Source organism: Malania oleifera, chromosome 7 (genome assembly GCF_029873635.1).
Source record: "Malania oleifera isolate guangnan ecotype guangnan chromosome 7, ASM2987363v1, whole genome shotgun sequence".
Lineage (NCBI taxonomy): Eukaryota > Viridiplantae > Streptophyta > Magnoliopsida > Santalales > Ximeniaceae > Malania > Malania oleifera.
In genome coordinates, this window is record NC_080423.1 from 84,264,444 (window position 1) to 84,408,622 (window position 144,179).

General features: G+C 36.4%; 2 protein-coding genes and 1 non-coding gene across 7 annotated transcripts; all 3 read right to left on the reverse strand.

Moving 5' to 3' along the window:
* Positions 1-16,593: 16,593 nt before the first annotated feature.
* LOC131159832 (L-type lectin-domain containing receptor kinase S.4-like) lies at positions 16,594-74,123 on the reverse strand. 5 transcript variants are annotated; one of them, XM_058115015.1, is made up of 4 exons: positions 71,507-74,123; positions 70,599-70,706; positions 70,423-70,484; positions 16,594-16,953 (listed from the first exon to the last, which is right to left on the reverse strand). In XM_058115015.1, the coding sequence occupies exons 1-2, from the start codon at positions 73,543-73,545 to the stop codon at positions 70,649-70,651; spliced, it is 2,097 nt and encodes a 698-aa protein (XP_057970998.1). In that variant the 5' UTR covers positions 73,546-74,123; the 3' UTR covers positions 16,594-16,953; positions 70,423-70,484; positions 70,599-70,648. The 5 variants fall into 5 exon arrangements, with proteins under 5 accessions (XP_057970998.1, XP_057970997.1, XP_057970994.1 ...); XM_058115014.1 differs by having other exon boundaries at positions 70,401-70,484; XM_058115011.1 differs by lacking the exon at positions 16,594-16,953 and adding an exon at positions 32,692-32,825 and having other exon boundaries at positions 70,401-70,484; positions 70,599-70,754.
* On the reverse strand, positions 37,142-37,248 carry LOC131161061 (small nucleolar RNA R71). Its single transcript, XR_009138222.1, has one exon. It is a non-coding gene; the product is annotated as a small nucleolar RNA R71 (small nucleolar RNA).
* Positions 74,124-118,947: 44,824 nt separating the features above from the next.
* LOC131159834 (ribulose bisphosphate carboxylase/oxygenase activase, chloroplastic) lies at positions 118,948-122,221 on the reverse strand. Its single transcript, XM_058115016.1, has 7 exons — positions 121,959-122,221; positions 121,239-121,558; positions 120,659-120,764; positions 120,470-120,555; positions 119,754-120,226; positions 119,381-119,662; positions 118,948-119,249 (listed from the first exon to the last, which is right to left on the reverse strand). Exons 1-7 carry the CDS (start codon positions 122,001-122,003, stop codon positions 119,134-119,136), a joined length of 1,428 nt encoding a protein of 475 aa, XP_057970999.1. The 5' UTR covers positions 122,004-122,221; the 3' UTR covers positions 118,948-119,133.
* Positions 122,222-144,179: the final 21,958 nt, after the last annotated feature.

The window sequence follows — 144,179 nt, forward strand, 5'->3', positions numbered from 1 at the left end:
GGAGATGTTGATCTCCTCTTTTCTAGGATGAAGTAGGTGAAATGTGAGTTTTGGGTCCAAGATAATTCAGCAAGCGTGTGATAAAGTCTGATTTATTTGAGACAGAATCAATGCAGCGCAGAGTCGGCAGAAAAGCTACGCGGATACTCACCGCCGAGAACTGGAATTTGAAGTGGGTAATCATGTATTTTTGAGAATAACTCCACTGAAGGGGTCTTGAGATTTGGGACGAAGGGTAAGTTGAAACCTAGGTTTATTGGCCCATTTGAGATACTTGAGAAGATTGGGTCAGTAGCCTATTAGCTGGCTTGACCGCCATCTTTATTTCGAGTTCATGACGTATTTCATGTTTCTATGTTAAGGAAATACGTCACAGATCATTCCCATATCATCAGCCATGCAGAACTGGAAGTCAGTGAGGCTTTAGCGTATGACGAAGCTCTAGTATAGATCCTAGATAAGAAAGAACAAAAATTGCGCAACAAGAAGATACCACTAGTAAAAGTTATATGGAGAAACCACGCGATTGAAGAAGCCTCAAAGAGCTTGAAGATGAAATCAGACGGAAATATCTCCATTTATTTGATGAATCATAGTATTGATATATATACTAAGATGGTAATTTTATTTTATTGAGCCTAGTGTAATTATAATATAGAGTATAGGTTAAGTAGTATTTTGGTTTTAGGGGAAATTTTCTTTTATGATTGTAATCTCCCAGAACTACCCATGTAACCACGGTATTCCTCTGCCATAAGTGAGGATAGGTAATAAAATAAGTAGAACCTTTTCTTTTATTGGATGATAGAGAGTATGGATAAAGATACAAATAGTAAATTTTGAGGACGAAATTTTATAAGGAGGGGAGAATGTAGTGACTCGAAGAATAATAAATATTTTAATAATAATAAGGGAGAGAAAATGGAAGCATGAATAGAAGGAGGCCTCTGCGTTTGTCGACGACATTGCATTTTGGAGATAATAATAATAATAATAATAACAATAATTTCAAGGAATTTCCAGGACTCGTCGACGAATACAAGGGTTCATCGACGAGCGCATAAGGAAATTCGTCGATGAAGCTACGTCTCATCGATAAAAAAATATCGAGCGAAGGTTTGGGCTGCTCTGAACTTCACCGACGAATATAGGGGTTCGTCGATAAATTTACTAAAAGACTCGTCGACGAGGTGACACGTCTCGTCGACAAATCTGGTAGTATAAATAGTGGAAAACCCAACTTTTTATCCATTTTCAATGCTTCTCTCTCTCTCTCTCCTCTCTCTCTTTATGTCTCTCTCTCTCACTTCTTTCTTTATTTCCAAGCCTATTTCTCGCCTGATCGAAGATCTGAGGCTACCACAATGCTCCTGACAAAGTTCTTTGCAAGTCTGCTGGAGCTGATCGTTGGAAAAGTTGGGTTGGATTTCATCCCAATCTCAGGGTAAAACATTTTATTCAATATTTGTCTTTCCCTCAGTTATAAGAAATGTTGTAGGTAAGAAAATACTGATATTCTATTCTAGCAAATGTTGTTTTCGGTGTTATGTAAGAGGCCCTGTGGGTGTTAGGCTAGTAAACCATAAGGGGGTTTTCGGTAGTCAGGTAAGGGAAATATGCTATGCTAGGAAATTTTGAAATATTATATAGTTTATTAAATTATGAAAATTATGTATTAAAGTATGGTGTGGCTTGAGAATATGAGTATAGTACGGAGATATGTTTTATGAATTTCAGTATTATGATTTTATGAATTTCAGTACCATGATAATACGAATTCTCGTACCATGATTATACGAATCTCAGTACCATGATTATACGAATTTCAGTACTATGATTATGCAGTTATTAGAGTTATGATTATATAGTTCTTAATATTATGACATATGAATTACAGTTACAGTTTATGCAACATCATTGTTATTACAGTTATTTCAGAATCATGGTAAATCAGATAGTGGTATATAGAGATATATTATATAATATCAAACCCTGTTGGACTATGCAGTTACAGAGTACGGTATTGTTGCTACAGATATTATGTTATGTTATGAGTGCAACCACGTATTTAGATAATATGTGGTAGTAGGTCGATCACCTAGGCCCTTGATGTGAACAGGCTCCCCATCAAATATGGGTTGAGGTGGGCAGATTAAACCGATGGAGTATAGTGATTTATTCCTAGTTGGCCAACTAGAGTAAATCCCACCTACGGGCCGCACAACCCTATTATGAAGGGTTAAATCATGACACACAATTATCCATAGGGAAAGTTTTCAATTACAATTATGTATATGCAGATTTACAGAAACAGGGAATAAACCTATGTAAATTAGAAATATTTTGAATAGTAACCTACAACACTGTTATGTTAAGAAGCATGGAAAGGGTGGTGTATGTTATTATTTGTACTGTATTTACGTATCCAGTTATACATGATTATATGAAAATATATTTTCATAATACTTTAGCTCATTTGCCATACACTAGTAATAGCATATTTCGTCTTACTGGGCGTTGGCTCGTCCTAGTGTTGAATCATTTTTCAGGTGATACAGGTAGGCGAGCAGACCAGACTCGTAGATAGAGGAGTTTCAATAGTGCCCTATCAGTGAAGTGAGTATTGTGGAGGATTTTGTATATCCCAGTATAGTTGAGGATATTTTGGGAAACAGATATATGTGTACATTTTGGGGAAACATATTAGTACTCTGGTATTGTATATATGTATATTTACATATGGTTATATTTATTTGAATTCTGCTTCTCGCTGCTTAGGCTAATGATTGGATCTACCCCTAGTATGGTATCAGAGTATGTAGATCATCATACTATAAAATAAAATAAAAAACCCCAGTTAATTAGGCAGGTCGTTACAGTATGTGTCTCCAGCCTCTAGCGCTTCATAAAGGCCATAACCAAATGCCAATCAAGATAGATATGGCCTATCCAGTATAAGTCATAAAACCCTACTATGTGGATCCAATCAATGATGTGGTCATTCGCATCAAACAATCTCTCTATAAACTGCGTGTCACGCTAGAAATATAGTAACTTCGCATGACTCTCTAACCATGCTCAGGTAGACCGGTGTTGATCGCCCAATGTCAGCACCTAAGGATCACTTGACCTTAGATCGATGCTGCAAATAAGAAAATTTGAATACATTCACTAACTAAATGAAATAATAGAAGGTAATAATATATTCTATAAAATAAGTGATGTGAATTTCTTGATTGTCTTATACTAAGGTAATTGATTTTAGTTCACCTACAAACGACATGATCTCTCAATGCGATGACCCAGCTCCATCTCCAGCTACGGTCCTTCTCGGACACCTTTTGTGATTATGTCCTTGTTTATTGCATATGTTACATGTGTTCTTCCCAGCTTCCCTTACGTCCATTTCATTACATAGATATGAGCTCCTAGGATGAACTTTGTGTCGAGCTAAAACAGGATTTGTGTACAATTTTGGCATAGAAGGTTTCGACCAATTGTTTTAGTGCTTGATATGGTTATAATCGGTTGCGTAGGTTGTATAGTGTTCTGCAGTGTTGTAGTAGGGATCAATGAACTTGATAGGATTCAACCTTATCTTAGAACATATAGCTAATAGGTGGGAGTAGGGAAAGTATAATCCTACCACTTCCTATATAAGCATTGGCATGCATAGATGCTCAAATTTTGAACATTGTTTCCTTTATGTGGCGCTTGTTGCACCGTTGTTATGCTAAAGGTACCTATCGATCGGTTGAACGTCGTGACTCGATGTCCAATGGCATTAACCTTTCCTCTTTCCATGCATAACATAATGTGTGGAGTAAATGCATTTTCTCCAACAATTGCCTTATAAGCTGCCTCTAGTCAGCTATTGAAATAATGTGCGACGCGATAAAATATCAATTGCACAATGACTGTTGTTGGCAGGCTATGCACCTTTAAGCACGGTGTTGAAACACTCCACAAGGTTAGTGACCATGTTCCCATAACTTCATCCACCGTCGTGACATTGAGTCCACATATATGGAGAGATTTGGTCAAAAAATAACTTTGTTGGTAGTCCAACTTTGACAATTATCCTCTCCATCCACTTGCTAGATTTTCTTACTTGATGCTCCCTCCCCACTCGCTTCAACTTACAATTTATATTGAAATTTATGACTTTACTATTGAAGTTTATGACCATATGACAAAGGCAAAATCAGTGGTAGGTACGTGGTGTTTTCCAGTTAGGATTTTATTACACGACGACTAGTATGCATGCATGCCTATCTGATAAAGCAAAGGTCGTTGAATCACTCTAAAAATGAGTAGCACGAAGGCTATCCCAAGTATAGGAGTTCAGTCGTGTATTAATTAGCCCAAGGGCCAGATCGTCTTCTTAATGAATGCATTTTAATTCCAAACTTTATGTAATTCCAAAAGAAATTAAGAAAAGAAAAGTTTACTAAACATGGTTCAAATTCAGTTTCTTAGATTTTTAAGATTTTTGTGATGAAATTAAAACAACGCAAGATCTAAACTATAAACCTAATACGAACAAAATTAACGACAAGAAATGGGAAACATGCACAATAAGATAGACAATAACAAAATTAAATGCAGAACACAATCTTATGTTTAACCATTCAGACAGAAAATAAATCCTACATTCGAAATTTCGGACAAATGCTGAAAAATGATAACTTTATTATGTAACTAAAGAATGCAACCCAAAAAACCTCAATCAAACACTAACTAAAAAAACTAAACTTTAACACAATCAAGAACTTAAACGAAGATTAAACCAAATTCAACAAAAAGAAACAAACTTGACTCTTTAACAACTTAAATAATAAACTAGAATACAATAAAAACTCAGACTTTAAATAAACTTAACTTAAGATAAATATAATCCAACAGTTATTCAAATTCTAAGAAAGACTTTAAAAGGAATAAATTAAACTTAATAATGAAAATATTCCCAACCAAAATAATTAAAAATCCAACAGAGACTTTAAATAAAATACAATTGAAAATAACAATAATAGTTTAAACAAAAATTTAAATGCAAACAAGAGAGATAGGGAGAGAATGAGAGAGAAAGAGATAAACCCAACAATGTTTGAAATATAAATATTCATTGCTATAAAAAACTTAAATTAAATATTAAAACCTGTATTAAAGTAACAAGTAATGAAACTAATTAAACAAAGAGAGAGAGAAAGAGAGATGAGAGAAGAGAGAAGAAAAAGAAGAGAGAGAGTTGGGAGAGAGAGAGAGAGAGAGAGTAGTCAATACTACATTGAGGGTAGTAACACACTCACTTGGTATGGTATTCTCAGAGAATAGTCTTTTCATAAGATTTTGGCTTTAATATGATTAACCATCTAGGGTCCAAAAAATCATATCATTGTCTCAATAATTCTGACATTGTTTAGAATTACATTATTGTTGGCCTAACATGACTTACTAATCTTGTTTTGGTGATAACAAATCAAAGGTTATTTAACATGTTTTGTTGTGAGTAAAAATACTTCAGGAAACAGGTGTTTCAAGCTCAAGTTCAAGTATAAGCAAAACTCATTGCAAGACTTCATGTGAAAGGAATATGAAAGATCAAATAATATGAAAGCATGAATACCAAAGAGGAATTGATGAAAGCTTAAAGATTTGAAGCTCAAAGACAAAAATGACTCAACAAATAACAAGCATGAAGACTCCAGAGCATAGAATGTGTTTAAAGTCTTAATAGAGTCTTTATGTAAGTACTTCATTCAAATGATGATTTGATTGAGTTTGAAGCTCATTAGGAAATTTATTGACTTAGAGACTATGTTTTGAAAAACCCTGAAAAATTCTTTTCAAAAGTCTTAAAATATTTTGAGGAAAGCAAAAGAACGAAATAAATTTGGAAATAAGTTGAAAAATCAGTTGTTGGTCTTTCAAGGCGACTGACAAACAAAATAGCAGATTTTGAAACAACCCGAGAGGACCCAGGCGACTGACTTGTGATTTCCCAGTCGACTGACTCCTTATGTATTTGAAAATCTCTGTGTTTTAATGTTTCCAGGAGACTAACTCCTGCTTTCTCAGTTGACTGAGAAAGAAAATAAAAAATCGTATCAAATTAGTAAACCAAAATTTGATTTTACAGATTATTAATATTTGATATTTCTTATTTTTTGATCATATTAAAGTAAAATTTCAATTTTAATAGCATTTAATAGAAAGTGAAAATGTAATGAGAAATAAATTTTCTTTTTATTTTATTTATTTTAAAAAAAATTAAACCCAGATATACGTGTGCCCATTTTAGGCTATGGGTCTACCACTAACTTCTTTATTGGTGAGACCTACAAGCGCACTATAAATGTAGGCAGTTCCCTCCACCTTTTTGTAGTTATCCTCTTCTTTAATTGGCGCAATTTCGCAAACCAAAGTATCACTCTATTCTTCACATGATTGAGCTTTCCTCCCTTTTTTTCACTAGTGGGCATGGATCTCTCTCTCTCTCTCTCTCTCTCTCTCTCTCTCTCTATATATATATATATATATATATATATATATATATGTAGACTGTAGAGGAACTCGAGGAGCAGCATTAAGACTTCACCCACATACAGTGTTTGAGTACCACATAATTTTTTTTAAGCCACTTTGGTTCATTAATTTTAATATTTTGTTCTATAAAAATCGAACCTCTCACGTAATTCGATTGTGAGCCAATTTTATAAGTGTAAGACCTCCCATGTGCACATTTAATGTAGGACGGTGAGATGCTCTTTTGTCCAATTTCTAATGGCTGGATGCAACTCTGGTGAAGTTTTGTTTGATTATCTCATGTTTTTATCCTATAAAAGGCATCTCGCATAGATGGAGCATAAGCCAACTTTATAAGCCTAAAATCTCCTTAATACATATTCGATGTGAACCATCACATTAGAGAAGAAATTGAAATTGAGTGCTTGTTGGTTGCACGACATGGTCACATTAAACATCTATTTTTCCCACATACCACATTGAAATATGGGAGAAAACTACTATTTTTGGACTTATAATAGACCACATGATTCTCGGCTTCTACTAAAATATTTTGTTTCAAAATTTATAAGAGTTAGCTTTATGCCCGTGGCAAGAATCTAAAGGAAATCAAATTCAATAATTTTTTTTCAATGATTTAGATTTAATTTTTTAAATTTCATTCCATTCTATGATCCAAACATGACTTAAATATGCATATAATAAGCCTAAACCATTATTTGAGTAATACTTAAGATTAGTATTCTTTCACTTGAGTACAAAATCTTGGTACAACATCATTTGGCCACAAACCATATCTGTTTATCTTCTTTCAACTAGCTAGCTAGCATCTTTCTGGGTGTTGCTCTGATGATAAAAATTGACAGAGTTAAAAAGGACTTGAAATGAAGAAGATATACTTGGTGGGGCATTTGCATTCTATATATATATATATATATTTATAAGCTACCATTAGTCAAAGAATACATTTGCAGATCAAGAAGAGATAACTTGTTAACATGCCCTTTTCAACTGCATAAACATATTAAATTTCTACTCCATTATTGTTGGAAATTGAAGCATTATGATAACAATAAAATAGATGAGAAAAGTTGATATTGCTATGCTGCCTGTAATTCACACGGTTGCAAAGGACAAGTTAACAAGTTATCTCTTCTTGATCTGCAAATACATATTTGACTAATGGTTGCTTATATATATATATATATATAATGCAAATGCCCCGCCAAGTATGTCTTCTTTATATATCTGAGTGTGTGTGTGTGTGTGTGAATGGATAAAATCATTGAGTATCCTCCAACCCATTATTTCAAAAGTTGCTTTGGTCACAAAAATCAAAGAGAGATAACTTGTCAATATGTCATTTTCAAGAGTGTGAATTACTGGCAGCATAGCAATATCAACTTTTTTTTCCATCTATTTTATTGTTATCATAATGCTTCAATCCCATAAATGATGGAGTAGAAATTTAATATGGTCATATATGTGTGTGTGAATGGTTAAAATCATTGAGTACCCATTATTTCAAAAGTTAGCTTTTGATTACAAGAAATTGACTATCCATAATTTGATTTTATTTATTTTGTTAACTTTTGTTTTCCATTGGAAGGCCAACTAAAATCTATCTAATTAATCATATTTATCCATGAGCACACGAATTCTAACACAACCATGCTTGCCCATCAATCTACACACTTTCCACATCAAAATTATACAAAATTAAATAATCACAGTTGCTAGTTCGCTAATGTTTATATGATTGAAGTACTAGCGTGATATCTTGTAATCGATGAAATTTAAATCTTATGTGTAGGAACTAATCATTTTTATTATTTTTGAAAAATTTTTTTTTAGAAACTATGTTGTATCCATTGTTTACATGTATACTAGGAAGATCTTACATATATAATGATTGTTTAATCTTCAACAGTTTGAGGTGTCTTTGCTCTGCTTGATATAACCACACCTTTTGAGTTGTTCATAAAATGTACCCGATATGATCTCTTCACTTCCACAACTCTCAAGTAGATGGGCTATGAAAAGCACGATAAAAGTTGGTTCTTGAAAGGAGGAAGACCTCAAAGAACACCAGCAGTTGTACATCCTCCTCCTCCAGTTCAAGACCAAGGACCTCCTACTGATACACCTTCGTGGTTCATTCCTTTTCATAATGAATTCTCTACCTTTAGCAGAGACATGAGATAGGGACTTCAATCCCTTTGGGAAAATGTATCTTCACTTCACTCTACTTGTTCCTCACTCGATCGATGCCTCACTCGTATTGAAAAATATTAGGCTAGCTTATCCCATGGTGTTAATCCTATGGACACTAGTTCTGCTCCTCGAAGTAATGATAAAGAATTAGAGGAAGGAGATGAAGAAGAAGATGAAGAGGAAGGTGATGAAGAGGAAGGAGATGAAGACGAAGCTGAAGAGGAAGATGATGATGCTGATAATTGATTTAGTTTGTCATTTTGGGTTGTATTAAGCACTTTCTATGTATTAGTTATGTCTTATGTTGCTTTGTTTGTTTTTATTTTCAGTTTGGCTTGTACCCTTTATTACTTGTGACTTTTTTGTAAAATGACTATGGTCATAGTATAACTATGCTTTTAATGTGCTAAATCACTTTATGTCTATGCCCCTAAATTCTTTTTGCGTGATGTCAAAGGGGGAGAAATTTTGAGAGCAAACATGAGCAAACATGAATGAAAAGTAAGAATGAACATGAAAACTTAACAAAAGCATATAAGCACTTTTTTATATGAGCACTTTTTGATTGTGACTTATTTTTGAACTTTCTCATACTTGAATTCATTGTTTTTCATATTTATTAAAAAGACATGCTTATTGTAAGGGGGAGTCTTTTTCAACGATCTCTCATCTTTGCTCTTTTTTTATCATCATCAAAAAGGGAGAACTTGTTGGCCTAACATGGCTTTCGAATCTCGTTTTGATGATAACAAATGAAGGTTGATTTAACATGTGTTGTTAAGTGATGATATTTCCGGAATACTTAATTGACAAAAATCAAAATATCAAAAGAAATGCAAGTTCAAAATCACCAAGGAGCACAAAGTCATACTCATCTTCAAAGTAATCCAAAGGAAGCTCAAGTGGACTCAAAATGATCAAACCATGTGGAAACCTAAAGTTGACTCAAGCTTAAAGTCTAATAGGATTCAAAGCGTTATTCATATGAAGACTTCAAAGCTTAGAGTGTTTAAGACTTTATGATGAATTTTTGTAAGTACTTCATATTCAAATATCATGTGAAATGGTTTGAAGCTCTTTAGGGTTTGTCTTGGACTTGGAGACCTTGTTTTAAAACCCTGGAAAATGTTTTTATAAAGTAACAAAGTAAGAAAGCCAAGTGTTTTTTTAAAATAACCTGAAAATAAAAAATTTGCCCATGCAGGCAATTGAAGTGTAAGCTCGGGCACCTGAAGAATTACCTCAGGCGACTGAAGAATAAGTTCAGGTGCCTGAAGATTTTCCTCATGAATTTATAAAGAGGCAGTATAGCCTCAGGCGACTAACTCTTGTCACCTCAGGCGCCTGACCTTATTTTCAATTCAAAAATTTCAGTTTTAAAGAATTTCAGGCGACTGACCCTGAGACTTTTGGCGCCTGAACACTATTAATGACTATATTTTTTTTAAAGTTTTAAAATTTAAAATTAAGTTTCTTGCGCCCCAAATTTTGTAAAAACTTGGGAAATACTCTAAGTAAACTTGGGCAACATGATTTAAGCTTTATGAACCTATAAATACATGTTTTCATGAATTAAACATACACCAAGCAGTTGAAAAATCTACACTTAAGCTAAAAGCTCACTTATTCTCTCAAAAAGCTCTCTCTTGTTCAATCAATCATTCTGAATTGCTTAGTTTTTCTAAAGCACTGATCACTCTTATATGAGCTATATGGTCTGAAATATTGATTTCCATCTAGAGAAGTATTCTGGTGATATTGTTCTTGAGCTTCAATGTAATGCCCTAGCCCTCTAGGTGGCTCCGGAGTGCTACTAACATACATAACATGCATATCTTTGATAACGAACACAAACTACCCGCCCTAATAAGCGACATACAGTTGTATTATACTGATCTGTATTATCATGCACAATGGAAAACATAAAAGTTCATACATCTTTTGATAGACGACCAGAGTATCTAACTGTTTCTTACATACATTCATACGTACTAAAACATAATTTGCTATTACAATCCCCAAAAGACATCCTGGCCAAAAATCCAGTACATATACAAAACTTACATAAACTAAAACAACACTACGCTCCAAAGTCCCTCTAGAAATCTAGGACTGGTTTCCTGTAGGACCTGAAATAAAGGTTGTATATTGGGGTGAGACACTTCTTAGTAAGGTAGATCATATCACATCAATGTGTGACAACATGAGTTTATTTCCGTAGAAGCAGTTAAACATTTAAAACATTCTCAATCCTATAGTATAGGAGATATATATATATACATACATATAATTCCTGCAATAGATAATTCAGCATCATTACAAGCGAGAATTCCCGAGGTTAGGGCAGGGTATAGGCTCATACACTGTACAATCCCTCCGCTAGGTACTCAACCCTGTGACTTTGCCCATTTTAGTTTTTAAATAATGTATATGTATATAGAACTCATCCCAACTTTGAAACATCATAACTAAGCCATCTACTGCCCCCATGGCAAAGGTTGTGCAATAATAAATCTCCGATCTAGCCCTGTTCGTGTAGGCATTATCAAGCATCATGTTCTCTCCAATCTGATTTGGTCATCACCACCCTGGCCTTTAAGTCGACCAGTGGCCCTTCGTACCAATTGACTATCTCGATACCAACACAAAAGAAACTGTCACGTGGTTGCACTGTACCTCATATTCTAGAAACGGTACTGTGCTTACTAATAATAACGAGCTTTTTAAGGCTCTCTTATAATAAGCTTATCTAAAGCTTTATTAGTAACAAGCTTTCTAAGGCCATTCCAACATCATATATACAATTTATAATAAAAGCATATTAATCTGTTTCATTCCATAAATCATCTAAGCAATTCCAGTATTTTTCACAAACTCATGCATACATTCTTTCACACATTCATTATGTGGTATAAATCGGCACACACACTCTTGGTTTAACCCTTGCATACATAGCATTCGGTATCTAACCGACATCTCTTCTCTATATTTCCTGATAATCATTTGGAACTCTGGTTCCCATATTTCATAAACTTGCTTTTCATTCAGTACATTCCTATTTCATAACATATGTCACACTCATTTAGTTAAGTATACAATACATAGTAAAATGATTCGTAAAATATCATTTAAACTGCAAACAAGGGTTTCAAGCATCTCTTACTTTAAGTTTAATGCAAATAAAGTAGTTTTGAGAAGTTTGGAGATCATATGCCAAATTCCCATTTTTTACCAAAATCGTAAAAATGACCATTTTACTCAGAAGAATTTTCCAAATGAACAGTCATAACGTACATATAAACATAAGCTACAGTTCTAGTGGTTTAGTTTTATAAAATAACTAATGTAAACAAATCCCCTTACTTATTTCCTGAAAAACAACTCGAGACGCTCAAAAACTGAACCCTAGCTTTTTCCTGAGTTCGAGAATCTGCTCCGCTAGACTTGTAGATATTCACTCCTTGATCCTCGTGATAACTTCCGATCATTGAGCCAGGCAACGATCGGCGAAAGATCAAAGAGAGAGAGAGAGAGAGAGAGAGAGAGAGTTATATACAAAAAAAATACATAACTTAACTCTTAAATAACTAAAATATCTCCTCCAAGATATTTATATATAAATATCTAAAAATATCTCCTCCAAGATATTTATTATATAAATATCTAAAAATATCTCCTTCAAGATATTTATTATTATATTTATTTATTTATTATTTTATTTTATTTTCCAAGTCCGGGTTCTAACGATCTCCCCTCACAAGAATTTCGTCCTCGAAATTTGCTAACCGTTTTCTAACCCATCATTGTATCTGATACTGTTCTAACCCCAAGAAGAGTCGGCAGCTACCCACATAGCAGCCCCATCCCAAAATTTATTACCTGCCTCACTTATAGCGGATGAATACCATGGTTACAACATAATGTCTAGGGAGTTAACAATACCATACATAAAACTCCCAGAGACCATCCATACATAAACTCATACACAATTGACAACTAAACATACTTATCTTACCTGACATGCATATAACTAACTCTTACCTAATCAATCGTACCGGTCTGTCTAACCCTGATCATCACTAAAAAGTTGTGGGTACTTCTGGTGTATTTATGTTTCTAGTTCCCACAAAACCTCCTCAATCACATGATTACACCACAATACCCTCACTAACGATATTTCCTTCGTACGCAACTTCCATACATTCTAATCCAGAATTTGGAATGGTACCCCCTTGTAAGTCAAAACATCCCCTAACTCTAAGGGTTCATAGCTAATCATGTGTGTAGGATCTACTACATACTTCCTCAGCACTGATACATGGAAAACATTATGAACTCTAGACAATGTTGGAGGTAACGCCACTCGATAAGCCACTGGACCAATCCTTTCTAGGATCTCAAACAGCCCAATGTACGGAGGACTCAACTTTCCTTTCTTTCCAAACTTCATCACTCCTTTCATCAGAGCAATCCTCAAGAATACCATATCTCCAATTTCGAACTCTAGCACTCGTCAACAAGTATTTGCATAACTCTTCTACCGACTTTGTGCTACCCTGATCCTCTCCTTAATAAGATCAACCTTTGAAGAGGCTTGCTGAATCAGTTCTGGTCCTAAAATATGTCGTTTGCCAACTTCGTCCCCGTACAACGGAGATCGAAACCAGCGACCATACAATGCCTCATATGGCGCCATCTCTATATTGGCCTGGTAGCGGTTATTATATGCAAACTCCACGAACAGTAGGTGCCGTATCAAGATGTCCCCAAAATCTAGTACATAGGCCCGTAGCATATCCTCTAAAGTCTGAATAGTCCTCTTGTATTTTCCATCCATCTGCAGGTGAAATGATGTATTGAATGTGAGTTGCGATCCCAAGGCATCCTGCAAACTCTTCCAGAAATGAGAGGTAAAACGTGGGTGTCGATATGAAATGATAGAAACTGGGATGCCGTGGAGTCGTACTATCTCCGACACATATAGCTCTGCCAGCCTATTCAAATAATAGCTGACTCTAATGGGAATAAAATGCACAGTCTTCATCAGCCGATCTACTACAACCCATATAGCAATCTATCCATGCACCACCATAGGTAAACCTAATACAAAATCCATCAAGATATGCTCTCACTTCCACTTGGGAATGTCAAGTGGTTAAAGGGGTTCTGTTGGCCTCTGGTGCTCGGCCTTAACCTGCTGACATATTAGGAACTGCTCTACTAAATGGACAATCTCTTTTTTCATGTTAGACCACCAGAAAGATTCCCTCAGATCCCTCTACATCTTCGTACTTCCTGGATGTATGATGTAGAGCGAATGATGTGCCTCCTTTAGAATGACTCGCTTAATCTCAACATCATTTGGTACGCAAACCCTACTGTAAAATCTCAATATCCCATCATCTGAGATACTGAAATCCAGCTTCAAACCCTCTTAAACCCCTTCCATAACCTTTATCAGCTCTGCGTCTTCCTTCTAAGTAGATCTGATTCTTTCTTGCAAGGCTGGCTAAACAACTAAACTGGCAATGAACGCCTATGGATCCTTGTCCACTAACTCCACTCCCAGCCTTTTTAGATCCATCATGATCTAAGGCTGCATGACAACTGCTGAGACCAATGTGTGCACTAACTTTCGACTCAAAGCATCAGCTACCACATTAGCTTTTCCTGGGTGGTAACTAATGGTGCAGTCGTAGTCCTTAATCAGTTCTAGTCATCTGCGTTGCCTCATGTTCAACTCCTTTTGGGTGAAGAAGTATTTGAGGCTCTTGTGATTCGTATAGATCTAGCACCTTTCACTGTATAGGTAGTGCCGCCAGATCTTTAGTGCAAATACATTAGCTGCTAGTTCTAAATCATGCGTAGGGTAATTCTTCTTGTACTCTTTGAGTTGACGAGAAGTATAAGCTATAACACGTGCAATGCTTTCAGTAGTTTGCCCGGTATGAAAACCGTTGACGATTTTTCTGGGCTCCCTGAAACCGTCAACGGTTTGGTTCTATTTCAAACCGACTTCCCTCTTTTCTTTTCCTTTCTCTTTCCTTTTATTTATTTATTATATTTTCTTAGTTTGGGTTACTACATACTCCCCACAACAGTAGCTATATAGGAAACTCTTTAACTTCTAACCTTTAATCTCACTCATGCATTTTGAAAGTAAGCTAATCTCTTTTTAGTTAATCCATATTATGACCTTCCATTACCCTTATCATATGGGACACATATCCTTTATGTGGGACCCATGTCATTCATGTGGGACATATCCAACACTTATCCCATAATTTTTTTTTTTTTCCTTTTTAGCTATTTATATATCTTTTCTCATGCAATTAGGCTATATTTGTGGGGGAGAATTAAAACTTGACTCACACGCGCGCGCGCGCACATACACCACACAAAGCTCACTACTCTGAACTGCTTGATTCAGTAATAGCAGTCAGCTTACCTATTCGCAAAGCTAAGTCCAGATCCAAAACACCAAGGTGAAATTGAATCTGTTCATTCTAGTCAAAGAAATTTGTCCTATTAAAGATCGAAACAGAAGAAACTAGCAAATGAAGTGAAACAGGAACAGACACAACGATAAAATGGTCACACAATATTAATGCTTTGAGTAAAACATCACCATTAGTAAATTGTGTTCAATCTTTGGATTAACTTATGCAATATACTAACATTTACATTTTCTAGTGATTTTCAACCACCCAAGCATAACTAACAACCTTTTAAAGTTCAATTAATCTGTCACCTTTGGGTATCCATCCCAATCTCACTACCATTATTTCAATTATCTTGACTAATTCAATGATTACTTGAAGGTTGGTGCACCTTTGGGTAAACCATAATAATCAAATAACCATTTTATAATAATTTTTTGCAAAATCATATTTCAATTCAATGTTTATAACTTTTCTTAGCAATATCACTTTGGTGAAAACATGCTAACCATAAAATAAACATTGATTGATACCTTACTCAACAAAAATTGTCCAAGTTCACAACAGATAATCAAATCCCCACTATAAGAATTTTACTTGCTTACCTTTATGTAAAATTTGACAGCTCATGCATGCATAAACATAATTGTTCTTCGAATGCAAATGAATCCAGAACATGCCATCATTATAAATTTACTATTATTAAATATGTGTGTGTTCTATTCTTAATCAAGAAATAAAATGGTTTGTATGCATTTCATTTAACAGCCCACTTTAGTATCACTGTCCAAGCGAAAATCGTCGACAACTTCGAGCTGTTTCAGACAAACCGTCGATGGTTTTGTTCGACTAGCAAGTTCACAGTTCAAAACTATAATTTTTTTTAGACCAACAAAACTCAATAAATCCATCAAATATCACATAAATTTTCAGGAATCATATATCATATGAATTTTCCTTTCGATTCTAGAAAAATATCATGAACACAAACTTTCATACGAAAGAATAACGAGATCATAAGGGGTTATGGAAACGATCTTTATCATAAAAGGAAGATCACGATAATTTCAACATGCTCTGATACCACATGTAAGAATTTATACCATTATTCTGCTTGAACAGGATCTTTAATTATCATGATCTTCACATATATATATATATATAATACCTTCATGCGGAAAAATAAAGAAAACCATAATATATGAACATGCTGGAATCAGCTATGATATATGTTAAATGAGAAGAACACTTGTAGAAACTGTAGAAAACGTTTCTCTTGCTTAACCTCTATCTCTTTCTTTACTTCACCAGATTTATGGGAGTAGGGTTGATGAATAGAGAGTTAAGGTAGAGAGAGGACAATTCCTATATGCCTTTTATCCATTCCGTTACCTTTCAGAAAATAGACACTTACTTTTCAGCTACTCTGTAACGACCCGACCTGCCACGTGGGCCCGGGGTTTTATTTGTGAAATAAAATAAATAAAATTATCTGATACCATAATACCACCACCACCCCCCCCCCCCCTAACAAGGAAAAACTGGACTGTTTTGTTAAAACCGAAAATAAAACCATACAGTGGAAGAAAAACACCTCAATCACATTACCAGAGTTCTAACTATCCCCAAATACAAATAAAAAACTACCTGTCAATATTTTACAACCCAAAAATAACAAGCATAATACCTGGTGGCTCACCAGCTCTGTCTACCACTCCCAAAAATCTAATCCTAACCCTGCAGCAAGCTAGGTAGGTCTGGTTCCTTGTAGGACCTGAAAAGTGAGATGGATAATGGGGTGAGACACTTCTCAATAAGGCGGAATAAACTATTGTCAGTGTGTGATAGATAAATTTTACTGCAACATTTATCTATAAATGTTTCTTTTGTTATCCTTACTAAATATGATTTCCATATAATTGAATTGTGACTATATAATTCATGACACACATATCATTGCAATTCATAATACACTTACTAACATGTATACATATTCAACAGCCTATCATAGATAGTACGGTACAGTTTAATAAATCTACACTCTATATAATCCATTCACGGTTTAGATTCGCTGAGATTGAGGCGTTACATCTCACTATTCTTTAATCTAGCCATACTCGTCGAGCACTCACTGAGAGACGTTACGTCTCGCCGTCCCTCACATCATCAAGCCCTCGAGTTAAATCACGAGAATCAGGGCATTACGTATCGTCGTCCCCCTTTACCTTTCTCAATAACCATCATTAAGGCATTACGCATCACCGTCCCCTAAGACCTTATTCAATAATCGTCATCGGGGCATTCTGTATCGCCGTCCCTCGAGACCTTATTCAATAATCATCATCTAGGCGTTACGTATTGTCGTCCCCCAAGACCTGTTTCAATAATCATCATTGGGGCGTTATGTATCGCCATCCCTCGAGACCTTTTTCACACTTACTTTAACAATACCAATATTTTCACAATTTCCAATCATTCAAGCAAAGTCTATCATATCAGGAAATGAAATTAAACTGTCATATCATATTTGTCATGACATAACTGTCTAACCATTCTGTTCATTTATACTATTTTAAATTGTTCTCATGCCACACAAATTTTTATCTGGTAAATCATAAATATACATAACTATCTGGGAAACATATAAGTTACTAAACATAGGGTATGAGCATTTCCAGAGTTTAATTTAACTCAAACTATACATTTTACTAAAAATAGAATATGTTCAACCCATTCATGTTAGTTTTCCCCAAAAACGTATAAAAGTCAAAACAACCATTTTCATTTATCTGATTCATTCACAAGATCATAAATATTGTTTCTGTAAACATATACTGCAGTTTAAACAGTTCATATTCCAAAAATAACTGACATAATCTAATCCCCTTACGTGTTTCTGAAGAAACTGCCTAAAACTTTCAAAATCACGAAACCTAACCGCTCGAATCCACCGAAGATCGATGACCTTCATGCCGGGAGGAGGGAGAGAGGATCGAGGAGCACTCGTAAGTGATCCGGGAAGCTCGAAAGAGAGAGAGAGAGAGAGAGAGAGAGAGAGAGAGAGAGAGAGATAGTCTTCCAAAACCCTAAGTCAGAGAGAGAAAGAGCAAATGAGAGTTATGAAAAAAATATATGTTACTTAGCCCTTAAGTAACTTAACTCGTAAGAAAACCATCGACAGTTTGGCCACTTACCAATCCTGAATGCCCGTGCAATGCTTTCGGTAGTTTGCCCTGCAGGAAAACTGTTGACGGTTTTTCTAGGCTCCTTGAAACCGCCAACGATTGGTTTGGTTCTGTTTCAAACCGACTTCCCTCTTTTCTTTCCCTTTCTCTTTCCTTTTATTTATTTATTATATTTTCTTGGTTTGGGTTACTACATACTCCCCACAACAGTAGCTATATAGGAAACTCTTTAACTTCTAGCCTTTAATCTCACTCATGCATTTTCAAAGTAAGCTAATCTCTTTTTAGTTAATCCATATTATGACCTTCCATTACCCTTATCATATGGGACACACATCCTTTATGTGGGACCCATGTCATTCATGTGGGACATACCCAACACTTATCCCATAATTTTTTTTTTTTCTTTTTTAGCTATTTATATATCTTTTCTCATGCAATTAGGCTATATTTGTGGGGGAGAATTAAAACTTGACTCACACGCGCACTCTTGCGCGCGCGCACACACACACACAGAGTTTGCTGACAACTTGATTTTTCTAATTTTTAGGTGAAATGATTATTTAACATTTATTCTAATTCGATTAGAGATTTATCCTACTCACAACTTGTAATAACATGTGAGCACAAACTACTCTTTTTTTTACCTTTTAGTGCACCATAGAGACCCTTGTTACTTGTCTATCAAAACATCTACTTTCAAGAGTCATGAGTTAGTTATACATTGGTATGTAAAAATGGAATCAAATCAATTTGACACTTTATTTTATTTCATTTAACATAATCTTGATAGTATACATTTAGTTTTATAATTCTATTTCATTCCATAAAATAAACAATGTGCTATCGATTTCGTAGGGTAGTCCCTTGCCATCATTTGACTAATCTCTAAGAATAATTTTCTATACCATCTAGCCACGCCTCGTGCAACATCATTTTCCTAAAAATAAAACTGGCCATATGCACTCTTTATCTACTTTGACCATATGAAAGGAAAAAAGGAAAAGCAACTGGATTAATTTTCAAACAAGCTAGTTGCTTGCCCGCGCAGCTAGGATGATACAATACAAAGACTTGAAAGGAATAAGATTGACAGGGGCGTTTGCACTATGTAAGATATAAAAAGCTAGCTTTAGTCAACATGCTTGTGGGGAAGAGATAACTTCTTGACATACCCATCTCTTCAGGTGTGTAAACTACAGGCAGCGCAGCATTATCTCTGCTGTATTTCATTGATATCATAATGCTTCAATCTCTATCACTACTAACCATGAAACATTCATGTTGTAATGAAAGTCTAAAGTTTGAATTCTTGGGAAGGATAAGGCTACTCCCTCCCATATAGTTCAGACCCAGTTTAAGTCTTGAACCAAAAAATAAACAAAAACAAATGAAACCCTTTTTTGGGTTTTCTTTTTTGATACATATACTTATTTTGAGTACTTCTGATCATAGTTTTTAATGCGATCCCAAACAAGTGTCTTAAGGGAAGTATACAACGTAAAAGATAAAACTAAGGTTAAATAGGTTAGCAGAAGGTCTATTTTTAGGAACATATTAGTTTTAGTTGATTTGTCACAATTAGTTATATGAGAAATTAAATTATTATTTTGAAGCAAATAACAATATGAAACATTTTATAAGTCTATAATTATGAATAGATAAGGAATAACAGTTTCCAAATTTCGTCATAAGAATGTCTATTCTTTTCTCATTACACGTTGAATGAAATATTCAAAAATATACGAGGAATAATTACCTCTTGATTCCTAAAGTTTAAACTATATTTCATTTTATTTCAAGGAATAACTATTCTGTTGAAACAATCGAGCCGTGAGGGCCTATTTAGTATCATTTAACTTTCATTTTCTATTTTCTGCTTTCATTTATGTGATGTGAAGAAGTTTATTATGAGCGCATATATTTATTTACTTTGTCAATTTTCTTTTTTTATTGTTAATTTTTAGCTGGTTTTTAAAAGAAGTTGAAAACCAATTTTTGCGATTTTTAGTTGTTATGATAGTCTGTTAGTAGAGTACTCTAATATACAAAAATTAACTTTGGTGAACTCAATCATTCATTTTATACATTATTTCTAATAAAATTAAAAATTAAAAAAATTAATTAAAATAAAAATATTCATAATTTTTCTCAAATAAAAATTAAATAAAATTTTCATGATATTCTTATTCGTATTTTTTATTTAAATTATATTTTAAATTATTATTTAATTTTATAAAAATGAGAATTTATTCAATCAAGACTTTAGTTTATATTAATTTTATAAATATTTTTTATTCTTAATTTTTATTTTCATAATTTTTAATAGAAATATCGTACCTTAAAATTTTGAAATGAAGTCACTCAATAACCTTATGTTTGGAACAGTTTCGAATTTAAAATTGTATTGAATTTGAATAAAATGATGTATAAAATTATATTAAAATTTAATTAAATTTATGCAAATTTAATGTCAAAATCTAAAATTCAATTGTATTTCTGATCACTCCAAAATCCTAAAATAGATTTTTAATTATTTTCTTGGTATGCTTCTCAGTTTTGAATTTATGAGGTGCATTCATTGCAACCTTTTACCTTTTGGCCCATAGGCCATAGTTTCTATATATTATTTACGTGTTTGTGAATGGTCGAAATCATTGAGTATCCACAAACCCATTATTTTAAAATTTGCTTGGGCCAAACAGATTGACGTTGAAATCATTGAAAATACAAAATTGTAGCAGTTCGATTGTGCATGCTCATGGTATAATGAAAAATATAGGGAAAAAAATGTGAGAAGAATACATCAATTGGTTAGATCTATTTATGCTCATGAATTTTGGACGAAAATCTCATTGCGCTATCAATAAAAGTAAAGAATCCAAATATTAAATTTGAATTTATGTGAATTTAAATTTATATAAATTTAAATAAAATATAATATAATTATGTATTTCATTTTAATCTAAATCATACATTCAAATCCAATGTTTAAAATTAATCCTCCTAAACACAACCTTTTGCATTTAAATCTATTAGCGAAAAAAATAAAACGCTGATCTCCACGTCATCATAAATATAACTTGCAACCTAAAAGAAAAATGAAAATTTTGGGATAACTACTCGTGGCCTCTAGACATTCTTTGATACGCAAGTTAGTTTTGGGATAGAGGAATTAAGATAATGTAGTAAAAGGGGGATTCTCTCACAGCTCACTTCGTTCTCAGACCGAAACCCCAACTAGTCGCTGCGTTTGTGTTCCATACTTCCATTCTTCTTGCTCCGGAAGCCACCAGCTCGCCATGCAAACCCGAGGCGTACCGCTCCTTCTCCGTCTCCGATAGCCGCACCACGGATTGGAAACCAGTCTCTTCGTGCCGCCGTGTCAATGGCTCTGCATCGCCATCGAGCCATCTAAGCCAGATGAGAATGAATCCTCTGCGAAGCAGACTATGGATGCCTTGAGCAGCAGGGACCCGCTTCAATACCCTAGGTGGAACCATCCTGATTTCCGCAAGTGGAAAGATAGGGAAGCTGAGATCCTTCTAGATTTAAACGAACGTGACTTTCTGCATGGTTGGGCAAGGGAAGGTAGAACTATGGAAGGCAATTCTTTTCGAATGTTCTAGTGGACGAAAGATTTTGATACCAAAAAAGAATCCCCATTGGCTCATAAATGGATTTTCTTACCGGGTTTACCAGTGTATCTTTACCGAACAGATTTTCTCCAAATAATAGCGACTCGTTTTAGTTGTTATATTGGAACTAATAATGCAACAATCAATCATACAAGAGCATCAGGGGCACGTATTTGCATGAAAGTTGACCTAACAATGGAGCCGATAAAGAAATTTCCTCTTGTTTTATCTTCGAAACAATGTATTTGGCAAGAGGCCAAATATGAAAAGATGGATTTTTTCTGCTCTAAATGTTGCAGGCAAACCTCGATTGTTTGCAGGGTGGGAGAGAAGCAAAGGGAGGAGGAAAAATATAAAGAAAAAAAGATATGGAAACCAAAGACTGGTGACGGTGTAATAAAAACCAATGCCGACATGGATAAAGGGGCAAAGAAGGTGGTGCAAGAAGCAGGACCCAATAATGTGCATATGATGAAGCAGATTAATGATAGAAGCCCTGAAATAGCGGAAACTCATGTAGTTCGAGAAAAAGGAGATCATGCAAGGTAAAACTCTGATATACCGCAGAAAGCATTAGAAAATAATGGGAATGAAGATTTAATAGAAAGGAATGAAGGGGAGTGTGAAGGAGTCAGATGTGGTGATAATTCTCGAGTTTCAAATGATGAAACTCTATCTCAAGAGGAAGTGGATCACGTTGATAGTTCTAAACTGACTAAAGGTCGGGACCAAGGTTTGCAACAGGAGCAATTGGCTCGGGGTTATTCACTTGAGAGGGAAGAAGGTGAAATATCAGTTTTAAAGGGCAAAAAAAAAAAATGTATGAGTCTGATACAGGGCAGGGATGGATTTCCGTAAAAAATTTAGTGAGGAAATCTTAAAGGGTTCTCTCCCGACCGCAAAAATTAAATTTATGACGGATACAATTCTTTTCTGGAATATTAGGGGGTTGGGTAGGTCTAGAGGCAGGTTAAAGAAGCTAATTAAAAAGTTTAATGTTGGGTTGTGTGCTATTTCAGAACCGTTCGCAACTGAGGAGCGGATGGTAATGCTGGGTAATTTTTTGAATTACCACCATTTTATATCTAATGAAAATCAAGGCGGTAAATTGTGGCTATTTTGGAAGGATATAAATGCCTTTGAGGTGATTTCAATCACGACTCAGAAGATTTCTAGGTGGTTTTTTTAAGGATGGACAAAGAATTTTGGTGAGTTTTCTCTATGCCAAATGTTCTTATATTGAAATAACAGAGTTATGGCGGCAACTAGAGGAGTGCTAATCAGATTTTCCTTGATTGGCCATGGGTGATTTTAATATGATTCAAACGGATACTGAAAAAATTGGTGGAAATCCAAGACCACTGTTACCTATGATGGAGTTTAATGACTGCTTACATCATTGTGATTTCTTTGATTCATCAAATACAGGCTCACGAATGTCGTGGTGCAATAGCCATGAAGGGGTGGCTCGTAGTTGGGCTAAGCTTGATCGTGTTCGTATTAATAATGGTTTTCCAACCTATATGTTTTTGCTCAATTCAAATATCTGAGTCGGAAATCATCAGATCATAGCCCTATGGTGGTGGTATACAAATACATCTTTCTCCCGGTATGGCCCTACCCTATTTCAATTCTTGAATATGTGGAGCTCGCATGATATATTTTTGTCGTACGTTAAAGATGTCTGGATCAGGAATGACTCAGCCTCGAGTCTTCTGAAACTTGCTATTCGTCTTAAGAGAACTAAATTTGCATTACGTGCATGGAATAAAAATGTCTTTAGGAGAGTGGAATAAAATTTAAAAGCTTTTGAGGAAATGATGGAATATCTAGAAAATCAACTACAAACAGATTTTTCTAAGGATGTCAAAGCTTAATACTTGACTACTAAGGTGGAGATTCAGGTGTGGAAGAAAAGAGAAGCATCTCGCTTAGGACAAATTGCGAAAAAAAATAGTTGACTGAGGGGGATCAAAACTTTAAATTCTTTCATTCAGTTATCAATCAAAAGCGGAATAAGAATCGAATAAACCGTATGGTTCTGAACGATGGGAGGATATTGGAGGGTGCGGAAGCAATTTATAATGAGGTAACTTTTTTTTTTTCCATAATTTTCTTTCAGAGTCTTCAACGGTTGAATGATGCGATCTTTTTTAGTTAATTCAAAGGCAAATTTGAGATGTTGATAATAATTTACTTTGCGCCGACCCGACAGAAGAAGTTAAAAGAGCGGTGTTCTTTATTCTCAAAGAAAGCAGTCCGGGACCCGATGGATTTGGATCTGCATTTTATAAATTTTACTGGTACATTGTAAAAAAAGATCTCTTGGATGCGGCAATGGATTTTTTTCAAGGCACTACTCTTTCCAAGTTTTTTTCCTCTTTCATTTATGGTTTTAATTCCGAAGATGGATAATCCTTCTAGTTTTGATAAATTTCGGCCTATTAGTTTATGCTTTGTGGCTTTTAAAATTTTTTTCAAGATTATTGTTTTTAGACTAACCGAGATTGTTGATAAGTTGGTCTCACATGAACAAAGCGCTTTTATTCCTGGGCGAAGTATTTTTGAAAATATTACACTGGCTCAAGAAATGGTTCAGTCTTTGCACAAAAAAATAGCTGGGGGCAATGTGATGATAAAACTCGATATGGCTAAGGCTTATGACAGAGTGAATTGGAATTTTCTTATAGAGATTCTTAAGGCTTTTGGTTTCTCTGAGAGGTTTTGCAAGCTCATAAAAAATTGTATAAAGTCTCCATGGTTTTTTGTTTTGATGAACGGAACCTTTAAAGGGTTTTTTCAATCTACGAGAGGCTTGTAGCAAGGGGATCAACTATCTCCTTATTTATTCATCATAATGGAGAAGGTTTTGACTGGGTTGCTTAGGAAAAACTATGAGACTGGTCGGATCGGTAAATTTAATCATCCGATTGGGACCCCATTGGTTTCGCATTTATTATATGCGGATGATATTCTTATTTTTGCGAATGGTGGGAAGACGTCTATTAGAAATTTAGTTTACGCTCTAGAAAGGTATGAGAAGTGGTCAGGTCAAAAAATCAGTAAGACTAAGTCAGCAGTATTCCTTTCAAAATACATCATTTCCGCTCGGAAGCGTGGTTTATTGAGAATCATGGGTTTCATGGAAGGTAAATTCCCTGTTACATATTTGGGTGCACCTTTGGTGTCTAGAAAATTGTCTTCTAGGACATTAGAACCTCTTGTGGAGAAGATTAGAAATAAAATTATAGGGTGAAAATCTAAGTTGCTCTCACAAGGTGGAAGATTGATTTTATTAAGACATATGTTGTCTAGCATGCCTGGTCATTTGATGTCTGTTATTAAGGTTTCACAAGTCACATATTCTCGCATTAACTCTCTTCTTTCTAATTTTTTATGGGGAGAGGTGAAAGATAAAAGGAAGATTCATTGGTGCTCTTGGGGAAAAATTTGTAAACCTACCTCGGAAGGGGGTCTAGGCCTGAGAGATCTTAAGGAAGTTCAGAAATCTCTTCTCATGAAATTTGCCTTCAGATTGCTCACTTCTAACAATTTGTGGGCAAGTTTTTTCAGAGTTAAATATTGCTAAAATGATCATTTATTAATAAGGAAGGGGAGAACAAATGACTCTCGGTTTTGGAAATCAATTATGGTCACCATTCCAGAAGTTATGGATAATGTTAAAATTTTGGTGAGAGGTGAGAACTCTTCTTTTTGGTTTGACAGGTGGCTGTCATTAGGCTCGTTATTTGTGAGCACTAAGGATATTTTGAACAAGAAACTATGTATTAAGGATTTCTGGCTAAATAATAATTGGAACTCTGATTTAGTACGGGAATTGGTTGGTGTTGATAAAATAAGGGAAATTTTACATCAGGTGCCGGTGGGTAAAAGTGGGCAGGATATTTTTGTCTGGAAGCCTGTCCCGGACAGTAATTTTTCTATAAAAACAACTTAGGAGGCAATCAGGAGCAGAAAAGATAATTTTTTTATGGAATGACTGGTTTTGGCATTCTTTATTTCCCAGAAGAATCTCAATGTGTTTATGGAGAGCCTGGTTTATATGCTTGGTTGTAGATGATAGAATTCAAACCAAAGGAATATCGATGGCTTCGACTTGTGATTGTTGTGTTTAGAGAAGCCAGGAAAACATGTATCATATTCTTTCTTTAGGTGAAGTGGCTTCAGAGGTTTGGCGTCGGGCTAGTGTGGCATTAGGGATTCCTTTCCAACGATCTCTTCCCTAGAAAAACAAAATGGCAAATCGGTTCCACTATGCTCAAAAATCGTCTATTAAAGGTATTTTAATCGAGCTGATTCCATGTTTGATTACGTGGTGCCTCTGGAATCGAAGATGTAAAGCGAGAATGAAAGGAGTTTATCAAAATGCAGATCAGATATAGAGAAGTGTTCGATTCTGAGTTAGTTTTATTGCTGAGAGCACTAATTCTTTTCAAAAATTGAAGAAGTCAGACATTAACATTTCGAATGAGTTTCAAATTAAGCATCAAGGAGTTTGCGATAGGCCTGGAAAAATTATTTCATGGGTTAAACCTCGAGTAGGGTGGATAAAACTAATTGTCATAGGAGTTGTAGGGGCAATCCAGGTACTTCAGGAGGTGGAGGAATTATTCGGGATTGCCATAGCATGGTAAAAGCGGCTTTTTCAAGTTATTTTGGTAATATTACGAATAATAGTGCGGAATTAAAAGCAATCAGGGAAGGAATTAGTTTGTGTAAACGTTTGCATTATGTCAATGTGATTATTGAAAGTGACTCGCGAATTGTAGTTGATTAACTTCGGAAAGGCAGATATACTTTGTGGTATCTTTGGGAATTTTGAGAGGAGCTCGTGGCAGAGTTAGAAGGAGTGAATGTCATGGTGATGCATCAATATAGGGAAGGCAATAGTGCGGCTAATTTTCTTACTAAAGAAGGAGAAATGGGAAACAATGTAATCTACGAAGGGCAACACCTTCTACCACGTTATCTGAAAGGTATCCTTCGGATGGATAGGTGGGGTCTCGTTTCCGTTCGTCGTTAGTTCAACTCTAGTGTTTTGTTTGGTGTATTTCGTTTTGATTTTGGTTGTTTTTATGTTTTTATCTCCTTTGTTAGTTATGTTTAATTTTGTTTATCTTAGTTTAATTGGTTTGTTTTAACTTGTAACCACGATATTCCTCCGCCAAAAGTGAGGGTATATTAATAAATAAATGAAGGTGTCACCCTTTTCTAGTAAAGAAAAAAATAATAATAATGTAGTAAAAATGTTAAAGATGAGTTGTGCCCCTTAACTTTCTTAAGAATCTTGCATTATACATGAGGCATCCTTTTTGGTATTAAATACGAAGCGCCTTTGATTTGTAAGGAGTTATAAGTTCTTCAAGGGTCTTGCCCTTTTGTTTAATTCCCCTTCTTTATTTTAGAGTTATAATCCCTTCATTATTTTAATTGCCTTAATTAGGTCACACCAATTATGTCAAGGTGTCCCACTCCTAGTTTGAAAATTACATTTAAACTCAAGATTACTATATTTTAAAGACTCCATCCTGAAAAAACTCCTCAAGTGGGACAAATTAAAACCATCTAAAATTTGACTGAGAAAAACAAGTGTCATGTGAGTCAATCAAACACAATCGAGATGGATAGCAACAACCAAGCCATCTAGACATAGCCAAGGCAACCTCAATTCTTCACACCCTCAAACAATCAAGCCAAGCAAGTAGGATTTATCCAAATCCAATGGAATTTGACCAACTTGAGCAGTTGGGCCAAACTAAGCTCAATCAAAATATCCATTTTAGCTGAGTATGTAGAGACCCCGAAGAATTATAACAATTAAATAATAAAAGAAGGAAAGGAAATGAATTTTCTTAAAAGATTGCAGCAGGGTCTCGTTGACGAGTGAAGAAGAGCTCGTCGACGAGCAAGGTTCTGGGGCTCATCGACGGGGACATGCATCTCGTCGATGAGAAGTTACTGAGAGCACTGTACTGGATTCTGAAACTCGTCGATGAGGAGAAGGTGTTTGTCGACGAATTCGCTTCATTAACTCGTTGACAATTCAAAATTATGGGGAAACCTAAGAAAAAGTTATACAACTTTCGTGTTTTGAGTTTGAAAGTTACGGGCCGTAGGAGGGTCGGAATTGGGCTTGAAGATGGAGGGCAGATCATGTACTTTTGAAAAAATAAAAGAAAAGAAAAAAAAATAAAAAAATAAAAAGTGTGATGTTAGAGCATGCGTTGGGTGAAACACAACACAAAGAAAAGAAAGAAAAAGAGAAATGAAAGGAAGGAATTGAAAAGTTAAAGAAAAGGAATTGGAAAGTCAAAGAAGCAAGGAGGCCACTTAGGGTTTCTTGAAAGGGGGCGGTAGGAAGGTTTTATTTTGGCTAGGGGCGTGAGGCACACTGGGGTTTGCACGAATAGGAAGAAAATGAGGGTTGGAATTTTTTTTTTCTTTAGTGAGAGGCTGCACGAATAGGAGGAAGCCGCAGGTGGAGGCATCTGTCTCGGGAGATCTTCTTTCTTAGAGTCATTTAGAGGTACTGTGCTGCATTGAAAAACAACACGAACAACGATAAAGGAGGGCTGGCAGCATAGAAAAATAAAATCTTTTCGGAATAGGAAGGCGATGAACAACAATAGTGCTCGGAGTGTTTGCGACACACGACGGTAGTGCTACGAGTGTTGATTTTTCCCGTACTCTCCAAATAAAAGAAAACATGGTGAAATCTTTATTATTGGATTTAATTTTTGGAATGAACAAAATTTTTGTATTCTAGGAAAACGATGTAACCAGTTTCGAACTATGTTTGCTCTTTAATGCTAATATGAAGTAATTTTCATTAATGTTTGTTTGAGTTATTTTGCGCTTAATGCTTTAATTAAATGATATTAGTCTTGTAATTTGCTACTGAAAGGGGGGATTATAGGTTAGATCTTGGATAATTCAACATAGGGAAATACAGAGATCGAAAGACTTGTATGAACCTACGTAGCATTAAAAATCAAGGGTCTCATTGCATTTTTGAGTTATTAATTTGCATAATCGTATGTTAAATAATAAACAAGAATAAGTTTTGATTGACTTTTGAAAGAGGCTTTTAGAAAAATTGGGGATTTGCTAACAAACAAAGAAAACGAAATCGAATTAGCTAGATGAGTAAAGTATAGTGAGAAACTAGGTGAAATCGATTTCCTAGAAGTTTTCACCATCAGTAATTTGATAAGCGGTATCCAGTTTTAAATTCTCTTGAATAGTTCATTTAAAGTAGCTTTGTTTAAATTTCGCAGGCTAAAATTATTAATTTTTCTAAATAAAATCAAGGTTATTATAAATTCGGTACTTGGTAAAATTAAGACATCAATCCCTGAGGACGATACTCTACACATCATTATATTATAAAACTACGATATTGAGCACTTGCAGTTTGCACCGATCAAGTTTTTGGCACCGTGGCTAGGGAGTTGAGTTTTTCTTATTTTTGCCAATATCAATGCAAAGTAATCTTGGTTTTAATTTAGAATTTTATTTTTATATTTTTATTTATTTCTTTCTTTTTATTTTATTTTATTTTATTATTTTTATTTTTCTATATTTCAAGTGTGTTTTTTTATGTTGGATGCGTAGTGCTAGAACATGTGCCATTATTCCTTTTGATCCGGAGATTGAAAGAACGCTTAGAGTACTAAGGAAAAAGAGGGTACTAGCCATGGAGAATAGACAAGATTGTCGACACCCCAATTTTAACCAGGCTGCCCCAAAGAAGACCCAACACATAAAGTTGACCTCATGCCCCGGGAATTGGAGGTCCCTTCTGAAAGACCCAATCGAGTCTCGGTTTGTCTTCAATGAGTCTCATTGTTTTTGCCAAATCCCGTTTTCATTTTTAATAAGTCTATTTTCTCTCACCGAATCCCGATTTTGTTTCGTTGAATCCCGATATGTTTACCAAGTCCCATGTTGTCTTCCAGGAACCTCAGTGTTTACCGAGTCCCGTGTTGTCTTCCAGGGACCTCGGAGTTTCAATCGAGTCCCGGTGTGTCTACCGAGTCCTGATTTGTCCTTCGTGAGTCTTGGAGTTTCAGTTGAGTCTCGGTATGTTTTACCGACTCCCTATTTGTCTTCCATGAGTCTCAGAGTTTCAATTAAGTCCCAGTATGTTTACTGAGTCCCGTTTCATTTCCAGTAAGTCTGTTTGTTTTTACCAAGTTTCGATGCCTCTACCAAGTTTCGGTCTTTATTTTGAGTGAGTCTAGTTGTTTTTACTAAATTTCTATTCGTTTTCATTGAGTCCGGTCGTCATTGCCGAGTCTCGGTGCCCGTACCGAGTTTTGGTTCGTTTTCAGTGAGTTTGGTGGTTTGTACCGAGTTTCGATTCACTTTTAGCGAGTCTGATTGTTTTTACCTAGTCCCGGCGCATTTCAACCAAATTCCGAGCATTTTAGGAAAATTGAGCCCGGGTCCTTTGATTTTCGAGAAATCAGTTTCAATGTTCGGCCGAGTCTCTCTTCTTGGAGGATAGGGTCGATAAAAAAATACAAAATAAAAAATAATAATACAAAAGGGGGAAAAACATCAAAAAAGGAGGGAGCTATGATTATTAGTCTATTATTATTATTATCATTATTATTATTATTATTATTATTATTAGTATACTAATATCATTATTATTACTACTTATTATTATTATTATTATTAGCCAAACAAAACACCAAAAAGGAAAAACAAAACAAACAAAAAGACACAAAAAAAATAAATAAATAAATAAAGAAGCCTATAATGGCTAGATTTCACACATAAAGGGAGGGGGGGGCGATTTTTTTTCACTATTCACTCATCCTCTCTCCCAGTTCTCGGCAGATCTCGCCCGCCTCTGCAGATCTCTCCATAACCACTCTCCCCAGTCACACTCTCGAAGGCTCATCTCTCACCCACACTAGCAGCTCCCCCTCTCTTCTCTCGGTTTCCCTTCACAAGCCACCATACCAGCGCTCCCGGCCAACTTCTCCATCATCTACCAGTACCCTGCAGCTCTACTAGATCCCAAAACCAATTCCAGCCTTCATCCTCACCCTCAGAACCAAGCACCGGGCCACCAACCCATCTCCCTCTGCCAGACCATGTTCCATACCAGCCACCCAGCACCATAACCACCTCCACCCTCGGTCGTGACCACCCGCCAGCCTCCCAGATCTCCCATCACTCCCTTGGACTCCCAGCTCTCTCTTTCCCTCTCGCTTCTAGAACCGCCACCCATCTCCCTCATTCTCGCAGCCCACAACTACCTGCTCCGAGCCCGCTGCAACTCTCGGCCACCTCACCCGTGACCACCACACCAGCAGCTATCCTCGCTTGGACGCTCCCAGCTTCCCCCCATCAACCATTCAAGCCACCCTCGGCTCACTCTCTGAACCCCCAACAGATCCAAAGCTCACACCTTTAACCTCCATGTGACAACCCAAAGAATAATGATATTTAAATAATAAAAAGGAAGAAAAATGGAAACAGTAACAGAAGGAGACAGTCGACTTTGTCGACGGCATCGAACTTTGGGAAAAATACCCGAATAAATTTATCAAGGTCTCGTTGACGAATATAGGGGATTCGTCGACGAGGGTACAACAGGACCTCGTCGACAAGGGCGAGTTTTGTCGACGAGAAAATACCGAGAGAAGAATTTGGACTACTTTGAATTTCGTCGACGAAGGGTAAGATTCGTCAACGAAATTACTTAAGGACTCGTTGATGAGATGATGTAGTTCGTCGACGAATCCCGCAATATAAATAGCCCTAAACTGATTTTAATCACAAAAAATTTGCCGCAGTCTCTCTCTCTCTCTACCCCTACGGCTCCTCCCTCTTCTTCCTTCGATTTCAGCCCCGTCAGTCGCCGGATCAACGATCTGAGACCACCACGACACTTCTGGCGGAGTTCTCTGCAAATCTGCCGGAGCGGATCGTTGGTGGAACGAAGTTGGAATTCATCTCAAATCCAAGGTAAGGTCTTTTATTCGGAATTTGACTTTCCAGCAGTTGTAAGAAATGATGCAGGTAAAGAAATATTGATATTTTGTTCTAGGATTTATGGTTTTCAAGGTGTTAAGTGGAGAACCCTGCGGATGTTGGACCCGTTATAGTAGGGGATTTTTAGCAGGAAACAGGTAAGGGAAATATGTTATGCTAGGCAAATTTTTTCTATGTTTCAGTATAAACTATACGTTTTTGTCAGATGATTATTTACGATAGAAATTTATACAGGTTATCATTTATGTATAATATGTTTAAAAATTACTGTGTAGCTTGAGAATATGGGCATAGTAAAGAAACATGTTTTACAGTATTTTCAGGATATGATTTACAAAATATACAACCAGTGGTTATGTTTTATAGTAATTACAGTACCATGATTATACAATTTACAGTACCATGATTATACAGTTTTAGTATCATGACTTACAGATTTCAGTTCAGTCCATAAATACAGATGATACAGTTACAGTTTATTTCATTGTCATGGTTTATACAATTATTACAGAATCATGGTAAAACAACTAGTTGTATATAGAAATATATTATATAGTATCAGACCCTATTGAACCATACAGTTACAGAGTACGGTACCGTAGCTACATACAGTTTACAGAGTGCAACCACCTATTCAAATAATACGTAGTAGTAGGTCGATCATATAGTACCTTGACGTGGATAGACTCCCCATCAGATATGAGTTGAAGAGGGTAGATCAGACCGAGAGAGTATAGTGGTTTACCCTAGTCGGCCAGTCAGGGTAGATCTCGCCTACGGGCCGCACAACCCTATCATGAGGGGTTAAATTATGACACACAGTTATCCACAGAGAAATTTTCAATTATTATTATGTATATATAGATTTACAGAGACAGAAAATATACTTATGTATATTAGAAGTATTTTAAATAGTAACCTAAAATACTAATATGTTAAGCAACATGAAAATGGTGGTGGTTTCTATTACTTGTACTGTATTTACAGATCCAGTTATACATGATTTTATAGAAACAGATTTTCATATTATTGTAACTCATTTGCCACACACTAGCAATAGCATATTTCTTCTTACTGAGCGTTGGCTCATCCCAATTAATTTAACATCTTTCAGGTGATCCAAGTAGGCGAGCAGATTAGGCTCGCAAATAAAGGGGCCTCAGTATTGCCCTGATATTAGAGTGAGTATTTTGGGAGTATTTTTGTATAATCTTAGCCAGTTGAGGGCATTCTGAGGAAACAGTCATATATGTTTTTATTTTGGGAAATACTTTAACACTCTGGTATTGTATATAATTACATATGGTTATGTTTATTTGATTTCTACTTCTCGCTGCTTAGGTTGATGATTGAGTTTAATTTAGTATGGTATCAGAGCATGTTAAATGTTATAGTATAAAATTTAAAAAAAAAATCCAATTAAATAGCATGTCGTTACACTCCAGCTGCTCCATCTCTCTCTCCACCTCACCAACCAAACCCAAACCACTCTCAACCTTCACCAGATCTCCGACCATCCCTGTACACCCTCACGGCAAACCCACAGATTCATCTACCTCGTTACCATCCGAGCCTCTCACGCAGACCCACAGCCTCGAGCACCTGCTCCAAACCCAATTGCAACAACCCTCAGCCACCAGAACATGCAACTGGACTCGAACCACTTTCCTCTCCACTCTCAGACTCTTCCCTCCCTCTGATTCTCTCTTTCATCTCCTTCATCACCCTGTCTCTCGGCCAACCTCTGCAAGCCACCACCAATCCTTTCTCAGCCATCTCCATTAGCCCACTCCAGCAACCATTCCACCACTCCTTCATGCCTCACCGATAACCTCCATCTCCTCAACATCAATCAGAATCAACAACTCCCTTGTGTTCAATTTCATCCGATTATAAAACTTTACATCTGAGTAAGCTTGGTTGTTGAGGTTTGGATTTGATCTTATTTTTGTTTGTGAACATTGGGGCTTTTTAAAATTGTTGGTGTTGGTGTGGTTGTGATTGGATCTTATCGTAAAAAAAAATTTCCCTGTACATTCCTTTGGTTTTAAAAAAAACCCACCACCCATTTGACAAAATGCCTGAACCAATTTTTTTCTAGACAAATGGCTAAAATGTTTTTGGGAATTGGCAACATCAATTAGATCTTAGTTTGTGATTTAGGGAGTCCAAATTTGATTTAAAGGAGTGAGGGGTTGAGGTTTTGGTTTTGGTGCACACCAAGTGCTTGATGTAAGCCCATGTGGTTAGTGCTACATCACTAACCCAACATCACTACACACACTACTCACTCACCATTACACACACACTCACCATTTACGCACACCGCTCACTCACTTTTTCACACACCCTCACTTACTAACTTTTCACTAACATTTTATTTATTTGCTTGCATTCATACTAACCCTAACTCATGCATTTACTAACTCATGCTAACATTTAGATTCCTGCACTCTAACATTTAAATTCCAGTTTACTAACTTTTAAATTTCTGTATACTAACATTTAAATTCTAGTTTACTAACTTTTAATTTTCTGTAAAGTAACTTTTAAATTCCTGTATACTAATATTTAATTTCCTGTATACTAACCTTTACTTTCTTGTATACTAACGTTTAATTTCTTGTACTCTAACTTGCATACTAACATTCACTTGTATATTATGTCATTTACACACCTTTATGCACACACAATTTGCACATGTCATTTGCACACATTCATACACTTTCACATACCCACATGCATATATACGTGTATTCATGCATGCATGCATGCATTGCATCATCACCTAGTACTTCATTCATACCATGCATGCATTTTCATCCTTATCCACACACGCACATGGGCACATGCATCACGTCGTTATTCATGCGCGCATTTACATACACCATGCATGCATGATCCTTTTCGTCCGTGCACGCACACTCATGCGGTACATTGTCACCCGTGACCTTACACATGCAAATATGCACTCACATACACATGTGTTCGCCCACCCATGCAGACATGCATGCAGTTGCACATACACGCACATTCACATTCATTGCACATGCATGCAATTTCACACAGTCACATGCACGCATGCATTCATACACACCCACATTCATACACATGCACATGCATGCATGCACTCACATGTGAACACATGCATTCACATTCATGCACATGCATGCATGCACTCACACGTGAACACATGCGTTCACATCCATGCACATGCATGCATTCACTCACACGTGAACACAAGCGTTCACATCCATGCACATGCATGCATTCACTCACACGTGAACACATACATTCACATCCATGCATATGCATGAAAGCACTCACACGTGAACATATGCGTTCACATCCATGCACATGCATGCATTCACTCACACGTGAACACACATTCACACATACATACATGCATACACATGCATGCCCATTCATATACCATGCATATGCGTGTCCATTTGTGTCTCACATGCATACACACATTCATGCATCAGTGTTGTTGTTCGCATGCCGACATGTGCGTATTCATTCACACACCGTGCATGTCTGCTCATTCCCATCCATGCACACATACACTTAGGCATTCCGACACCACCCATGACATCATCATTTGGGTTATTGTCCATCCATGCATGCATGCATATTCATACACCTGCACGTCCATGCCTGCACATACATTCATACACGTGCACATCCATGCACACACGCACATTCGTGCACATGCTCATTCATGCATGCACGTGCGTTCACGCATGCGCTTACCCATGCATACACACGGTCATACATTCGTGACCACACATGCATTATGCATTATGCATCATTCATGCATGCTAGCATGCACCTAAACACACACAACCCACGCGTCAGGCAACGCGTGTTGATTCATGGTCTCGACCAAGACCTTAATCTGATTTTTCCCGGACCGATTAACATTTGACCGATTCGTCCTCCCTCGAACCGGTTCATGCCAACTTTCTCCATTTCATTTGCTTCTTATTATTGATATTCAGAAAATTCATAAAAATCACAAAATTTTCAAAAATCCCAAAAACATTTTCATACTTTGATTTCTATTGATTTTATTTGTGTAATTTTGAAAGTTCAGGAAAAATATTGAAAAATCACAAAAATGTTTTCACACTTAAGGAAAAATCACAAAAATATCTTTTAGGCATAGAAAATAATTTCCATCCCCAACAAATTTCTAAAACCTCCTGGAATACTATTTTCCTACTTAGAAAAACCTACAGATTTTAAAAACCCCATGGGAGCGTATTTTGTATCCTATTTTTGATTTTCCTTCCCGATGATTGCAACCAAGGGCACAGACTCTTCGGAGTATTGGATTGGCCCCGGTTCTAAGGGAATACCTATATGGTATTTTCATTCTTTTGATTTTTGAATGAGAATAATTTCAATAGGCTTATTAGATTTATTTCAGGGATAATTTTTTATTAATCTGGTACCGTTCGCAAGAACGGGCGCATAAGGGGCGCTAATACCTTCCCCTCGCGTAACTGTACTCCCGAACCCAACTCTGGTGACACAGACTAATTCTACCCCTAACGGAGTAGCAATCAAGTGTTCTAACCACACTTCAAAAGGTTAGTGGCAACTCTATCACACATGTTTTCCACGAAAAATCACATTTTCAAAACACACATTCCATTTTCCCTTGTTTGCAACCGGAACCCACGGTTCTCTCTCCGGGCCAGGTCCGAGACGTTGCGACAAAGATTATGCGCAACCACGCGCCTTGAAGGATTACATACGGCCAGTTTTGAATGACAACTATTTGGGTATCACACGCTAGCCCATTAATGCCAACAATTATGAGCTCAAACCCAAATTAATCAGCATGGTGCAGCAGACCCAATTTAGTGGATCACCACTTGATGATCCCAATATCCATCTGACGATGTTTATGGAGATTTGTGATACTGTGAATATCAATGGTGTTACTAAAGACACCATTAGACTGAGATTATTCCTTTTTTCTTTAAGGGACAAAGCAAGAGGTTGGCTACAGTCTCTAAAACCAAGGAGTATCACGAGTTGGCAGGACATGGCAGAAAAATTTCTAGCTAAATTCTTTCCACCTGCAAAAATAGCTCAACTTAGGAGTGAGATTGGTCAATTCAAGCAACATGATTTTGAATCACTCTATGAAGCATGGGAAAGGTATAAGAATTTGATTCGACGCTGCCCACAACATGGTTTGCCGGATTGGTTGCAGATTCAGATGTTTTATAATGGGTTAAATGAGCAAACTTAGACTTTAGTTGATGCTACATCTGGGGGAACTTTGATGTCAGAGACACCTGAGGGTGCTACTTCTCTTTTAGAAGAAATGGCCTCAAATAACTATCAATGGCCAACTGAAAGAACTATGGCTAAGAAAGTTGCTAAAATTCATGAATTGGAGTCGTTTGCTGCACTTTCAGCTCAACTCGCTTCTCTATCCCATTGGATTTCAGCTTTGATTACCCAGAGGATACCACAAAGTGCAAAATATGTGGCAGCTACAAATAGGATAGATTCGAGCAATGAAGCGAGTCATGAACAGGTTCAATACATCAACAATCGGAACTACAACTATAGGGGTAATTCAGTGCCACAATATTATTATCCAAGGCTTCGAAATCATGAGAATTTGTCTTATGGAAATACAAGGAATATGCTGCAACCTCCTCCAGGACTTGATAGTCATCAAGGTGAGAAGAAGATGTCACTTGAGAATGCCATGATATCATTTGTTGAAGAGACAAAAGCAAGGTTTAAAAAGACTGATGCACAGCTAGACAACATCAAGACTCATTGCAACAATATGGGAGCCACTATGAAGAACATTGAAATGCAAATTGGGCAACTGGCCATGAGTATAAATTCCCAAAAGAGAGGAACTTTTCCTAGCAACACCGAAGTGAATCCAAAGGAACAATGCAATGTCATCACACTTAGGAGTGGAAAAGAAATTGAGAAGTTAGCATCAAAGGAAATCATGTCCACACATGCAGCTAAAAATAATGGTCAAGGCAAGAATAAAGTGGAAGAAGTCGAGATGGTGGATGACACACCAGCAGAGATTGACACGTCACCGGCAATTTCATTTTCAGACAATCCTCCTACTCTCTCTATTCCACTTCCTTATCCTCAACGTTTTCAAAAACAAAAATTAGATAAGTAATTTTCTATGTTTTTGGATATTTTCAAGAAAATTCACATAAATATTCATTTTGCAGATGCCTTGAAACAAATGCCAAATTATGTCAAATTCCCAAAGGACGTCACTTCCAAGAAAAGAAGGTCGGAGGAGTTCGAAATAGTGAAGCTTACTGAGGAGTGCAGTGTTATTCTTCAAAAGAAATTGCCTCAAAAATTAAAAGATCCAAGGAGTTTTACTTTGCCTTGCACTATTGGAAATTCATTTTTCGATAAAGTTTTATGTGATCTTGGTGCTAGCATTAATCTTATGCCACTTTCTATTTGCAGGAAATTGGGACTTGGAGAGATGAAACAAACAACCATTTCTTTGTAACTAGCAGACTGATCCATCAAGTATCCACGTGGAATCATAGAAGATGTATTGGTAAAGGTGGATAAATTTATTTTGTCTACTGATCTTGTGGTGTTAGATATGGAGGAAGACCAAGAAGTTCCACTAATTCTTGGGCGACCATTTTTGGCCACTGGAAGGGCTTTAATTGATGTTCAAAAGGGTGAGTTAACATTAAGAGTGGACAAGGAAGAGGTTATGTTCAACATCTACCAAGACATGAGATTCCCAAAAGATCCAAGTACTTGCTTTCGAGTAGATGTCATTCAGCAAGGTGTAGAAAAAGCCTTTCAAAAAGATGTACCAGCTGATCACCTAGAACGATCCTTGCAGCAGATTACAACACAACAGCGTGTGGGGAGGCTAGAACCTGTGGTAGCAAGGACGGATTATGTATTCTCTAAAGAAAAGATGCAGCAACCTATATCTTAAGAGTTAAAACAATTCCCTAAGCATCTTTGCTATGCGTTCTCAGGTGATGCGTATGAAAATGCAAAAATCTACAAAGAGCAGACGAAGAAGTGGCATAAAAAACAGATTCTTAGGCGTGAGTTTGCTCCAGGACAACAGGTTCTACTCTTCAACTCACGATTAAAACTCTTCCCAGGTAAGTTAAGGTCAAGATGGACAGGTCCTTATACAATTGACAAAGTTTTCCCTTTTGGAGCGATAGACTTGAAGGACAAGACAAGGAACATATTCAGAGCGAATGGTCAGAGATTGAAGCACTATTATGGAGAACAAATGGAGAGGAACTGTACATTTATTCCTTTTGGAGATCCTGGTTGATGAAGATTGAAACATCTGGTTAGAGATGTTAAAACAAGCGCTTATGGGAGGCAACCGAAAGAGTTTTTCTTTTTCTTTTTTTATTTCCCTTTATCTTTATTACTTTATTTATTTATCTATGCACTTTTGAATAATTTAGATTTTCGATGCAGGTTTATTTGGCATGAGTACAGAGCTGAAAATTTAATTACTCGATGAATTCACCAATAAGCAGGGAAGTTTCTTTCTTTTCTTCAATCTTTCTCATTTTTAAATAACATTGAAAAAAGAAAAAAAAAAGGTGTGAATATGGATGATTAGGCTATGTGTGACACTACTTATGCCCTTCATATACTTGCATATAACCTAGGAGTACACACTTGGGTCATTTATGTGTAGTTTCTCTTTATATGGTTAAAATGTGAATTGTAACTCATTGAAGGCTGATTTGTAGTTCAATTGTGTTAATCTGGTTATATAAACTCTTGTATCTACATGGTATCTCTTGAGGCTTAAAAAAAATACACGTTCACGTGACTTGTAGCACTTAGGGTTCCTTGTGAACACTGAGAGAGTGCCTGTAGCGACTGTGACACCTTGTGAGGTACTATTAAGTCATTTATCATTCTTTTGAGTTTTTAACGTCAACTCAGAGTTCATGAAACTCAACTTTCTCTATTTTTTTCTGGATATTATTTGTACACTAGTCTTAGTTTTAAAATTTCTAGCCTAAAGGTAACATCTAGTGGGGAGACAGAAACCTAGGTCTTGTAGCCTACTCAAGATATGAAGGTTGAGCCGCCCCTAGAAATAGACTTATTTTATGGACTCTTGTTCGAGTTTAATGAACAATGGTGGTATGAAACCAATAAAAGAAGTGTTATGATTGTCCTAATTGACCATAAAAAGAAAGAAATTGAAAAATGAGTAGAAGAAAGAAAAAGAGAAATAGAAATACCCCAGAAGAGGTGAAAGATAATACCTGCTCCACACAACTACAACAAAAGTCAGGGACACGACACATGTTTTTCATATATGAAGACTCTTCACCCGCCTAATGCCTCAGATGTATTCACGTCTGGTTTGTGAATAAGTTGATCTAGGGTGGCCTTGGTTGGATAGGACGAGTAGGTGCGAAGATACTAAGGTGAAGGATCCGACACCTCGTAAATAGGCTAGATCCTTTTCAGACTAGTCCGCTCCGTACATTTAGCGTTTTTTCTCCTTGCAGTATGTGGGATGTTTGATCATGACACTCCTCCTCACATACGACGAGTGAAACCGTCCTTTTTGAGTGTTTTTGAAGGTATATCAGTTAGGCCGAGTCAAAGCAACAGTTCTTTAGGTGTCCATGGATATCCTGGGTGTAACGAGTCACACACATTACACACGTTTTGAGATTTCGCCTATTTATACTCGAGTTTATATGACTACATTAACTCTCAATTGTGATTGCTGGTTAATCTTATGTGAGTATAATGTGTTTAATGGCTATATAATGATGAAACTTACATGAATGACTTATTTTGGAGTTGCGTGAATTGGGTATGAATGAGTATGTGTGAAATTTGGTGATATTCCTGTATGTAAAAGGGTATGGTTGTGTTGCACGTACATTCATTCACTGAAATTGGTATGGTACCACCCTGAATTGCATTCACGTTATTTGTTAGGGACTAGCAAAATGTTAGTTGGGGGTGTGATTACACGCTTAAATTGCGTAATTAGGTGCTTTAATTCATGCATTATGAATTATATTTTTTTATTTAAATGCCTAATTACTCTCAATATTCTAACATTGTGTTCTATTTATAATATTTGGGTTTTATTGAATAATTTATGAAATTTTGGTACTTTTTATTGCAGGACAACTATTGGAAGCTAAAAACCAATGGTACTTTGTAATCTATGTGTAACTCTCTCATCTGATCTCCGATTCAGATGATTCAGGATGTCGTAGAAATATAAGAAAATGCTCTACAATTTTCATGTTTTGCGTTTTGCAAAATACTAGCTGCATCAAGGTCGAAATCAAATGTGAAGTTACCATATGCTGTTTTATAGGCTATTTCGACAATTCTCCGTAATCTGGGCATAACTTTCTCATCCAAACTTCGATTGAGACGATTCAAAATTATGGGGAAACTTGAGAAAGAGTTATACAACTTTCGTGTTTTGAGCTTTGAACGTTACGAGCTGTAGGAGGGTCGGAATTAGGCTTGAAGGTGGAGGGCTGATCATGTACCTTTGAAAAAAGAAAAGAAAAAAAAATAAAAAAGTGTGATGTAACCCGACCATGCAGCCGGATCATCTTAGATCATGCGCTGGGTGAAACACAGTATAAAGAAAAGAAAGAAAAAGAGAAAAGAAAGGAAGGAATTGAAAAGTCGAAGAAAAGGAATTAAAAAGTCAAAGAAGCAAGGAGGCCACTTAGGGTTTCTTGAAAGGGGGTGGGAGGAAGGTTTTATTTTGGCTGGGGGTGTGAGGCACATTGGGAGCCGCACGGATAGGAAGAAAATGAGGGTTGGAATGTTTTTTCTTTGGTGAGAGGCAACACAAATAGAAGGAGGCCGCAGGTGGAGGCATCCGTCTCGAGAGATCTTCTTTCTTAAAGTCGTTTAGAGGTGCTGCGCTGCATTGAAAAACAACACGAACAACGGTAAAGGAGGGCTAGCGGTATAGAAAAATAAAATCTTTTCGGAATAGGAAGGCGACGAACAACGGCAGGGCTCAGAGTGTTCGCGACGCGCGACGGCAATGCTGCGAGTGTTGATTTTTCCCGTACTCTCCAAATAAAAGAAAACATGGTGAAATTTTTATTATTGGATTTAATTTTCAGAATGAACTAAATTTTTGTATTCTAGGAAAACAATGTAGTCAGTTTCGAACTATGCTTGCTCTTTGATGCTAATATGAAGTAGTTTTCATTAATGTTTGTTTAAGTTATTTTGAGCTTAATGCTTTTAATTAACTGACCATTAATTAAATGATATTGGTCTTGTAATTTACTACCGAAAGGGGAGATTATAGGATAGATCTTGGATAATTCAATGTAGGTAAATATAGAGATCGAAAGACTTGTATGAACCTGCGTAGCATTAAAAATCGAGGGTCTTATTGTGTTCTTACGTTATTAATTTGCATAATCGTATGTTAAATAATAAATAAGAATAGGTTCTGATTGACTATTGAAAGAGGCTATTGGAAAAATTGGGGATTTTCTAACAAACAAAGAAAACGCAATCGAATTAGCTAGATGAGTAAAGCATAGTGAGAAACTAGGTGAAATCGATTCCCTAGAAGTTTTCACCATCAGTAATTTAATAAGCGGTATCTAGTTCTAAATTCTCTTGAATAGTTCATTTAAAGTAGCTTTGTTTAAGTTTCGCAGTCTAAAATTATTAATTTTTCTAAATAAAATCAAGGTTATTATAAATTCGGTACTTGATAAAATTAAGAAATCAATCCCTGAGGACGATACTCTACACATCCTTATATTGTAATACTACGATTTTGTGTACTTGCAGTTTGCACCTATCACGCCCTGTTTATAGGGTAAGTAGTTTTTGGGTGAGATGTATTTTTTATAAATCCTAGAGAATCTGGACTTTTAAACTAGAGTGATGTACATAAGTGGTGAAAATTCTGGTATTGTGTTTTTGGTTGCACACTTTATGTTTTTCGCTGCTTAGGTATTATGTTTTTGGGTTTCAGAGAACGAGATATATTTACTAGTCAGTATTTTGTTTATTATTATAAAAAAAATAGCATGAAAAATTAGGTCGTTACAATTTGGTATCAGAGCCTAGGTTGCTAGGTTCTGTAGACTCTAGAGTATAGTAGAAAATAATACTAGAATTTAGGAATGAAATTTTGAGAATAATAGAACAAATCAGTGAGTTAATGTTGAGGAATTAGGATGAAATTTAGGGTTCTGTTCTGCAATCTGGAAGCAGGAACTTCGGGGTGGTTTCTGTGTTTTTCTTGGGGTGACGATTTCAGGAAAACCATAGTAAACTATTATCAGTTTCTATTTCTATATGGTATAACTAGACCTTAAATTGGAAATAGGAGGTATAGAGATATTTAATTAGAATTATGAGGTTTGGATTCTCAAGATAATCTGGTGTTATTTCAAGATGGATCCAGGAGGCAGTAGCTCCCACGTTAGTGGGGATGATGGAATAGGACTTTCTAGCGCAGGAGGCGGGGTTTTAGATGTGGTATTGCGTAGTATAGCTCAGTAGGTTATGGTTGAGATAGCACGGAGCACCAATGAGCATGGAGGTCCGTCTACAGTACAGGGCTGCACGATAAAGAAGTTTACAAAGATGAATCCTCTGAAATTGTCAAGAGCATCTGACCTTGCAGTTGCTGAGAATTGGATGCAGGAGATAGAGAAGATACTGACGGTGCTTCATTGCACCGATGAGCATAGAGTCCTCTATACCACGTATAAGTTGGCAAGAGAGACTGAGAGATGGTGGACGGTTACGAAGTTACTAGAGGAGCAGATATCCATTCTAGTGCGACGACCTGGGCCCAATTCAAAGACATATTCTTTAATAGATACTATCCTGCCTCGGTTAGAGAAGCTAGAGTACTGGAGTTTATGAACTTGTCCTAGGGATCGATGAAAGTCCAGCAGTATGCGGTGAAATTCATTGAGTTGTCGCATTTCTGTCCTTATATTGACCCAAATGAAGCTAAGAAGGCCAAGATGTTCGAGAGGAATTTGAAGCGGGACATTTATAAATAGGTGGTCGTATTGAATATACAGGATTTTTCAGAGCTGGTTGACAGGGCCATAATAGCAGAGGAGGGTTTGCCGAGGGAGACTGAGACACAAAGCCAGAAGAAGAGGCCCGCGCCTTCGAGTTTTTCGGCGGGTTCCAACCGAGGCCTGTGGAGAGGAGGTAGATCCGGTGGGGTTCAGAGGCAGACAATAGGGCAAAGTGGATTTCAGGGTGGGTAGTCTTATCCTACCTGCCCCAGATGTGGACAGAGACATCTAGGTGAGTGTCGGCTGGGGGAGAATGTCTACTACCGTTGTGGGAGACTCAACCATATGGCTCGATCATGTCAGGGACAGCCAATTTATGCACCAGCTCCCAGACTAAACCAGGATGGTCATCTGGCACCCCGTGGAGGCTAGCAGAGGAATACGGTACCAGCGAGGGTCTATGCATTGATGCCGGGAGACGCCAAGACTGCTGGAGACATTGTCACAGGTACACTTACTGTATTATCATATATAGTTATTGTTTTGTTTGACACAAGTGCCGCCCATTCCTTTAAATCGACGGGGTATGTAAAAGTGGCTGGGGTAGAGGCACAGTTATTAGATGTTGAGTTGTCTGTTGCCACGCTGACTTGATCTACTATAAGGTGTAGGAAGATACTTAGAAACTTTCCAGTGTGCATTCAGGAGAAAGTACTACCAGCTGATCTTGTGATACTAGATATGCAGGGATTTGATGTAATATTGGGTATGAACTGGCTGGTAGCTAATCACGTCAGCATAGACTGTTATCAGAAAGAAGTAATTTTCAGACCCCAAAGTGAGCAAGAATATAGATTTGTGGAAACACATGTGCGTGCCTTGCCGCAGCTAGTGTCAACTATTCAGGCGAAGAGATTTCTTCTAGGTGGTTGCTAGGGATATGTTACCTACATAAAGGAACTACAAAAGGAAGAACTGAAACAAGTTGACATTCCAGTGGTTAGAGAATTCCTAGATGTTTTTCCAAAGGACTTACCTGGCTTACCACCTGATCGGGAGATAAAATTTGCAATTGATCTGCTTCTAGGGACAACACCTATATCTAAAGTGCCTTAGCAAATGGCTCTAGTAGAATTGAAAGAGTTAAAAGATCCGTTGTATAAGCTATTAGATAGAGGTTTTATTAGACCCAACGTGTCACCCTGGGGAGCACCTATTTTATTTGTGAAGAAGAAAGATGAGACCATGAGGATGTGTATTGACTACAGAGAAATAAACAAAGTGATGATAAAGAATAATTATCCTCTTCTTAGAATTGATGATCTATTTGATCAACTCTAGGTGACTCAGATCTATTCCAAGATTGATCTCCGGTCCAGTTATCACCAGATGAAAGTCAAAGCAGAGACGCTTCAAAGACGACCTTCAAGACCAGATATGGGCATTACGAGTTCCTCATTATGTCGTTTGGTCTGGCGAATGCACCGACAACATTTATGGACCTGATGAATTGGGTGTTTTATCATGATCTGGACCAGTTTGTTGTAGTTTTTATAGATGATATACTAGTATACTCAAAGAGTTTTGAGGAACATAAGCATCATCTGAGGCTGGTATTACAGATATTGAGGGAAAGATAACTGTACGTGAAATTTAAGAAATGTGAATTCTGGCTTAGGTAAGTCACCTTTCTAGGGCATGTGATCTCCGGGGATGGTATATCAGTTGACCCAGGCAAAATAGAAGCAGTAGTTGATTGGCTGAGGGCGAGGAATATTTAGGAGATTAGGAGTTTTCTATGTTTGGCAGGGTATTACCGGCGCTTTGTGGATGGTTTTTCCAAACTATCAGGTCCCTTGACACGGCTCACGAGGAAGAATACGAGATTTAAATGGTCCGTTGAATGTGAGCAGAGCTTCCAGGAGTTGAAGCAACGGTTGGATACTGTCCCACTTTAACTATTCCATCGAGAGAGGATGGATTCATTATATATAGTGATGCGTCCTAGAAGGGGCTCGGGTGCTTGTTGATGCAGCATGGTAGAGTCATCGCCTACACATCTATACAGCTTAAAGAATATGAGAAGAACTATCCTGTGCATGATTTTGAATTAGTTGAAGTGGTTTATGCTTTAAAAATCTAGAGGCATTATCTATATAGTGGCGAAATCTTCACGGACCACAAAAGTTTGAAGTATTTCTTTACCCAGAAAGAGCTGAATATGAGATGAAGAAGGTGGCTGAAACTCATTAAAGATTATGACTGCACTATTAGTTACCACCCAGGGAAAACGAACGTGGTAGCAGATGCTCTGAGCAGGAAATCAGTGGGACCAGCACTGGCAGCTATGGAGGTTCAGCATCCGATCCTGATGGATCTGGAGATACTTGGTATAGAGTTGGTAGAGGGTAATCCTCAAGCATTTACTATCAGCCTGGTGGTGCAGCCTACACTATATGAAAAGATTAAAGCTGCTTAAGGAGATGATGTAGAATTAGCAGAGGTAATAGCCAGAGTATAGGATGGTCAGGGAGAAGAGTTTAGTATTTTTGATGATGGAGCTCTGAGGTTTCGCACCATATTGTGTGTGCCTACAGATGATGATATTAGAAGAACGATTCTAGAGGAGGCTCACAGATCTCTATACATGGTTCACCCTGACAGTACTAAAATGTATAGGGATCTGCGAGAGTATTTCTGGTAGAGTGGCATAAAGAGGGAGATTGCTGAATTTGTGCAACAGTGCTTGATGTGCTAGTAGGTTAAGGTTGAGCACCAGAGACCGGCAGGGCAGTTACAGCCACTTTTCATCCCTAAGTGGAAATGGGACCATATATCCATAGACTTCGTCACTGGGCTACTGCCGGCACCGGATGGTCAGAATGCCATTTGGGTAGTTGTTGATCGGTTGACGAAGATAGCTTACTTTCTACCTATTAAAGCTAGCTACCCTATGAACAGATTGACAGCGATTTACATTCAGGAGATTGTTCAACCTCATGGAGTGTCAGTATCTATAGTCTCGGACTGTGATCCACGCTTTACATCACAATTTTAGAAGAGCTTGCAGAAGGCTTTGGGGTCTCAGTTAGCATTCAACACCTCTTTTCATCCTTAGACAGATGGTCAGACAGAAAAAACGATCTAGGTACTTGAGGATATGCCGCAAGCGTGTGTATTGGATTTTGAGGGTAGATGGAACCAGTATTTACCACTAGTTGAATTTTCCTACAATAACAGCTATCAGACCAACATCGGCATAACACCTTACGAGGCACTTTATGGTAGGAGGTGTCGTTCGTTTTCCTTTATACTGGGATGAGTTAGGTGAGAGGCGAGTTTTGGGGTCAGAAATAGTACAACAGGCACACGATAAAGTCCAACTTATTAGAGAAAGAATCAGTGTAGCTCAAATTTGGCAGAAAAGCTATGCAAATAATCGTCGCCAGGTATTAGAATTTGAAGTGGGTGATCAAGTTTTTTTGAAAATAGCACCATTGAATGGAGTTATAAGGTTTGGGAAGAAGGGTAAGTTGAGCCCTAGGTTTATTGGCCCGTTTGAGATACTTGAGAAGATTGGGTCAATTGCCTATCGGTTAGCTTTACCACCAGCTTTGTTCAGAATACATGACGCATTTCATATTTCTATGTTAAGGAAATATGTTCCAGATCCTTCCCATGTCATCAGTTATGCATAATTGGAATTTAGTGATGCTCTAGCTTATAAGAAAACTCCAGTACAAATCTTAGACTGGAAGGAACAAGAATTGCGCAGTAAAAAAATTCAGCTAGTAAAAGTCCTGTGGAGAAATCATGCCATGGAAGAAGCTTCATGGGAGCTTGAGAAAGAAATCAGACAAAAATACGCACACCTGTTCAGTGGGGTACAGCAGTGATTTGTATAGTTCAAATAATGACAGTTTTATTTTGTTTGGTACAGAGTGATGAAAGTATAATTGTAATTTAGAATATAGAATAGGTAGAGTTTTGGTTTTGGAAGAATTTTATTTTGTGAGTATATTTGTAATCTCCCAGAGCTGCTTATGTAACCACGGTGTTCCTCCGCCATAAGTGAGGGCTATTAATAAAATAAGTAGCCCATTTTTATTTTAGGATGGTATACAATATAGATAGTAAATTTCGAGCACAAAATTTTTATGAGGGGAGAATGTAGAGACCCAAAGAATTATAACAATTAAATAATAAAAGAAGGAAAGAAAAGGAATTTTATTAAAAGATTTCAACAAGGTCTCGTCGACGAGTGAAGAAGGGCTCATCGACAAGCAGGGTTCTAAGGCTGGTCGACGGGGACATGCGTCTCATCGACGAGAAGTTACTCAGAGGACTGTACTAGATTTTGAAACTCGTCGACGAGGAGAAGGTGTTCGTTGACGAGCTCACTTCATTAACTCGTTGACAAGAAGTTGTGGCTCATCGACAAGTCCACGTGGACCAACTTTCTATATAAGCTTAAAACCTCATCTCTCTCTCTCTCTCTCTCTCTCTCTCTCTCTCTCTCTCTCTCTCTCTCTCTCTCTCTCTCTCTCTCTCTCTCCTCCTCCTCCTCCTCCTCCTCCTCCTCCTTTCTTCGATTTCAGCCCCGTTTTTCACCAGTTCGACGATCGGAAGCCGCCACGTCACTCCTGGGAAGATTCTCTACATATCTACTGGAGTGATTTGTAGGTTAGACTAACTTGGGAACTATTCTAAAATTTGAGTAAATTAGTTAATTTCAGTTTTATTAGGTTTTGGGTGTTTCTAGACTGAGGAGAACATGTTAGGGAAGATAATACTAGAGTTTTTTGAAATAAATTAGGATATTATATTTTCAGGACTAGGGTGTTTTCGGGAGCCTACAGTCATGAGTTGGGGACCGCAATGAAAATTTCTAGGAGCTCAGGGAAATTATAGTTTAGAAAATTACGAGTATGTATATTCGAAGAAATATAGTTGATTTATTAGATATATGTTTATATGCATTATTGCAAGATTTTGGGGATAGTACGACGTGAGCGTGAGAATAGAGTTGGAGGTGAGCCTCCCAGCTAATTAGGTAAGGGAAATATGCTATGCCAAATAAATTAAAATTTTTACCAGTAAAGATAGTATAAGATTATGGGTATTTTCAGAATATATATTATACAGTTATGCAAATTATATTTAATGAGTTATTAACTGTTGTGTGGCATGAGTAATGTGAGTACAGTTATTTACAGAGCAAATTATACAATATTTATTTCAAAGCTATGACTGTCCACTATTTTACAGAATTATGTATTTAACATAGTTTAATAAAAAGTATAGTATATAGTTTTACAGTGAGCATGTTATATATAGTTTATAGAAATCAGTTTTATAGTTTTTAGAATACCATGATATACATATCTTAGAGCCATAACAAACAGATATACAGTTATACAGATCAGTTATCACAATATATATTCAGAATAGATAGTACAACTTATACAGAATAATTATTCCAGTGTTATGGCTCTTACAGTAGAAACAGAATCATGGTAAACAGTAAAATACATATATATATATATATATATATATATATATATATCAGAGTATTATATATATAGTATCAATCCCTGATGGACCATTACAGATCAGATTACAGAGCACAGTACTGTAGCTAGACAGTGGAGAGAGTGCAACCACACATCTCAAATAGAGTGTGGCATTTTATGGTCGATTGTGCCGTTGGAGAGATTGCAGACTCCTTGGTAATCTGATCCAGGTGGAGGGGAGAGATTGCGGTGCTCCCTAGATAGACCTAGGTTAGGGGGCCAATCGTACCTCAGTGGAGTTTAATTGACTTATCCTAGAGGGCCGACCAGGATCAAGTCCTGTTTTCGGGCCGCACAACCTTGTTATGAGAGGATTTGAATCATGACATCCAGTTGTCCATCCAGGGAAGTTTCACAGTTATTATATGTGTACAGGAAACATCAGAATTACTTATAGTTATAAAAGTATATTCAAATAGAAAATTCAGTAACAGATGTATATATTTTAAGAAACACAGGTGTGAGTTACATAGTATATTACTATTGCAAGTTAATTTAGATTTAGTTAATTACAATATATGTATATAGCTTAAAGAAACTCATATGCCACACACTGGTAATAGCATATTTCGTCTTACTGAACATTGTCTCATCCCAATAATTTAATATTTTTCAGGTGATCCAGCTAGACAGGCAAACCAGACTCGTAGATAGAGGATATATCAGTTCCGCCCTGTTTATAGGGTAAGTAGTTTTTGGGTGAGATGTATTTTTGTATAGATCTTAGGGGATCTAAACTTTTAAACTAGAGTGAAGTACATAAGTGGTGAAAATTCTTGTATTGTGTTTCTGGTTGCACACTTTATGTTTTTCGCTGTTTAGGTATTATGTTTTTGTGTTTCAGAGAACAAGATATATTTACCAATCAGTATTATGTTTATTATTATAAAAAAAAAAATTGCATAAAAAAAGTTGTTACAAAGTATATATGGTCAATCCATGCTATACATGCTATGGTTGAACAAGACTTCTATCTCATCCATCTTATAAGCAGATCTCAGTATTAATCTTAAGAGTTGAGCTCATCTGTTGAGTATGAGCAAAGCTAATTGGCCAATAACACCCAAATGGAGGTGTGTCGAGCAATTGGAGACAATGCATGATTATCTTAAATTTCTTCCCTATGGGAGTGCCCATTTGCTATTAATCTAGCGTTAAATTGTTCATCTTCAATTCGAAGGGATTATCTTTCTCCCTAATGGGGATCAACAATCCCCAAGCATAACATTCGCTGAGATGGTATCACGTGGATACATTCGCTAGGATGAAGGCAACTGCGCACCTTTACAAAAAAATGCATAACTTCATCTATAGAGGCCCAAATAACTCGATTCCAATTGGGCTAGAAAGAAGACTCCCATACCTTTCTTTAGGAATAGGGAAAACCATGAATTTCAAATTTTGCACAGCTTGGAAATCCAATAACAATACCCATTCGTCCAGAAATTCTACATCACATGGACAGTTGTACACCTTCACTAAATATGCCATAACTTTCTCAAAAAAAGTCCAAATGGAGTGGTTCAAAGTGTGTTGCAAAGAAGACTTCCATATCTTTAATTTGGTATATGGTAGGTGAGATAATTCAAAGTATTGAACATATAGAAGGCCGAAGAATGAGACTATTTGTTTTGAAAATTCTATATTTTTTACTTTTTGGTTTCACTTTATCATTTTCCATTCAAAGATTGTTATATTTTATTTACTCATGGTTGGAGGGTTGTTCCAACATCTATATATATAGTTGGGCATGTAAGTTCTTAGGGACATCAAGTATTTTGAATTAAATCAAGATTTATTGTCTTGTTCTTAAGCTTTAAGCTTGTTCCCTCTTTGTGAGTGGGTGGTGAGAGACCACATCCCTTCTCCTTTGGAGATTGAGTGGTGAGAGCCCACGAGATTATCATTCTCCATTTTCCATCTTACCATTCCAGTAGCTGTTGTGTAAGATTATTACTTCAACAATCAAGCATGTCAATCACAACCCCAAGCAGCGCCAAGAATCACCATTCGGTATATCGAGCAAGGTTCGAGTGTGTTGTGTTCATCATTCCGAATAGTTTCAGTAAGCTCATTTCAATCACTTCCAAAATAAACCCTAGATAGTCAATATGATATTTATCTTCCATTAGCCTTTTCAAAATATCCATTGCATGTCTTTGAATAATCTCTGCAGACAAACTCTTCAAAGTCCAAAAGATTTTCATACTTGAATGCTTGATTGTGTCTTATTCTAAGGATATATAATTTGCATATTTAGGCTTAATTCTAAGGCTTGAATTTACCATCTTTCAAGTAATTATCTTATCCTACTTGATTAGGTCCTAAGGACAAGTCTACATGAATCCTATAACTTTTTGAATTTTCCACAACTTATAGTTTTCACATATAATTTATATTGGTCATTGTGGTTAATTAAATTTTCATCTTAAAATGTATCCGGTGTATGCACATTTGTGAGAGGGTCTTGGGTACGACTAGGGTTCCTAAAATTGTCCTACATCATATTGGTATCAGAGCCTAGGTTTGGCTAGGTTGGCTAGTTTACATAGCTCGACTAGTGGATTGACCCTCCTTTTCACTTTGGTTGAATGCCCCATTGGGTGTTCCTTGTGTTGGTATAATACCCATTAGATGGCAACTAGGTCTAGAAATGCATACCGAGGTCGTAGATCTGATTATGAACGAGATAACCTCCTTGATGACCTCCAAGAACAAGTCCTTAGATTAAATAGGGATCTAGAAGAGGCCTTAACTAGAATTGAGAGGTTGGAAACTCAAAACCCACAAGACCCACCTCAAGGAAGCATAGAGCAACCCTTAGAACAAGAAAATCAAGGCCAAGAGAGGCCTCGATCTAGGGAACGACCTCTGTCCCCGAGGATTCGACCTCACTCTCCAAGAGGATGACCTCCTCCTCCACCAAGACGACCTCCTCCCCAAACTAATTATGGAAGACCCCAACATCGTGATCCTTAAGACCCATACTGGGATGATAAGGAATATTACTTGGATGAATTTCAAGGTCGGAGACCACACGGTAGGGACCGACATGATCCTTACGAGGACATGACTAGGAAGGTGAAGATAGAAGCCCCTACATTTGATGGTCAAATGAATCCCAAACTTTTTCAAGATTGGTTAGCTGAGATGGATGCCTACTTTGAGTGGTACAGGATGATTGACCCTCATCGGGTCCAATTCACTAAGATGAGATTGATTGGACAAGCGAAACTCCATTGGATGAATGTGGAGAGGCAAGAGGCTTGCCTACATCATAGGCCCATTGAGCATTGGGATTTGATGAAAGATAGGCTCACTGAAAAGTATGTGCCTATTAGCTACCAAGAGCGCCTTATGGATCAACTCTACATCTTGTGCCAGGTTAATATGATTGTTTATGAGTATATGACCTAATTCGATGAGTTGTCTATTAGGTGTGGAGTTGATGAGACAAAGAGCCAACAAATTTCTAGGTTCCGCACTGGGTTAAGGCCTGAATTAAGGAGAGAGATGTTTCCCCATTATATAACATCTCTTGAACAAGCATTTAATCTAGCTCATGACTTTGAGCAAATGAACAAAGGGCAAATGGGAAGGCGGTATGGCAACCCCTCAAATGAAACCTATCCTAGGAAAATCCAAGGCAATGATAAGTCTAAACAAGCATCTGTAGGGCAAGTCACTTCTCATGGGAGCAACCCCACAGTCCAACAACCAGTGGACAAAGGGAAAGCCCCGATAATGGGATCCTCTCACCAAAATTCTGGCACAGAAGTATGTTTCAAGTGCCATAAAAAGGAACACTTTGGCAGACAATGCCCTAATAGGAATTTAGTAATTGAGAGAGAAGAGGAAGAGGAAGAGGAAGAAGATGATGCCCTATATGATGCTGCAAATGAAGCGAGTGAAGATGTGCTAAGTAGTGAGGATGATGAGAATGTGCAGCTAAGTATGATGAGACGCCTTAAGGTAATGCCTACGGGAGAGGAAGATTGGCGTCGTACTTCTATTTTCTACACTTATATCAAGTGTGGGAGTAAAAGCTACAAGATGATCATAGATGGTGGGAGCTGCATGAATGTGATTTTAAAGACAGCAGCTGAAAAGTTGAGATTAAAAATAGTCTCATCCCAACCCATATAATGTTGCATGGGTCAATGCAACCACCATGCCAGTAAGCCATAGGTGTTTAGTCCCCATTAAAATTAGAGAGTATGAGGACCAAATTTGGTGTGACGTGCTCCCCATGAACGTTGCTCATATTCTATTTGGGAGACCTTGGCTATTTGACATGGATGTCTCACATAATAGGCGTGCCAACACCTACTCTTTGAAGTGTAATGGGAAAAGAATCATTCTCAGTCCACTTGAGGCCAAGAGTGAGAAAAACAAAAAGAAAGAGGAGACGAAAGGAAAACAAGTTGGTTGATCCTTACATATTCTGAACAAGAAGGACTTTGTGTTTAAGAGTCAAGAAACTCAGGTCGTTTATGTGGTTGTTGCTAAGGAAGCCAAGAAGAAGAGTCTTGAGCAAGAAACACCTCCGAAAGTATTCTCCATACTTTCTGAGTTTGAAGATGTCATTTCTGAGCAACCGAGTGAATTGCCTCCGATGAGAGATATTCAACATGTTATTGATCTTGTTCCCGGTTCATCTTTACCTAATTTGCCACATTATAGAATGAACCCAAAGGAACATGACGAGCTAAAGAGGCAAGTAGACGAACTAAGAGAAAAAGATTTTATTCAGGAAAGCATGAGTCCATGTGCATGTCCTGCCCTTCTCACTCCCAAAAAGGATAGCACTTGGAGGATGTGCATTGATAGTAGAGCTATCAACAAGATCCTTGTCAAGTATCGATTTCCTATACCTAGACTTGACGACATGCTTGATCAGATGATGGGATCCAAAATATTTTCCAAGATAGATCTTAAAAGTGGATACCATCAGATTAGAATCTGACCAGGGGATGAGTGGAAAACTGCTTTCAAGACAAAGGATGGGTTATATGAGTAGTTAGTGATGCCCTTCGGCTTAACTAACGCACCAAGCACTTTCATGAGAGTTATGACCCAACTTTTAAGACCTTTCATTGGGCACCTCCTAGTAGTCTACTTTGATGATATCTTGATTTATAGTCAGACTAGGGAGGATCACCTTCTCCACTTGAGGAGCGTCTTTGAGGTCCTAAGAGAACAAAAATTGTATGCAAACCTAAAGAAGTTTGTCTTTATGACCACACAAGTCATCTTCTTAGGGTTTGTAGTCTCTAACAAGGGAGTTTCTGTTGACCCCGAAAAGGTCAAAGCCATCAGGGATTGGCCCACTCCTAAAAACATTCATGAGACAAGGAGTTTTCATGGGTTAGCCACATTCTATAGAAGGTTCATTAGAAACTTCAGCACTATCATGGCTCCCATTAAAAACTCTCTCAAGAAAGGTGATTTTTCATGGTCAACATCTACAACTAAAGCTTTTTTGGATATTATGGTTATGATGAGTAGAGCACCAGTGTTACGTCTCCCCGATTTTTAAAAACTATTTGAGGTTCCATGTGATGCATTGGGAGTTGGTAGGAGTGCTTAGTCAAGAAGGTCACCCAATTGCCTTCTTCAGTGAGAAGTCAAATGAGACAAAACAGAGATATTCCACTTATGACAAAGAGTTTTATGCTATAGTGCAATCATTGCGACATTGGAGACATTACCTTCTTCCCTAGGAGTTTGTCTTATACTCTGACCACCAGGCCCTTAGGTATTTGCATACTCAAAGGAAGTTGGGGCATAGACACATAAAATGGGTTGAGTACATACAACAGTTCACCTTTGTGCTCAAATACCGAGTTAGTGTCGAGAACAAAGCAGTTAATGCTTTAAGTCAGGTCGTAGCCACGTTGCAGACACTTCAAATTAAGGTTATTGGCTTCGAAAGCATGAAGTGTGAATACCCTCAGTGTCATGACTTTTCTGATATATTCTCTTATCTACTTCAGGGTACTTCTATTACTCACCCCGATTTTGTCATTCATGATGGGTTCCTCTTCAAGGGAACGAGATTGTGCATCCCATCCACGTCTCTACGTGACCAGTTGATTGAAGAGTTACGTGCGGGGGGCGCCGCAGGTCATTTTGGTAGGGACAAGACAATTTCTATGGTAGAAGATAGGTTTTATTGTCCTAGTATCAAGAGGGATGTTGCCAGAATTGTTTCCCACTACTGCACATGTCAGACAGCTAAAGGTAGGAAACAAAACACTGGGTTATACACTCCATTGCCAGTACCACACGTACCTTGGCAAGACATTAGCATGGACTTTGTGCTAGGACTCCCTAGGACTTTGTGCTAGGACTCTCTAGGACTATGAGGGGAAATGATTCAGTATTTGTTGTCGTGGATAGATTTTCCAAGATGTCACATTTTATTCCATGCAACAAAACACATGATGCATCTAAAATTGCCACCATATTTTTTTGAGAGGTAGTGAGACTTCATGGTCTTCCTAAGACTATTGTTTCTAATAGAGACATTAAATTTGTTAGCTACTTCTGGAAAAATTTGTGGGCAATGCTAGGTACCAAGCTCAAGTTCTCAAGTGCATACCATACCCAGACCGATGGACAAACCGAAGTGGTAAATAGGAGCCTTGGTGACCTACTGCGCTGCTTGGTTGGAGAGCACATCACCACATGGGATTTGTGTCTTCCTATGGCAGAGTTTGCATTCAATAGCTCAGTGAATAGGACCACAGGACTTAGCCCTTCTAAGATCGTCATTGGTTATAGTCCCAGAAAGCCTATAGACCTCATTCCATTACCACCAGAGTCTAGAGTTAGCGAGTCAGCTGATACTTTTGCAAAACACATACATGACTTACACTCTGAGATCAGAATGAAAATTAATTTGAGCAATGAGCATTATAAACCTATTGCTGACATACATCGTAGGTTGCAGGAATTTTCAAAAGGTGATATGGTTATGGTTCGGATTCGTCCCGAACGAATTCCTTCAGGAAGGGTAAGAAAGCTTCATGCTAAAAGGATGGGACCATTTAAAGTCCTAAAGAAAATAAGCTCTAATGCATACATGTTAGATATTCCTCTTGATTATGGCATAAGCAATGTATTTAATGTTGAGGATCTAACCCCTTTTCTTGAAGTCAATTCTTTTTCAGAGCTTAGTCATACTAACCCTGCAGGTGATCTTTCCCCATTTATAGACACAGATACTATGAAAGAGCCAAAATTGCCTTTGCCACCACCATTAATTCCACCCAAGAAACCTGAGCAAATTGAAATGATTTTGGATGATAAAACAACACACACATGGGTTGGATCATATAAAAAATTTTTGGTCAAATGGAAAGGCAAACCCCTATTAGAACGAAGTTGGATCTTACAGGATGAAGATCTACGCCTCAACCCAGATTTATACACCGAGTATCTTCAACAAAATTCTACAGGGCAGAATTCTTCGCAACCAAGGAGAGATGATGGGGATCAACAATCCCCAAGCATAACATTGGTTGAGATGGTGTCACGTGAATACATTCGCTGGGATGAAGGCAACTGCACACCTTTACAAAAAAAAAATGCATAACTTCATCTACAGAGGCCCAAATAACCCGATTCCATTTGGGTTGGAAAGAAAACTCCTATACCTTTCTTTAGGAATAGGTAAAACGATAAATTTAAAATTGTGCACGACTTGGTAGCCCAATAATAGTACCCATTCGTCCAGAAATTCTGCATCACATGGATATATGTACACCTTCACCAAATATGCCATAACTTTCTCAAAAAAAGTCCAAATGGAGTGGTTCAAAGTGTGTTGCAAAGAAGACTTCCATATCTTTAATTTGGTATATGGTATATGAGATAATTCAAAGTATTGAACATCTAGAAGGCCAAAGAATGAGACTATTTATTTTGAAAATTCTACATTTTTGATTTTTTGGTTTCACTTTATCATTTTCCATTCAAATATTGTTATATTTTATTTACTTATTGTTGGAGGGTTGTTCCAACATCTATATATATAGCTGGGCATGTAAGTTATTAGGGACATTAAGTATTTTGAATTGAATCAAGATTTATTACCTTGTGCTTAAGCTTTAAGCTTGTTCCCTCTTTGTGAGTGGGTGGTGAGAGACCACATCCCTTCTCCTTTAGAGATTGAGTGGTGAGAGCCCACGAGATTATCATTCTCCATTTTCCATCTTACCATTCCAGTAGCTGTTGTGTAAGATTATTACTTCAACAATCAAGCAGATCAATCACAACCCCAAGAAGCGCCGAGAATCACCATTCGGGATATCGAGTAAGGTTCGAGTGTGTTGTGTTCATCATTCCGAATAATTTAGTAAGCTCATTTCAATCACTTCCAAAATAAACCCTAGATAGCCAATATGATATTTATCTTCCATTAGCCTTTTCAAAATATCCATTGCATGTCTTTGAATAATCTCTGCAGACAAATTCTTCAAAATCCAAAAGATTTTCATACTTGAATGCTTGATTGTGTCTTATTCTAAGGATATATAATTTGCATGTTTAGGCTTAATTCTAATGATTGAATTTACCATCTTTCAAGTAATTATCTTATCCTACTTGATTAGGTCCTAAGGACAAATCTACATGAATCCTATAACTTTTTGAATTTTCCACAACCTATAGTTTTCGCATATAATTTATATTGATCATTGTGGTTAATTAAATTCTCATCTTAAAGTGTATCCGCTGTGTACACATTTGTGAGAGGGTCTTTGGTAGGACTAGGATTCCTAGAATTGTCCTACATCACTCCCAACTATAATTTTAGGTTAAAAATTCCACTTCTTCCACTATAACTTCCATTCATATGTTTTCATCTAGACTTGAAATTACATTAGAGAAGAAGAATAGGTATTTGTTAAGGCAAAAAGAGTTAGAGACCATATCTCTACAATTCTCAAACAATGCAGTTAAGGCCTCTATAACTACATTATGTTCATTCCATTGTAATAAGCCAAGCTTGTTCAGAGCATTATGCTAGCATGTGACCGTTTGTCTCGTGTGCATGGGATGGGTTACCATCATATATAGACTAGTACTATAGGTTTATTAATCAAATATAGTTTTGTCCTAGGCTAAAATAAGAGTATGACTCCTCACACAAGTTGATGTTTCCTAGTGCAAGAATGAGATTTGAATCGAAAGCTATTTAAGGAAAGGTGAGTGTTCATCAATCTATAAAACTCACTAATCATTGTAAACTTGTTTAGCCTACTTGCCTCCCTAGATAGACACACATTGTTAGCGGAGGTGTTGCTTTAATGAATTATGTTACTTCAATATTTATTGTTTGCTTGCCATTACTTTCATAAATTGATTATTGCTTCTGCTTACAACGCAACACTCAATGGTGAAAAATACAGAATAATAATCACATGGATTATATGAAAGTAATAAAATAATAACACAAGGAATTATGTGGTTCGACAATGCCTACATCCACAAAAGCAAACAACATTATTTTTTCCCTGTCTTCTTGTACAAAGACATGAACATTTTAGAGTTACAACATATACAACATATATATAACCCTCTTGGAAGTTTCCCCCCAAAACCCAACATACACAATGTCCCAAAATTCAAAATTAGAAAATTAGTGCTAGTAACCCGAGCCAAATCTTCAACAGTTTCAAATATACCATCGAAGGTTTAATACCGAAAGCAAATAGTTGCAAAAACAAACTCGTGACTGTCAATTATTTCACTTCACTGGGCCAAACCGTCGACGGTTACAAGGAAACTATCGATGATTTCCTCCTGCAGACTAGCATTTTGTTTTCAACCATGTTTTCTCTTTGTACATGCGGTCCACTCAGTATATGAGCCACATATTACAACAATCTCCACCTTGGCGAAAATATGCCCCTTAGGAGAAAACCAAAAACATAAACCTGGTGCTCCACTTGGGACAAAAATCCATATAGGTTGGAATTCCCTCTTGTCTAGCAACTGGAGACAAAAACCAAGTCCAAGCAATGCTTGAACTTATTCGTGGCAGCTTTAGCTTTTTCCATGAACCCTGACTCAGTTGTAGATATTACACTCAGAGATTGTACCCTGAACTTACAAGAATTAGGTCGTCCCACAATAGTAGATACATACCCTGTTGTAAACCTTCTGTCATCAAAGACCTCTGCATAGTCTACATTCACAAATCTCACAACTGATGGATCACTCGGTTGCTTGCCGAAACACCCCATTGCAGCAGCATAGGGGACCTTTGACATATCCCGAATATCACCGTCCGTCCTTGGAAGCTAAGCGTTAGACAATTTATTTTGATTCTCCAAAAAATCACCCTAAGATAGCCATAATCTCCCTACAATTTTGTTTTACGAAGCCACCTTGAGATAATCCCAATCTCCTTGCAACTCTATCCTTGTGAATCTCCAAACCAAGATTCTCCTTGGTTGTATCCAAAATCTTTATGTCAAAATCTTTTCTCAACAAAGCTTTCAACTGATTAGCCTCAAACAAAGCTTTCCCAAAAGAATAATGTTAGCTTTACCGTGATCCCAAAATGGGGGGTGAATTGGTATTTTTAAAATTTATCCCCTAGGTATTCCTCCTAATAGTAGTATGTTCACAAACTTATGGTCAATCTAGTGCAAGTAATATAAATATATCATAAATTAAGTAAAGCAGTTTAATTAATCACACAAGCACCAGAAAGCAGTAAAGAGAGGGTGACACGCAGATATGTTATCGAGGTTCGGCCAACTGCCTACGTCCCCACCTTGGCTAAATAGCACAAGGATTATCACAATAACTTGCTCACTTAAACGAGTGGAGCGGCACCTATACAAACCAGGTCAATTAGCACAGGACTGACCTCAACCTTTACATCAATCCTTACCAAACTGGATTATCGCCCCCTCTGGCCACGCCTGGAATCTCTCAGATATACAATCAAAAGGTACAATATAAGGATGCTTTCACATAAAGTAGATTTGTACCCCAAATGCGCACAATCACAAACACCACAGATGATTTAAAATGTAAGTTCAGTGTGGTCTAAATAGGTCAACTCTCAAATATATTTTCTATCAGTGTAATACGTACGTGAGAGTGTCAACGACAATCTGTGTATTTTCAAAATATTCAATCAAACGTACTCACACAGAATATCAAGCAAGCCTCAAGAGTATCAATCAGCAGAATATCTCAATCACATAAATATGTATATGCTTGGACTGCAAAATATATATAATCTTTGTTTTCAGCAAATAATATGTGAGTGAATAAATATTGCAACAAATATGTTTCGCCTCAAAAACAAATATCTCCTCAAATGGTTTTCAAGATAAGGAACAATAGATATTTGTAAATGATTTTGAAAATATTTCGCAACCAAAAGCAAATACGAGTTTCCCAAGATGTTGCAATGAATATGCAATCTCAGAAGATCTAATAAAGTCTTCTTAGGATAAACTCATTAGCAAAATCCCCTAAGAATCCTTTTAGTTTGGCTCTCAATAAAAAATAAATCAATCTCACAACAATGAGAGAGCAAATCTTCCTATCTAAACACTCAAGAACACTTACAGATGATTTAATAACTTTTGAATGTAAGCTAGAGTGTTTGGAGAAAGAGTATGAGCAGTAGAGGGTATTTTTGCTTGAGAGAAAACTTTGAATTTCTTTTCTCAATCAACTTCATAATTTTCCCAAATGAAAGGGTATATATAGACATCCCATGATTTTTGACCGTTGGGGACCTATTAGGAATTGTTAGAAAAGTTTAATAACATTTTAAACATTTTAACCTTATTTAAAAAATTTTAACCGTGGTAAAAATCAGGGCAACCCGAGAGGTTCGGTCAACCAGAAAGGTTTCGGTCAACCAGATATCATATGGTTCGGTCAACTAAGGCATTTTTGAACTGAATGGTCGGTCGATCAAAAGTACCTTTCCAAAGGCGATTTTCCATTTTACCCGAGGTTCGGTCGACTGGGCCATTTTGAACTGGTTGGTTCGGTCGACCAGACCATTGGGATTTTTCCCGAGGACTCTCGGTCGACTAGGTAGTTGGAGCAAAAAAAAGGCTCGATCGACCAGATGGTCAAACTGTTGACCTCAGGGGGTTTCGATCGACCGGGGCTTTTTGAACTACTTGGTTCGGTCAACCAAGACCTTGGTCAACTGTTGACCCAGGCCTGTTTCAGTCGACCGAGGCAGAATGAACTGTTTTGGCCGGTTGACTGGAAATGCATCAAGTGTGCATTTCAGTTCTATCTTGAAACATACAAACCCTAATCAAGTGTCTAACAAACATAGGTGTGAATGTATGTGTACTAGGGTCATTTATGTCTAATTAAAGACATCAAAAAAGTCCGGTGTCGGTCGACCGAAGGGTAAACCCTAAGGTCATTCTACGGTCACTTTAATTTGTATTTGGTTTGAGCTTACATAATAAATCATGCATGTGTTGTGTGTGCTTATTACAAACCAAATATCCTAATTACTATTACAGACCCTTAAATAAATATAAAATATAATACAATTAGAAAATAGGTCTTCAACTTCACTCTCTCTTTGTGCATTGTGATTTCCCAATATAAGTTTTTGCACAAAACCTCAAACACCAATTGGTTGCAATGAGTATTTGTCATAATCAAAATCGAGCGTGACCTATAAGGTCAACAAATAACATGTTATCCACACATAATAGAAACATCACCCCCTTACATCCTATCACCCTCTTCCATCCTGGAAGTTCCACTAACTCCCACATCTGATTCTTATGCAATAACTTCATTTCCTCCACCATAACACTCATCCATCTATTTTTCGTTTTACTGTGCACCACAACTTGAAAAATAGTAGGAAACCTACTGGTAGTAATGAATGCATAAAACACTAGAACATCACATTTATACTTGAATGGTGGCCTAATAGTGCATCTGGGCCCACTATTATCCTGTTGGTATCCCGAGTTATAACTCCCTGCATTATGAATAATGTCATCTCTAACCTGAGTCTGTAACTCTACCTGTATCACATGTTCATTGCTGCTATAGTTTTTTGGCATCTATTTCTCTTTATTTACCTAAGTACGTTGCACTATGGCTTTCTCACCAAAAAACCATGTCTCTACTGATCACCACCCTGTTTGCCATTGGATCACCCAACTTGAACTCACATTTCTTATACCTCAGAAATATCTACCGTCCAGACATTACACCAAGCTTAGATCTCACCTCACTAGAAATGTATGCGGTTGGACATCCAAACACTCTCACACTAGAGTGGTCTACCACATAACCTATCCACACCTCTTCTACAACTCTCCTATCTAGTGATACCCTTGGTGATCGATCAAACGAGAAACATGTCATACTTACTTATTTTACCAAGAAGTTCCTTACAAGCCCTACATACAACCCACCATGTTGTTCACAAAACTCCTTGAATAGAACCAGCGTACTTAGTTCCAATATCTGACCCAGGATCTCTTTCCTATTTTAGTTTTCCACCTTAGCCATAGTTAAACCTGGCAAACATTTCTGACTTGTACTGCATGAGATACTGTGGGCTTTACCAATATCCCAAGAGGAGGGTGAATTGGTATTTTCAAAATTAATGCCCTAGGCCAATCCCCTAACAACAGTATTACACAACTCTAAGGTCAATCTAGTGTAGATAAATTAAAATAATTTAAATATATAATGAAAATTAAATTAAACAATTAGATTAACCAAGCATGCACAAGAAAGTTGTAAATAAAGATGACACCTAGAAATGTTATCGAAGTTCGGCAAACTAGCTACGTCCCCACCTTGGCTAACAAGCACAAAGATTACCACTATAAGCTCAATTAATAGGTGGAGCGGCACCTAAACAACCAGTTCAATTAGCACAGGGCTGACCTCAACCTTTACAACCAGATCAATTAACACAGGGCTGACCTCAACCCTTACAAATAATCCTTACCGAACTGGATTACCGCCCCCTCAGGTCATGCCTGGAATACAATAGTATTTTTACAATATAACTGGTACAATGATTATGCTTCTCAGTAAAGCATATGTGTACCAAATGTAATCAATCACATGCACATCAACAGTATAGGTTATGTAAGCTCAGTGATGTGTATCTTTAAGTAAGCAACACTCAACAAGATATGATAACAAGTATGCTCAAAAGTGTTCTAATCAAGCTACATCTTTGAAACAAGTTATATCAAATTTCAATAATAAATCAGAGTTTCAAAGATGCTAATCAAATATTCAAACAAATTCAAAATATTTTCCTTCAATGAAATAAGCTCAAGAGTAGTTTGAAAATACTATAGCTTAGAAAAATATTTGCATAACAAAATCAAAACTATAGGAATCTTGCAATGACAATGCAAAGATCCTCAAGCCTATGAGTTTATCGCAACACAAGATTTACTATATTCAAATCTATAGGATAAACTTTGCTAAGCTCCCCAAAATAATACCAAACAATCAAGCGAAGCAAATGGGAATATGAGCAATCTATACTAATCAATAACCCAATATAGAACTCTCACAAAGCTAAGATGTATCAAGGGAATGAAGATTTGAGAGTGTTTTGAAGTAAAATAAGTAACATTAACTTTTGGAAATAAAGAGAACTTTGCACTAATGATTTTCTTAATCTTGTTGCTAATCCATACAAATGAGGCCCTATATATAGACAAAGGCCAAAATATAACCGTTTAGGACATGTAGGGTATTATTAAGAATGTTTTAAAACACATTAGAAAAATTAACCCTGTTTAAAGCATTTTAACCTTGATACATATTTTGCAACCCGAGCGGTTTCGGGTGGCTGAACTTTAATTCGGTCGTCCGAATAGACTCAGCCCAGAAAGGTCATTTTAAAAGGTTCGGGTGCCCGAGTTCAAGTTTGGTTGGCTGAACAAAAATCAGAAACATTATGTCCTCGGTTTGGGCGCCCGAAGCAAAGTTCAGTTGACCGAACTCAAGTGTTCGGTCGCCCAGGGCCTGTTTTGAACTAAAGTGTTCGGTAGCTCGAGTTGGTGAAAAGTGCTCTGACATGGGTTCGGTCGCCCGAGGGAGATAGGATCATTTTTTGTTTAGCCGCCAGAAGTCAGGTAAACCTGCTAACTTCCCAGTGGTTCGGGCGCCTGAGGCGTTCTTTTTCTTCTTCTTGTCTTTCTTCAACTATGGACAATCAGGTTTAATGTGTCCGACCTTCTTGCAGTTATAACATGTAGGTGGCTCATTCTTAGTTTCCTTTGTGTTCATTTCTCCTTTGTTAGTTTTTTATCTTTAAAATTTTGAGGGAATTTCCTATTCTTTCTGAAAATTTTTCCAAGTCTTTTAGTAATGAAGGCTAGTTCTTTATCATCTACTTCATTATCTTTGTTTTCATCACTTGAACTTTTTTTGACAGCCTTAAGGGCTATTGATTTCTTATTTTTATTTTGTTCTCCGAATTTCTTTCATTTATCGTCATCTTATATGTGAGAAAGGATCCGATTAACTCATCAAGGGAGGTATTTTTCAGGTTTCTTCCTTCCGTGATTGTTGTGACCTTAGGTTCCCATATCGGAGGAAGTCATCTAAGGATTTTTCAAATCATTTCATATGTTGAGTAATTTTTTCCTAAAGCATTTAAGGAATTTATTATGTGAGTAAACCTAGTATAAATGCTAGTGATAGTTTCATCTGGATTCATCTTAAAGACCTCATACTCGCTAGTCAGCATGTCGATTCTACTATCTCTAACATTTATCGTTCCTTCATAGGTTACCTCTAACTTATCCTATATTTCTTTAGCTGACTTACATGCCACGACCCTATTGAATTCATTAACATCCAAAGCACAATATAGTGCATTCATGGCACTTGAATTTACTTGCATCATATTATAGTCATTATCAGTCAAACCTCGTTCTTCTTTAGGCACTTCTTTACCATCTACAAATTTAGTAGGAATGTAGTCACCATGTGTGATATTTTCAATCCATAGTTTGAATATAGATTCTCATTCTCTATTTCCAAAAGGTATAGTTTGAACCGTAGAAAATAGGGGGTCTAGTTGAGGATTGTCCCTCAACAAAAGGGGATACACCTAGGTGTGCAATTTAGATCTTTATATAACTTCTATTTAAGATTTACTATAACCCCGCTCTGATACCAATTGAAAAGGAATGTGTATTCCCAAGAAGGGGGGTGAATTAGGATTTTAAATTTTATTTGATTAATTCTTTAACTTAATTTAATACAAGCAAAGAAGGTTTTCAATTTTAAGTTCAGCGGAAGATTAACTTTGTTAAAACCTTTATAAGTGAATATACTAAGTTGAATATCATGTTCAGTACCTCAACACAATGCAATCAACACAATGACAACATAATCCACAGTAGATAAAGAATTCAGTAATGCTGTCAAGTTTCATCACTTCAGCAAACCTAGAGTTTGAGAATATTTGTTTGCTGGTAAGAAGCCCTGTATTTGTGTACCTATTTTCTCAATATAAACTACAATTCAAACTTCCAACAATCTTCTAAAAACTTAGACTTTAAATAAACTTTCAGTTAATTAGTCTTGGGTGCTAACCAATCAGCGTACACCGTTTAAGGTTTCCGCAATTTATATTGATCAACCAATGTACTCCCTTTCGATTTTCGCAATCCAAAAATCAAAATAATCCTTCGTTTATTTAATTTCCAAACCACGTAGTTATTAAGAATAAAAAATTAAAATCCAACCACGCAGTTTATATAAACGGGAAATTAAATGAGAGTAGGGAAGAGAGTGAGACGGGAGTTTTTACGAGGTTCGGTTATACCCGCCTACGTCCTCGCCTTAGGCTAAACCACCCAAGGATTCCACTATAACCACTCCTTTACGGGCAGTAGCAACCTTACAATCTCTCCTTCAATAGGCTAGAGTACGCCTCTCCAAACAATACCCCACGCTTGGTCCAACAATGATTCAAGAACCTAAATCGTCTACAAAACAAGAACAAGTTTTGGTGTACAAAGACACTCTCAACAAGAGCAAATTAGTACAACAATTAAGCACTAAAGTATACTTCAATTCAAAATAATAATTAAAATAGTTTGAAGCCTTTAGAAGTATATCACCGCGAGCTTTCTTTCTTGATTGAAGGAATTCATTATAGGCTCAGAATTGTGTGAGAGATTCCCAACAAACCTTAGTAGAAAATTTCAGAAAGTAATTGCACAAAAGAGCTTTTGAGAGTTTTGAGACCAAGAAGGCTTGATTACTGTAATTGCTTGGTGTGTTTGAATCCTTAGCCTTGGGAAGGTATTTATAAATGATTAATCAATAGTATTTCGTGTTCCCTAAGTGACTTTGAGTGTTTCCCAAGTTTTCATAACAATTAGAATTTAAAAAATCAAATTTGGAAAGTATGTTTAAAATTTAAAATCTCGAAGAGTAAATTGATTGGAAAATATGAGTTAGTTGCCTAGATCCATTTAAAACATTGAGATTTTCAAAGTCAGAGCGAGTCTGTCAACTGAGAAGACACAAGTCAATCGACTGGGTCCTCTAGGGTTGTTTCAAAATCAGTTCAAATATTTGTCAGTCGCTTGGCAAAATCGTGTCAGTCAACTAGGTCCTCTCGGGTTGTTTCAAAATCAATTTAAATATTTGTCAGTTGCCTGGAAAGACCAAAATTTGATTTATTTTTTTTTTTATAATTTATTTCCAAATTCTTTTTACTCTTTTGCTTTCCCAAAATAATTGAAGTCTTTTGAAAAGTATTTTCCAAAAACATGGTCTCTAGGTCAATAAGATTCCTAATGAGCTTCAAATCCAATCAAATTATCAATTGAATGAAGTACTTATATAGAGACTTTTCTTAAGACTTTAAAACACTTTTTAAGCTTGGAGTCTTCATGCTTGTCTTTTGTTGAGTCATTTGAACTTTGAGCTTCAAATTCTCTAAGCTTTTAGCACGTCCTCTTTGATATTCATGCTCTCATGATCTTCAAGCTTTCATATTCCTTTTCCATGGAGTCTTGCAATCAGCTTTTGTATTCATTTAAGGTTAATGACTTGATTCCTGAAATTTCATCACTTTTAACAAAACATGTTAAGTGACCTTTTATTTTTTATCATCAAAACAAGATTAGTAAGCCATGTTAGGCCAACACGGCTCTATCTACCAATTCTACAAAATCCCGCACCTTCAAAACTGCCACCTGTTCATAAATTTCTTACTTCCAACCTCTCTCAAATTTTCTAGTCTTCTTTACCTCATCTGGAACTATGTACAGGGCAAAACGGGACAGCTTAACAAACTTTGTCGCATACTACTAAACTATCAGGTGCCCCTGGGTCAAATTCAAGAACCCACTTTAGTTTCTCTAGTGGTGACGGGGAAATATCGGTCGAAAAACATCTCCTTAAACAAGCCCAGGTCATGGCTACAGGTATTGGTCTTTGCTCCTCCAGGAGTCTCACAGCAGACCACCAACGCTCAGCCTCCCCTGTCAGTCTGAATGTGGCATACAATACTCTCTGCTCGTCAGTGCAGCATAGTACAATCAGGATCTTTTCAATCTCTTGTATCTAGTTCTTTGCCACAATCAGGTATGCACTCCCTGAAAAGGTCGAAGGATTCATCTTGGTGAACAGCTATATAGTGCAACTCTGGTCCACTGGCAGGCATCCCTGCTTCCTAGAACTCCGTACTATCTCAGCCATAATCTGCTGAGCAACACTGCACAAGACTGCATCAAAATCGCTGCCACCTATACTAGAGGGTCTCGCATCATTACCACCAATATGAGCATCACCATTCCCAGGGTCCATCCTAAAAAGAGAATAAATATAATCTGAGGATTCTATCTTCATAATACAACTAATACATTTATCTAACTAGAAATCTTGTAATATCTTCTCACACCCACTCAACCTAGAGTCCTTATTCTCAATTTAAGATTCAATCCTGCAATTTAGAAACAAAACCCGACGATAGTTTACCATGATTTTCCTGAAATCGTCATTCCAGGAAAATCATAGAAACCACTACGAAGTTCCTACCTCCAGACTGTGGAACAAAACCCTAAATTTTCATCTTAACTTCCAACATTGACTCACTAAAATCCTGATCTACTAATTTCCTATCTTCTTCAAGATCTATTCCTACATTCTGGTATTGTTTTCTCTGTGCACTAAAGTCTATAGAACCTAACAACCTAGGGTAGGATACCAAAATGTAACACCCCAAAAATTCTGGCTATATTATTTTTTTTCCATTTTATTTAATAAACTCTGATACCACAAATTGTAAACAAAGTCAACCCGGACCCAAAGCGGGGCACCAAGGATATAACTGTTCATAAATACATATCAACTGTGCAGCGGAAAACATGATATACCTTAATCTTATACACAATACTAGAGTCCTACTAACGTCATAATTATACATATATATATATATATATATATATATATATATATATATCCCCAAAAATTCATAAGAATACTCTAAGGACTCACACAAAATCCCTCTTCCAACTCAAACACTTACCCTACACTTAGGACAGTACTAAAACCTCCTCTATCTCGGAGCTCGCTCTGCTCGTCTGTCTTGGTTTCCCGAAATGTTTGAATTCTGAGGTGAGACACCTCTCAATAAGTAGGATAGATTAGCATCGGTGTGTGGCACATGAGTTTTATTATGTTATAAACATATATTGTACATAATTAATTGTAACATAATTTACTGTAACTGATAAGTTAGGAAAGAAAATTTGTTATGTATAAGTCTAAAGAAATCGTATTTCAACATAAACATGCTGTGTCATAATAAATTTATGTATGCATATAAATCATCTGCTATATCTGAATAATACTAAAATTCTCCCTTTGATGGATAGTTAATTGATTTCATGTATTACCCTCACATAATTGGGTTGTGTAACCCATAGATGGGACCTAACAATGGTTGGTCTGCCATGCTAAACTAAAACTAACTCGTCTGTAAGTATGTTTGGTCTGCTCAGCCTGGTCCGGACTGCTAGGGGGCACACTACTACACTGGGCTCAATCGACTATCCATTCACCGATACTTTATCTGAAACTTGTGGTGGCACCAATCTGAATTGATAGCTACAGTACCGTATTCTGAAACTAAATTAAGTCATCCGAGCTTTGCTATCATATAGTACATTTCATAAATAACTGTAATATAACTGTTTCATGGTTATGTGTAAAATTTGTCATAACAATGTTTCTGAATAAACTTTTATAAATATATTTAGTCACGACATCTAGGTCGACTGAAATATCACGGCATCTAAGCCGACTGAATTATCACGGCATCTAAGCCGACTAAATTATCACGGCATCTGGTTGGCTGAATTATCACAAAATCTGAGCTAGCTAAATTATCACAATATATTGAAAATATCATAAGTTCTATACTGTTTATAGATTTTCTAAAAATTCATTACAAAACCATGTTTGTTCTGTGTAACCATAAAATAATCTGACATGCTAATATCTACAATAAAATATTTATACTCATGCCACACAAGTGAATGATATTCTATAATATGCTAACTATTTGGGAGGATTATATTTTTTTCTGAAAAATAACAATAAATCTGTTTCCAGAGTTTTCTCAATTCAAACATTAGATTTCCCAAAAAATTACATTAATTCATATATATAATTTCTGAATCAAATACTATATTTTAAACGATAAACTTTCTGAAAATACCTGACATAATCTATCTCCTTACTTGTTTCCTAGAACTATGCCTGCAAGGAATCCAATACTATGCCTGCGGCACCTGCACAAAGCCTGTATCCATAAACCCTATTTCAATTAACTTAACCCCAAAATAATAGTCATTCAACACACCTAGGCCCGCACATTACCAATAACTGGCTAAACTTTTAAAAACAACCTTCTTACCTTGATTTTGTAGTAGTGCTTGAAATGTCCGATTCACAAAATTACTCTGATTAAACTGCAGAGAATCGCCACCGAGATCTCAAAATCACGTTTATCAGCTGATTCAGACTGAAATCAAGCGAGAAATCGAGGAGAGAATGAGGGAGAGTTGTAGCCCTAAGAGAGAGAAAGAAGAAAATTTGATTTTTCCCTTTTAGAAAATGAATTGCAGGATTTACATATAAGCTACTGTCAGACAAAAATGTTGACAATTTTCAACCCTTTCATTTTTCACCATTTTACCATTATTAGGCCGCGGTTACTCAAAACCATCGGCGATTTTCTGAACTCCCACAAAACCGAGTGGTCTACACCAAACCATTTTCCCTATTTTCCTTTATTTTTCTTATTATTCCCATTTTTTGGGTCTCTATATTAACATAATAAATAATTTTTATTTATTTATTTATGAGTACATAGTGAATATAACTTACAAAAACTTCAGTGATATAGTAGTTATGACGTTATGTATTCTTCTCATCAATAAGTTAGTATTAAGTTAGATGTTTACTACATATTAATTTCAACACTTTGGGTGCAATCATACTAGCACTAATGCACCGAATTTCATCACAACTCCGCAGTTATTCGTACTTGAGTGAGAATAGCACGAGGATGGGTGACCTCATGAAAAATCCACATGTTTCACATAAATCCAACACATGATAGCTTGGCAAGATTAAGTGTAATTTTGAAAAGTTTAAGATAGCATTTGGAGTGAATGGTATAGCCAGAGAGAATGATAAACATAAAATGTCAAGCTTCAATTAATTTTTTCTTACGAATGCACGGGCACTGGTGCAAGTGCAGGAGGGTGAGGAAAATTTACCCTGCAAAAATTGTTATTCTTTGATAGAATAGCTCTCTACCTGGTTTCCCTTCTACCAACAGGCGAACTAGGGAGGGTTCTGGGCCTAGCTTCCACGTCCCCATTCCCCATGATCGAGAACGAGCTCACCCCCTCAGCCAACGACGTCGTAGAATGTGAGTGCACCAAACCCGTGTACCCTCCCCCGTCATCCTTGCCCCCATCCGGCGCACTCAACTCCTCCGGCAGCTCCACCTCCCTCTTTAAGTATGTCACCACCTGCCTCATGCTTGGCCGCGCCGTGGACGCACTGTTACAACATATCAAGCCCAACTTCAACACCATAACCATTTCACCCTCATTGTAGTTCCGGCCTAATCTGGGGTCCACCACATCGCCGGCTCGGCCTTCTCGCCACTTGGCCCATACCCAGTCCACCAGCACTATTTCTTCGGGCCCACATTTGGCCTCAATGGGCCTCCGCCCGCATGCAACCTCTAGCAAAAGCGCACCAAAGGCGTAAACGTCGGAGCTGGCGGTAGCTTTCCCCGTGAGCGGCAGGTCCGGTGCCAGATACCCCACCGTGCCGACTATCCGGGTCGGATTCGGGTCGGACCCGTGCTCGTGCAGCCTCGCGAGTCCGAAATCGCCGAGTCGCCCATTCCACTCGAGGTCGAGCAGAACGTTACTCGCTTTGATGTCCCTGTGAATCACCACCTGTTCGTACCCTTCGTGGAGGTAAAGAAGAGCTGAAGCGATCCCTTTGATGATGTGAAACCTCTGTTCCCAAGTCAAAATCGTTCTGGGTTCGCCGAACAAGAGTTTATCTAAGCTCCCATTTGGCATGTAATCGTAGACGAGAAGAAGATCGCCTCGCCGCCGGCACCATCCCAGGAGCTGAACCAAGTTCCGGTGCCGCAGCCGGCCGATGGTGGCGATTTCGGACATGAATTCGCGCAGACCCTGTTTCGATTTGGGCGAAATTCGTTTCACGGCGACTTGGCTTTTTGAGTTTGCCAGGGTAAGAGTTCCTCTGTAAACTCGGCCGAATCCGCCATGGCCGAGGAGCTCCTCGTCCCTGAAACCCTTGGTTGCTCGCTTCAGCTCACGGTACGGATACCGTTGGGGACCGATATCGAGCTCCCAGGCTTCGATTGCTTCCGCGTTCATCAATTTCACGCCCAAGAAAAGGGCGAATCCAATTAAGAACAGAGCAAAAGCAGAAAATAAAATCGAAACCGCAACTATTAAAGCAGTTCGGTTCTTCTTGGGTCCGGGAAGCGACGGCAGAGAAGAGAGGTCGAGGTGTTTAGCCTCTCCGTTCATCTTGAAGCTCCACCCGAAGACGTAATGGGAGCTAGCGAGAACACCCGTCGAAGCAGAGAACCCCACATACATGAACTCTTCCAGAATCGAAGAGAGATCTAGGGGGTATGAGAGGATCGGAGTACTGGGTTTCGACGAAGACGGCGAGATCGTCACGTTAAGAACATTCCGAACCGAATCGTAATCGATCCACGCCTGAATCCTGCTTCCGCTGGTGAGATTCAGACCCAGAAGCGTAGAATTTTCGCCGTAATAGCCAGCTGGAGCGGAGTAGTTCGAGTGCAGGCTATTAATATCGATCCCCACATGGTTATCGTTGATGTCGAAGAACTCGAAGTCTCGAACGGTGTCGAATTCGACGGCGACGAGGTGGTTCGTGAAGTTGCCGACGTCGTTGGCGTTGAGGAGGCCCAGGTATTGACTGGGATGGGCAGATCTAAGATCCTTAGTGGGGGAAATTGTGAAGGCGAGGCCGTGACCGCCGAGAGGCTGGTACTCGGGGACGATGGCGAAGACGAAGGAAGTGGAGAAGGAAAAGGCGGATCCATTTGGAAATTTCTTGAACCGGAGAGGGGCAGAGGAGAACGCGTGACCCATTACTCTGCGATCTTCGTTCGTTAGCTTGAGTATACCATTTTCGCCGATCTCCGCGACTCCGGTCAGGGATAGATTGGTATCCGCTGCTTCGAATCCAAAGAAGAGCTCGTTGAGGTCTGCTAAAACCCGGCCTCCGAGGAAAACAAAAGAAAAGAAAAAGAAGTAGAAAATTTCCATACTGGAAGTATCGAAAATGTGATCAAGAACAGGAAATGAGGATAATCCAAAGTAAGAGGAATGTTTACGAGATGGATTAACGGTTGCGTATGAAACGTGATTTGCTGCATCGACTGGCGATATGTTTTCCGGCGAGAGCGGAGCCGCCGACTTCCATTAGTGAGCTTGATCTCTCAGCTGCTCAATAACTGTAGCTTTGAGCTCTCTGTATCAGTAATATCCACGTGAAAGGCGTTGAAACTCACGTGAATGGTTTATTTCGAGTCTCGATTACCAATTTTGACCTCGACTTGGAAACTGTAAATGGGGTTGGGGTGAAGGGCAAAGTGGGAAATTGGGGTAAGAAGGGCGGCAAAAGAACCATTGGTCAAAAGCAGGTCAAAGGCGCCACGTGGTCGTCCACATTCCGCAGGTTTGCAACTTTTTATAATAAAAGAGGACTACATTCTCTTGCACTCTATTTAATTTTGTACAATAAAATAGTAATCATATTTGCATTTGGCAGCCTTATCTTCACAAGGTTACATATAAAATGTAGCAACAGCTAATGAATTTTTTAAAATTTTTAAAAATTATTAAAAAAAACAATTATGAGATTTTATTTTATTTTATTTTATTTCTTTAGTTGAGTGTTAGTGAACCATTAAACCTAATGAAAAAATAAAATTTTGTTTTTCATTTAGTTTTGATAAGTCAAATTACGAAACTAACATTAATTTAAAAATTTTATGATAGAAATTAGTTAGTTGAATACAATTTGATTTGAAAATTAAACACTTGCAAGTGAATTAAGCACCCAAAGATTACTTAGAGTTAATCAGTTCACATAAATACAATAACGTAATTAAATTATTATTTAAAATTTTAAATATTAGTAATTCAAAAAAAAACGAATAATCAATTTTATAGGTTTAATTTATAAAGTATGAATTTTAAAATTTTAGTTTGCATTTTTTTTTTAACTCTTCACTTAATAAGTTACTTGAGTTTAAAGATGTTGAACTATGTTTTATTTATTTTATATCTTTGACTATTTATTTTTAATAAATATTTTGTAATATTGTAATTATTATTTTTTATAATTTATTAGTAATTTTTATTTTTAAATCTATTCTCTAAAAATAAAATTAAAATAATAATAAAATATTTTTGTGATGTTGATGTCTATTAATTGATATAAGATAGGACAACTAAATTGACGGCCAATTTAAGAATTAGTTAGATCTTCAATTTGCTTAGCCTGTTTTCAAGGTATTATATTAATTATTTTTTTAATTTAATTTATTAATTGATGTCATTTTAAAATATTATTTTATTATGATTAAAATTTATTTTTTTCATATATACTTAATAATTGACTATTAGTCAACTAAGAAGAGGTTCATTTTACCAATAAAATTAAACCTTCAAGGGTTTCTTGATAGCTTTTGATAACTCAAGGGTTAAAATGTCATATTCTAAAAACTCAAGGGGTATTATTGAAATTTATTCTTATAAATAACATCACATATTTCGAATTATTTAGCTTAAGAACTTAAATTTTAAATATTGAATTTAAATTTAAGTGAAATTTTTAAAAAATATAATACCAAATTTTATTAAATTTTAGAAACTAAAAATGAAAAATAATTTTTTCATTTTTAATTTTAATTTGTTTAAAATTATTTTTTAAAAAAATTGAAGGAAATTTTATCCAACAGTTTTCCAGTGACTTTTAATCTGAAAGGCTAAACGACTTTCAATCCCTCCACATTCACCCTCACCCAGCTCCATCCACTCCCCCACCCCAACCCCCACCTCGCCGAAATGCCTCCGCCCTGGCCAGTACATCATCCCCACATTGTTTATCAGGACTCCAACCACCACGCCTTCAATCGCCTCCTCTATCCTCCGGCCTCTCGCCGAAATTTCCCTGTACCCAGCTCAGGATTCTAGCCGTGGACTTTGCCGGGGACAAAATTTTGAAAAGTTTTGTGCAATATTTTGGGAATCATAGGAAACAACTTTCCTCCTTATAGCTATTGTAGTTCTCCGTTTTCGTAAACAATGGGGAATAAAAGTCATCCCCTATTTTTACTTCTGAGGACAAAGTCGCCCCCTAATACTATATCTGGGGACAAATATGAATTCTATACTTAATGGTTCCAAATAATTCCTAGAATACTTTGTCTCTTACAAAGGAACTGCGTATTTTAATGAATGTAGAGAGAAGAAGTTACGTGATTGAAATTGAAGCAAAGAAGTTCTAGCTACAACATCATTCAAGCAAAAATGTGAAACTATGCCCTAAATATTACATCATTTGCAGCAGATAGCAAATAATGAAAGACGATCAATTTATACCATTATTTTTGTTATAAAAAAAAAAAAATCCAAAGCAACGCCTTCAACATCGTCATAATTTACCTGGTGTGCGAGAGGAACTATGAAAGGTAGAAATATGAGAAAATTGAATCTGTCGCGCTGCTGCAAATCTGCACATCTCTGTAGATGAAACTGCCGGAGGAACTCAAACCAAAGGCGTTGTTGTGTGCCCTAGCCCTAGATGAAATCTAAGAGAGGGAAAAGGGAGGAAAATTTAGGGAGGGAAGGAGCGAGAAGTGGAGTGCACTACTGTAAGAAAGTTTAGTACGAAGTCGAGGGAAATTTCAGCCGAGGGATGAGTCATTTGGGTGGCAAAACGAATGACAAAACGAGTTAACGGGCTAAGTTCGGACGGATCATAAATAAGTCGGGGTTAAACGAGTTCGGGTTGACCCATCTGTTTAATAAACGGGTCATAAATGGATCAACCGTTTAAAAAATATAATTTATTTATTTTAAATTTTGTAACTATTTCATATAAAATGTCATATTAAAATAAAAAGGGTGTAACAATCCCAAAAATAGTTATACAAGATTAGTGAAATGATTCTAAAAAAAATTAAATTAAAATTAAAATTAAAGTTAAAGTAAATTAAAATTAAATAATTAATAAATAAATAATAATTATTAATTAAATAATATAATATAATAATATATTAATATCATATAATAATAATAATAATATTATTATTAAAGGTTTTGGATGCTTTGGAAGGACCCCCCCTCACGGCCGTTTCTCTCTCCTCAAGCTCTCCTTCTCTCTCCATTTTCTCTCTCTCTCTAAAATTCTGGGCTATTTATCAGCCGAATTGAAAAACAAACACCATATTCAGGTCCCAGGTTTGCTCCTAAATATTTTAATCAGAGCGGATTTGTCATTGAAATGTCGCAAGCATCACTCCAAGGTTAAGGTAAGGGAAATAAATTATGTCAATTATTTTCAAAAATTAACCATTTAAATTGAAGAATATAATTATATAGATATTATGTTGATTTTAATCTTAGTATATGAGATTAATTAAAGTATAAATTAAAGTATGAATTATTGTTTAAAATGTGTGGCATGAGATTAATTTAGTTTATTGTATAAATTAAACCTATTGGGATTTTCACGGGATGGTACTGGTTATAGTAAGATTTTATGAAGTGGTATTTTATTATATATCTATGGGAATTACGTTATGATGATAAACTAGTTTTCGGAAAATTTCGAAAAGAACGCATTATATGAATTAAGAATCCTGATGGATCATATCAATATTAGTGTAGCCACACTATTCAAAACAATGTTGGTGTGGAAAGTTGGTTTGGCCAGCGAAAGGGGTGGAGTACGCTCCTGGTATACAGGCTAGGTTCGGTAAGTAAATTGGACTAACAGATGAGTTACTTTGACTTAGCATTGGTGTACCAAACTAAGTTCAACCTTCGGGCTGCACAACCTGTCATGGAGGTTATACATGTCGGTTATCCATGCGGGGAGACTCTTTTACTCATATTTGTAGATGTAATGGGAATCATGTATTTTTAATTATGAGTGTGAGTTACAGTTATAAAATGTAGTTTCTTCATAGAATAAAACCAACCCCCATCAGAGAATGTTGAGGATAATCTTTGGATTCAGTGCTCCAACATTGCCTTTAGAAAATCGGCTAATGGCAAAGCGGTAACCTTTTCCTCTCTACATATTTCGTATCCTCCATATTGTCAATCGTGAATGAAAGCAAAAGTGACAAGGAGAATTAAATAAAGTCAAGAAAAAAAAAAGAATACTTGGAAATTAACATTTCTATTTTGAAGAATCCATTGTGCAATTATACTAAAGTAGGTAGCTAAGGAAGGTTGCTTAACCATTTTGGTATAAGCAATTGTTTGAAAAAGAGCAATTTTTAAAAATCGCCTAACTATTATGGCAACTAAGTGGAGGATCACCAATTTGACCCACGAATATCACCTTTTTTTGGAAAATGACACGATTAATGTACCCCTCAAACACATGATTTGTCACCTCTTGATGGACAACTTTAGGAAAAAGACAAAATCTTTCAAGTATGGATTGCCTAATGAAGGGCATAACACTTTTTGATCAACTGCTCATTTATAAGTTTTATAAGCAACTAAAAGGAGTAGTTATTGAGGGCATTGATTGTGTCATCCTTGTGTAATTCCTCAAAATGTGATGGTGATTGTTTCACTCTGATAGTGGTCATAAAAAAGTGACCACCTAGGCAAGGTAAATCACATATTGTCTAGTTAATCAAGTGACTAAGTGGAGAATTGTGTAAAAGAGACATAAGTCAAACACTACAAACGAGATATAAATTACCTAAGGGATAGAATCACTTATCACACAAACGATAGAAAACATGGAGTCAGTAGGTAATGATGGTCGCATAAGTCATTAGGCGATGATGGTTGCTTATGTCAATCTTTGAAGTTCGTTCAAAATATTTGGCAAGGATGGTCACCTAGGTCATCAGGCGAAGGTCGCAGATCATTATGTGACAAGACAGATAAGCATTTGGCAAACATATCAACTATAATAATATAAACCTTTAATGTTATGAAACATTCTAAATTTATGATTAAGTTTTAAATGTTTTATAAGCTTACTATGTTATTAGGATTTATTGTTTTGAATTTATGCTTGTAATCTTAGAATAAATATAGGATTGATCCCTAAAAGGTATAACTACATGCAATAGTTATTGTAAGGGGAGTTTCAATTCAACTCAACAAACATCATGCAAGAACTTAGTGCTAAACAGCACCGGTGCATTTTATCCTTTTTATCTCTCTCTCTCTCTCACTACAAAAAAACTGGTTTTTAGTGACAAAACTATTAGTGACAGATTCAAATTGTCACTAATAGTAGGGCATTAGTGACAGTTTTAGAAACCATTACTAATACAACACTATTAGTGACGAAATTGAATTTGTCACTAATAGTTTCGTCACTAAAAATCAGAAAAAATTATCCCAGAAAAATATTAGTAACGATTTCTGTGGTATTAGTGACGAATTAAATCCATCACTAAAGGGTAAACATTAGTGACGATTAAATAACCATCACTACTATTATTTTAAAAAAATTAAAAAAAAATTTACTTTAGAGTATTAGTGACGAATTTAAAAATTCGTCACTATTGACCCATTAATAGTGACGGATTTGAGAACCGTTACTAATACTTCCACTTTTTAAAAAAATAAAAAAAATTTACTTCACAGTATTAATGACGAATTTAAAAATTCGTCACTATTGCCTCATTATTAGTGACGGATTTAAGAATCATCACTAATACTTTCATTTAAAAAAAAATAAAAAAATTTTACTTCACAGTATTTGTGAGGAATTTCTAAATTCGTCACTATTGGCCCATTATTAGTGACGGATTTGAGAACCGTCACTAATATTTCCATTTAAAAAAAAACAAATTTACTTCACAGTATTAGTGACGAATTTTTAAATTCGTCACTATTGCCCCATTATTAGTGACGAATTTGACAGTCGTCACTAATACTTCCATTTTAAAATAAAAAATAAAAAAAATTTACTTTAGAGTATTAATGACGAATTTTTAAATTCGTCACTATTGGCCCATTATTAGTGAAAATTTGAGAACCGCCACTAATACTTCTTTTTTTAAAAAATAAAATAAAAAAATTTACTTCGGAGTATTAGTGACGAATTTAAAAATTCGTCAATATTGAGCCATTATTAGTGACAGATTTCAGAACCGTCACTAATACTTCTATTTTTTTTTTTAAATAAAAAAATTTTACTTTACAGTATTAGTGACAAATTTTTAAATTCGTCACTATTGGCCCATTATTAGTGATGGATTTGAGAACCATCACTAATACTTCCATTTTAAAAAAAAAAATTAAAAAATTTTACTTCTGAGTATTAGTGACGAATTTCTAAATTCGTCACTATTGCCCATTATTAGTGACAGATTTAAGAACTGTCACTAATACTTCCTTTTTTAAATAAAAAATAAAAAATTTTACTTCACAGTATTAGTGAGAAATTTCTAAATTCGTCACTATTAGCCATTATTAGTGACGGATTTGAGAACCGTTACTAATACTTCCATTTAAAAAAAAATAAAAAAAATTTTACTTTACAGTATTAGTGACGAATTTTTAAATTCGTCACTATTGTCCCATTATTAGTGACGGATTTGAGAACCGTCACTAATACTTCCCTTTTAAAAAAAAAAAATTTACTTCGGAGTATTAGTGACGAATTTTAAAATTCGTCACTATTGGCCCATTATTAGTAACGGATTTTAAAAACATTACTAGTACTTACATTTTTAAAAAAAAATAAAAAAATTTACTTCACAGTATTATTGATGAATTTTTAAATTCGTCACTATTGGCCAATTATTAGTGACAGATTTGAGAACCGTCACTAATACTTCCATTTTTAAAAAAAAAATAAAAAAAATTTTACTTCTGAGTATTAGTGATGAATTTCTAAATCCATCACTATTGACCAATTATTAGTGATGGATTTACAAATTCGTCACTATTGGGCCCTTCCCCCAATCTCTATTTCCCCGTTTTTTTCCCTAATATTTTTTATTCCCTCCATTCTGTCGTAGCCCCTCCCTCCCGATCCTCCTATCTCCCGACCCTCCTCTCTCCCATCGCCGTTCGCCATTGCCTCCCTCGTCGCCGTTGCCTGTCGCCGTTTGCTCGCCATTGTCGTCGCCATCTTAGTCCAGCTTTTACCAGTCGCCGTCCCCTATGCCGACCGCCACCGTTGCTGCTCCTCATCAGGAGGTTTGCTTCTTCTTCTTCTTCTCGTAGCTGCTGCTCCTCGCCAGGAGATCCTATTTCACAAGGAGAAGAAATCCACAAGTGGATTAGCATGGGTGTTCTTGGTGTTGCTTTGGGCTATAGAAAATGACATTTTTTAGAGGAATTTTTTTGCTTAACTAGCAGAGAAATTGGTGAACTGTACTTCATTAGCATTCCTTCTTCTTCTTCTTCTTTTTAATTTTATTTTGCTTTTTTTCTTTGTTGCTGGAGGATGACCTTTTGAATAGTCTCTTTCTTCTCTGATTATAAATTGTCTAGAAAGAGCAGAAGATATGGCACCTTCTTGGGCTTTTGTAATGAGGTGCTTTGAGAGAACATGCTTTTCAGATGTTCAATTAGACAAACAAGCTTTGTTATCTTGATTGAGTTTTTTTTTTTTTTTTTTGTCTTTTATTTTATTATAAGAGGATCTTATCATTCTTTCTACTTTACTATTTCCTTTTGACACCTTTTCCTTTCTATCAAAGAAAAATGTAGCTATTTCATGTGATATTAATTTTTATTAATAAAGGAATTATTTGCAGTATTCTAGTCATTGCTTGTTAACAAATATTGGATTGGTGATTATATGGGTAGGTTCTTGTTATATGTGTCATGAAATGTGCAATTAAGCCAGGAATTTATCTCATCTCAATGGTGGTTTTTATTTTTTTGGACTATTAAGGTTACAAATTTTTTCTTTAATTTTTTAGATCTTTTTCCAAGATTACGTTAATCAAGTAGTATTATAGTATATTTGTTCTTTAGACTGTGAAACTCGGTCACCCAACCTGTGTCAACTTAATTTTTATCATTGCAAAATTAGGAAAAACTATTGATATTTTTTATGATGTGCTGCAATAAAGGGGTTGTATAATGTCAGGATTTTTTTGGGGGGATATGTGCTTATGTTTGTGTTTGTGTCATGTTCTTTGTGATTCTTTAATGTGTCATTGCCATCTATTGGTTTTAAAATTTTTGGTGCACCATGTAAACTCTTCAACGTGGAATGAGCTACTCATTTGACTTAATTTTTTTATTTGAGCAATCTTTCTTCTTTTCCACCTGCACATTCAATTTTCTGCTTTCCAGTGTTCTACATACTTTTATTCACAATGTTAGACACTTCCTGTATAGAGTGACGCAGGAAAGATGTATAAGATGCTTATATCCTCTCCCATTTAATCAAAGGTGTACACCAACTTTTGTACGATGTGGTCTTTGTGGAGGAGCTGCAAACTCATTCAAGATCCTTTCTAGTGAGCCAGAGATAGTGAAAGAGAAAACTGACTTTAGTGATTTTGATTTGAATACAAGAGACAAGGTCACAACTAAGTCGTATTCTTGTTTTTCTGTCATTCATGCCTCTGTGATTAGTATTTATTCGCTCGGAAACTTACATTATATCCAGTAATCTATATACTAGAAAATAGAAGTGATTTTTGATGGTTCTCTTGCCAATTGTTGTTGGATTAACATATTTGAAGCAGTTTTGTTTTTCAGCACCTATAAACACTAGTTGTTCCCGTCACTTCTAGTTTTGGAATCAAATACTCCTCTTGCATATTGTATTTCCTTCAAATGACCAAGAATTGAGATGTAAGAGTTTAGGGGTGTACTATTTATTCTAGCATAGAAGTTTTGAGCAGATAAAGTTTGTATATTCCTTCCGTGTTGCAACTCAGAAAATCAATCCCTTATGAACATACATGACATATCATTTGCTTTTAACTATGGATAAGTATTATCATTTGTTCACCACTGGGGATATTCTGTTTTGAGAACGAGTTAAAGTGTATACGTGTGTGGTTTGATGCATGCAACAGTATATATTCATACGTACGCCATTTACATTCATTTCAGTTATTCGTTTAGGGTTAAAAATTGTTGTATGACGCACTCTTTATATTTTTCTTCCTGATTATACTGAGGGTCAGCTCTCCATTCTACTCTCGATTTGTATACTATTTTTTTTTTTTTTTTTATGATTCTTAATTTGTAGGGTTCGCAGCTATTATAACATCAACACAATGTCATGCATGCACTACAATCGTCGGATGAAACTTTTGATTATTTCTTTGTAATTTTTATTGTTATTTGAACAAATGAAATTTTTGTATTTTAATTTGAATTTGTATAATGTATTTGTATTTGAATTTTGAATTTAAAATTTTTTTTTTTTGTTATATGAACAGATGTTATTTCTTTATTTTAATTGAATTTGTATATGAATTCAAAATTTTGAATAATTTATGAATTTTGTAGTAATTATGGTTTCAGGTTATGTATACGAAAATGTAATTACAAATTTTTATAGGAATTGAAGATTAAAAAAAATTAGTATTATTCAAAATTGTCACTAATAGTAGGGTATTAGTGACAAATTTGAGTAGAACCGATGTAGAATTTATAGTGACGGTTTTAGAGTTTTAGTGACGGTTATAATCCGTCACTAATATTGTATTATTAGTGACGAATTTAAAATTCGTCACTAATAGTTAGTACTAACTGCAGATATAACAATTAATTTAAAACTGTCACTAATACTTATAAATTCGTTATTAATAGTATTAGTGACGAATTTATAAGTATTAATGACGAATTTGATCATTTACTAATATCCTGATTTTTTGTACTCTCTCTCTCTCTCTCTCTCTCTCTCTCTCTCTCTCTCTCTTCTCTCGTTAGTTTCTTCCCTTTATCTCTCCTTACCTCTTTTAATATAATTTTTTTCACCTCCTTTTCTCCGTCCTCCTACAATTTTTATGAATCTTACTATCACTATTCTTGCAATTTTAAAGAGAATTGACCTAATGACTCTTTTCACAACAAATTTATCATCTATCCATCTAAATCCATATCTTCCCTTCTTTTTTTTATCAAATATGCGTGAAGGGCTATAGTCACCTTGGATTTCCTAGGCTATCCAAAACAAAAACAAAAAAACAAAAAAAAACAAAAAAAAAATTGTTTTTATGACATTAAAAAGAAATATTTTTCCTTCAAGCTTCTTGCCCCCTTCCTGTTCCTTTCTTAAATTTCTACTCCTCTTCATGCTAATTTACCTTTATACATTTGACAGGGATAGTCAAAATACGAAAAGGTCACAAAATTTTCATCTGTCAATTAATCTTTTAATTTAGTCAATATAACTTGATGAATGGTTTTCATTGTGTTTCTTGCACGCCACTTTATTGGTCAAATGTCAAGACTTAATTGGTACATATAAAAAATTATATCAAAATTAAGGGCAATTCATACGATCAGCACATACATACTATTACATTGAATTGATAAACAAACTAATGATACTTACATCGTGATCTCACTAGGAGTTTTAAATTTGAATTTATATTAAATTGAAATAAAATATCATATAAAATTATATTAAAATTTATTTAAATTCATCCAAACTCAAATCAAAGGTTCGAAATTTACGATGCAACGTCATCGCATTTGATTTGAAGAATGAAACACAATGAAAATATAATGAAATAGAATGAAAATATACAAAATTAGGTGAGAAACAAGCCTCTAATATCGAACAGCTAAGCCAATTAAAAGAAAAAAAAATATGAAAAATTAAGAGTGTAGAATAGGGAAAAAAAAAAAAAAGCAAAAGGCACTCACCTCCCTTAAAATTAGGAAAAAAATAATAATAATCTTACCAAAAGTTTCAAAAATGCCACAAACTTCCATTGAGACTTTAAAAATTACACAAACATCTCCAAAGATTTATTAAAAAAACACAGATCTTCTTTAAAAGAAATTATTTTTTTACAAAATATTGGAGAAAATTTATATTTTTTTGATAAATTTTAAGAGAGGTTTCTAAAATTTTAAGAAATGTTTCTAGAATTTTTGAAATCTCAAAAAAAAAAAAAAAAAAAAGAGATTATCTATTTATCAAATCGCAAGAGAAAAAAACGTAATATAATAAGTTAAAGCTAATTAAGTAGGGGTAGGTGGAGGAGAATCTTTGAATAAGCTTTGAAGTAAACCGACGAAGACATGCAGTCTCCTCAACCGACTTACCCACCTCTTTCTTTTCTTTTCTTTTCTTTTCTTCTGGTCAAATTAAATATAAAAAATTATTTTATTCAAACTCAATAATAAAAAGAGATTAAAAAAAAACTCAATGACCAAAAGGCATTGAAGATTGGTGACCCAGCCCCGCACACCTAGCTTCCAACCACACTCAAAAACAGTCAATTGGCAGAGCAATGTAGGGAGAGAGGGGGCATGCACCTTAACTGCTTTAATTATATAATTATATATATATAATTAAAGCAGTTAAGGTGCATGCCCCCTCTCTCCCTACATTATAACTTACGTGTATTGACGTACTTGTTCATCAATTTATTTAATTACAATAACTACGTATACATTTCTTTAAACAAATTAATATTTCTTTAAAGAAAAACGAAACCAAATGTAAAAGGCTCAAATGTTGCTGCATTATCTATAGCAAGGGTGAGCATTAGTTGGTTCGGTGAATTTAATTAATTAATCAAAAAATTTTTGTTAAAAAATCTCAAACCAACCGAAATTTCATATTTAATCAAATTCAAAACCGATTGAACTGAATTTTTGCTAATCGATTTTAATCAATTTAATATTTATATATATATAGATTGTTAATATATATGTTGGGGATGTGGCTAATATTCAGAGCAGATCACAAATACCGAAAAAAGTTACGTAACATGAGGGACAAAGGGAGAGAAGTGAGGTGCAACCATAGAGGGCAAACTGTCGACGGTTTGGTATGTAACCATCGACGGTTTTAGGCAATAGCTGAAAGGTGTTTTCTTTTGCTCCAAACAGTTGACAATTTGGTCGACCCGTCGACGGTTTCCATCAGCATAGATTACGTAAATTCAAATCGAGAGCTTGTAGATTGGACTTATCTGGAGGATTTTCCTCTGAGGGATCGATACAAATGTAGTTTAGTTATACTAGAACACTTTTGTATGCATTAGATTGTTATATAAACATCATTATGTAACCTTAGATGATAAGCTTGTAAACTTCATTGATCATAGTGAAAACCCAAGTGCTGCTCTCGTGGACGTAGGCTATTGCCAAACCACGTAAATCTTGTGTGTTCTAATTGTGTTTTTGATTCTTCTTATTATTGTTTACTTCTTGAGTATATTTCATCATCGAGTGTTTGCATTAGTGATTGTTGTTGTTTCGTGATTGATTGTGTGCTTTTACTGTGCATGTTCAAGCTGAACAAATGTTAACAAGTTGTATCAGAGCTATTGGTTCTATAATGGTTGGGATCTCTTCGATTAAATTCGATGTGAACAAGTTTGATGGAACTAGTAATTTTAGGCTTTGGCAATGAAGGGTGAATGACTTCCTAGTGCAGCAAGGGATGGTGAAGGCGTTATATGGAAAAAAGTTGGACGACATGAACGACGCAAGTTGAAAGGAACTTGAAGAAAAGGCGATTTCCACGATTAGGTTATGTCTGGCTGATGACATGTTGTATCACGTCATGGATGAGGACTAGTCAGCGGCGATTTTTCTGAAACTGGAGCGTTGATACATGTCCAAGTCTATTACGAACAAGCTGTATCTTAAGCAAAAGCTTTATGTTATGATGACAGAGGATTTAGACTTGACTCAACACATCAACACATTTAATCAGATCATTAGTGATCTGGGGCAAGTTGATGTGAAGTTTGAGGAGGACAAAGCATTGATGTTGCTGAATTCCTTACCTACGTTGTCTACATACGAGAATCAAGTTACGATGCTGACTTGGGGGAAAAAAACTCTAGAGTTGGAGGACATCACGAGTGCATTGCTAGGGTTCCATCAAAGGAAGAAGGCCAATGATGAGGGTTCACATAGTGAAGGGCTCATGGCGAAGGGTAAACGAGATCATGGGAGAGAAAAATCCTAGAGTGGAGCCAGTGGTAATAAAGCTTAGTTTGGGAGAAAGAAGGATGCTCACTATTTTAAGTGCGGGAAAATAGGGTACATAAATCGAAATGTCTGGAGTGGGAGAAGGGAAAGGCAAAATCTCAAGAGAGTTCGTCAAAATCCTTGAATGTAGTTGAAGAAGGGGACTTAGGGAGTACTGATTGTGAGATGCTTACTATTTCGTTAAGTTCAGAACGCCTCATGAGTTCTTGGATCTTAGATTTGGGATGTTCTTTTTACATGACATCCAACAAAGCCTGGTTCACTACTTATAGATTGGTGAGTCTTAGTTCCGTTCTGATGACAAATGGTGCAGTTTGCAAAGTTATCAAAATGGGGGATATCAGGATCAAGACGTATGAAGATGTGGTAAGGACATTTTGTGGGGTAAGACATGTACCTGATCTACGGAAGAACGTGATATCATTGGGTGCTTTGGATAGTGACGAGTATAGTTACAAGTCTAAAAGTGGGATGATGATAGTGTGTGATGGAGTATTGATGGTGATGAAGGGATAGAGGATAGTAGGGAATCTCTATGCACTGTAGGGTAACACAGCTGTAGGTGGAGCTACAGTTGAGATTTCTGAGTCAGGAAATACTATTTTGTGTAATGTAACCACACAAAAAATGGTGGATATTCTAAACTACATTGGTGTGGATTTTTAGGTATCGGTAAAGGCATCATAATGGGTTGGACATGGGTATTTCTTGAGGTTATCACGAAAGGTTTGGGGGTATCTCATGCGGCACAAGTTGGAGTTTTTTTCCATGTGTAACTTGTGGTTGAGGTGGAGTAACAGACCGAGAGAGAGTTCCTTAAGTCAAATATTGTTGTTGAGTACGTTGGTGTTCAAGGAGTTTTGTGAGTAGGGTATGGTGTATATAGGGCTTGTAAGGGACTTCTTAATGACGTAAGTGAGTATGGCGTGTTTCTTGGTTAATCGATTGCCAAAGGAATCACTAGATGGGAGAGTTGCAGGAGAGGCTTGGTCTGGTTATGCAGTAGACTTTGGAGGTCTAGCCATGTACGTTTCTAGTGAGGTGGGATCTAGGCTTGGTGTGATGCCTAGATGGTGCATCTTTATGGTATATAAGAAACATGGGTTCAAGAGGGGTGATCCAATGACATTTAGGGTGGTGATTGGTGGAGACATAACTTTAGGTGTTAAAGCCATGAGGCAACATACTCAAGTAGATGAAGAGAAAAAGGTGTCAGAAGGTTGCAATAGCAGCATGAGCATATTGTGAAAGTGGAGTTGGACACTCAGAGTAGGAGTACAAGGAGTTCTAACTCAAGAGACTTGCAGTATTATAGGATAAACTTGAATAGAAAGGAGGTGGTGATGCAGGTGAAGTTTCAGACTCAGGGTAGAGATGAAGTTGGCCATGATGCAAGGAGCTCGAGCTCAGGAGACCAATAGGTTCACAATGGGCTCAGAGGCACTATTAGGCCACCGCCCATGTGTGATTTGATGTTTTATGCAACCATTACTACCAAGAACGATCCTACTACCTTTTGGGAGGTAGTGCATGGCTAGAAGAAGGGTAAGTGGACATGTGTCATAATGGAGGAGAAGGAGGTACTGTATTAGAATCAGACGAGGGGATTGGTGTCGCTCCTAGAGGGGGAGAGGGAGAAAGGCTACAAGTGGGCAAGTATTCTGTTATGTTATATGAGGGACATACCGATTATTGGAAAGGCTCCAACTGAGGTAAATCAATTGGGGACTCTATTGAGAAAGGAAGTTGACATGAAGGTGTTGAGTGCTGCCAAAAGTGTTCTTGGGTTGGAAATTAGCAAGATTAAAGTTATAGAGAGATTAAGATTATCTCAGGGTGACTTTGTAGTCATAGCTGCAAGGAGATTGGTGTTATCTCAGGGCGGCTGTATGGGAAAAACTACATGAAGATTGTGGTTATCTTAGGGTGGTTTTGGGGATCAAATGTTGGTGAGGTTTAGCATAGTTAATGTTAAGCTGGTCACTATTACACCATTAACAAATCTAAGTAAACAGTCTATCGCTCAGTACTCGAGGATGAATGGTGAAGTTTAGGTCATGTCAAAGGTTTCATACGTCAATGCAATTAGGTACTTTGGCGGGCAACAAAGGGTTCCGTCAGTTGTGAGGTTCGTATATAGAGACTACATAGGGGGCTTGGATGACAAGAGGCTTGCAACGGGGTACGTTGTGGGAAGGTGTAATTGTTGGAAGTTCAGGGTACAATCTTAGGGTGTCTTGGTTACAATTGAATTGGAGTTCTCGACAGAGGTTGAGGCTGCCAAGGTGGTATTGTGGTTCGAAGGATCATTCAAGGAGTTGGGTGTTCAACCAAGTGGAGTTCCTATTACCTCGGGCAAGTTCAAGCATGGCTTGGACTTAGTTTACGTCTCTAAGTGTTAGAAGGGAGGTGGGTCCCTATCTCTAGGCCCGGGTGGAGCAGCGGTTATGCTTTCAGATTTCCAAGGTGGTGAATATTCACCAAGGTGGAGATTGTAGGGGATGTGACTCATATTCAGAGCGGATCACATGTATTGGAGAAAGTTATGTGACACAAGGGACAAAGGGAGAGAAAAATGGTGTAGCCACAGAGGGCAAACCATCGATGGTTTGGTGTGTAACCATTGATGTTGATGGTTTCCATCGGCGCAAATTACATAAATTCAAATCAGGGGCTTGTAGATTAGGCTTATCTGGAGGATTTTCTTTTAGGGGATTGATACAGATGTAATTTAGTTATACTAGAACACTTATGTGTACATTAAATTGTTATATAAACATCATTATGTAACCTTAGATGAGATTAAGCTTGTAAGTTTCATTGATCATAGTGAAAACCCAAGTGCTGCTCTCGTGGACGTAAGCTATTGCCAAACTACGTAAATCTTATGTGTTCTAGTTGTGTTTTTTATTTTTCTTATTATTGTTTGATTGCTTCTTGAGTATATTTTATCATCGAGTGTTTGTATTAGTGGTTGTTGCTTGTTTCGTGATTGATTGTGTGTTTCTGCTGTGCGTGTTCAAGTTGAATAAACATCAACAATACATATAAGATATAAATAATACATATGAAATTTTAATATATATATATATACTATATAAAAAAAATAAAATTTTAGTATATATATAATATATAAAATATATATATATATATTATTAACTTATACTACTCAGTTAATTCGGTTTACCGAATTGAATAGATCCAAAAATCGAATCGAAAATCAAAAACTGAAATTCAACGAAAATAAAAATCAGATCAAACTGAATAAATTTGTAACCAAATTGAACTGACCAAATTTATTCAGTTAATTCGATTTTAATCGAATTATACTCACCCCTAATCTATAGATCATGTATATAGTTTTTTTCTTTTTAACCTTTTATCCTGCGCATGCACGATCCATCCATCCTTTGTTTAATAAATATGTGAACGTATGTATTTCAAGCACTTTGTCTTCATCCTGCGTCATATATTCCTCTTTATTTTTTGTAATTATGAATTTCATTTCATGCTCACAATGATTTTATTTTATTCTTTGTATTTTGTCGAGATTGAACTTTTTTTTAGCTAATTTTAAAGGAGGAAACCAAAAATTTTGGTGAAGTTGTACTTGCTAAATACCAATTAATATCCTTAAATATTTCATTATAATACACAATTAATTAACCAATTAGATTTCATTTAAAATTTGAAAAACATTAAAAAAAAAAACCATAAAAGAATATTTTATTAAAAAAATTACTTTTTAAAATTTAGTTATTAAGAAATGTGATTATATTTACGGACACACATAAATGCATACGTATAGCAAATCAAAGAGACGTAAATTGATGCTGCGTGTTATAAAGTTTAAACTTCTTTTAACTTTTAATCATATTAAGACGTATTTTATTTTGAATAATATTTGGTACAAAGTATTAAAATACAATGAGAAATCAATTTTTTTTTTCATTGACTCAATTAAAATCTTTAATCACAACAAAACTTTAATTAATAATTAATTTATAATAACTAAGTTAAAAAAAAAAAAAGCAAAAAACATCCATTTGTTATTTACGAATAGATAGCCTCCAACGTATGAAAAATTATTAAGGAATCCCATACATACGCCATAATATTTCCTCCCAATCTACGCATCTTAAACAAAAATATTGGTTTAAATGAGTAATTAATTTTGGACGAGTAGATCAACCACAATAAAATAGAAAATGACTTAAAATATCTTAACATTCAAATATATTTGTTTTTGTTATAAAAAAAAATTTATTGCCACAACCTTTTCTTATTCAACATAGGCTGCGATCATAGCGCATTGCTAAGTTGATTGGTGATTACTGCATGCAGATTTGTGATTTAAATTGAGTCTGTTCCCACTAAAAGAAAAAATAAAGATATGAGAGGACAATTATTTTAATGTACTATTTTTAACCAAAAAAAACATCATCTTTATAGAAAAAAAAGAGGTATCTAAAAACAAATTTTGGAGTATGTGATTCATATTGAGTGGAACACATGCACAGAGAAATTATGCTGAGGAAAAACAAAGTTGGGCTGTAAGAAGAAACAGTTGACGGTTTGATCAACAATTACATCGATGGTTTTGAATTTTGAATTAGAAAGATCAATAGGTTGGGAATTCAGAGGCAAATCCTTCGGAGTTTGATACAGAGGTATTTGGGGAACTTCCTAATCCCTTTGTATGTGTAGGGTTAGCATATATACAATATTTTAATCCTGATTTTTATAGATAGTGAATTTCAGCCATCGCTTGCTCCCGAGGACGTAGGTACATTGTAACAACTCGAAAAATTATAATAAATAAATAATTAGGAAAATGATAAAAAGAATAGATAAATAAGGAATAAAAGGGAAAGGGGAAAATTTTAAAAGAAGGGAACAACAGATCTCGTCGACCAGTTTCATGTCCTCATCGACAAGTGTTCTACTAAAGATCGTCGACGCAGTTTAGTTTCTCATCAACGATAAGATCCCGAATGTGCAAATTTCAGGTTTAAAGACTCGTCAACGAGTGAATCTCTTTGTCGACAAAGATCATTCGGTGACTCGTCGACGAGGCCATGTGGCAAAGTCGAGTATAAGAGGGTTTGGGGAAGCTTCCACACGAAGAAACTCGTTTTTTCTCCATTTCTTTCTCTCTTTAAAAGTTCCTTTGCCTTCTCTCTAGCTTTCTGACTCGGATTCAGACCGAATCAATGATCGGAAACCGTTACGGTGTTCTAGGGAAGATTCTCTACACATCTAGCGAAGCAATTTTCTAAACTGGACTTTTCGGGAAACGCTCCTAAGTTGAGGTAAGGGTTAAGATTCTCATTTTTGGGTTTTTTAAAAGTTTATTTAACGTTTATAAGTTGAGAAAATGTAGAAATAGTAGTTTATTTTGGGTTTATTTAATTAAGCTAGGGTTTTTGAACCAAGGTCCAGGTGAGTGTCACGGGCATCTTTTGGGGATTCCTATTGGCGTAGTTCAAGAAAGTAGGTAAGGGGGAATATATATTAAACCATATTTTTATGAATTAATTGGAAAATGAAATATGCTACGAATAAATATGTGTATATGTTTTTGTATGAGTTTAAAATGTCAACCATTTAAATTACGTTTTTTGAGCATAGGATTGTTTTGTTAGTTATGTATATGTGAAAAATGAACTGAGGAAAGTGAAATATTTTCAGGATAATTATAAAGAAATGAAAGGTATATTTTTAGTATATAAGTGTTAAATGTAGGTTGGCATATTTTATAGGAAATATATATATATATATATATATATATATATATATATATATATATATATTTTACTGCTAAATAGTGTGGCATGAGTAAAATAGAATTATGTGTAGAAGTATGCTATATGTAAGAGATGCGGGATAAACAGTAAATGAATTGAAATGAAAATATTATATGAAATATGTTGCATGTGAGTGTTAATGCAACCATTGAACCAAAAACAGCTAAAAGATGTAGGGACTAACACAAAAACAGATGAAAGATGTTGGGTAGCGGACTAGCGCATTTTTATGTGGACTAACACAAAAACAGCTAAAAGATGATAGGACTAACACAAAACAGCTGAAAGATGCTAGGTATATTATGAAATGAAAATGAGAATGAAATGGAAATGAAATGTAAAATGTGAATAATGAGAAATGGGAAGAGCCACATAAAGTGAACCAATATGAAATGATAAAGCTAAGAACATGAACATATGAGAATTACAAAATAATGGTAGAGAAAATAATGTATTATGGTTGTATCATTATTTATTCTAGTAGAACATGTTACGTTTGGGCGGGGCAAACTCTTTGCCTAAGGGCTTGCTGAGAAAGGTGAGTGCTAGTAAGTATCAGATATAGTAGTAGGCTGCATAACGTACTAGGGCAAATGGAAACTACTTGTATGGGCGGGTAGATTTCCCTATTCTCGGGAGCCTTCGTTAGTAAATTTTTGTATAAACTGTGTGAGTACGAGATTACTTCTTTACCTGAGGGCTTACTGAGTAAGGTGAGTGTCCTGGTATGCTTCAGTTGTGACCTTTGGTTGCCTAAAGTATTAGAGTAGAGGGGTGTTACTAGTATGGGCGGGTAATCACCCCTATCCTTAGGTTTTTCTCGTGGGTAAAATATCTTACATGTGATTGATTAGGTTTAGGAAATGATTTTAGAAATTATGTTAAGATCTGCAAATGTTAAATATTATGTTGATTATAACTTCATGTTGGTCACACGCTGTTTTAATATATTGTTTCTTCCATTACTGAGATGTGTCTCGCCCGAGTACAAATTAATTTTTTTTTTTTTCAGGACCTCCATGGGATCAAGCCTAAAGAGCTCGAGGTTACTATAGGATTTTTGAGTTAGAAGGGAGAAAGGGTATAAACTTGATGAAATTTTGGGTTGTATAAATTTTATGTTTTATGGTTTACGTTTTAAGTCTTCTGAGAAATGAATAACTATGAACACTGGAAGTTATGGCTTATGTTTTTGGAGTTATGTTTATATGTGGATATAGGTGGATGTATGATTTATGTTGGAATGTAGATAGATGTAGAAAACTCTGGTATTATACTAAATGAGGACTATAGTTATGTTTTGCTGCGTAAATATTAATGGAATAACAGGTATAGAAAAAGGAATGACGTGGCACCCGAATCCCACAAGGCGGGTTCGGGGTGCCACAAAGCACGGTTAATCAGGTATAATGCACCGGACTGAGTTTTCAAGTTTGGGGCATTACAGTTTGGTATCAGAGCATAAGTTTTGGGAATCTGCGAACTTTGGGATGAATTATACCAGAGTATAGGAATTAGTTAGGATAAGGATACTAGATGGATAGGTTAGGTGTTGAGAAGTATAAGATTTTATTTTTTAGTTTAAAGGCGGAAATACGTTGATGATTTCCTGTGATTTTTCTGAAACAGTCGACGGCCTCAGAAAAGCCACGGTAAACCTTAGATGACTTCATTTCTAAACTATGAGACTGGTTCTTATATGGAGAACTTGGATGTATATTGGATTTAAATTTAATGATTATGTTGAGTAGATTATGATAATGGAATTCTTATCTCTTTTCTGTCCTATTTTTAGGATGGATCCTAGGGATGAGGAAGTAGAGGCTGAAGGAAGGGAGGGTTTCGAAACTTCCAGTGAAGAGGAAATTGATACCTCCACGATGTTGTGGGGTATAGCTTGGCAGGTCAGAGCCGAAATGAGAAAGGATCCTACAGAGCAGAACTGTCCACTTGTAGGTTAGGGCTTCATTATTAAGGAGTTTATAAGAATGAACCCTCCTGCTTTTGAGGGAGGACCCGATCCAGTGACTGCGAAAAACTAGGTTCAACAAATAGTAGAGATTTTGGAGGTACTTGGCTACACGGACGAGCAGAAGGTCCGTTACGCTGCATTTAGAATGACTGGTGATGCAAAACGCTGGTGGCTTTCTGTTAAGCTACTAGAGGAGCAAAGGCTGGTAAAAATAGCATTGACTTGGGAGTGGTTCAAGGAGCTGTTCTTTGATAGGTATTTTCCCTTATCTGTTAGGGTGGAAAAGATTGAGGAATTCACTAACCTGACCTAGGGGAATATGATTGTTGGGGTACTGCAGTAAAATTTGTGGAGCTATCACGCTTTGCACCATTTCTGATCCCAAACAAGGTAAGGAAGGTTAGGAAATTTGAAAAAGGCCTAAGACACAAAATCTACGAGGTGGTGATGGGATTTTAGGTTCAGAATTTCTCAGACTTGGTGGATAAGGCTATGGTGTTGGAGAAGAGTATCTAAAGTAGCACAGAGCCTGTAAAGACAAAGAAGAGGCCTGCACCATCCAGTTTTTAGGCTGAGGTCAGTCAGGGATCAAGGAGGAAAGGGAAAGATGTAGTGGGCTCGAGGTAGGAGACAAGAGATTGGGGTTATCTCGATAATCAAGATAGTCAGTCTTTCCCCATATGCCAGACATGTAATAAGAGGCATAGAGGTGAATGCTGGTTTCGGACTCCTACTTGTTTCAGGTGCGGTAAACTGGGGCATATTAAAAATAATTGTTGGGAACCGTTACCTGTTAGACCTGCACCAAATCAGGATCGAGGAAAGCAGCCAATACTACTTGGCAGAGGTGCTCCAGCACGAGTTTACTCGTTGATCCAGCCTGAGCCAGAGAATGTCAGGGGCGCAGGTATATGTTTATGTTTAAGATAATTATGATTTAATTTAATTATGTGTGAATTGAAAGTTTATATGATGATTATATTATAGATGATGCAAAAATATTTGGTGATGTATACTGAATTGTATGGAATACAATAAGTTAACCATGATTGAAATGTGAAAATGAATGATTAGCGAAATTTTGAGGACAAAATTTTCTGAGGGGAGAATGTAACGACCTGGAAAATTATAATAAATAAATAATTAGAAAAATGATAAATGGAATAGATAAATGAGGAATAAAGGGGAAAATGAAAAATTTTGAAAGAAGGAAACAGCAGATCTCGTCGACCAGTTTCATGTCCTTATCGACGAGTGTTCTACTAAAGATCGTCGACGCAGTTCAGTTCCTCGTCGACAAAAAGTCTCGAATAAGCAAGTTTCAGGTTTTAAGACTCGTTGACGAATGAATCTCCTCATCGATGAAGATCCTTCAGTGACTCGTCGACAAATCCTTTCTACTTGTCGACGAGGCCACGTGGCAAAGTCGAGTATAAGAGGGTTTAGGGAGGCTTCCACGTGAAGAAACTTGTTTTTGTTTGTATCTTTCTCTCTATAAAAGTTCATCTGCCTTCTCTCTAACTTTCTGGTCTGGATTTAGCCTGAATCAACGATCAGAGACTGCTACAATGTTATAGGGAAGATTCTTTAGACATCTAGCGGAGCAGTTTTCTAAATTGGGCTTTTCGGGAAACGCTCCTAAGTTGAGGTAAGGGTTAAGATTCTTAGTTTTCGATTTTTAAAAGTTTATTCAAGGTTTATAAGTTGAGAAAATATATAAATGGTAGTTTATTTGGGGTTTATTTAATTAAACTAGGGTTTTTGAACCAGGGTCCGGGTGAGCGTCACTAGCATCTTTTGGGGATTCTTGTTGACATAATTCAAGAAAGTAGGTAAGGGGAAATATATATTAAACCAGATTTTTATGAATTAATTGAAAAATGAAATATGTTATGAATAAATATGTGTATATGTTTTTGTATGGGTTTAAAATGCGAACCGTTTAAATTACGTTTTCTGAGCTTAGAGCTGTTTTATTAGTTATGTATATGTGAAAAATGGGCTGAGGAAAGTGAAATATTTTTCAAGATAATTATGAAGAAATGAAAGGTATATTTTCAGTATATAAATTTTAAATGTTGGTTGACATATTTTACAGGAAATATATATATGAATTGTATTGCTAAATAGTGTGGCATGAGTAAAATAGAATTCTGTGTGGAAGTATGCTATATGTATGAGATGCGGGATGAACAGGAAGTGAATTGAAATAAAAATGTTATATGAAATATGCTGTATGTGAGTATTAATGTAACTATGGAATCAAAAATAGTTGAAAGATTCTGGGTAGCAGATTAGCACATTTCTATATGGATTAACACAAAAACAACTGAAAGATGCTGGAACTAACACAAAAATAGCTGAAAGATGCTGGAACTAACACAAAACAGCTGAAAGATGCTGGGTATATTATGAAATGAAAATGAGAAGGAAATGAAAATGAAATGTGAAATGTGAGTAATGAGAAATAGGAAGAGCCACGTAAAGTGAAACGCTACGAGATGATAAAGCTGAGAACATAAACAAATGAGAATTACAGAATAATGGCAGACAAAATAATGTATTATGGTAGTATCATTATTTATGCTAGTAGAATATGTTACGTTTGGGCGGGGCAAACTCTTTGGTCGAGGGCTTGCTGAGAAAGGCGAGTGCGCTAGTAAGTATTAGTTGTAGTAGTAGGCTACATAACGTACTAGGGTAAAGGGAAACTACTTCTATGGGCGGGTAAATTTCCCTATTCTCGAGAGTCTTCTCTGGTAAATTTTTGTATGAACTGTGTGAGTACGAGATCACTTCTTCGCCTGAGGGATTATTGAGTAAGGTGAGTGCCTTGGTATGCTTTAGTTGTGACTTTTGGTTGTTTAAAGTATCAGAGCAGAGAGTTGCTACTTGTATGGGCGGGTAATCACCCATATCCTTAGATTTTTCTCATAGGTAAAGTATCTTTCATGTGATTGATTAGGTTTAGGAAATGATTTCAGAAATTTTATTAAGATCTACAAATGTTAAATATTATGTTGATTATAACTTCATGTTGGTCACATGTTGTTTTAATATATTATTTCTTCCCTTACTGAGATGTGTCTCACCTGAGTACAAATTAGTATTTTTTTCAACACCTCCACGAGATCGAGCCTAGAGAGCTCGAGCTTACTATAGCATTTTTGAGTTAGAAAGGAGAAAGGGTATAATCTTGCTAAAATTTTGGGTTGTATAAATTTTATGTTTTATATTTTATGTTTTAAGTCTTCTGAGAAATGAATGGCTGTGAACATTGGAAGTTGTGGTTTATGTTTTTGGAGTTATGTTTATATGTGGATATAGGTGGATATATGATTTAAGTTGGAATGTAGATAGATGTAGAAAATTCTGGTATTATACTGAATGTGGACTGTAGTTATGTTTTTCGTTGCGTAAATATTAATGGAATAATAGGTACAGAAAAAGGAATGATGTGGCACCTACACAAGGCAGGTTCGGGGTGCCATAAAGCACGGTTAATTAGGTATAACGCATCGGACTGGGTTTTCGGGTTCATGTTGTTACACACATTACCAAACCACGTTAATTCTTGTGTCATTATTTATTCTTATTATCTACATGATTGTGTTATTCGTATTTTTCATCATTCGTTGTTGCGTTACACGATTCGATCGGTTTTTCGTTGCACATTAATTTGCACAACAAATTGGTATCAGAGCTATTGGTTACAATGACTAAGATTTCTTTTGCGAAGTTCAACATTATCAAGTTCAACGAATTAGAAAATTTCGGACTATGGTAGAGAAGCATTAAAGACTTGTTAGTGCAGCAGGGTATGATGAAGGCATTATATGGAAGGCATGGATGACATGAGTAGGAAGGAATTAGAAGCGAAGGTTGTGGTGACTATTAGGCTTTGTCTGGCTGATGACGTGATGTATCATGTCATGGATGAGGAATCATTGGCGGCAATTTGGCTGAAGCTAGAGATTCGGTATATGTCCAAATCATTGATGAACAAGTTGTATTTTAAGTATAAATTGTATGAGCTTGAGATGTTAAAGGGTTCGTGTCACGCCCTGAACCCGGAATCGGGACCCAGGAGTGATTAAGTAACCTAACCTGTCCCTATATCATATAAATCAATCAAAGATATCGGACAATGAATGAGGGTCCGACTCCGTGGGGTTCTCAGGAACCTATACACATTCACATATGATCATATACACAATGGAAAAGGTCTTTCTACATATATACAGTACCATACTAGAGTCTATACCAAAAAGTTAGTCTAGGCTCCATACATACAAAACATACAACTGGGTGCCAAACATACCCCAAAACATCAACCCGCGAAACAAAATTCCTAGCACTTACCCAAGCGCTACCCGCAGTACACCGGCCACTACGCTCCCAACACTAAGACGCTAGTTCCGGTTACTCGAAGGACTTGTAAAATTGTACGTACAGTAGGGGTGAGAAACATCTTAGTAAGGCAAGCACAAGTTATATTAGTGTGTGGCATTCGAGTGTTATCATGATAGCAAAATATACACAGTTAAAAGCATTTCCAGTGTTTTCACAATGCAGTTCCAATATAGTGCATACACATACACACACACACACACACACACATACACACGCCCATGATCTACCCGGTGTCATCACACCCCTTGGCCCATAGCCGGTCCGCGATATCTGGCGTTAGCCCGTAGCCAACCCGCGATACACGGCGCCACCGACACATGGCGTAGCCCCAGGCTCCCATGGCATCTTAACGGTGCAAACTGGTGGATTCAAACCCTTCGGTGATCAACCGATATAGGCTCATGCCCTCAGTTATAGAGCCGGACACTCTTGCCTACATGGCAGACGATAAACACTCGCCCTCGGATATAGAGTCAGACACTCTTTCGTACCTGGAACAATTTGGAACCCAATTCCTACTGCATTTCAACAAAACACAACTACGCATACTCATATAACCAAACAATCCACACCCATTTGGTAATTCAAAAATCATGTTTTCCAATCATATACAGTTTAATACAAAGTCGCCATCCCTATTACTCAGTATAAATCATAATATACAACCGGTTTTCACAAAACTAGGGATGCAACCCAATACCCTTTTTTCCCAAAACTGTAACATGAAAAACTCATAATTTTTCCTATCAGATCCCCCTACATGAGTAACCAAAACGCACACAGGACCGCAAACCACAGTTATATCGAGTCCGATTTCAAAAATAACCAATATAAAATGTATTCCCTTACCTTTCCCCTAAAAGACCAATCCCAAACTCTACAGCTCCTGAACAATGATTCGAGTTCTCAAAACCTACAAAACGCAGTATAGAATATACTCATGACTTCGTTCTCTACTAAACTACCAGATCAGAAAAGAAAATCGAGCCTTACCTTGATTTTAAGCTGAAACCCAAAAATTTTTGAAACGAGATTCTGATCCACTATTCTCGAAGAGAATCCTTCCACGATCCTCGTGGTAACGTTGGATTATCGAATCTGACGACGAACGACAAAGAAATCTAAAGAAAGAGAGCGATCTTCAAGTTCTAGAGGGAGAGGGAGAGGATATTTAGTTTTATTAGTTGAGACGTAATGAGAAAAGATATTTGTAGCCCCTTTGACCCGGTCGCCCTCTTCGATGAGGCCATATAGTCAGCTTATCGACGAGACGATGGCTTCGTCGACAAATCCTGATATTATTGGTTTCCCGAAATATTACCGGTTTCCCGAAATTTCTCGGCTTCTCCTGGTCGACGAGCCTCTGAATTTCGTCGATGAGAAGTACATAGACTTCGTCGAAGAACTCTGGCTTCATCAACGAAGCCTCCTAAATTCCCAATTTTCCCCTCTCTTATTTAATTAGACCCACTTATCACGGTTCGGGTTCTTACAACCTTCCCTCCTTACAAAAATTTCGTCCTCGAAATTTGCCATCTCTCCTTCACAAACTCAACATATAAGCAAATATATATACGCAATTCTAGAAAGAAACTGGCGACTACTACAACGCAACCACGTCATAATACATACATACATACTCTCACTTATGGTGGAGGAATACCATGGTTACAAACATAAACCATCTCAGGAGTTCACAATATATATACTCCCGACAACTAACCACCTATCCCAACCCAAAGTAGGGTGTCATACACATACTCAGAAAAACTGTGGATACTTCCGACGTATCTCCGTTTCCGGTTCCCAAGAAACTTCATCAACCTTATGATTTCACCACAATACCTTCACTAATGGTATGTCCTTAGTACGAAGCTTCTGAACTTTACGGTCCAGAATCTGAATAGGTATCTCCTCATATGCTAAAGTATCCCCAATCTCTACATCCTCGTAGCTAATAACATGTGAAGGATCCAACACGTACCTTCTCAACATGGATACATGAAACACATCATGGATCCAAGAGAGTGCTGGGGGTAGTGCAATCCTGTAGGCTACCAGACCCACTAGCTCAAGAACCTCAAATGGTCTGACATATCTCGAGCTCAGCTTACCCTTCTTCCTGAATCTTATCACCTCTTTCATCGGAGCGATTCGCAAAAATACCTTACCCCCCACCTCGAACTCTAACTCATGGTAGCGGACATCTGCATAATTCTTCTGCCGACTCTAAGCTAATTTGATCCTTTCTCGGATCAAACCCACCTTCTTAGATGCCTGCTGCACGAGTTTAAGTCCTAATAACTTCATCAAAATATATAGGAGATCAACACCTCCGACCATACAAAGCCTCGAATGGTGCCATCCTGATACTAGCTTGGAAGCTGTTATTATGGACAAACTCTACAAGTGGCATAAACTGTAACTAGCTACCACCAAAGTCTAACACACAGGCCTGTAACATATCTTCCAAGATCTATATCGTCCTCTCCTACTGTCCTTCTATTTGGGGCTGGAACGCTGTACTAAAAGTAAGCTTCATCCCCAGTGTCTCCTACAAGCTCGACCAGAATCAAGAAGTAAACCTTGGATCTCGATCTGACACAATGGACACTGGTACTTCATACTTAAAGGGTAGTTAACCTTCATCGGTATGAAATGAGCAGATTTCGTTAATCTATCCACGATCACCCAAATGGCAGTTTGCCTGTGAAGCGCTGGCGGTAATCTAGTATTAAAGTCCATGGAAATGTGCTCCCTTTTCCATACCAGAATAGGCAAAGGCTGCAACGGCCCTGCCGGCCTCTGATGTTCAACTTTCACCTACTGACACATCAGACACTATTCCACGAACTGAGCAATCTACCTCTTCATACTAGGCCACTAGAAGGTCTTGCGCAAGTCCCGATACATCTTCGTGCTACCAGGATGTACTATATACAAGGAACGATGTGCTTCCTCTAAAATCAACCTTATCTCCTCATCGTTCGAAATGAATAATCTGGTCCCAAACCTCGGTACACCTCCCTTAGAGATGTTAAACTCCATAGCCAATCCCTACTGAACCTTCTCCATCACCTCTACCAATTCTGCATCACTCGCCTGTGTGGCCTTAATACGCTCAAATAAAGTCGGCTGGATCACCAAGCTAGCAATGAAAGCTTGATGATCACCAAAAACCAACTCGGTACCAAGGCCCTTCAGATCCCGTCTGATATGATGCTGAGTTACAACCGCAGATACTGCCACATGATCTGACTTTTGACTCAACGCATCGGCTACCACATTAGCTTTCCCTGGGTGATAACTGATAATGCAATCGTAGTCCTTGATCAAATCAAGCCACCGTATCTGCCTCATATTCAGCTCATTCTGCGTGAAGAAATACCTGAGGCTTTTGTGGTTAGTAAAGATCTTGCATTGCACACCATACAAGTAGTGTCGCCAGATCTTCAATGCATATACAATCGCAACTAATTCCAGATCGTGTGTAGGGTAATTCTTCTCATAATTTTTCAATTGCCGAGAAGCATAAGCAATCACCTTACCATGCTGCATAAGCACACAGCCCAAGCCTTTCAGAGACGTGTCACTATAAATCACAAAACCGCCATCCTCCGAAGGAATGGTCAAAACTGGAACAGTAACCAGCTGGTGCTTCAACTCCTGAAAACACTACTCGCAATCACTGGTCCACTCAAACTTCATCCCCTTCCTGGTTAAATGTGTCTGAGGCCCAGACAACTTAGAGAACCCTTCTACAAACTAACGATAGTAACCCACCAGTCCTATAAAACTCTGAACCTCCTACACACTCTTCGGCCTTCCCCAGTCAACCACAACTTCAATCTTACTAGGATCAACTAAGATGCCACCCTTAGACACCACATGGCCTAAGAACGTAACTTGATTCAACCAGAACTCACACTTCTTCAGTTTGGCATACAACTTCCTCTCTCGCAGAATCTGTAGTACCAATCTCATTTGGTTCTTATGCTTTTCCGAACTCTTCGAATATACCAGAATGTTGTTAATAAACACCACTACAAACTGGTTAAGGTCCTCATGGAAAACTCTATTCATCAGATCCATGAACACCGCTGGAGCATTTGTCAACCCAAAAGGCATAACCAAGAACTTGTAGTGGTTGTATCTGGTACGAAAAGCGGTTTTTGCAACATCTTTAGACCAAATTCTCACCTGATGATACCCTGATTGTAGGTCAATTTTCAAAAAGACCCGCGTTCCCTGAAGCTGATCAAAGATATCATCAATACGAGGTAACGGGTAATGGTTCTTCACAGTCATCTTATTGATCTCATGGTAATCAATGCACATACGCATTGATCCGTCCTTCTTCTTCACAAACAGTATTGGAGCTCCCCAAGGTGAAACACTAGGTCGGATGAAGCCATTGTCCAGTAATTCCTGCAACTGCTCCTTCAATTCCTGAAGTTTCACTGGTGCCATCTGGTATGGAGCTTTGGAGATTGGTGCCTTGCCAGGAAGCAACTCTATCGTAAACTCCACCTCACGATCCAGAGGTAAATTGGGTAAATCTTCTAGAAATACATCCAGGAACTCACTGACTACTCGAATATCCTCGAGTCTCAACTCATCCCACGACAGTTCCTTCACACAAGCGAGGTACCCTTGACACCCATCCAAGAGGATCCTCTTTGCTTGCAATGCCGATAGAATTTGCGGTGTCGAACGCACACATGATCCTACAAACTCATACTCTCGCTTCCTAGGAGATCTGAAAACCACTACCTTCCTACGACAATCGATTACAGCATAACTGGAGAATAACCAATCCATCCCTAGAATGACATCGAACGCCGACATGTCGTATACTACAAGATTCGCCGGTAGCAGCTTCCCCTCAATTACCATTGGGTAGTCTTCCAACATCCTCCTACAGAATGATACACTCCCAGATGGTGTAGCAACAGATAATACCTTGTTCATGACTTGGGTCTCAACCCCACACAATTTAACAAAACTCACAAATACAAAAGAATGGGTCGCACTCAAATCAAACAACACAAAAGCTTTATTTAAAAGCAATAATAAGGTACTTGTCACTACATTCCATGCATGTTTAGCATATGCTGGAGTAAGAGAGTATACTCTGGCTAGAGTTGCATTCATCTGAACAGTTTTCCGAGGTATCTGATTGCTACCCTGTTCACACTAGATGCAGGCATATCTTTCTTCGGTGCATGACAGTCGCGAGCCATGTGGCCTGGCCGACCACAATTGTAGCAGTTTCCCCCAAATGATCAGCACTCGCCCTTGTGTCATATGAGGCACCTGGTACAACGATCACTGGTCTGGCTCGTTTGAGGACCCTGGCGCTTGGTATTCTGACAGTAACCCGAGTCCTTGCTCTTCTTTTTCGATGACCCCTAACGAGATCCCGACTGAGAGCTAGAAGGTACTGTCCTCTTGCTCAATTCCTAATCCACCTCATCCTCTCAGATGCGAATCTCGATCACTGTGGCCTTATCTACCAAAACCGAGAACTCACAGATTTGAAGCATACCCATAAGCATGCAGATATCCTTCCTCAAACCCTTATCAAACCTCCGAGCCTTCTTGTACTCGCTCGAGACCAAGCACAAAGCGAAGCAGGATAGCTCTATATACCGAGCAGCGTACCCCTGCACCTTCATATCTCCCTACAACAAAGCTGAAAACTTATTCGCCTTCGCATCGTGAGTGGAGGCCGAAAAGTATCTCTCAAAAAATACCTCCTTGAAACAGCTCTAAGATATTCCCGTAACGCCGGCTCTCTGCCTCTTTAGCAGACTCACCGCAGTCCACCAACGCCCCGCCTCCCCCGATAACTGGAAGGTAGCGTATAGGACTTTATGCTCATCTGTATAATGGAGGACTTCCAGAATCCTCTCGGTCTTTTCAACCCAGTCCTCTGTTATAATCAGGTCGGGTCGCCCTGCAAACGTTGGCGGGTGCATGCATATGAACCTCTCGATGGTACACCCCGCAGCGATAGGAGAACATTCGCGTCTCCTAACACGCTGCCCGATCTCCCACAAAACTTGCCTCGTTAGTCCTCAAGGCACAGTGGGAGACTCGTCACTCACAGTCTCCTCGGAGCTACTTCCCAGGTCGTTATCCTTAGGCTCCATTATGAAAACAGAATAGGAATCAACTAAGACTCCTATATCACATACAGTTAACATAATTATCTATCCCTAATCATGTTAACTACTACTTGCCCTGTCCAGGTCTGTCCCACCACACCAACATGAAAGTCATTAATGGTCTGCCCTGCTTTTACTGAAATCGTCATTCTAGGAAAAACATGGAATACCACCGACAAATCCTGATCTAGCAACATAACAACTCTCAACCAACTCTACCCACATCCAACATCCTATACTCTAGTATGTACTCACAACTATGCCTAGCTAAGTCTACAAGACCTAACAACTTGGTTAACTATGATACCAAGCTATCACGCCCCGAACCAGAAATCGGGACTCAGGGGTGATTAAGTAACCTAACTTGTCCCTGTATCATAAAAACCAATCAAAGATATCGGACAATGAATGAGGGTCCGACCCCGTGGGGTTCTCAGGCACCTTATACACATTCACACATGATTATATACACAACGGAAAAAATCTTTCTACATATATACAGTACCATACCAGAGTCTATACCAAAAATGGAGTCCAGACTCCATACATACAAAATGTACAACCAAGTGCCAAACATCCCCTAAAACAACAACCCGCGAAATAAAAGTCCTAGCACTTACCCAAGCGCTACCCGCAATACACCGGCCACTACGCTCCCAACACTAGGACGCTAGTTCCGGTTACTCGAAGGACCTGTAAAAATGTATGTACAATAGAGGTGAGACACATCTCAGTAAGGCAAACATAGGTTATATTAGTGTATGACATTTGAGTGTTATCATGGCAGCAAAATATACATAGTTTAAAGCATTTCCAGTGTTTTCATAATGCAGTTCTAGTACAATGCATACACGCACACATACGCATACGCACGCCCATGATCTACTCGGTGTCGTCACCACCCTCGACCCGTAGCCGGTCCATGATATTCAGCTTTAGCCCATAGCCAACCCGTGATACACGGCGCCACGAGCACATGGCATAGCCCTAGGCTCCCATGGCATCGTACCGGCGCAAACTGGTGGATCCACATCCTTCGGTGATCAACCGGTATAGGCTCACACCCTCGGATATAGAGTCGGACACTCTTGCCTATATGGCAGGCGATAAACACATGCCCTCAGATATAGAGCTGGACACTCTTTTGTACCTGGAACAATTTGGAACCCAATCCCTACTGCATTTCAACAAAACATAATTACGCATGCTCATATAACCAAACAATCCACACCCATTTGGTAATCCAAAAATCATGTTTTCCAATCATATACAATTTAATACAAAGTCAAGGCACGACCATCCTTATTACACAGTATAAATCACAATATACAACCGGTTTTCACAAAACCAAGGATGCAACCCAATACCCCCTTTTCCCAAAATTGTAACATGAAAAACCCATAATTTTACCCATCAGATCCCCCCATATGAGAAATCAAAATGCACATAGGACCACAAAAAAAAAAAAAAAAGATATTTATAGCCCCTTTGACTCGGCCGCCCTCGTCGATGAGGACACCATTCGTCGACGAATGGTGTCCTCATCGACGAGGCCATATAGTCAACTCGTCCACGAGATGATGGCTTCGTCGACAAATCCTGATATTACCGGTTTCCCAAAATCTCTCGGCTTCTCCTTGTCGATGAGCCTTTGAATTTCATTGACGAGAAATACATGGACTTCGTCGACGAACTCTAGCTTCATCGACGAAGCTTGCTAAATTCCCAATTTGCCCATCTTTTATTTAATTAGACCCACCTATCACGGTTCGGGTTCTTACAGTTCGGATCTGAATCAACACATCACCATGTTCAATTAGATCATCAATGATCTAAAGAGGGTTGATGTGAAGTTTGAAGACAAAGACAAGGCGTTGATACTGCTGAATTCCCTACGTACGCCTCCTACATATGAAAATTTAGTTACGACTTTGACACGGGGAAAAGAAACTTTAGAATTGGAGGATATCACAAGTGCTCTTTTGGGTTTTCATTAGAGAAAGAAGGCCAACGATGAAAATTCACAAGGTGAAGGGCTTGTGGTGAAGGGTAACCAGGATCGTGGGAGAAGCAAGTTTTGGAGTGGACTAAGTAAAAATAAGTCTCGGTCCAATTCCAAGAAGAGGAAGGATGTACGGTGATTTAAGTGTGGGATAAAGGAGCACATAAAATCAGATTATCCAGAGAGAAATAAGGGGAATGCAGAAAATAAAGAGGGTTCATCAAAATCTATGAATGTAGTGGAAGAAGGAGACTCAGAGTGCGGTGATGGTGATATGCTTTCGGTTTCATTCGATTCAGATCATCTCACGAATTCTTGGATCTTAGATTCGGAATGCTCCTATCACATGGCACCAAACAAAAAGTGGTTCACCATCTACATGTTGGTAAATTCTGATTTGTTCTAATGAGAAATGATGTTTTATGCAAAATTGTGTGAATAGGGAATATTATAATCAAAATGTTTGATGGTGTTGTGAGACCGTTGTGTGATGTTAGGCATATAACGAAGTTAAGGAAGAATTAGATTTCATTCGAAACTTTATAGTGTAATGGGTTTATTTACAAGTTTGCATGCAAGTGGGGTAATAAAGGTAAGTAAAGGTGTTTTAACAGTGATGAAGTGTAGAGACCCAAAAAATAATAACAATTGCATGATAAAGAGAAAGGAAGATAAATGGGAGGGAAAGGAAAATTTAGAAAGGGCAAAGTCAGGGTTCGTCGATGAATCCCCTGGTTTCGTCGATGAACGCCCTTATATGGTTTGTGGATGAGCTTTAGTGTCTCGTCAATGAAAGGATACTGAGAGGGGAAATTCAAACCCTTAGGTTCGTTAACGAACTTATCATCTTCGTCAACGAACTCCCTTCATAAGTTCATTGATGAATCCACGTGTCTCGTCAACGAAGCCACGTGGCCAGCTATATATATATATATGCAAAAATCAAATTTTGGTGAGAAATTTCAGCTACTTTTCTCTTTCTCTCTCTACACTTCGGTTTTCCCTCCTTCTCTCTTCATTTCTTGCTCTGATTCACTCCGTTTTGATGATCAGAAGTTACCACGATGATCTTGGGGTGATTCTTTACAAGGTTTGAAGTACTTGGGCACCATCCCAAAATTAGGGTAAGTAGGTTATTTTAGGGTTTATATGCTTAGTAGGCTTTTCTGAACTCAGGATTTGTGTTAGACAAAAATATACTAGATTTTGAGTTGATTAAACTAGGGTTAATGTGAATTTCAGGGTTGGAAGTTCCGAACACCGTAGACATTATTAGAGAACCTCAGTGGGTGTTTCCTCAGAAACCCAAGTAAAGATAATAAATAGTTTATAGTTTAGGAAAGTATGAATATGCGTGTTTGGGAAAAAACGTGAATATGATAATTATTATGGATATTCTTTTAATTGACAGAGATATATACATGTGTATAATTTCAGGGTTTTGGAATCACGAACACCGTAGGCGTAAGTTATAAAAATAGTAAACGAATTTTAGCTAGTCAGGTAAAGGAAATATGCTATGCTAGTAATTTTAGAAATTTTTACCAATAAAATATATATATTTTGGAATATGAATTCTGGATGATTTAAGGTATGAAATTATGTGTTTTCAAGAAAATTCTACAAATTATAAATTATCTTTATTATCAGAAAATACAGGTTATCATACATGTGTTTTATTTATTTAATTGTGCGGCATGAGGAGATATTAGTTTAGTACAAAATTTACACAGCTTTCAAAGTATCATGATTTACAATATATATACAAAAATATGTTTTACAGAAGTTACAGAATCATGATTTATAGTATACACACAGAAAGATATTTTACCGTATTTATAGAATAACATGATATACAGATTACAGAACCACAACATTCATATATTACAATTTATTCAGATATTACAGTTTATTCAGATAAGTTATTACAATGTTATGGTTAATTCAGTTGAAACATAATCATGGTAAAAAGTAAAATACATATTATATACAATGGTATTATATAGTATCAGACCCTGATGGACTAGATTAGATTTCAGAGCACAGAACTGTAACTATTTCAGTTTAGAGTGCAACCACATATCTCAGATAGTGTGTGGATTTTATGAGTAGTCGATCATGCCTTGAGAGAGATTGCAGGTCGGGGTAGTCCGAGTTGAGGCGGCCGATCTGACAATAGAGGTTTCAGTTGACTTATCATGGTGGATCAACCAGTGTTAAGTGTCGCCTTGTCATAAGGGGTCAAATCATGTCTTATAGTTATCTATCCAGGGAATTTTTCACAATTATGTATATATATGGATTTACAGAAAACTGCAGATATACTTATAGATACTAAAAGTATGATTAAATAGAAAGTTCAGAAACAATTGTAGTTTAAGCCATATAGGTGTGAGTTATGTTGTATTTTATTTTACATGTTATCTCAGTTTCAATTGATTAAAAATATATTGTTCATGTAAACTCAGTTGTCACACATTGGTAATAGCATATTTTTTCTTACCGAGTGTTGTCTCATCCCAGTAATTTAAACATTTCAGGTGATCTAGTTAGACGAGCAGATCAGGCTCGAAAATAGAGGGGATCTTGTACTGCCCTATCAATAGGGTAAGTGAATGCTGGGAGATGTATTTTTGTGTACATTCTAGTTGATCTAGTGGAGAATACTGGAGAGATGTGTATTTATTTGTTTTGGGAAAATTCTAAATTCTGGATGTTTTCTGCTGCATAGGTTTATTATCTTATGAACAGGAATTCCCCGGTGCCCACTTTGGGACTGAGATGTTATAGTAGATTTTATTAGGGGTATCAAAGTAATATAATTTTACAGTATACTATAAAAAAGACAGTAATAATTTTTGGGTCATCACAGTTTGGTATCAGTGCAAAGGGGTAGTTACCCCTGATCCCCAGGAACTTTCACTTATGAATGATTGTGGAGAAGTAAGACTCTCCGCCCAAGAGCTTGCTGAATTGAGGGACGACGATACGTAATGCCTCATTCTTAGTGAGTGCTCTGATAGGTATCCATTGTTGCCACAGGTGCAAGGCCCACAAGGTTAAGTGACAACGCCTGAAAAGGGAACATGATAGTTTGGTATTAGAGCCTAAGTTGTTAGGTTCTGTAGACTCTAGTGTACAACGGAAAACAATACCAGAATATAGGAATGAAATTTTTGGAAGGGTAGAAGTTGGGATAGAAAAAAATTTTCGTGAGTTAATGTTGGGGAATTAAGATGAGAATTTAGGGTTCTGTTCTACAATCTGGAAGCAGGAACTTCGGGGTGGTTTCTGTGATTTTCCTGGGGTGACAATTTCAGGAAAACCATAGTAAACTATTGTCGGTTTCTATTTCCATATGGTAGGACTAGACCTTAAATTAGTGATAGGTGGTATGAAGATTTTAGCTATATTAATGTAAGAATAGTATTATGAGGTTCAGATTCTCAAAATAATTTGGGATTATTGCAGGATGGACCCTGGAGGTAGTAGTGCTCATGCTAGCGGCGATGATGGTGCAAGGCCTTCTAGTATGGGCGGCGGGGATTTAGATGCTGTTTTACGAAGCATGGCTCAATAGGCTATGACTGAGATTGCACGGAGCTTCAGGGAGCAGGGAGGTCCGTTAGTGGCCCAGGGGTGTACGATAGAGAAGTTTACCAAAATGAACCCTCCATCGTTTCAGGAGGAGCTGATCCTGTAGTTGTTGACAACTGGATGTAAGAGATTGAAAAAGTACTATCACTGCATTGATGAGTAGAGGGTCCTTTATGCCATGTACAAGTAGACGGAATAAATTATTTACAGTGTGTTGCAGTATGAGTTTCATTATACATAATATACATGTACATTTCAGTGATAACACCTTCTGAGAAAATACACCAATCATTCTCATAATCATATAGATATAAAACACAAGCTTTTATAAGCTTTATTGCCATCTTTCATCTCATTCACATGTAAACCCATATTTACTAGCGAAAGTTCCTCAGGATAAGGGAAATTACACACTCATACATGTAGCTCCCTTATGCTCTGATATCATTTGTAACCCTGCCTGATTAACTCAGGTATGACTACAACTGATACTTATCAAGGCACTCATCTTCCTCAGTAAGCCCTCGGGCGGAGAGTTTTACTTCGCCTTATTTATCTATGTTATTATACTAATGCACTTTCTTTTCACTTTCAATTTCATTTCATCATCTAGCACACTGCCCTGAGAATATTCTTTCTACGCATGCTTCACCCCATGGTTGAGGTTATACTACTCTGAAAATATTCACCACGTCATGCTTCACCCAATGGTCGAAGTTATACTACCCTGAAAATATTCTCCATGCCATGCTTCATCCCATGGTCAATGTTATATTGCCCTGAAAATATTTTCCCACACCATGCTTTACCCCATGGTCGAGATTATACTGCCCTGAACATATTCTCTACACCATGCTTTTCCCCATGGTTGAGGTTATGCTCCCCTGAAAATATTCTCTACGCCATGCTTCACCCCATGGTTGAGGTTATACTCCCCTAAAAGTATTCTCTACGCCATGCTTCACTCCATGGTCGAGGTTATTTCTCTTCACATTTCATCATTTCACATTTCTCATTCACATTCTAATATTCACAATTGCAGTATTCATGTTACAATTTTCCACATTTCTATATTCATAATTCCAGTATTCACATTTCACATTCATATTGCAGTATTCACGTTGCAATATTTATTCGCATTTCAGTATTCACATTTCAACATTTTCATTGCAGTATTCACATTTTCATATGGACTCATTGTTCTCATTGCAGTATTCACATTACAATATTCACATTTTCATACTCACATTTTAGTATTCATATCTCATCATAATGGTATATATCACATTTCATTATTCACATCATTTTATGTTTCTTTCTCATCTTTTTACCCATTCCATACTCATAATAGTATATATATCACATTCTGAGAATTTCTACATTTATTAATAATACATATCATATTCTCATATTTCCCCATTATTTATAGAAAACATTTCTATAATCATATTTCATAACACTAAACATCACATTTTAGTATTACACATGTGCAACACAATTTATCTAATATCTGTATCATAATAATTCCAAACAAAATACCATATTCTCATTTTCACATATTAATTCACCCAGTAATTTTCAAAATACTACTATAATTTATTCCCCTTACCTAGCTTACTGAGATCTCGCTAAAATACCCAAATTCTACGCCTCACGACGTTCGCAGCTCAAAAGCTTGAAATTCATTTTTCCCCAAATTATTCAATGCAACCTTCAAAATATTAACATTTAGTATTCCTTAGGCCCAAATTACTCTAATTTAACATTAAAACTATAAAATACCTTATCTTGGTTTTGGAATGGTGCCCTGGAATCCTAAATTGAAAATCTGCTCTGCTTAAGTTGTAGAGAATTCTTCCATGAACCTCGTGGTGGTTCCAGATTGTCAAACCGAGCTTTAATGAGGTCGAAAGCAAAGAGAGAGGGCGAGAGGACCGTAGGGTTTGAGAGAGAGAGAGAAAAGATTTAATTTTGTTTACAAAAGAATCTCGCGGGTTCCTCTTTATAATCAACACTGTGGAGAAAACCGTCGACGGTTTTCTGTACCCCTCACAAAACCATCAATGGTTTGGGTTTTAACCTGCCCTTTTTTACTATTTTATTTGTAACCGGCCCACGGTAAAAAGAAAATCGTTGACAGTTTCCTACGCCCCTCACCCTTCACCAAACTGTCGACGGTTTGGTCTTCACCAAACCAAAATCCTCCTTTCCCAATTTCTTTTATTATTATATTTTCCAGGTTTCTAGAGATGTTCTACCCACATCTCTCACCCATCAGGTGGAGTTTTATAGACGACAACAACGACATCCCCAATCAAGCCCTTCAAGCTATCGTGAACCATAAAAAAAAAAAATCACATAAACTAGACGTGGGTTTTAGGCACAACAAAACTGGGACTCAAGGCAAGCCCACACAAAATACACCCCTTAGTCAAATACACAACGGCGTCCTCCACCACAAGGTGAACACCGCATGACACCTATCGAGAGGGATAAGTATCGTGACCAACAATGTCAATATTGTGTAATGATGGGTCACATTGCAAAGATATGTGAGTGGGTACCTAGGAAATTAGTTTCTCAAGATGACATTCCACAAGCCCTTGCAGCCCCATTGCAGACATAGAATGGACTACCGACACTGGTGCTTCTAGTCACATGACTAGCAAGTCAAGTATGTTAACTAATCTCCAAAAATACTTTGGTTCTCACTCAGTATTAATTGGAGATGGGTCTTCAATGCCAATTATTACCATTGGAGACTCTTATTTAAAACAAAACAAGTCTGCTTTACCCCTAAATGATGTGTTATTAGTCCATAACTTAACAAAAAAACTTACTTTCTATAAGTCAATTAACCACTCAATTTTCTATTAATTGTGAACTTTCTAATGTTGATTTTTTTTTTTTTGTTTTTTTTTGTTTTTTTGTTTTTTTTTTTTTTTTTTGTGAAGGAAAGGAAAACAAAACAAGCAGTGATAACAGAGAAACGCAAGGGTGATCTTTATGTCCTACCAACTTCACCAAAGTAATATTTCTCTCATTGATTTAAATCCAGCACTGTAGAAGTTTGGCATCAACGCCTTGGTCATTCTCAGTCTTCAGCTTTACAAAGACTAAAAAAATAAAGGATTGATTGATGTTGTAGGGACAATAAAACCACAACATTTTTGTGATAGTTGACAATTAGGAAAACTTAGCCGGTTACCTTTTTCTTGTTCAAAACATTTAAGTAGTAGTTCCTTTGAAAAAAAATTCATTGTGATTTGTGGGGATCTGCTCCTATTCTTTCTATTGAAAAATTCAGATATTATGCTTGTTTAGTTAATGATTTCTCTAAATATACATGGATTATTCCTTTACGTCAGAACAGATTTTTTTAGTGCATATATAGCTTTTGAAAATTATGTAGCTAGACAATTCAACAAGAAAATTAAAATTTTTTATTCAGATGGAGGTGGTGAGTTCATAAATTCAAAATTGTCTACTCACTTTCTTTCCACATGCATTGTGCATCAAGTATCAGCACCATATACGCCCAAGAAAAGAGGGATGGTTGAAAGATGCCATAAGACTATAAGAGAACTAAGTATGACCATGTTATTTCATTGTGGTGCACCTTTATATTTATGGGTAGAGGCATTCACTACCGCTGTTTATCTAATGAATCGGCTGCTCTCATTAGCCCTCAATTTTAAAACTCCATAGTATGCATTACATGGAACCCATCAAGTTTACTCCTTACTTCGAACCTTTGGGTCCGAGTGTTTTCCCTACACTTGGGACACACGTCACAAGTTTGACCCCTAAACACTTCTCTGCATTTTTGTTGGTTATAACAACCAACACAAGGCTTACAAAAGTTTTCATCCATTTAAGTAGGAAAATTTTTATTTCCCGGTACATTGTCTTTGATGAGCTAGTTTTTACCTATAAGTCTACACACACCACTTGCTTGACAAAAGCAAAACCACATGCAATTAATATCTTTAACACCTGGCTACCTAACAATACTACTCACTCGCTTGGAGACACAGCCTCAGACCCATCCACATCTCCATGGGCAAGTACCTTATAGCCATCCCAAGATGCACAACATCCATCTCCCAAAATTCCACATCAACCGACCCCCCATCTCTGCCTCTTCATATCATAGTGTCACTGACCACGACAAATGCCTTAGCACAAACTTCTCCTACATTACCTCACAGTGCGACTTCACTAACCACATCACCATCCCATGACTCACTACCACTTGATAACTAAGCAATATCCCATACCATAGACTCATAGCCTGTGCTTGAATCAGTGACGTCATCTCACTAACACCCTATCCCTTCAGGAAAAACACACTCTATAGCCACTCGATCTAAACTTGGTATAGTCAAACCCAATCCAAAGTATGCCTTGACCACACTCACATCGACCACCATTCCCTGTGAACCTCACAACATAATGGCGGATTTAGCACTCTTTGGTTGGATAACAGTCATGAATGAAGAACTTGCTGCCCTCCATTAAAACAAGACCTGGACACTTGTTCCTCGCACACCTCACATGCATATCATTGGTTCCAAATGGGTGTTTAAATCGAAACTCAAACCCAATCGCACCTTAGATCGACTTAAAGCACGTTTGGTTGCCAAAGGGTACCCTCAAATTGATAGTGTTGACTACATTGAAACTTTTTCCCCTGTCATCAAACTTGGAACAATACGCATGGTTATAACAATAGCTCTCACTATTCTTGAATGCTCCAACATGGTTGATTGTAAACCAATGACTACACCACTTGAAGCTAAAACTAAACTTACTCCCAATGACACTCCTATAGACAATCCTAGTTACTAATGGGGACTTGTTGGTGCTTTACAATATCTCACACTCACTCGTTTTGACCTTTCCTTTAGTGTTAATTACGTCTCACAATTCATGTATGCTCCCACAATGACACATTTACAAATGGTTCTCCGTATCCTACAGTATGTCAAAGGGTCAATTGGCATGGGGTTATATTTTTCTTCACACACTACACTTGATCTAATTGCTTTTTCAGATGCAGATTGGGCAGGATGTACTACAACAAGACGATCAACCATGGGCTACTATACATTCCTTGGCGAGAACCTCATCTCTTGGTGTGCAAAGAAACAACACACCATTTCACGGTCAAGCACAGAGGCCGAGTATCGTGCCATGGCCAACACAATAGCTGAGCTCACTTTGATTACCTTTATCCTCCAAAACCTTCGAATTACATTACTGTCACCTCCCACACTCTACTATGACAACCTCAGTGCACTTCACATGACTGTTAATATTGCTTTCCACACTGCAATAAATATATTGAGCTAAATTATCATTTTGTGTGCAAACATGTGGCACATGGTCTACTTATCACTCAACATGTCTCAACCAATCCATAGGCCATTGATCTCTTTACAAAGCCAATGTCTAAGTTCGCTCTTCAATATTTTTGTACCAACCTTTACCTCCAAACCCGGTAAGGTTTGTAAGAGGATATTAGAAACACATGAGAGCCATTGAGGGGTGATCTCCCCTCAATCAATTCCATTAATGAAGAAATTAATTCCATCTATGAAGACACTTCAGCAAATCCCTCACCAAATAAAGAAGAAGTCAATCCGCATGAAGATTTCTCCAACGACCATAAAATCAATCATAAAAAGGACCCTCCTATTCAATATGAAGATTTGACACCCGACGGGGACTGTCGACGGATTCATCAAACCATCGACGGTTTCATCATTTCGTTGATGGAAACATTGACAGTTTCAGATAGTATCGAATCTCAGTAACAAACCATCGACGGTTTCATCGCAAGACATGATCGTTGCTGCATACTTATTGAAGATTTGATTCAATATTCAAGGAGTCGAACATATGAAATTCAAAATACAACAACTGTATCATTCATCCCCTATAAATACTACCTATTGTATTGCCTAAGTGTTCACATTGCCACACCTTGAAATAAAAATTATTTTTTTTCTTCCAAATTCTTTTTGTTTCTATTTTTCTTTAGATGGGATCTAGTAAAGTAATTTCTTTTGTAGGTTTTTTCAACAAATTATTTCTGCTATAGAAGACAACAGTATAATATTCTGTCATTCATTTAACTATGTAAAAAAATAGAATATAATTTACAATTAGGTGAATTTATGTGAACCATACAAGTTTATTATCTTTGTTTTTGGAGATTATCTAATGTTTTTGGTATTCATATTTATAGGTGAAATATACAACAGGGAGTAAATATGCAAATACATACATACATAAATATATATATATATATATATATAGACACACACACACACACTCCGTAATTATTAGTAATAATTTTTCTATCTTTGAGAGAAAGATAAGTGCATATGAAGCACAATTTGTGCATGGGAGCAGTAGTGTAATCACATAGTCACCTAATTTCGAAAGCAATAAAATGGTACAAAAAAATTGGAATGTATTAATTATAGACACATATAATGTGTAAATTTTGCAGTGTATTGTCTGTAATATCATATAAGCACATGGCCATAATATTGACATTGTTTAGTGTATCTTTGCACTAATTGATTTGTTGAATAATCAAATTGGATTATTTTCAGACAAAAAAGTGGGGTTTACTTGGTATCAATACGATTGAAATATGAAAATTGTAACATTTGAGAAACAACTATTAAAAAAATGAATACCTTTTCTTTTCTTTTTTCTAATTTTTATTTTAACTAAAGGAGGACAGTACCTCTAATTATTTATTGATATACCCTTACTTTTGGCGGAGAAATACTGTGGTTACATGACAATCATTGGGAGATTACAGATAAACAAGACATTAAAGGCCTCCCAAAAATAATACCAACAACTAACCAAAACAAGACTACAAATCCAACCAAAGTTAAATAAAAAACAAATCTAAACAGGCCTAACAAAAACAAAAATAATAAAATAAACTAAAATCGAAAAATCTTAACCAACCTAACAAAAATCGATAGGATGAACTAATGACGAAGGGAAGTGAGACCCAACCTATTCATCCAATGGATACCTTTCAAAGAACATGATAAAAGATGTTGTTCTTCGTAGATGACGTTTTTTCCCATTTCTCATTCTATAGCGAGAAAATCAGCCACATTATTGTCTTCCCTATATTGATAGATCACCATGAAGTTCACTCCTTCTAACTTCGCCACAAGGTCCTCCCAAAAATCCCAAAGATACAATAAGGTACATTTATCTTTCCGAAACCAATCAACAACAATTCTCGAGTTACTTTCAATAATCACATTAAAATAATGAAGTCGTTTGCAAAAATGAATTCCTTCCAGGATTATTTTTAATTCCGCACTATTGTTCGTACCATTACCAAAATAGCTTGAAAAAGCCGCTTTCACCATCTCATGGTAGTCTCGAATGATTTCTCCACCTCCTGAAGTACCCGAATTGCCCATACAGCTCCCATCACAATTAAGTTTTATCCACCCTACTGGGAGTTTAACCCACGAGATAATTTTTTCAGGCCTGGTGCAAACTCTTTGATGCTGAATTTGAAATTCTTTCAAAATCGTAATGTCCAATATCTTCAATTTTCGAAAAGAATCAGAGCTCAGAACTAACCTAATATCGAACACTTCTCCATGTCTGATCCGCACTTTGGTAAACTCCTTCCATAAACTATTAATAATGATAACTCAACCTATCTAATTGCAGATCACACGAGTCAGGTCAATGAGTAATAAGAAGTTATTAAGTAATTTGTTTGGTGTTATTATTTGCTTTGCTCACCCCTATAATGTTGGAGTAGTGCACCTGCAATAATTTTGAAGTTGAGTTTTGTTTTATAATAAATCGATAACCATTGTTAGTGTATTTAGCTTCAGTAATACACTTAAAGAATTCATATGTGACTGTAGAAGTGAGACTGCTTCTTATAAAAGTTTATTTGGATAAAATTTTCTAAATCACTTAAAAATATCTAAAAATGCATGATCGAGCTTTCAAACAGGAAAAATAGAAACTTCTCTTCTTTCGAACAATAACTAGAAATTCTCTTCTATTCTTTTCTTATATTCCCATTTGGATGGGTAATCAAACACCACATCTCCTATAATTTCTTAGTACATACAAAACTGAGTCTACTGAACAATCTTGAAAATTGTGTACAATAACTATTTGCATCGAGATATAATCTCTATAGTTGCAAAATTAACTTTAAAAATAATGATCCTTCCACATCTCAACTTATAATAGATAAATGTTTTTTATTATTAATTTATTATAGTTTATTTCTTCCATTATAGTTTCAAGAATAAATTCCTACAAATCTTTAAAGTGCATTCACAAGAAGTGACTTGTACATTAATAATTTAATATTACAAATAAGCACCTTGGATTGAAAAAACAACCACCAGATGAAGTCCATGCCATAATGAATACGACTCACTTGTGGAGGTTATTCCTCTTTCTTTTAATATACTCACTCACTTGTCTACAATAGACTTATAATTTATACAGGCAGCTGCCATCATCACTTCTTGCTGTTGGATCATAGTTAGCTGCAGATGGGTCGGTGCAGCCCTCAGGAACAGGAACACCCACTTGCTGAGCTGCCTTTCCTGCATATACGTAAAAAAATCAAAGAAGAAAAACATATTAAACCTATTTTGAAATCTTCAATTCATCAAAAACTGGAAGCCAGATGCAAACCAAGCTCCCAAGCCTGCCTTTAGGGATGAAGGATGCTAACCATAGAAACTTCCATTCTTCATGGCATCCTCATTGGCATCTCCAAGAGCTGCCTCACTCAAGTACTTGTCAGCCAATTGCACTCTCTTCACATTCTCCTGCTCTTGCACAAGCATGTTTCCATACTCCAACAGCTTCTCGACGGTCATCTTTGGCTGCTCGAACGTCGGGGGTCCCTCCTTTGAGTTCACGAGCTTCTTCCCGATGCTTTCAACTCCAATTCCCGAAATCCACTTCCTCACTTCGTCATCATATACTCTTGCCCTCAGGGCTCCGAAGAAGTCTGCACAAAAAATGAAAGTGTTGTTGATCCTTTTTCCATTCTTCATTGCAATCCTATTGCAAGATGGTTAGATGTATGTGGTGATGGTTACCAATTGATTGGCCAGGGAAGGTATCAACAATCTTCACAATGCCCTCTTTGGGAATATTGTCTGTCCTGAAAATGCCAGTGCAGACGCCGATGCGGTCTTCGCGAGTAGGAGCCCAGTAGAACTTCTCCATACGCCCGTCACGGATGAGAGGAGCATACAATGTGGAGAAGTCGTTACCAGTGACTATGATCGGAACACGGGGATTCTCCTCCTTGTTGTACATGCCGGGGAGCTGGACACTGGTTGGGTTATCAGCAATGTTCATAAGAGTGGCATTGACCATCTGATTGTTGACAGTGTACTGGGTAGTTCCACCAAGTCTGCCCGCTCCTGCATCAAGATCGTTGATGAAGAGCACGCACATTTTCCCTTTTTTGATGAAGTCGGCCGCCTCCCGGTACCTTTGCCTGATCAACTTTGCAGGCTCTCCTGCATTCCCACTCTCCAATTCTCCAGCACTCATCATAATGGGGCTGAAAGTTCACATTCATTACCAAAGACTAGAGCATCTAAGTATTCAGAAAATCTTGCATTTTGCTGTGCTTCTGAACTAGCAACAAACCAACCTTTTCACAAATCAAAATTAGGCTTGTTCTTGCAAATTAAAGTGTTCTATTGATAAACTCGTAAGAAGTAACTTTCCCAATTTCTTTGGATTATTCCTACTGACGTGTTTCATTTCAATAAAAGAGAACAGTAGAAGAAAAATAACTCACTTGATTCCCATTTTGGCAAAGACAAGCTCACATTGGAATGATTTTCCCTGGCCTTTTCCTCCCCAAATACCCAAGATGACGGGAACCTGTGACAAAATTTCCCAAATTTTACTTCTTTCCAAACACTTCCTAAGATACCCACTTCAGAAAAACTCGATAAAAGTTGAAGATTGAAGTCAGCAAACCAACCTTGATGTTGGGCAGAGTCATGAAGTTCTTGGTGATGTGAACAACAAGCTTGTCCATGAAGGCTGGAGCAATGTAGAACCCATCCATGTCGTTATCCATATTATACCTGCAGTCCAAATTTAATAGGTCAAAACCACTCAATAATCTCTCGTCAAGGTGCTATGGGGAGGAATAATTTGTTTACAAATAGTAGTCAGCTCCCCTAAAGTTATCAATGGATTGTATAAAATGAAGAAAATAGATACGACTTATATGAGGTATATGTTTAACTGATTTCTTATTGATTTCAGTTTATATTTTATGTTATTTATCTTTTGTTTATTTTGTTGCATGAGATTTATTTTGTAAGTTCTTGTTTTGTTTTGTTTTACTTGGACATGTAATCCAGTTTTAATTGGATGTTGATGAATTTTAGGAGAACTTTAAAGTTTTGTCATTTGTTTCTTTTAAAACCAATGGAGGTGCCGCCCCTCTTTATTAAGAAAAAAAAAAAAAGGGTCAAAACCACTCAAAGATCAAAATTAAGAAGTACAGAAATGAGTTTAAAGCAGTTTTTCATATTAAGATTTGGGTTCCTTACTGGCGAAGACCGGCGCTGATGTAGTCATAGGAACTCATGACGGCGTAGTGAGTTCCAGACTGCATGGGAGCTTGGAAGAGAGTGTCCACCATTCCTTTCCCTCTGGTGATGTCCTGCTGGTCGTCCGAAGTGTCGAAAGCAAGGCCTTTCCATTTGTCCTTGTTGGTTTGCTTCTCCTCGTTAACTTCAGCCACAACCTTGAAGCTCCCTGATGAAATCTTTGGGTGGGTACTAATCTTAGAGCTCACCTTCTTCAAGCTGTTGCCCAAGAACGCAGAGCTCGGGACAGATGATCCGGCACCGGAACCATTCAATTTCAGCTGCACCAAATACATTCCCCTCTTTAAACCCAATACACCACAATACTCCAAAGATGCCATTTCTGGCATCCTTAACAGAACCAGATGCAAAAATTCCTTGAATCAACTAAAAATCATCCAATTTAGCGAAAACCCACGAAAAAGCCCAAACCCATACGATCTGATTACATTCCTATTTGAACATTTACAACAGAAATTCAACCTAAAAGCCATAAACATTTAAAAAGAAAAAAGAAAGAAAACTTTGCAGTTAAAAAAAAAAAAAAAGCACAAATGGAAACCATTAATTTCGTAAAGTGACATAAAGATCGAGTGCATATTTAGGATTTTGCTGCATAATTTCCTAGAGAGAGAGAGAGAGAGATTAGTAAAGTTTAAATGTGTGGGTAAAACAGAGTACCGGTGCTCTGTTAATAGCTCCAATAGTCGAGACAGAGGTGGCCATTGTTTAGAACTCAAAGGGCGCGACTGTGTAAGGAACTGAGATTGGATTTGGAAGAAGAAGGCTAACTCAACTGAAACATGGATGAAGAGTTTGCCGTCTTGGTGAAGAGGAGATGAGAACAGGGTTGAGTTAAATACAGGGGAGGCAGCTGGGGGGTTTGGACTTTGAGTGTTGAGCAAGTGAAAAATGAGATCCTGTGGACTGGCTTGCGAGTACCTAACGGCCACACAGTGGGGATTGGCAGCATTATACGTGGCGTATGTTGATTGTAGAGGTGGACTCTGTTTTTTTGCTGGGAGGGAGGGCAGATTGGGTACATACAAAACAGAGGCTTCTCGGTGGCCTGGCTATGAGGCTGCGGTTGAAGCTTCTCTCGCCACCACTACAAATTGGGCAACTTTACTACCCCAAATGTTACTGCCAAAGCTTCACATGATTGAACATTTTTGGCCATTTTTTGGGTTTAGCTGCTATCATTCCCTACTTCAATAAACAATTATTGGAACTACTAGCCCAACTGTACAAAAGAAAAAAAAGAGAGAAAAAAATACTAGTAAACAAGATTTTAAAATTTATATTATGCTAAGGAGAGGTGTTCTTTTTTGTTTTTAGTTTAGTGGTGCAGGTAACTTCATGCTTGTTCAATGCTTCGAAAGATTTAAATAGATTAAGATAGAGGCACAATTTTTCTTCTCTCTCTCTCCCGTTTATTTTTAAATAATAGGTGTATACTTAATTTGTAATACCCCAACCCTAAAGGATTTGAAATATTTACTTTTTACCATTGATTTACAGTGGAAGTAAATAAATTCAATTATTATTAAATCAGATCGCTAATTAACTATATTACAATCATTTATTTCAAAAGAAAAAAAATTACACAAGCATAAATATTTGATATCATACTAATATTTCTAATCAAGTTTTATTTTTCTATTCTATTCCCACCCGCATGCTTATTGTGCCTGATTTCTGATATGTCCTTCAGAGTTATTTGAAATGTAAAAATATAATTGGGGTGAGACAATGCTCAGTAAGTAAATAAGATTATTATTAATGTGTGACCAAAATGAGTTTTTAAAATTTCGTAAAATAATATTTAATATTGTAACTTCAAAACTGTTTCTAAAATAAATGTAAATTTAAAAATTTCTGCATAAAACTTTTACTATCAATTATAACAATAAAATTTAATAATCATATATTGTGACTGTTAAATTAAACTTTTAACTTTACAACTATAAAAATATTTAATTATATACATATATATACTTTTCCTTATACGTTTCCTTTATATCGTCATTTAGGCATAAGAATGACCATTTTCATATAAACATATACTTTTTTTTTTTTAAATCATCAATAACTCTGTACTCGTAATTAAATATTTATAAATATATATTGTAAAAATCACCTTTAGGCCTGTTAGCTGTAAGTCATGTTTACCCCCATGACCGGGTTGTGCGGTCCGAAGATTGGACTTAACTGGTTGGCCGACCAAACTAAATCAACGTACATAAACATTAAGTGATATTTTCCTTCTTAAGTTCTGGTCCGGAACCAAGTATGTACTCAGAAGAAATTCACTACCATATATAATCACTCTATAAATAGTGTGAGTGTACTTTGATCCGTTTAAACTTTAACTTACGGTACCGAACATCTCTAACTTTGAACTTTCTTTATCATAAGGGGCATTAAAATCATCTTATTATAATTTAAGTAATTTAAAATAATATCGTGAAAATCTTATATTTACTCATATTTTTAGAAAACATGCAACTTAGAAATAAACTCATACCACACAATCTTTTGTGTTAAAAATATATTTTTAATTTTTTTGAATACAAAGAAATGTTAAAAATTACTCAAGTGGATTAGAACATTTCATAACCCAAAAATAAATGCAAGTATATTAAAGATAAAACTGGTAAAATTAAATATATGCGTAAAAATAAGCTTAGGGAAATTTTATGAAACTAACTAATATAATCAAAATTTACTTTTAAATAAATTCGGGTATAAATTTTAAATAAAAATCAAACATAATCAAATTTACTTACCTTTTCTTTTACCTTGTGTTACGAACACAATGAATATCTCTAAAAAATGAGATCGAAAAAAGTGGGTGAGTGAGAATTTACTTATAACAAAAATTCTCTCTGCAACACTAATTCTTTCACTCACTAATCTTTCTTTTCCTTTGAAAATTTTTTGTAAAAAATGAAGGTGGAGAGTTTCTTATTTATAGGAAAATTTTGGGGAAAAAAATGAAATTTGTAAAAGTGTGAGGAGAGAGGTGAAATTATAATTTTTTTTTAAATTAAAGAATGACCATAGGATGTGTTAGGTATGAGTTAAGTAAGGGATGAGGATGAGGATCATGTGGGAGAAATGTGAATGCTTTCCGACACTCCCATTAAATAAATTTTTAATTAATTAATTTTTTAAAAAGAATTATTATTATTATTATTATCATTGTTATTATTTTTAAACTATATTTTGGTTTTTTTTTTTAAAAAAGAATTAAATTTGAATTTAAAATATTCATGTAGGCCCCACATGGTCTTGTAGGCCTCATACAACTTTGAGACCTAAGTGGGTCTTGTGTAAATCCAATAGTTCTCATACAATTTTATGAACCCTATACAGTTTCGACACTCATATGGATCCCCACACGACTTCGGGACTCATGTGGGTCCCACACGGTCTTGTGGGCCCCGCATAAGATACCTATATTATTATTATTTTATCATATATTTCTACAAATTATGTCTGTCAAAATATTATTTTATGTACTTATTTATGTATACAAACAGTATTTACCCTATTTTATCTTATGAAATTCCATTTTGACCAGGCCGATCTTTAAGGAGCAACTAAGCCGCAATCACTATAAAAAATAAGGTTATTAGTGATGGTTTTGAATTAGTCACTATATCTGCCATTACTAATACTTATCAGTGATGAATTTTTCAAACCTCCACTAATAATAAAGTATTAGTGACGGATTAAAATCGTCACTAAAAATTTAAGCACGTCACTGTAAATTTTATATCGACTTGATCAAAAATCGTTACTAAAGTCATAGTATTAGTGACGGTTTTAAATTCGTCACTAATGCTCTATTATTAGTGACGGTTTGAAAATCGTCACTATTGCTCACAGGCAATTATTAGTGATAGTTCTCAAACCGTCACTAATAATATAGTATTGTGACGAATGTGAGAACCGTCACTAATACTATGACTTTAGTGACGGTTTGAAAACTTTCATTAAAACTTCTAAAAAAATACAATTATTAGTGACGATTTTGAAATCGTCACTAATAATTAGGCTTTAGCGATGAAAATTAAAAGCGTCACTACCCTACTATTAGTAACGGTTTTGAAACCTTCACTAATACTTAAATTGGACAATTAGTAGTGACGGTTTTAAAATAGTCACTAATAATTTTAAATTAATTTTTTTTCAATTATTAATTCCTGTAAAAATCTGTAATTACATTTTCGTATATATAACATTAAACCATAATTGCTAAAAAATTCATAAATTATTCAAAATTCTAATTCAAATTCAAATTCAAATTTAAATACAAAAACAAATATATTATACAAATTCAAATTCAATACAAATATATTATATAAATTTAAATTTAAATACAAATACATTATACAAATTTAAATTTAAATACAAATACATTATACAAATTCAAATTCAAATATAGAAATTTCATCTGTTCAGATAACAAAAAAAAGTCAAAAGCTGCATCTGTAGTGCATGGCATTGGCATAAAGTTTGTGACTGTTGCAAACGCTACAAATTAAGAAAGTTAGAAAAAATTAGTATACGCTTTTTGAAAAATTTTGGCAACATTTCTCCTATAAATATGACATTTTCCATAAAGATATGCTCCAAACCTAAGTATTTACAATAAACAGTTCACAATAGTTCAACCAATAATAAATTTTACGAGTGCACAAGAGCTTCATATAATAAGCATTAAAAAATATAACTTGTTCATGCATCCTATAAACAATATATATCAGAATATAGCTTTATGAAAAAAATAGAATGTGATGTTTATGGTTTACATGGTTTCCATAGGATTCTAAAACAATTATAATAATCGAATAATGCAAATGAGTTCATGATTGATAGAATTTTCACTTAGCATATGCAAAAATAAATTTAGAGATAAAGTTCAAAGTTCATTTGAAGTTCACTCATTCTTTCAAAAATGTTTTAACATTCAGCACACTATAACAATATGAGCATATGATATATGACTATGTCAACAAATTTTCGGTAGCATGCCGTTTATAAATAGAACATTTCCCAAACCTGCAAGTCACAAAAGCATGCAATTCACAATATTTTTACATCATACAAATGCCATTTAGATTAAGACATGCAACAACCTAAAAGTATCTACCAGCAGATAATACACATCACTGCATCAGCCATGTAGGTGGCGTTTCAATCAAGCATGCAGTTCACAATATATATCAATTCAAGCACATAGTCCAGAAGTTAAATCATCTATTAAACTGAAGTTAGATAAGCACAAAGAAATTGTGTGTGTTGTGCGCAGGAAAAAATTTTGAGTGCACAAACAATAGAAATTGTGTGTGCTGTATGTACAAAAAAGAATTGTAAGTGTGTTATGTGTGTTGGCAATATGGAAGTTTTTTGTAAGTGAGAATGCTTAGTGTTATCTTGTAGTACTTGTGAGGTACATTAGTATGTCAAAGTGTAAGGTCTTGGGCATGTATTTTCATCTTGTAAGGATATCCAGGTCGTAGAATTAAACAAACACAATACTATATATATATATGCAACTCAACACTAAAACTACATACCCAAACAATTATTATTCAATCAAAGGAATTCAACAAGATGTTTGTTACTATCCAAGTGTGAAAAAAAGATGTCACAAATAAGTTTAACATATATTGATTCCCACAACTTGTGAAAATATGCACATGAGGAACATATATTTCATACCTTATGGGCTGACTTGGCAAGTGCTCACATATCGTAGCTTGTTTGTGCGTAAGAAACCAATTTTAACCACACAATGCAAGCAAATAACATTAATGTGACACCAGATAAGATAACTGAATCACACCCGCAGAATTTAGAACTAATCATTGTATAAATCAAAATTTTTTGCTAATTCTTTTGACAAGGTTTTAACCAAGGAGAAACCTTAACATGAGATTAAGACATGTACAAAATTGCTAATCTAACTCTGCAGATAGCAGTGAATGGATTGACTAAAACTTCTTAGCAGCTTGGGTCCATGCACCTCAAAGCCAAAATATCAGAATAACTTTTAGTCATATTCAAAAGAAGTAATGCTTAAAATTTTTTTAAAGTTCAATGTTTAGAATTGCAATATACGAGTAGGAGTATCAGGCTATTAGTTACTAGATCTCTGTAATTAAGTTTTGAGAACTTAAAAAATAGAGATGGAAAGATGTTTGATAAATTAAAAGGCACTGTATGCTTTTCGTTACATGATTAAATTCGGGTTTGGGTTCCAACAAAGGTAAGCATTTGTTACCCGCAGGAACCTACCAATTTTCAGCTTCATTCACTGTTCCATATCTTCATAAATGCAATCAAAACTAAATAAACATAACAAATGGAAAGTACAAAAAGGAAAACCTATTAGTAAGGCATATTACTCTTACATCTACACTATAAGTCTAGAACTTAGAAACTAACCTCAGAATCACAAAAACTAGGCACAAGACAGCAGTTGTAGTTATTCTTAGGTGAAGGAACACAACAACCTACAGCATCAGATTAGAAGTTAGATCATTTAGCGCATGATCATGCAAAACAAAGAACAAGTAGGCAAACTCTACCATGGGCAATTTTAGAAATCCCATTATAAACAAAATAATGAATTTAAGTAGCCACATGAAGGTGATTTTCATGGCTAAAATTCTTGTATTCTTTGTACATACAGTCTGTAATTTAGATTTGTATACATAGATTTATTAACAACCATAATTATGAAATAAAGAAACCACAATCATAATCAGTGCAACATAATTGTTTAAACTCCAACCTGTGGAAACAAGCTACCTCCATACTCAGCAAGATGGTTTGGAGTTCAATAGGTTAAATAGTGAGGAAAGGCATGGTTTTCAAAAGTTTAAGGGAAAGCATGACATTGATAGAGTAGGGTGATGTTGAAGGATTTGTGTACCCAACCCCAAGTAGATGAAATAAAGGCTTGGTGTAGTGAAGTAGGGATCAGTAATAGGCATTATACAAAGCTTGTCTTAATTTTTGAACAATGTTTAGAGTTCCTTCCTATTGTACTCCCAAATGCTTCTAGCAAAAAACCAGCCCCACCATATTTGTATCTTTTGCCTCCATATTTTTACCATTGCTCTTATCTTGACTTGACTAGTTGAATTCCTATAAATATTGAAAAACTTGATGGGTGATCTATTGAAGGATTGAGCAATATTCAATAGCCAGAATATTAAAAAATAATAAAAAAAAAACACGATGCACATGAAGGTTTCAATCAATTAGATTAAAGGAAGAAAACAACATCACCCATAAAATTTTTTTTAAAGTTACTTATAGAGAGATTTCACTATTAAAGTTTAATGGATCATCAGCAGGGTTTAGAAAATAAGGACAAGAATTATATATATCAGCATAAGCCAAGTTGCAAACTCCTAATCAAGGAATTTCTGTTCCATGTTTAAATAGTAACTATCAAGGAATAAAGAGAAAATAAAAAGATATGAATGTTTAAATAGTAACTAACGAAGAATAAAAAGAAGTGTTTCAGCTATATATTTATGTTGACTCTACGAGTCCAATCTTGTTTTGATAATGACAAATCACTTGATATTTGATCTGTGTAGTGAGTTTGTGAACATGACTTACACTAAGCATGCACGGAAAGTTAATAAATCTTGGCAAGATCCATGGAACTCAAAGAGTACGGGAATCAAGATGCAAGCGGCAAAGTTCAAGAATATCTTGGGAAAGGGTATTTAGAACTCATGTATTAATATTTTCATATGATTAAATTTGAGGCTCATTATAACCTAGAATGATTTTAGGATTCATGCATTTCATGTACATCATTAGGACACTCTCATGGACCTTGAAATGTTTTCAAAATCATGAAAAATATGTTTTATGAAAGACCCAAGAAAAGGAGCCAAGCAGATTTTTTAGTTAGAAATGAAAATTTGAGAAAATGGGGACTTCGGTCGCCTGAACTCAAACCTCAGTAGCCTGAAGAATTTCTTCGATTGCCTGAAGATTAAGTTCAGTCGCCTAAAGAATTAAATGGAGAAGACAGAACCTGGCCGAGGCTCTTCGGTCGCCTGACCTTGGAACCTTAGGCGCCTGAAGTTGACACTTCAGGAGCCTGAAGTCGAGTTCGGTTGCCTGAACTCGCGGGAAAGCCTAAAAATCAGTTCTTTATTAAAAAGACATGTGAAGTATCTTATTGATCCAACGACTAAGATTAATTCTAAGGGTAATATAATATATATTATGAATATCTAACCTTAGAACACAAGCTAAGAGACACAACAAGAAATATATACATCTCATTGCAAGACTTGAACCCTAGAGCTGATTTTCTGCACTTCAATCTTCTTCCATCTTCCTTGGGAAAATCTCTACGGAAATCAAAAGGGCATTCATTCATCCAACTAAACTTTAATCCAGTATTAAGGTTTGATCTGTCAAGTTATTACTTTTCAAAAACCTCTCATCTCTTTACGTGTTTATCATTAGAAAGAGGTTTTGATCTTGAGTGTGTATTCACATATAAAAACTAATTTTTGAAAAGATCATGTTTTGAGAAAAAACTTGTTAGCTTGGTTGATTGATTTTCGATTCAAGAAGTATATAAACACACACACACACACACACACACACACACATATATATATATATATATATATATTGTTCATTGGACTTCTTATTGAAAAACCTACTTTGATTAAAATATTGAAACTTGAAGGAAAACTTTGTGATTTTTGTTGAGTTGTATTCAAGTCAAAGTTTTGTTAAATAGCTCATTTCAAATATACTTGTGCATCTTTACAAAGTGAATCAAGAACCCTAGTGGACTCCAAAGCATTCCAAATATATTTTCATTTGGGAGTTTTGATTAAATACGAATTTGTGTGTTGACACATATCATACATCAAACGATTGTATCATTTTTCATACATTCTTGAGCTTCAAGTTATATCATATGTTAATGTACTAGGAAATTGAATTGTACTCACAAGCTTTTGTTAGAAGGATTGTTTTGAGTGTTATTTTCAAATTTCATTGTAAACACGGTTCGAATTGTGAACCGGCTGTGAGGAGGAAGCTGTACCTCTTGTGAGCAGCGGATAAGGAGGGCGCTGTACCTCTTGTAAGTAGCGGTTTGTAAGGGAAGCTTCATCCCACTTTAAGGAGCAAGGTTTTTAGTGAATCCTTGAGTGGTTGCTCAAGGCGGGGACGTAGGCCAAGTCGGCTGAACCTCGTAAAATCGCGTTTGTCTTCTCTCTTCCTTTTACTCTTTATTTTTCGCATTATATATAAATTGAGTATATTACATGCATAGATAGGATTGCCACACTCACACATAATTGAGCAACTAGAAGTAGTTGGTAAACTTATAAGAAGTGTGTAAAAGGAAATTAAGTGGATTATTTTTTAATATCCAATTCACCCCCCCTCTTGGGATTACACCTTAATCAACATTTGGTATCAGAGAGGGTTTACTTAGACTTGATAGTTAATTTGTAAAACGATCACATGACACACATTGGTGTAATTCCATTTGGTGAGGGACACTCATCCACTAGACCACCCATTTTTTGTGGTGTAAATTACACCTATTGGAAACGTAGGATGAGCATATATTTACTAAACGTAGATTGGAAGGTTTGGAAAATTGTAACTAAGGGAAATAACATTCCCATAAGAGTAATTGATAAGATTAATGAACCTAAAACTGAAGATGAATATACTGAAGAGGATTGGAAGTCAGTTCAAAGTAATGCCACTGCCATGAATATACTTTTCTGTGCACTAGACATAAATGAATTTAATAGGGTAATGGCATGTAACTCAGCTAAAGAAATTTGGGAAAAATTAGAAGTTACATATGAAGGCACTAAGAAAGTAAAGGATAGCAGGATAGACATGCTCACTAGTGAATATGAAGCATTTAAAATGATGGTTGATGAATCCATACAATCCATGTACACTAGATTCACACACATCATTAACTCTTTAAATGCTTTTGGAAAAACTTACCCTTCTTATGAGTTGATCAAGAAAATACTCAGGGGATTACCTCCAGTGTGGGAAGCTAAAGCTACTATAATAGCAGAAGGGAGAAATCTCAAGGAGATGTTGGTGGATGAACTCATTGGATCACTTATCACCTATGAGCTGGCGATAAACGAGAGGAAAAATGAACAAAGCAAAGCTAAGAAGGTCACTACACTTAAGGCATCATCAAGCTACTCAAGTGAGGAAGCGATTCCGAAACGGATGATGACATGGCCTTGCTAACAAATAAGTTTGGAAAGTTCTCAAAGAAGAACAAAAAGTTTAATAGAAAATCTCGGAACTCTAAATCAGAAAGAGGAGAGCAAAGCATGAAGGAAAAGAAGGAGGATCCACCAACATGCTACAATTTCCGAGAAGTTGGACACATCAAGCCCGAGTGCCCCAAACTCATAAAAGCTTCAAAGAAAAAGAAGAAGGCACTGAAAGTCGGCTGGGATACACACAACACTAGTAGTTTAGAATATGAATCCAGTGACGACGAGGTTGCCAATATGTGTCTAATGGCACATGATGACCTTGAGGTACAATCATCTCATTCATCATCTTCATACTACTCTAGTGAATCTGAAAATGAAAACGATATGATGTCATATGATGAACTGAAACAAGAATACCTATACACTATTAAAATGCTTGAGAAGAAAACAAAGAAAATTTCTGAGTTAAGAAGCAAAGTCAAAGAACTTTCAAATCTTGTTGAACACCAAAATGAATCCCAAGCATCATTCATAAAGAATAAAGAGTTGAAAATTGAGGAGTTAGAAAAGGACTTGAAAGACAAAGTTGAAATTATCTGTAAATTTATTGAAGGACAAAACAATTTTGAAAAGCTCTTAGGATCTCAAAGAAATTCTCTAGATAAAGAAGAGTTCGGTTTTAATGGTAAAGAAAATATAAGGAAAAGACAACTTTACATGTGGTATTTCACAAAAGAATCAAAGTCATTTGTTCCAACTAAGAATCATTATAGATATACTACATGCTTTAATTGTAGAACATACAATTTGATTGCCCTTTGAAAAATAAAGATGTAAAAATTAAGAGAGTATGGAAGGTGAAAGGTCAAACTAGCACTAACCCTCCTGGACCCAAGACAATCTGGGTACCAAAGCTAGTTGTTTAATTGTGTCTTGCAGATTTGCTTAAGATCCACATCTTCAAAAGATAGATGGTATATGGATAGCAGATGCTCACGCCACATGATCGGAGACAAATCAAAATTCACATCCTTCACACTCAAGGATGAAGGGTTTGTTACTTTTGGAGATAATGCTAAGGGAAGGATTACAGGTGTCGGTAAAGTCGGTAATGATTCCTCACTCATTATTGATGATGTTTTATTAGTTGAAGGTTTAAAGCACAATTTATTGAGCATAAGTCAACTATGTGATAAAGGCTACAAAGTATCATTTGAACATGACAAGTACATAGTTGAACACAAAACTGATAATAAGATACTGTTCATTGCTAAGCGACATGAAAACGTATACATGATTACGCGTGAAAACTGCGTAATTGGGCATTTTAATCCAGTCTTTACGGCTTATATTTTTAATTAAATGTCCAAATTTGTCCAATATTTTAATAAAGTGCCAAAATCATCATTCTTGAACTTTATTGCACTATTTATGAAGTTTTGGTAATTTTTTGTTGTAGGAAAATTCCTGGGAACCAAAACCGATACCTATTCGTATTTTGTGCATAACTTTTCATCCAAACTCCGATCGAGACAATTTAAATTTCTAAAGAAAGAGGAAAGGATTATCTACAACTTTCGTGTTTTGCATTTTGTGAGAAACGGGCTCCAGAAGAGTCAAATTTGTGATGAAGAGAGAACGAAAAAAATGAAAAAAATATAATAATTCGGGTCCTCTAAATGGGTCGGGTCTCTTATCCGGGTCTTGGGTCCTAGGGCACCGACCCCCTACCCTTTAAATCTCCTCTTTTTCTGCGCACCATCTTCTTCCTTCTTTTTTATTTTCTTTTATTTTCTTTTCCCTTCTCCTTTTCCAAAACTTTATCTCTCTGTTTTTCGATCTTTCTGCATCTCAGCCTTTATTCTCTCTTTCCCTTCTTCCTTCTCTAACTCTTCTCTCCCCTTGTCTCTCTTCCTTTCCTTTGTCTTTCCTCCCTCACTCTCCTCCTTTCTCTGTTTCTCTCCTCAGTCTCCCTCTTCTCAAGTATCACTCACTCTCCCCCTCTCCCTCTATTCGGATCACTCTCGGCTGCCCAACTGCTGCCAGCACCCGAGCCTCTTCTGCAGACCACACCAGTAGCAGTCTGCTGCCAAGAACACCAGAAGCAATCTGCTACCAAGAACACTAGCAGAGCACCAACTTCCACCCTTGGCCAGCATCTACTCCTGCTCCGCACAGCACCAGCCTCCTCTATTGATCTTCCACAGGACCAAACTCCACAAGCAGAGCTTCCACACAGCTTTCCATTAGTCTCGGTCAGCCCCTACAATCTCCTCCACAAGCACCAATTCTCTAGCTGCCAGACCAAGGTCGAGAAGACCAGTAGCCCCGAGCCTCTACCAGTCCAAAGCCACGGCCAACCAGCAACTCCTGCCAAATTTCTCTCTCTCTCTCATTACTTATTATTAATTAACTAGTGAAATTTTGGATTTTGAACATTAGTTAGGGTGTTTTATTATTGTTGAACTTTGATTGTTTATTTAATATTCTTTTAGTTGAATTTTGCCATAGATTTAATTAATATTTGAATTATTTAATTAGTTTGGTAAAGTTTTAATTATTTAATTTTTATCGTGTTTTGCCTTCATCGTTAATAGTTTAATTTTGGTTCGAAGTTTTATCTAGTTAAAGGTTTGGTTTTTATTGTGTGCGTGAGTGTTTGATTAAGTTTCCATTGAGTGTTTTAATTCTGTGTCCAAAGTTGTCATCTTTAATTAGCGCGTGTTCCGAAGTTTCCTTGAGTAGATTAGGGTTTCCATTCTTACTTTTTAATGTAGTGAATGTCAGTTTTAGGGTTTAAATTGCATGTTATTTTAATTGGTCAAAAAGAATCTCAACAATCTTGAAAATCTAGAATCTGAATCGAGTTCAGTCCCTTTTTAATTTCGATTGGAAGAATGTAAAATCTGAGATTAAAACGCATTCCCTGAGGAGACAATCTAGCCCTTGGGCTTAATATTACACGACAGAACTCCTATACTTGGGATAGCTTTCAAGCTGCTCATTTTTCGAGTGAGTCAATACACCACAAGTTTTGATAACCTAACTTCACAAAGTGTAACATGCTTATCTGCTATGAATGAAATAATTTGGATTTGGCATAGGAGACTAGGACACGCAAACATGGATTTAATTTCAAAATTAGTTAAGGGATTGGCCAAGACAAAATTTGTGAAAGATAAAATCTGTGATGGATGCCAACTTGGAAAACAAGCAAGAACAAGCTTTAAGAAGAAGAAAGAGATCTCCACTACTAGGCCACTTCAAATGCTGCACTTAGACTTATTTGGACCAAACCAAATTCAGAGTTTAGGAGGAAAATCATACGTTTTTTTCATTGTTGATGACTTCTCAAGATACACATGGGTACTGTTCTTAGGTCATAAAGATGAAGCATGTGAACATTTTATAAATCTATGCAAGAGAGTACACAATGAAAAGGGATACACTATTACCAAAATTCGAAGTGATAGGGGTAGAGAGTTTAAAAATCAAGGCATGGAAGACTATTACAACTCATTAGGAATTGCCCATAATTTTTCAGCTTCTAGAACACCACAACAAAATGGCGTAGTTGAAAGAAAGAATAGATCTATACAAGAAATGGCCAGAACTATGCTTAATGAACATAGATTACCCAAATACTTCTGGGCCGAGGCAGTGAATACTGCTTGCTATGTACTAAATAGAGTTCTAATTAGACCATCACTTAATAAGACTCCTTACGAGTTATGGAATGGCCATAGACCAAACATATCATATTTTCATGTTTTTGGCTGTAAGTGTTTTGTGCTTCGATACAATGAGCACTTAGGAAAATTCGATGTAAAATCTGATGAAGGTATCTTCCTAGGGTATGCCTTAGATAGTAAAACCTTTAGAGTGTATAATAAACGAACATTAATGGTCATAGAATCTATTCATGTAGTGTTTGATGAGACAAATCCCTTATCCAAAAGAATTGATGAAGATGAACCTAAATTAAACAAGGAACTAAAAGAACTATCAATTGAGAATGATTCATAAAAGAAAATTGAACTTAGAGAACCATCCATTGAAATTGAAGAAACTACAACTGAGGTAAATGCACCACCTAGAGAATGGAAATACATAAAGAATCATCCCATAGATTAAATAATAGGTGAACCACTACGAGGAGTATCCACTCGCTCCTCTCTTAGGAACATGATGAGTCATTGTGCATTTTTATCACAAGAAGAACCTAAGAATGTGAGTGAAGCTATAGAAGATGAATCTTGGGTGCTATCTATGCAAGAGGAATTAAATCAATTTGAAAGAAATAGAGTATGGACTTTAGTTCCCAGACCAGAGGATAAGTCAATCATAGGGACAAAATGGATATATAAGAATAAGAAAGATGAAAATGGAATAGTTGTGAGAAATAAGGCTAGATTAGTAGCTCAGGGATATAACCAAGAAGAAGATATAGATTTTGATGAAACATTTGCCCCAGTAACTAGGATGGAAGCCATACGAATGTTATTAGCATACGCAGCATTTAAGAATTTCAAGCTATATCAAATGGGCGTGAAAAACACATTTTTAAATGGTTACATAAATGAGGAAGTGTATGTAGAACAACCCCCAGGGTTTGAAAACCATAAGAACTTAGATCATGTTTATAAACTAACAAAGGCCTTGTACGGTTTAAAGCAAGCTCCTAGAGCTTGGTATGAAAGGTTAAGCGAGTTTCTATTAGAAAATGGATTTATAGGAGGATAGATTTATACAAATTAGACGTGAATTAGGTCTCATGCATAGTCGATAGGTTGCTTAGAATCATGATTAAATGATATAATTCAGGGGAAGCAACATCTCTTACGACTTAATCACTTGAAAGTGCATAATATTAATATTTGGTATCAACATTTGGATACATTCAAAACCTTAAGATCTCTAAAGGGAAAAGAACATAAGGTTGCATCTACTCATGCTTTATTTGTTTACACCTTTTTGTTGATGTCAAAAGGGGGAGAAAATCTAGAAAAGAAAAAATAATAAAATGGAAGCAAAGAGTCTTGGTACAACTAAGTTGCAAAGGGTGAAATCTAGCATATTACATTCATTATGAGCATATTTCATATTTCATTTGGATTCATGATAAATACTTTGTGTATGAACATGAGCATATTGTCATTCTTTGAATATTTGATGCATTAATTGAGGGAGAGCCTTGTTAGGCATAACCCATTATATATATTTTTTCTTGTGCATTTGTCATCATCAAAAAGGGGGAGATTGTTGACTCTACGAGTACAATCTTTTTTTGATAATGACAAATCACTTGATATTTGATCTGTGCATTGAGTTTGTGAACATGACTTACACTAAGCATGCACGAAAAGTTAACAAATATGGGCAAGATCCATGGAACTCAAAGAGTACGGGAATCAAGATGCAAGCGGCAAAGTTCAAGAATATCTTGGGAAAGGGTATTTAGAACTCATGTATTAACATTTTCATATGATTTAATTTGAGGCTCATTATAACTAGGAATGGTTTTAGGATTCATGCATTTCATGTACATCATTAGGAAACTCTCATGGACCTTGAAATGTTTTCAAAATTATGAAAAATATGTTTTATGAAAGACCCAAGAAAAGGAGCCAAGAAGAATTTCTAGTTAGAAATGAAAATTTGAGAAAATGGGGACTTCGGTCGCCTGAACTCAAACCTCAGTAGCCTGAAGAATTTCTTCGGTTGCCTGAAGATTAAGTTCAGTCGCCTGAAGAATTAAATGGAGAAGACAAAACCTGGCCGAGGCTCTTCGATCGCCGACCTTGGAACCTCAGGCGCTTGAAGTTGACACTTCAGGAGCCTGAAGTCGAGTTCGGTTGCCTGAACTTGCGGGAAAGTCTAAAAATCAGTTCTTTGTTAAAAAGACACGCGAAGTATCTTATTGATCCAACGACTGAGATTAATTCTAAGGGTAATATAATATATATTATGAATATCTAACCCTAGAACACAAGCTAAGAGACACAATAAGAAAGATATTTATCTCATTGCAAGACTTGAACCCTAGAGCTAATTTTCTGCACTTCAATCTTTTTCCATCTTCGTTGGGAAAATCTCTACTGAAATCAAAAGGGCATTCATTCATCCAACTAAATTTTAATCCAGTATTAAGGTTTGATCTGTCAAGTTATTATTTTTCAAGAACCTCTCATCTCTTTACGTTTTTATCATTAGAAAGAGGTTTTGATCTTGAGTGTGTATTCACATATAAAAACTGATTTTCGAAAAGATCATGTTTTGAGAAAAATTTGTTAGCTTGGTTGATTGATTTGCTATTTAAGAAGTATATAAACACACATACACACACATATATATATATATATATATATATATATATATATATATTGTTCATTGGGCTTCTTATTGAAAAACCTACTTTGATTAAAATATTGAAACTTGAAGGAAAACTTTGTGATTTTTGTTGAGTTGTATTCAAGTCAAAGTTTTGTTAAATAGCTCATTTCAAATATACTTGTGCATCTTTACAAAGTGAATCAAGAACCATAGTGGACTCCAAAGCATTCCAAATATATTTTCACTTGGGAGTTTTGATTAAATACGAATTTGTGTGTTGACACATATCATACATCAAACGATTGTATCGTTTTTCATACATTCTTGAGCGTCAAGTTATATCATATATTAATGTATTAGGAAATTGAATTGTACTCACAAGCTTTTGTTAGAAGCATTTTTTTGAGTGTTATTTTCAGATTTCATTGTGAACACGGTTCGGGTTGTGAACCGGATGTGAGGAGGAAGCTGTACCTCTTGTGAGCAGCGGATAAGGAGGGAGTTGTACCTCTTGTAAGTAGCGGTTTGTAAAGGAAGCTCCATCCCACTTTAAGGAGCAGGGTTTTTAGTGAATCCTTGAGTGGTTGCTCAAGGCGAGGATGTAGGCCAAGTCAGCTGAACCTCGTAAAATCGCATTTGTCTTCTCTCTTCCTTTTACTCTTTTTTTTTTCTGCATTATATTTAAATTGAATATATTGCACGCATAGTTAGGATTGCCACACTCACACATAATTGAGCAACTAGAAGTAGTTGGTAAACTTATAAGAAGTGTGTAAAAGGAAATTAAGTGGATTATTTTTTAGTATCCAATTCACCCCCGCTCTTGGGGTTACACCTTAATCAACAATTTCTCTTGTGCTAGCTTCTCAACTATAAAAGTAGCAAGCGAGAAGATTGGTAGACTAAGACTGTGATGAGAACCACCTAGAATATTAGATGGACAAAAATGAAATAGAATGCCAAGCAAAATTCAGAAACATCACCAGCACATAAAAAGGGGCCAATCGCTCCACAAATTCGAATTAAACCAAAAATCAGAGCCAATCAGTAAGCCATACTACAACAAATGTCAAGAATTAATCATTTAAAAACTGCAGATCCTAAAACAGTGTTTCTTCTAAAAAAGAACAGTTAAGACTTAAAACCTGTACTAGAAAAGCCATTGAGTGAGAAAAAAACATGTGCTTAATACAGTAGCCATAACTGTCCAGCTGAATTGAAAACATGAGCAGGACAAACCTTCATTAAATTCTCAATGATAAGCCTACTGTTTACAGCAACAAGCACCATAATACAGAGGTTGAAGAGGCCTGCATGGCTCTATCACAAAACATAATTTATAGTTAGCACTACACAAAGTATAGCTTCATTTCTCAATAGATCCATAACAAATATTCTTCTCCACAGTACCTAGGATCAAAAAGTGTTCAAACATGCTTGTGGCCATCAAAATTCGACAAAAAATGCCTAAAATATTAACCCCGCAAAAGTAATAAACAACCCACCCCAATACTTTTAACAACCATCATCCCTCAAGTATAAGCGGTTAATTGATGAAACTTTGGTCTGTGAAAACTTAATCAACGAACGCAACCTGTTTGAAATAGCATTGGAACATAATAAAAATTGTAAAAAAATTTACCCGCACAAGCAAACCATGAATGAACGAATGAATAAATTTAAGAATTTTTAACAGAGAGAAAGGAAAAAACAATTAATGATGGCAACCTGCTTGAAAATAACATTGGAACTGAGAGTACTCTCCTTGATTCTACGGTGAGCGGGGATAGACGGCCGATGAGCAAACTTCAAGGGAGCATCGACCCCTCCATTCTCACTGCTTCAAATCCTTTCACCAGTATCATTTTCCGTCTCTATCCGATCGTCATCAGACGTCAATCCGGCCGAGGAACCGTCGTTGGGCGAACCAACAACGGAGCTCTCAGCTCCCGGAGAGTCCGCGGTCAGGGACGAGTCGGGAAAAAGCTTTGGCAGTGCCAGTGCTGGGTCTCCTCTTGATAGAGTGGTTGAGATTCGAGTCGTGGTGCGGACTCAATTTCGCGCCTACGCCTTCATCGTGCTCGTCTGCGATCGCCATGGATGTAGAGAGGAGACGTTGTGGGTGGCGGCTTGAGATTTAGTGGCGGGAGGACTGCGCTGCATGCATGGAGGAGCGAGGAGGGAGGGGCAGGAGGGAGGAGTAGAACGAAATTTGGGGAAAGAAGAGACGGCAGGAGGGAGAAGGAGGCGGGAGGGGAAAGAAGAAATTTGGGGAAAGTGTGGGAAATTATGCGGGTTAAGGCAGGGATTTTAGATTTTAAGCATCAGTGACGGTTTCAAAACCGTCACTAATACCCTATTATTAGTTACGGGTCTCCCAATCCGTCACTAATACGCTTAACTAATTTTTTTTTAATATTTTTTAAATAAAAACACTATTAGCGACGGTTTCAAAACCGTCACTAATACCTTATTATTAGTAACGGGTCTCCTAATCCATCACTAATACACTTAACTAATTTTTTTTAATATTTTTTAAATAAACACACTATTAGTGACGGTTTCAAAACCGCCACTAATACCCTATTATTAGTGACGGGTCTCCCAATCTGTCACTAATACCCTTAACTAAATTTTTTTTAATATTTTTTAAATAAAAACACTATTTGTAATGGTTTTAAAACTGTCACTAATACCCTATTATTAGTGACGGGTCTCCCAATCCATCACTAATACCCTTAACTAAATTTTTTTATATTTTTTAAATAAAAACGCTATTAGTGACGGTTTCAAAACTGTCACTAATACCCTATTATTAGTGACGGGTCTCCCAATCTGTCACTAATACCCTTAACTAAATTTTTTTTATATTTTTTAAATAAAAACACTATTAGTGACGGTTTCAAAACCGTCACTAATATCTTATTATTAGTGATGGGTCTCCCAATCCGTCCCTAATACCCTTAACTAATTTTTTTTTTTTATATATTTTTTATATAAAAACACTATTAGTGACGGTTTCAAAACCGTCACTAATACCCTATTATTAGTGACGGGTCTCCCAATTTGTCACTAATACCCTTAACTTAACTTTTTTTATATTTTTAAAATAAAAATACTATTAGTGAAAGTTTCAAAACCGTCACTAATATCCTATTATTAGTGACGGGTCTCTTAATCCGTCACTAATACCCTTAACTAATTTTTTTTATATATTCATAAATATTAGTAGTGACAGTTTGTTAATCGTCACTAGTAAGTGACTTTTAGTGATGAATTTAATTCGTCACTAATACCCTAAAATCGTTGCTAATATTTTTTTGAAAAAAAAATTGTGTGAAAATTGTTTAGCACGCAATTTTTAATGACGAAAGTATTAGTGACGGTTTTAAAATCGTCACTAATAGTGTTGTATTAGTGATGACTGTTAAAATCGTCACTAATGCTTATACTATCAGTGACGGTTCTTAAAAACCATCACTAATACAAACTTTAAGTGACAAAATTGAATTCGTCACTGATACTTTCGTCACTAAAAACTAGTTTTTTTTTGTAGTGAATGGTCTCTGAGCACTTGCTTAGACAAGGTCTTTCTTAAGCATCAAACATGGAATCAAAGATCCTTGCAGAGAAATATTTTCGTTTTGATACTAACTAAATGACCATTATTATCATTCTACACATTTTTTTTGGTTATTACATCCTCCCCTCCTTATAAAATTTTCGTCCTCGAAATTTACTAAAATTAAAATGAGTACCTTGTATAATGTTGTGCTTTTATCCGATCCTGCTATCGTTGAAAAGATGTGGGTATTTCTAGCGTATTTCTGCTTCTAGTTCCCATGATGCTTCCTTATTGTCATGGTTGTGCCAGAGCACTTTTACCAATGAAATCTTCTTTGTGCGTAACTCCTGATCCTTGTTGTCTAAAATCTGGATTGGTACTTCTTCATATGATAGTGTCACTAACTTTTAACAACTCATAACTTATCACATGAGAAGGGTCTGGAATGTACTTCTTTAACATTGAGACATGGAATACATCATCAATTCTAGATAGTGCAGGAGGTTGGGCAATTCTGTAAGCGGCTGGACCAATCTTCTCCAATACCTCGAATGGTATAATATACCTGGGGCTTAGTTTGCCCTTTTTCCAAAACCTCATGATTCTTTTCATTGGAGCGACTTTTAAAAATATATTATCCCCCACTTCAAACTCCAAGTCACGCCGATGAGTATTAGCATAGCTCCTTTGCCGACTTTTAGTGGTTTTTATTTTGCCCCAGATGAGCTTAATTTTCTCAGAGGTCCTTTGTATAAACTTGGGACCTAAAAGTTGTCGTTTGCCAACCTCATCTCAATATAATGGGGATTGGCACTTTCGACCATATAACGCTTCATATGGTGCCATCTCTATGCTGGATTGATAACTATTATTATGGGCGAACTCAACTCACGGAAGATACTAAATCCAACTTCCTTTGAAATCCAATACACAAGCTCTCAACATATCCTCCAATATCTGAATGGTTCTCTTCGATTGTCCATCAGTTTGAGGATGAAATGCCGTACTAAAAGTAAGTCGTGATCCCAAGGCTCTTTGCAAACTCTTCCATAATTGAAATGTAAATCATGGATCTCGATCTGATACGATAGACACGAGCACGCCCTGTAGTCTAACTATCTTTTGAACATACAACTCTGCAAGCTTGGTTATAAAGTAGTTAACTTTGATTGGAATAAAGTGAGTGGTCTTCGCTAGATGATCAACAACCACCCAGATGACGTTCTGTCCATGGAGTGCTGGAGGTAGCCCAATTACAAAATCCATGGAGATGTGCTCCCATTTCCACTTGGGAATATGGAGTGGTTGTAGTGGTTCTACTGGTCTCTAATGTTCAGTCTTTACTTGCTGACAAGTAAGACACTGTTCCACAAATTGTGCAATCTCCCTCTTCATGTTATTCCACCAAAAAGACTCTCTCAAGTCCCGCTACATCTTCGTGCTTCTCGGATGCACTGTATAAAGAGATCGATGAGCTTCTTCCAAGAATGTTCTTTTGATGTCTTTTTCATTGGGCACACACAATCTAGTTTGGAATCAAAAAACTCCATCGTCAGAGATGTTAAAGTCTCCCTTTAGTCCACTCTATACCTTACCCATAATCTTCACTAACTCTGCATCCTCCATCTGTGCAGCCTTAATCTTTTTCGGTAAGGTCTGTTGGATTACCAGATTAGCAATGAGAGCTTGATGATTTCCTTCTACTATTTCCACACCAAATCTTTCTAGGTCCATCATGATTTGATGTTGGGTCACCATTGCTGAGACTGACGCATTCATTGACTTTCGACTTAATGCATCTGCTACCACGTTGGCTTTTCTCAGGTGATAATTGATGGTGCAATCATAATCTTTGATTAATACTAACTATCTTCTCTGTGCCATGTTTAATTCATTTTGTGTGAAAAAGTATTTGATACTTTTATGGTCTGTGAAAATCTCACACCTTTCACCATACAGATAGTGTCTCTAGATCTTTAGTGCAAATACCATAGCTTCTAGTTCCAAATCATGTGTTGGATAATTCTTCTTGTACTCTTTGAGTTGTCGAAAAACATATGCAATGACCTTCCCCTGTTGCATTAATACACACCCGAGCCCTTTTCAAGATGCATCACTGTAAATCACAAAACCATCTTCTCCTGATGGAATTGTCAGCACCAGGGCAGTGATGAGTCATTGCTTTAATTCTTGAAAGCTTTGCTCACATTCATCAGTCCACTCATACTTCACATTCTTTCTTGTCAATCTCGTCAAATGACCAGATATTTTAGAAAATCCTTTTACAAATCGACGATAATATTTTGCCAGACCTAAGAAACTTCTGATCTTATGAATATTCTTCGGTCTCGCTCATTCCACTACTGCCTCTATTTTACTTGGGTCCACAGAAATACCATCCTTAGATATCACGTGCCCTAAGAATGCAACTCTTTCTATTCAGAACTCACATTTCGTAAGTTTGGCATAGAGTTTATTTTCTCTTAGTACTTTGAGTACTAGCCTCAAATGGTTCTCATGTTCCTCGGGCCTTTTTGAATAAATCAAAATATCATCAATGAAGACCACCACAAATTGATCTAGATATTCACGAAAGACCCTGTTTATAAGGTTCATAAATGCAGCAGGAGCATTGATCAATCCAAATGGCATGACTAAGAATTCATAGTGACCATATCTCGTTCGGAATGCAGTCTTTGGAACATTTTCTGATTTGATTTTCACTTGATG

Coding starts and splice junctions, on each gene's coding strand:
- LOC131159832 (XM_058115011.1), bottom strand. CDS start 73,545: ATGGAAATTTTCTACTTCTTTTTCTTTTCTTTTGTTTTCCTCGGAGGC. Junction 70,755..71,506: donor GTTGGTAGAAGGGAAACCAG/GTAGAGAGCTAT, acceptor TCTCTCTCTTAG/GGCTACAACTCTCCCTCATT.
- LOC131159834 (XM_058115016.1), bottom strand. CDS start 122,003: ATGGCCACCTCTGTCTCGACTATTGGAGCTATTAACAGAGCACCG. Junction 121,559..121,958: donor GAGCTATTAACAGAGCACCG/GTACTCTGTTTT, acceptor TATTTGGTGCAG/CTGAAATTGAATGGTTCCGG. Junction 119,663..119,753: donor CTTCCCTGGCCAATCAATTG/GTAACCATCACC, acceptor TTTTTTGTGCAG/ACTTCTTCGGAGCCCTGAGG.